Source organism: Muscardinus avellanarius (genome assembly GCF_963383645.1).
Source record: "Muscardinus avellanarius genome assembly, chromosome: 12".
Taxonomy (NCBI): domain Eukaryota; kingdom Metazoa; phylum Chordata; class Mammalia; order Rodentia; family Gliridae; genus Muscardinus; species Muscardinus avellanarius.
Window position 1 is genome coordinate 102361008 of NC_137798.1, and position 124369 is coordinate 102485376.

General features: G+C 56.5%; 3 protein-coding genes across 3 annotated transcripts; 2 read left to right on the top strand and 1 right to left on the bottom strand.

Annotated features, from left to right (window-relative positions):
* Positions 1-7444: 7444 nt before the first annotated feature.
* On the top strand, positions 7445-22542 carry CCNK (cyclin K; the record flags this gene model as incomplete). The annotated part of the gene is made up of 10 exons (XM_080707346.1): positions 7445-7641; positions 8480-8561; positions 10208-10339; positions 14835-14940; positions 15415-15472; positions 15859-16028; positions 16363-16637; positions 17173-17206; positions 19610-19681; positions 21920-22542. 10 exons carry the CDS (start codon positions 7445-7447, stop codon positions 22540-22542), a joined length of 1749 nt encoding a protein of 582 aa, XP_080563472.1.
* LOC308271232 (small ribosomal subunit protein eS6-like) lies at positions 13415-14164 on the top strand (the record flags this gene model as incomplete). The annotated part of the gene is made up of 1 exon (XM_080707442.1): positions 13415-14164. One exon carries the CDS (start codon positions 13415-13417, stop codon positions 14162-14164), a length of 750 nt encoding a protein of 249 aa, XP_080563568.1.
* Positions 22543-25927: 3385 nt separating the features above from the next.
* On the bottom strand, positions 25928-95063 carry CCDC85C (coiled-coil domain containing 85C; the record flags this gene model as incomplete). The annotated part of the gene is made up of 6 exons (XM_080708040.1): positions 25928-26017; positions 26383-26481; positions 27034-27129; positions 31061-31168; positions 41167-41240; positions 94295-95063. 6 exons carry the CDS (start codon positions 95061-95063, stop codon positions 25928-25930), a joined length of 1236 nt encoding a protein of 411 aa, XP_080564166.1.
* Positions 95064-124369: the final 29306 nt, after the last annotated feature.

Here is a 124369-nt window from a genome sequence, read left to right on the forward strand (position 1 = left end):
TGGGCGTTGGCACTGCGGGCCCCTCCTCCGCATCTAAGTTCCGTTAGCAGGTTCGGTTGCTCTCGAATACTCTGTCGCCACGAGGGCGGGGCCTACGGGATGAAGCCTGTAGCTGGCTCCTCCCTCTTCGCGTAGCAGCCACTGACAGCCCCCCCACTCGGGGGGAGGGGCCTGGCGGCGCGTATCATCCGGTTTCTTTTTTTTGGAGAGCTCTCCTTCCTTCTCATTGGTTGACAGGCACCTGACGCTCACCGCCCCTCCGGTCGCTTGTTTCCGTCGCGAGACGCGGTGCGATGACGTAGGCTCCCCGACATTCCACTTCCAAGATGGCCGCCGTCAGCCAGGAGGGACGTCGCTAAGGGGCTGGCCAGAGGCGAGGGTGAGGGCCGGCCGACCTGGGGCCTCGCCACGCATCTCCTGAGTACCTGGAAGTCGCAGTCGGGTATGGTCCACTTCCTCCGTCCGCCGGCGGAGTCCCTGCTCGCGGATTCCGCCTCCTTCCGCCCGCCCCGATGCACGTCGAAGTTAGCGGGCGGCGCGGGGCTGCGGGGTGGGCTCCGGGATGAGGCGCTGGGCCGGGCGGCCCTCGCAGAGGGGTGGTCCGCTTTGCGGCGCGTTGGGCGGGCGGGGGTGTCCTTACTCCCTCGCACTCCCGCGCCGCGCAGCCGCGGGCTGCCCCGGGGTCGCAGTTTCTCGGTGCGTGTGGTGCCAGGGAGACTTCGGAGCTTGTTCCGTGCCTGTGGTGCCCTGACATTGGAGTCAGAAGAGCCGGTAACGAGAATGGGCTGGGAGCCCTTTCTACCCTTGACGTCGTCTTTACCCCCCTCCCCGCTTTTCTTGGTGGTTGTCTGAAAACTCTTAAAACTATCATTTGCACAAGGTGTGCCCGGTATCTCTCCCTAAATTTGGAGTGCCAATTACGTGGAGCTTCCGCTAAGTCGTCTGAGGTAAGGAGCGACTTCTGAAAGCAGTTACTTAGGCTGGCCTTTTATGTTTTAAGGTAAACTTGACACTGTGCACCTCGATATAAACGTCTTTTTACGAATATCTGGCACAAAGATTTGCAATTGTCGGCGTACATTAAAGTTTTGAATGAGCAGTGTTGCCAGAATGAAAGCACAGAGCTTTCTTTTTCTTGATTTCTTTCTCTCGAGGATGGAACCCAGGGGCCTTCTTACCTCTGGGCTCTACCTCAGGACCTATTTTATTTTATATTTGGAAACAGAATCTCACTAAGTTGCGAGAGCCTAAGTAGCCGAGGCTGGCTTTGAACCTGAGATCCTCCTGTCTCAGTCTCCCAAGTGCTGGTATTATAGTCTGCGCCACCGCGCTTGGCAGGTGTAGGGCTTTCAATCCCCGGCACCTACCCGTTTTTTGTAAACTATAATGCCAAGTGAAGATATGGATGAATGATGGTGTTAGAAATATTGACAGACTTTCTAGTTAAAATTATGAATGTCCTGATAATGTGTATTTGTTAAGTAATCTTGACTATAAATGGAATAATTATCCAAGACTTTTAATTTTTTTAGTGAGTCTCGCTGATACCTAGTTTTTGGGGTGTCCCCTTTTTCTCTCGTTTTGATTATTTTGCGATGTATTATTCAGGCATGTTAGTTGATCCTTACACAAATCGTGTTTAACATCTGTCCCATTTTCAAAAATGTAGTTTTCACCAACAAACAATTTAAAAATTCCAATTGTTGATGTTCTTAAATTTTAAATGCTATTTCTAAAATTGAATGTCATTAAAAAAAAAATGGTCATAAAAAGCTGGTCGTGGTGGCGCAAGCTTGTAATCCCAGCGGTTCCCGGACAGCCTCAGCTACTTAGTGAGGCCCTCTGCAACTTTGTGAGACCCTGTTTCAAAATAAGGAATAAAAAATAGGGCAGGGGGTATAGCTCGGAGGTCAAATGCCCCTGGGTTCCATCCCCAGACCCGCAAAAAAAAAAAAAAAAAAAAAAAAAAAAGTCATAGTTTTGTACTATAAAATGAGCAAGTTTGTTTCAGGAGATTATGTATGAGTTCACTGCTTGTATAAAACTAAGGAAAATGTTTCCTGCTTGTTTTCTCTAAATTTGGAAAAGGATAAACAAAATCAAGTGCTTACATTCAGAGTAATTGAGAAGATTATAAAGAATATCTAATTGGGTTAATTCTAATTAATATTTTTAAGGTCCAATAAATTATATAGCAGAATAATTACTTATTAAACTGTAAAAATCATTGATCATAGCTTTTGAAGAGTCCTAAAAGCGTAGTTAATGGTAGAAGGCTGGAGTCTGGTAAATGTCTCTGTTTTCACAGACAGCAATTATATGTACCCCACAGACTGCTGGGTACAAGGACTTAATGATCTGTTTTGGAATATTGGTGGGAGGGCCAAAACAGTTTGTTAGAACTTGAGAAAGGAGAGCTGATTTCTCTAAACTAGCAGAGCTTCAATAAGAAAAAACTGGGTAACAAAAATCACAGTTCTTTTTGTTACAAGTTTATGCAGTTGTTGACAGATGGAAGATGACTGGCCTGAGTCCACTTAGGTTTCCATAGTAACTATACATCTCTCTTTCTGTCCTAGTACATACAGTAAATGTACATTGGATAAGATATATTCACATAAGCTATAATTGGGTTATATCATTATAATTACTAAGTCCAAAGTGTTGGTTAATGGGTTGATATTAGCCTGGAGAGAGAACTTCTGAGATGAGCAGTGGTGCTGTGGCTTTGCCCCTAACTCTCCATTAGTGCTTCTTCAGGGCTAGGTAAGTATGTAAAAAGCAAGCTCCTCGGGTTAATAAATGCACTCAAAACAGCTAGTGATAATTAAGCAGCATGTTATATGATTCAGAAAGTTCTTACGGGCTGAAATAATAGGTCAAAACTGAAAAAGTATAAATTTACTAGGAGTGATTAAGTTTATGACACATCAGTTGTGCTTGTTTAAGAAGAGGAAGACCTATCTTGACAAAAATGGTTTTAGCGTGTGATGTTCCCTGTAGAGACAAAGTAGCTTCCTTCCTCTAAAGTATGGCAGATTGTGGCTCTATCACTTGCCAACTGTAGCAGGTTGTTGTTTCTTGTCTCCATTTTCTCCTCCTCCTCCTCCTCCTCCTCCTCCTCCTCCTCCTCCTCCTCCTCCTCCTCACAGGTCTGGAGATGGAACCCAGAGGCATTTAACCTCTGAGCTACACCCCCTGCCCTATTTTTTATTCTTTATTTTGAAACAGGTCTCACTAAGTTGTGGAGGGCCTCACTAAGTGCTGAGGCTGCCCACGAACCGCAATCCTCTGGTCTCCGCCTCCGAATGCTGGGATTACAAGCATGAGCCACCACGCCCGGATTCTTGTCTCCATTTTCTCTATAACAAATTAAGAGGGTAAGAAAACATAGTTTGCAGGCAAGCTGCAGCTCAGTGGAAACAAGATGGGCATGTTTCTGAATATTAGTAGCCTCCGTCCCCCCATGTTCTGTGCTTTGGAATTCAATTGTTAATGTTTAAGGGTGACCTTGAAATATTTAAAACTGTTGCTAAAATGATTAGGTTTCTTTACCCTGAAGAAGAGAAGGGATTGTTAAAAATTATCTTTGCATATTTGAAAGGCAGTCGGTAGGAAAGGGAAGTACATTTTCAAGGTTTAGGAAGCTAAGTGAGAGTTACAAAGAGTTGTTAAAAGGTAGAATTCAGCCGGGCATGGTGGCACATGGTTGTCATCCCAGTGCTTGGGAGGCTGAGACAGGAGGATCATAGGTTCAAAACCAGCCCTGGCGACATAGCAAAGCCCTCTGCAACTTAGTGAAACCCTATTTCCAAATAAGATATAAAATTGGGCTGGGGGTGTAGCTCAGAGGTAGAATGTTCCATGATTCAATCCCCAGTGCCACACACACACACAAAAAGTAGAATTCTTCCTCACTCCACACCCACCCCACACTTCGGAGGCTGAGACAGGAGGATGGCAGTCTAACACCCAGTCTCAGCTACTTAGTGAGACCTGTTTCCAAATAAAAAACAAAAATAGGGCTCGGGGTATTGCTCAAATGTAGAATGCCCCTGGGTTTAATTGCAGCACTGCACACAGAAAAGGGTAGAATTTATGCATTATTTTGTGCTATTAATGTGGCAGCTCTGGGGAAGAGCAGATAAACCAGTATGAGAGCAATACAGGAATGAAGTGAACACCAGGTACAGACCCTCAGGAGTGCCCCAGGCTGCTTTCCAAGCCAGGCCCCCCTGGGAACGTGTCTGAGCAAAGGCTGGAGAGCTACAGGCTGCGGCTAGGAGAGGGCCTGCGAGGTAGAACTGTGGAGCAGGCGTTGCTGTCGTTTCCATGATTCTGTGTCAGAAGTGCATTTCGTCTGCCATCATGTAAAATAATAGAGCTAAAGCACCTCACTGACAGTTGCTAAAACGCCTTGACACGCTGCTGCTTTATGGAGACATTTTCACTTTTGCGGCGCTCATAAGTCATTGGTTTTCACCGGAGTCATGAGCTGCTATGAGAACGTGTCTAACTTCAGGCCTGCGGACAAACAACTGAAAAGTCGAGGGTCCTAGAGCGCAGCCGCACTTCCCCAGGCGCGGGCGACTTAGCGCTGGCGCTGCCAGTGCGTGCCCGCCGCCCTTCACTGTGCTTCACGGCACCTCCCCGTCCTCTCTGACGTCCTGCACTCTTACGTAGTTCCCAGAGAAAATGAGGGTGCCCTGGGAGCCTCTGAGGAGTTACCTCTTTCCCTTCAAACACTTGTTGTGACATCTTCCTCAGCCTTTCCTTCCTTTCTTAGAGAAAGCTGCCTTTCTCACACTGCCTTCCTGACTGCTTTTCATTTCCTCTTATCCAGTTGGCCCTCCCAGAGGCGACTCTGCGTTGCTAGGGGGTCTTTTCCCTCTGGCTGCACACACCTGTAGTTTTTGGGTAGGGGACTGGACACAGACAAGAAACAAAACAACAAAAACTTGCCACTTAACACCCACTGTGGACTTCTTCCTGCCCCCCTCCCCCTGCATCTGAAACTGTTCTTTATACATGTATCCACTTTATCGAGATGTAACCCATATAGCTTACAGAATCATCCGCTTATAGTGTGTGAGAACAGTTTTTAGTATATCCAGAGTTGTTCAACCATCACCACAGTTTTCAGTATCACTAAAACAAGTAGTCACAGTGTGAGTAACCTTTCCTTAGTTCCTTATCCTTTGATTTCCCTTTAGCGTTTGTCTCTGTGGACTCCTGCCTCTGACTGAAGCCTGTATCCCTTGGCTTCGTGTGCAGTTAACGGTGCCACTCCCACCTCCTTGACCGCCCCGCCCCTTCTCACCTGTGGTGATTGATTCTGCACACATCAAGTCCTGTCAGGGGTTCCTTTTTTTTTTTTTTTTTTTGTGGTACTGGGGATGGAACCCTTCTACCTCCAGGTTACACTCCCAGACCTATTTTATATTTTTTTATTTGGAAACAGGGTCTCTTAAGCCAGCGCGGCTGGCTTCGAACCTGTGCAATCCTCCTGTCTCCGCCTCCCAAGCGCGGGGATCACAAGCGTGCCCACCACGCCCAGCTGGGGGTCCCTTTTTTCCACTCTCCATCCTTCGGTCAGTCGCCATGATTTTGCAGTTGTTACATCTACATAGGTGAATCTCAAGAAACTTGGTTTGTCTAGCAGGTGTTTCCATGAATCTCTCTCAAGTTCTTCATATGTAGTTTTTGTAGATCAGATTCTTCCGTCCTGCAAAGCCAGCTCTCTTGTCGTCCCACTTAGTTTTTCTTTGCTTCCCCTACCAGAACACAAGCTCTTGGTGGGCAAGGATCTTGGCTGTGTTCCCAGGTGTGTTGTTGAGGCTTCGAGCAAATGCTCAGCAAATATTTGAAAGAAAAGGTGCCTAGACGACTGTTAGGTCAATGAATCTTAAAGTAGCAGATTTCCAACGAGTGTGCCATAGTGAATTACAAATATGATGAGATACTGATTTTTTCTGAGGATAGAAAGGGAAAAATAGTAATGCACAGTGAAAACCTGGCAGATCCATCTTATTTAAGAGGTCACGGTTAACAGCAGTGAAAGTCATTCTGCTGTCACCTGCACGCACGCATCCCCATATGCTGGGATGGGGGGCACTTGACCTCTAGCATTCTTCCCTGAGTTCCATCCACGGGAGAACACCAGACACAAATCAAGAGTCACTTTGCAAAATACCTGCCTAGTGCTCTTCAGAACTGGCAGGGTCAGGAAAAGCCGGGAAAGAGTGCGGGACTTGTGAGTTAGGAGAGGCAGGACTGAGGAGAGAGCCCACCTAGGTGCAGTGTTGTGTCCTAGGTAGGACACTACTGAAAACAGAAAGGTTGTGGGAACATTAAAAACCCAAGTAAGAGCTGTCGTTTATTTAGTCAGTGTTGTACCAAAGTTGATTTCTTAGTACCGCATTTATGTAAGATGTCAACTTGGAGGAAGCTGAGCCAGGGGCATAGACAGAACGCTACCGTCTTTATAACTCTTGTAAATGTTTTCTTAAGGAGTCAAAGCGTCGGTGAATTCCTGTTCCCATCTCTGTCTTTTCCATCCTGTTCTCTCCCTTTTTTACGTTTGGGGGTGGGGGCGAGAAAAGAGCAGTTCTCTTCCTTCTTGCCTGGCTGCCCGCGTCCATGGGCACCGGCCCCCGTCTGCTGGCCAAGAGGCCTCTCCAGCCAGCCCTGGCGGAGGTGTGGCCCTCACCGCCGCGTCCCGCCGCTGCTCATTCAGCCGGCCCCTGCTGTGGTGTCTGGTTGTTTGCAGAGCTGCCTTCATGAGTCACACTGCAGTGGACCATCTAGCACGATGGTGCGTCTATGATGCCTGTGTCTCCAGAGAAGGTTCCTAAGTGGGGTGCCGGGTGCTGCCAGCGTCCCCTCTGACAGGTGGACTCTTGAGCCCTGTCGGCAGTATATGAGACACCGCTTCTCCCGGCCTGGCCAGCTTGTCGTGGAAACCTCATTCCTGGCCTGTCCTGCTCAGGGCAGTGACTGGTAACCCCGTGGCTTTACAGGCAGGAGTGCCTGGTGGGGTCACCTGGTCTACAGAGGGCATCTTGGGGTGCTGGATAGGGGAGGGGATACTGTGGGGACAAGGACACTTGCAGGGGATTAAGAAAGGCCCGGGTTCTACTGAAGAACGCAGTCTAGAGGGGCGCTCTCCAGAAGGGGAGAAAAGCTCTTCCTCAAAGCAGCCATGAGTCCTGGGGTCCCTGGTACTGAAGTCACTTGGGGCTGTGTGTTGACGGCTTGTGCCCGCCAGGCAGCGCCGTAGTTTCTGTGGAGAACTTGGAGCAGCACCAGGCCCTTTGGTGATGGCGGTCACTTAGGATTAGGATTAGGGTGTGGCATCCCTTCCACCTCTGCATCTTTTTCTCTTTCTCTTAGGATTCTGACATTGTCAAGTGATCCTTTGGAAAGAACAGGTCTACTTCAATAAATGAAGGAGAATAAAGAAAATTCAAGCCCTTCAGTAACGTCAGCAAACCTGGACCACACAAAACCATGTTGGTACTGGGATAAGAAAGACCTAGCTCACACTCCATCGCAGCTCGAAGGACTCGACCCGGCCACGGAGGCCCGCTACCGCCGCGAGGGGGCCCGCTTCATCTTCGATGTGGGCACGCGCTTGGGGCTGTATCCTCATTCTCTCAGAATCTGTTATACATAGTCCCCATGATTAAATTAGATACTGTAGGCAGAATGTATGGTCACTTCTCTGCAGTAGGACGCTTTTTTTTCTCTTGATGGTACTATGGCTTGAACCCAGGACCATTGTTTCTCTTTGAGTCACACCCCCAGCCCTATTTCATTTTATTTTGTTGTTGTTGTTGGTGGTGGTGGTGGTGGTTGTACTGGGGTTCCTGGAGGCCCTTCTACCTCTGAGCTACACTCCCAGACCTATTTTTTAATATATTTTTATTTGGAAACAGGGTCTCTTAAGCCAGCGAGGCTGGCTTTGAACCTGCGTGATCCTCCTGTCTCTGCCTTCCAAGCGCGGGGATTACAAGCGTGCGCCACCACCCCGGCTCCTCTTTTATTTTGAAATGGTCTCACTGAGTTGCCGAGGGCCTCACTAAAATCCCAAGGCTGGCCTCAAACCTGAGATCCTCCTGTCTCAGCCTCCCGAGTATTGGGATTGCAAGCGGGCGGCACCACGCTGGCTTTGTTCTTGTTTGTTCGTTCCCGTTCTTACAACCGGGCTGTTTTCCCTGTGTAGACTCAGCCACTGGGCATAGTGCTCGCCCAGGAAGGAAAGCAGCAACCGCTGAGACGCAGCAGAATGTTCCCGGGGCTTGGCAGAACCATGGCCTCCGAGTGCCGGTTCTCACGAGTCCCGCTTCCTTCCGCCTGCCTGCGCGCCGCGGCCTTGTTTGCCGTGCTGCTGCTGTTCTGTTGCCTCTGCTGTTTCTCTTCATCTAACCAAGCGCACACGACCTGGCTTGGTCTGTTAAGACCCTTAACAGCGCGGCAGGCACTACGACACCCTGGCCACCGGGATCATCTATTTCCACCGCTTCTACATGTTTCACTCGTTCAAGCAGTTCCCGCGCTACGTAAGTGTCAGCTCACTGCCGTTCCTTGGCACCTCGCCAGTCCCTCCGTCCCGCGAGGAGGCATGACCGGCTCTTTCTGCCATGTTTTCCAGAGAGCGTTTATTTTATATGGTATATGCTATGCCGTATAGAAACATCAAGTTTGAATTTTGCTTTTTCCAGCTAATCTCCAATTTCTTTTTTAAAAAGAAAAAAGGAATAGGAAGCATAGTTGTATCGCTCTGTATAAAAGCACGCTTCCTCGTCACCGTCCCAGATACAGCTGGGCTTACACGAGGCCGTCGTACAGTAGGGAGCCTGGGCTTGGGGTGGAGGAGCGTGCGAGGCAGGCGGCGCGGCTCAGCTGCACAGAGGCAGGCGTGCCCGGAGGCCGGGGCAGCAGGAGCAGTGGGGCCGGAGCAGATGCAGGGACGCACGGGCTCCATCTGGCAGGGAAGGAGTGGCGAGGCCCGGGACGGGGTGGGCCCAGTCAGGCCGCGGGGACCTTGAACGCCAGGCCAGGCACGCTTCACCCTGGCAGGCAGCAGGTGATTCAAATGAAGACGACAAGCTTGGCAGGAAGGTCATTTTGTTGGGTTTTTGCTAAGATTTTACTTTGATTTATATTCTTATCTTCCTTACCAGCTTGTGAAGTTCTTTAAGAAGGAGACGGTACAGGACATGGTGACACAAGCTTGTAATCCCAGTACTTGGGAGGCTGAGATAGGAGGAAGACAGGTGCACAGGTTACTTAGTGAGGCCCTGTTTCCAAATAAAAAAATCAAGTAGGGCTGGAGGTGTAGCTCAGACGTAGAGTGCCTCTGGGCTCCATCCAGGTTGGGAAGGAGGAAGGAGCGAAGCGGCTCTGGTTTCTGGCAGAGTGCCTGACAGGCGGCGTCATCCAAACTGTGTGGGGAGAGTGGGGTGCTAAGTGTCCGCGTGAGCTAGGAGAGGCAGGAGCGAGCGCGCGTCAGACTGCAGAAGGCTGAAGGCAACTAGGAGGAACGGCCTCCACTCAGGCCGCTGAGCAAAACCCCTCTAGACCGGGTCATCTGTCGTGCCAGGTTCGCCTCTCAGCCCTCAGTGAGGTGCTGACAGCCCATGGCCTCTTACAAGGGCAGCAGGCCCGCTCACGAGAGGGTCGCCTCCCAGCACCACCACATGGGTGATTCCCGGGGCACACTCCGACCCCGGAGGAAGGAAAGTGTGGCCAGTGGTACAGAGGTGGACATGTCTGGCTGCATGCACACATTCCATAGCAAAGCTTACTGCGCAGAAAGTTGTTTTTCATATCGGAATATATAAAAAGGAAGCTCATCGCTGTGACTATTTACTTTTTGGTATTCTCTTTGTACAACACTTATCACGATAATTAAATTTTAATTTAGTTTACTTTTGTTCTGTTTTTGTTTTCGTTTGTCAGTGCCGAAGGTTAAACCCAAGGCCTCTCGTGCTAGGCAATTACCCTTACCGCTGGGAAAGTTAGATTGTAAAGTTTATAAAGCAAGTTATTTGTAGGTGCAAAATTTCCTTCCAGCTGTTAGACTCTCAGAGAACTCATGAGAAGGAGGGGGGTAGGAGAGGTATTGTGAAGGTCAGAATCCTTGCATCTGCTCCTGAGCCATCTTTGCCGGCAAAAATCCAAAGAGCTTTTGTTTTCCCTTCAGGTGACGGGAGCTTGTTGTCTTTTTCTGGCTGGGAAAGTAGAAGAAACACCCAAAAAATGTAAAGATATCATCAAAACAGCTCGCAGTTTATTAAACGATGTGCAGTTTGGCCAGTTTGGAGATGACCCAAAGGTAAGAATCGTTACTTCCTTTCTTCAGATTTGATTTGTTCCTAGGCGTGGTGGTGCACACCTGGAATCCCAGTACCTGGGAAGCTGAGACAGGAGGATCGCAGGTTGGCAGGCAACCTTAGCAAGTACTGAGACTTTCATCAGCCTAGTGAGACCTTTTTCCAAAATAAAGAATAAAATAGTTCTGGGGTATAGTGCAAAGGTAGAATGCCTCTGGCTTTAACCCCCAGTAACACCCCCAGCCCCCACACACATCTTGATGCCTTGTGATAGCAGAGGCCGTGTCCCCTTATCTGCCAGGACCTTGAGATCCCGCAGGGCCTTATGTAGAAGGCACTCTGCTTTGTAAAACAGGAGGGGAGATGTGTAGCCTGCACTTACCTGGAGCTTCCTGTGTGCCCAGCTGCATCCTGAGCACCGTAAGAGCACAGCACACTGGGGTGTGCGCGGCGATCCTCTCCTTGCCGTCCACGCTCGTCCTTGGGCTCAGCCGGGAGGCCAGGGCCATGTGTCCAGCTGGCTTTAGGTTGACAAGTGCAGGCGCAGCTGTGTCCTTTTCTTTGGATGCGTGTCAAAGGGATCGGCCTTTTCAGATGCCCCAGAGATCAATACTGGTTGTAATTTTCATCTTGCTGCTTCCTCGCAGATCGAGGTAATGTCAGCAAATGCTTTTTTCTATCATGTTACGAAAATGCCGGTTTGGGGGCCCGGGACTGTTTCATCACCCCCATTCTCATCAGAGCCCCGTTTTGTAACCCATAGCATTGTTCACTATCTTCATAGCATTGGTCATAGCTTATAAGTTAATAGCATTTTTGGAGCAGGTTTAGGTTAATCATAGCGAAATTAAGAGGAAGGTACAGGGAGTTCCTGAGTGCACTTCGCCCCACAGCACACAGCCTCCTGTTGTGGCACCCCGCTGGAGCGACCCGCTTGTTACAACTGATGAGCCCGCTTGGCACACCGCCACGCTCCGCAGTACTTACATGAAGGGTCCGTCTTGGTTTCATGCATTCTGTGGAATGGACATGTGCAGGACGCGTCCGCTGTCGTGGCTATGCTATGATGTAGCCCGTGCGTGGCCTGCCCGCCCTTCCCCTCAGCCATCTCTCACTGCCTCCAGAGTGTCAGAGAGTTGGGCTCCTAGTGTGTGCACCCTTTTTAGATTGACTTCTTGCACTTTGCACTCTACATTTAAGTTTCCATTAGATTTTTATCAAATAATCACACAGAGAAGTCGTTCCCCTTCTCAGTTATTAGGATCTATGAGAGAACAAAGATTGTCCGTCTAATGCCTGGTACAGTAGCTGGACAGAAAAATTCAATCGATACTGGCTGAATAAATGACAAACTAATGACACAGGGAAACTCGGGATCTCAGGTGAGTCAGAGCCAAGGAGGTGCGGCTCGGCCCCTCATGGTCCCGCTCCCCTTACCAGCTTGTGTCCTCCCCGGCACTTACCCTGCTGCTGCCCAGCAGGATGCGTGTGTGAGTTAACAGAGCCCCACAGGACTTGAGTATATACTTTGGCTGTAATAATAGTAATGCCTTGTGAGTATGTCGGTGTTGGTAATTCTGTCCCTTGGACTTAATTATAAATCCATTAACCTGTTATAAAGGTTTGAAACTATTAGAAACTTGTTTTAACAATAATCAGTAATGCAATTTATGAAATAATGTAGCCATCAAAATGATTTTACACCCATAGGTATTTGAGTTATTTTACAAAGTAGTGAGATCCTACATCTTGCTTTGACTGGTCCGGATGTCGGGACGGACATACTATGCTCCGTGAAGCCTCGGTCGCTGGGCAGATGAACCTGGTGGCTGATGAGCTGGGACTGAGGACAAGGAGTCACACAGGCCGGGGGTTGGGGGCAGCAGCTGGGTGCGCTGTCCTGGGTGCTTTGGCCTAGCCCTTTGCTTTCAGCCTCTGCCTGCTGGCTCGGGAAGTCAGGAAGCCAAGGCCACATCCAGGCGCGGCGAGGCGAAGCTCTGCAGATGCAGTGGCCCAGAAAGTAGGGAAGAGGGCATAGTCACGCTCTTAAGCCCTGAGCCCGTCCTCTTACCGTGCGCATCCAGACACGGCCTGGGGAGGAGGGGCCAGAGGAGGACGTCCTGGGCCTGGGGCTGGGAGAGAAGTCGTGGGGACACTGCCCTCGGCAGAGAGAAGGGCGGGCATTTGAGGGGGACATAAGTGCGGGGAGCAAACGGTGAGTAGTCGCGGCTTCTCACCTTGTCACTCGCTTTGCCTAGTGTGCAGTTTTCCCCAGGAGTAAGAATTTCTCATGTATTCAGATAGTTTGTTTCAGCCACGATGTTAAACATTAGACATAAAACACTTAGCAAAACAGATAGGGTTTTTTGCTGTTAAAGATTTTAAAGATTAGTGCAGGATAGATTTTAAATCAGATGTTCCACTAATAACTATCTAATCATGAATAGTAGTAAATGCTGTCTTTGAAAGATCTTTTAAAGGCGCTGTGGCAAGCTCGGCATGGTGGTGCATGTTTGTAATCCCAGTACTTGGGAGGCTGAGACAGGAAGATCACAGGTTTGAGGACAGCCTCAGCGTGTTGTAAGACTCTCGGCAGCCCAGTGCAACCCCGTTTCAGAATTGAAAATAAAATAAGGCGGGAGTATAGCTCAGAGTTAGAGTGTCCCTGGGGTCGATCCCCAGTAACACCAAAACATAAATAGATAAAAGGTGCTCTGAGACCTTTCTACCTGGGTCCAGACAAGCAAGGGCTGCAGGTGGCTTCGTGAAGAACGGTTTTTGCAGAGATCTATAATCACTCCATTGATTGAATGTTTGAAAGAGGAAGGGAGGGCAGGGCAGGCCCCTAGTGGACCACAGCCTGAAAGCCATTGGCATGACCGGTCAAGCTTGTTTCTAAATTTAGAGGGAATCTGCTTCTGGGAAACAGGTGTTAACAATAAGAATCTAAAAAAGGTAACAGAATCTTTATACTATTCAGAAGCTTTCATGCAAGACCACTTGGAAAACTAGTCAAGAAAACCCTTAGTCTTGCCATGCCGTTTAGAATAATAAGTCATTATGGCAGCTGCGCCAAGATGAAGCTGAATACCTCCTTCCCAGCCACTGGCTGCCAGAAACTCATTGAAGTGGACGATGAACGCAAACTTTGTACATTTTACGAGAAGCGTATGGCCACAGAAGTTGCCGCTGATGCTCTGGGTGAAGAATGGAAGGGTTATGTGGTCCGAATCAGTGGTGGGAACGACAAACAAGGTTTCCCCATGAAGCAGGGTGTCTTGACCCACGGCCGTGTTCGCCTACTGCTGAGTAAGGGGCATTCCTGCTATAGACCAAGGAGAACTGGAGAGAGAAAGCGCAAATCTGTTCGGGGTTGCATTGTGGATGCCAATCTGAGCGTTCTCAACTTGGTTATTGTAAAAAAAGGAGAGAAGGATATTCCTGGACTGATGGATACCACTGTGCCTCGTCGCCTGGGGCCCAAAAGAGCCAGCAGAATTCGAAAACTTTTCAATCTCTCTAAAGAAGACGATGTCCGCCAATATGTTGTCAGAAAGCCCTTAAATAAGGAAGGTAAGAAACCCAGGACCAAAGCACCTAAGATTCAGCGTCTTGTTACTCCACGCGTCCTGCAACACAAACGCCGGCGTATTGCTCTGAAGAAACAGCGTACTAAGAAAAACAAGGAAGAGGCTGCAGAATATGCTAAACTTTTGGCCAAGAGAATGAAGGAAGCCAAAGAAAAACGCCAGGAACAGATTGCCAAGAGACGCAAGCTGTCCCTCCTGAGAGCTTCTACTTCTAAGTCTGAGTCCAGTCAAAAATAAGAATTTTAAAGTGTAACAAATAAAGATCAGACCTTAGGGGGAAAAAAAAATAATAATAAGTCATTATGTAATGCAGTAATGCTGTTACTTGAGAAGGAAAACCAGCCACTACAGGGCTCATGTGTTTGTAGTCTGTTAGTGATGAGACTTTTCAGTCCTTTAAAAAGCCCTTCTGTGATGCCAGACAGACAGTTCTAATTGTTGTTCAAGACACTGTGCAGTGTCTTGACTTTTGTCTTTAGTGCTGTGTCTTGTTGGGCTTCTGGTGGTTGAACTCAGGAAGTATGTTTTTACAGACCCTAATTAGGGCGAGTATAAGAAAGAGGAGGTGCCATTCACAATGGCAGGAAAATAAAAGAGCCAAGGGTAAACCTAGAAACTTGGGGAGCTCTATTAAAAAACTGAAAGATTTTATTTTTATTTATTTATTTATTTATATTTTGGTGGTACTGGAGATGGAACCCAGGGGCCTTCTACCTCCGGGCTACACTCTCAGACCTATTTTATATTTTTATCACTGTCAGCCTGAGAGGAGAGAGGAGAAATGGAGCATAGAACAGTCGCTAAAGTATAATTTGAAAAGAGGATAATAGAATAAATAGACAAGAAAGCTCACTTTTTTTTAATGTTGTTTGAAAACTGATTCTAACAATGATCTTGTTATTTTCAGGAAGAAGTAATGGTTCTGGAGAGAATCCTACTACAGACCATAAAGTTTGATTTACAGGTGGAACATCCATATCAGTTCCTACTCAAATATGCAAAACAACTTAAAGGTAAGGAAAAAGAAGTTTTCAAAAGGCCTTTTCCATCCTGAAGCCTAGTCTTTAATTTGGTGCTACTCAGATCTCTTCTCGAAAGAGGAAAATAGAAAGCTGGATGTATTACGTGCCCAAGACAGCACTGGCGCAGATAGTCCAACAGTGTGGCCGTAATGCTGTTTCCTTTTATGTATAAACAGCTCTGTCATCCAGTTGCCAAGTGATAGGAGGCAGGAAAATGAGTCAGAATTTTTTAAATAGACTAATAAAATTAGCCTCAGAGCCAGGTTTTCCATAAATGGTGGTTCAGTGCAGGTTGTGTGGAAAGAGCAAGGTGTAGGACCTGGACCCGCGTCTTTTGTCCTTGCTTCCAGGAAGCAAGCTCTTAGCTGTGCTGACGCACAGCAGGCCCGGGTGAATGCTCGCCGCTGCTTTGAGCTCTTCCCTCCACTCCATTTGTATTAATTTGCCTTTTTTCTTCGTTTCTAGGTGATAAAAACAAAATTCAAAAGTTGGTTCAAATGGCGTGGACATTTGTAAATGACAGGTACACATGTTGATTTAATCCATGCATCAACCAATCTTCTTGTAATAATGCAGCAATTTTTAATATGCTAGAATTGTTCTGATTGCTTAAGAGACAACTACAAGGTCTTCCTTTAGTATCTAAAGACTTTCTTGTTTAGAGTATTTTTTTTTTTATTGGTGCATTATATTCATACAACATATTGGGGTAAAAAACTTGTGTGTACAAACATGTCCTCATCGCTGATTTAACCCTTGTTTAGAGTATTTTAGTCACATTTCAGTGATTAAATAAGCAGGCTGCCGTGTAGTAGTTGGCGTGACACCTGGCCTTCATGCGTTGCTTAACCGTGAATGTTAGATTATGCAATTCAGTAGTTCTTTCTCTTTCTTTTCTTGCTGAACTAGCCTCTGCACCACCTTGTCGCTGCAGTGGGAACCAGAGATCATAGCCGTGGCGGTGATGTACCTCGCAGGACGCTTGTGCAAATTTGAAATACAGGAGTGGACCTCCAAGCCCATGTATAGGAGGTGGTGGGAGCAGTTCGTTCAAGATGTCCCTGTTGACGTTTTGGAAGGTACTGAGCATGCCCCGCTTCCTTATGAGAGTGTTCTATCTTTACCCTTCCCTGGAAACCCTGGCTCCCAAGAATGCTTTTTCCCTAGTAGGTATCTGTAAGCCATTTTTCAGAAGCATCTGTAATTAAATTCTCTAGTTTTCATTTAATTTTACTCTGCGAGCACATATTTTTAGTGAACTAACCCTACAGCCCAGTGTTGGCCACAACAAGTAAGCCTGTTGCAGACGTGCTCCTTGCCTGCCCGTCCAAATAGGGCAACGGAGCTGCGTTTACTAGGTAGGATCTGATTCACCGTGCCATTTGCTAAGTGCGATGGTTGGCTGTCGCTCAGATATCTGCCACCAGATCCTGGATCTCTACTCACAAGGAAAGCAGCAGATGCCTCATCACGCCCCCCATCAGCTGCAGCAGCCCCCATCTCTTCAGCCTGCACCCCAAGTGCCGCCAGCGCAGCAGCCACACCCACCTCAAGGCTGCGAGCCGGCCCCACCACCGCAGAGGGACACGCAGCCCTCGGCCCAGCAGCAGCCAGCGCAGCAGCCAGCGCAGCAGCCCAAGAAGCCCTCCCCGCAGCCCAGTCCGCCCCGGCCGGCCAAGCGGGCCGTGGTAAGTGGCTTTCCAGGGCGCTCTACGTGTCTGCGTACCGTCATGGCTCATCACAGTCAGGCTGTGCACTGGTGGGGCCTGAGAACTGATGGCCTCCCGGCACCAGGAGGCTCTGTCCTGTGCCAGCCACCAGCACGAAACCTGACTGGTCATTGCGGCCCGGCTCCTCCAGCCCGGTGGTCCTGACTTTTGGAACACAGCTGTGTCTTCTGGCCTCTTCCTTGGGTTCAGCTCTTTAAGTGACCGAGTATTTATGATCACTCCTGGCCACGGAGCACGAGCTGTTGCCCCCGTGGTAGCATCCTGGCCGCTGGAGGAAGCCATTTGTCGTTGCGGAGCCCCAGAGGGTGCCAGGTGGGGTGTGTGTACATCAGCGAGCCGGGGGTCAGGTGGATCCAGGGCAGCTTTCGTGCTAAGAGCTCACTGCAGGGTCGTTCTGTCTGGCGGGAGAGGGGGGAGAGCGACATGCTCTGTGAGGTGCTGCGGGCCTGGAGCACACAAAGGTTTCACAGCCACGTGTTCTCTTTTGTAACAGGTGGTTTCTCCCAAAGAAGAGAGCAAAGCAGCAGGTAATTTCCTATTCCGATTTTTTTAGTTTTGTCTCTGTGAAACTTTTGTTTCATTTAAATTCTTAGTCGACATTGTTTCTTTTCAAGTGTCGATTAACCTTAAAACCTAATCTTAGAGCTCATCAAAAACCTCCCCTGTCTGCCAGAAAAAGCACACTGTCTTCTGTGTTTATCACTAGGATATATTTTTAGATTGTACTTTGACAAAAGGTATTGCTACAGTAAAAATGTGCTCAGGAACCAAATGACAGTTGGGGGTGGGGCCGTAGCAGCCGTGTCCCTCTGGGAGGCGTGTTACCCCTGCCCACAGACGGGTCAAGGCCACAAGAGCGCTGTCCTCAACCTGACGGCAGGAGCCCGGGCCCAGAGCTGTGCGGTCCCTCCTGGGAGCCAAGCCTCTTTGAACTCAGGGGTTTTCCCACATTTGCAGGGCCCAAATTAAAACTTAAAATATTTGTGTTAGTCCACCCATCATGCTGAACCTTGAAGGCATGTGCCTTATTCGCTCACTTCTGTTTCTTTCTTGCTTAGTTCTTTGTTCCAGAGAATTATTCATGAAACTGTTAGGAGAGCTTATGAAAAAGCCCTATTTTTCTCAGCATCTTCTGGGAGAATGCTGAGTTCGGTGCAGGCAGAGTTGTAGCTCCACACTGGCAGGTGTGAAGTGCAGACACGAGCAGGCTGTTGTCCCCACCACGTGGGCTTCCATGAGCGAGGCAGGAAAGCGCCGTGGGCCCTGGGGAGGCCTGGCCGCTGAGCACCGAGTGGGAGGTGCAAGCACAGGGGCGAGGGGCAGAAAGGGATGGCTGTCGAGAGGACTGAAGGGGTTTTCAGTCTCCCCGGGACTGTGTCAGGTCCGCCTGGGGTGTGGATTTTCGAGACCGTGGGAGCCGTTGAGGCTTTTAGAGCAGGGGGATGGCAGAGGCAGAGCTCATCCGAGATCAGGCCCTGACGACAGGAGGTAGAGCGGAGGTTGGAGATGGGGGCAGCCTGCAGGCACCTAGGTGGGACCTGGTGGGGCAGGCACAGGGGGCCAGGAGCCATAAGGGGGAGCCCCGCCAAGCTGAGCCCTTCGGGTCGCGGGCTCTGAGCAGGCCAGTGCAGGCAGAGCAGTGGGCTCGGGCTGCCACTTAGCAGGTTCGATAAAATACCGTTAAAATTAGATTCAACGCTTTATTATTTTTGACATGGCTGTTAGTTAAAACTGTGCATGTGTGGCTCTCCCACCACTCCAGGCAGCCCTGATGAAGATGCCTGGCTCTCCCAGCTGGGGCAGAGTGACCCAGCCAGCAGAGTCGGAGGGCACATGTGAGGCCGGAGGGTCTCGGGAGGCGGTGTGGCGCCAGGGCTGTGGGGTCACGGAGAGACGCTGGGAATGTAGATTAACCAGACGGGCTTGTTCTACAGAGAGGAGGGTAAGGAAGAGAGGTCCCTGAACCTGGAATTCAGCTTGAGAGACAGAAGCGACCAAGAGACTGTGGTCAGTAGTGCCAGAGGAGGCTCTGGGCAGTGGTGACAGAACCAGGCCAGGTTAGATAGTTCCAAGTGGTGGCGCATGCCTATGATCCCAGCACTTGGGAGGCTGAGATGGGAGGATCCCAGGTTTGTAGCCAGCCTCAGCAATTTAGTGAGACTTTCTGCAACCTAGACCCTGTTTCAAACTAAAAAGTGAAATAGGCATAAGTCAAAGGTAGGATGCTCCTGGCCACAACCCCCAGTGCCACACACACACACAGCTTCAGGACGACAGCTGCAGGAGAAAGCAGGACGGTGCCTTGCACGCTGCCCTCGCCCTCTAAGCAGGAGCTGGGGCTCCTGGATCCTGTCCTCGCGACCTAGTTTCGAGATCGGGGAGGTTGGCAACACAGGGCCCGAGCCGGAGTGCAGGCTGGCTCCTCTGCCTGGAGAGGCACCGCGCCCTCCCTCGGCGCTGCTGTCACCTGTGGCCTCCGTCACCAGCCAGACAGCGGTACTTCAGAGTAGTAAGCCAGATAGGTCTGAATCAGACTGAAAAGGTAGATAATTCTCTTGTGTGTACCCAGGGGCTTGGTGACGGGACATAGCTGCTCAGGGCTTTGGTGTTCTTGGAGACATCACCATGCTGCCTACACTGTGGAAGGACTTGTTCTGAATGCTCAGGAGGAGCTTGAGGAAGCTCGAGCGTGGGGAACGGGCCGGCAGGAAGCCATGAGCGGCCTTGTCTCCGGGAGGGAAGTATCCCAGGTGTGATTTTGACGGGCCCAGGGTACATGGTGGCTTGGCTGGGGCCTTCACCTCGCCCTCGAGGCCTTGGCCATTTTGTTCTTCCCTCCCAGTGAAGTCTCTGACAATGGTTTCTCTTTATGATGTGTTTATTTACATGTAGAGAGGTGAGTGGCTTTTTCATCCACTGTTTCTTTTTAGAACCACCACCACCTAAAATCCCCAAGATGGAGACCACTCACCCCCCACTGCCTCCGGCCCACCCACCTCCAGGTAAGTGCCTGCTCACGCCGGGTCCTGGGGAGCCTGGGCAAGGGCACTGTGCCCACACAGCTGGAGGCAAGGAGCTCTCAAGGGCTGTAGGCCTCGTAGGCCAGGCACCTTGCAGGTGTTGGCGACCTCGGTCTATCTAGTATTCTATGACCTCTTGTGTCTAGAAACGCCGAACGACACAAGATCAATGAATTTTAGGAAAGCAAAGTCTTGTGAATGATGAGCATTTGTCCTGGTCCAGCAGGATGCCATACATGTTGCTTTCAAGGGCATAGAGGCCTCAGCGGTGCACGTGAGCACTCGAGGCAGAGGAGCGTCATTTCAGAGGCTGAAGCCTGGCCCTGGGGCCAACGCGAGGGAGGAGCGCTTCCGGGTAGATATCCCAGAGACTGCCGCCTCGGATCTGAGGCGCTAACTGGCCCAGTGAGCCGGAGCCGTGGTTAACGCTGCTCGGGGAGGTGTGCCAGAGCGCAGCCTGCTAGCTTGCTTTCTGCTCAGTCATAGTGGTCTTACACACTCTGAGAGAATAGAGGCTTCATTTTCTATGTGAAGCTGAATCCCACAATGTCCAAATCCTCCTAAACCTTGCTTAAAAAGACTTGCATAGAATTGCAAATCAAGGCCAGCAGCAGCAACTTACCGAGACTGTCTCAAAAAAGGCCAGGGGTATAGCTTGGTGGCAGAGCATCCCTGGGTCTAATTTGTAGTTTGCAAAAAGAAAAAAATGTGTGGCTGCTTATTCTGCAGTCGTGAAACCTCTGTGTCCTCAGTACATGGGGGTGAGTCGCTGCCCGTGCTGGATGCCTGGCCCCCACCTCGCCTGTGACAGCACTGCAGAGCGTGGGCGGCTCCCCTGGGGGCGCAGGTGGCCTGGGACACGTGGGAAGTCAGAGGTCGCTGGGGTGGCTGGAGGGAAAATGGAGCCTGGCAGCCCCGGGCGGCAGGAGCTCCCTCAGAGGAGTCCTGGCAGCTGAAGTCTCTGTGCAGCTAGAGACAAAGGAAGCCTGCGTGGTGACGCACACTTGTAATCCCAGTACTCGGGAGGCTGAGACAGGAGGATCTGGGTTCACTGCCAGCCTCAGCTACTTAGGCCCTCTGCAACTTAGGGAGACCCTGTTTAAAATATAGTAAAAAATGGGGTTGGGGGTGTAGATTAGAGGTAGAATGCCCCTGGGTTCCATCCCCAGCACCACCAAAAAAAAAAAAAAAAGACCCCAGGGTGGGAGAGGTGAAGGTGGCATTCCGGGCAGTTCGAGGCCATTCGTGGCCGCTAGATGTCAGCAGAGAGGGCGCTTGGGCAGGAGGAGCTCCATTTCAGTGTGACCACAGACAAGGGTGCCGCGCGGCTTTGGCGACGGGAAAGCGGGTGGGCTGCACATTGCAGGAGCAGGTTTCTTGAGGGTGGACGAGCATGTTTGTGACCAGGCGGGCATGGAGTGCAGTTGGACAAATTAAAAAGAGGTGGCACTCTGACTTTTTACTCGGCTTCCAGAACCGAGGCAAGGTCCCTGATGGGAGGCTGAGAAATCCCATCAGCGTGACTACCGCATGGTGCCGCTGGCCCACAGACACCTGCATCCTCTGCGCCTTGGGTGTGGTGGGCGTGGCCCGCCAGGCCCCTTCGCTACGGGGCCCCCTTAGGGAGCGGGGAGCCCTGTCCATGGCCACCTGCCTCCTTGTGGTGTTCGCTGTAACCGAGAGCTCTGTGCTCTTTCTGTCTGCCTTAGGAAAGGGCAGTGTTGTGTTGGGCTGCCTGTTAGGAAGAGGGGTCTGATGTCCTTTTCCAAGGGTCTGACATGTTGGATAAGGCTTTGGGAGAAGGCAGTGTGGGCCCCAGGCTGTGCAGCCTGGCAGGAGGGACTGCCCTCCAGCTGCACACCGCGTGTGCACACGCACGCAGGCACTCAGCCCTGGAAGAAATGGAACCAAAGTGCTACTTTGATGGGGGCTCTTAGACACCACCTTATTCATCTGACCAACTCTTGGGCCGAGAGACAACCCGCAGAAAGCTGGAGGAACATACATCCACACTAGTTTGTGTCCAGAGCAGGGGCTGGCTGGAGACAGCCCTGCCCCTGTGGACGGCCCTAGGGTTAGGGTTGGGGTCAGCGCCGCCACCAGGCAGCCCGTAATGGGCATGGTGCATGTGGCCTGGGCCCTGCCGCCGGCCTCTGACCCCCAGCTTCGCAGCAAGCGGCAAAGCCCGTGCAGCTGCGCTGACCTGTCTCTCTCCTGCAGACCGCAAGCCTCCCCTCGCCGCCGCCTTAGGGGAGGCCGAGCCACCTGGCCCTGTGGATGCCAGCGACCTCCCCAAAGTTCAGATCCCTCCCCCGGCGCACCCAGCCCCTGTGCACCAGCCGCCGCCGTTGCCGCACAGGCCCCCGCCACCGCCGCCCTCCAGCTACATGACCGGGATGTCCACCACCAGCTCCTACATGTCTGGAGAGGGCTACCAGAGCCTGCAGTCCATGATGAAGACGGAGGGCCCCTCCTACGGCGCCCTGCCCCCCGCCTACGGCCCGCCCGCACACCTTCCCTACCACCCCCATGTGTACCCCCCCAACCCGCCACCACCTGTGCCCCCGCCCCCCGCCTCCTTCCCCCCGCCTGCCATCCCACCCCCTACCCCGGGCTACCCCCCGCCGCCCCCCACCTACAACCCCAATTTCCCGCCCCCACCACCGCGCCTGCCCCCCACTCACGCGGTCCCACCCCACCCTCCCCCGGGCCTGGGCCTGCCACCGGCCAGCTACCCTCCGCCTGCCGTCCCTCCCGGAGGACAGCCCCCTGTGCCCCCACCCATCCCCCCACCCGGCATGCCCCCCGTGGGCGGGCTGGGGAGGGCGGCCTGGATGAGATAGCCCTCCAGCAGGCTTTCCTTATCAACTTGAATAGTTAAGTGAGCAGGCAGCAGGGCACCGTGAGTAATAATGCTAGACAGCTGAGGTGGGCCCTCCTGGCTTCCCCGAATGTGGAGTCCTGCACAGGGTTACTTATACTGGTGACGATGCGAACCAGCCATATTGGCTCCTACATAGCCTCAGTAAGGAGTACTTTCCTTCTAGAAACCGTGCCTCTTTTCCTGGGAACTCGGTTGTGACAGTCCGGGCCCATCTGCAGCCACGCTGCCGTGTTGTCAGAGCGTCTCCCACGGTAGCCAGAGGTCAAGTGAACCATTTTTTGATTTATAGATGCTTGCGTCCTTTGTATTAAAACATTTTGAAGGGGTTGCCTTGTTGGATGGCTTTTTTCTTTTTCCTCCAGGGAGAAGAAGGGAAATGTACTTGGAACGTAATGTATGTTTACATCTATTTGCAAATTCCTGTACATAGAGATATATTTTTTAAGTGAATGTAACAACATACTGTGAAGTCCATCTTGGTTACAAATGACTCCTTCAACTATCCAAATAAACTCAGTTCTGAAGACCCCTGGGCGTGTGTGTGCACGCGTGCACGTGTGTGTGTGGGTGGGTGGGTGGAAGGCAGGGCCGTGGCTGGGCGTGATGCACGCTGCGCCTGGGCTAGTCCACGCTCCCCGGCAGCGCCCAGGCTGTCGCGCCGCCCCGCGCCTGCGCCTGCGCCTACTTTTGTTTGGTGTTTTCCAGCACCTATGTAGAACACGGGCTCCTCAGACAGACTGGCCTGGGTGGCCGGTCCTCCCCATGGCCTCCACCCGGGGCCAGCTGTCCAGGGAAAGTGCTGGGGCCACAGCCCGCCCCTCGCCCCCCAGCCCAGCCCACGGAGATGAGCAGTGAGCAACCAGCCAGGAGGCTCGCAAAGAGGCCTTTATTTATCTAGCTCAAAGTATACACTGTCACAGTCTTGTTACGCCTTTTACTAAAATAGTTCAATGTTTTTACCACACTATCAAAAAGTTCTATTTTTGTTTTTTTCTCCACAAATCAAAGTGGCCGGACAGAAGGTAGAAACAGGCAGGAGTCCACAGGCTCCGGCTCTGCAGGGCCACCGCGGTCACCTGCGGGGAAGAGCGGCTCCGGCCGGTCCCAAGAAGCACAAGTGCTCCCCGCAGCATGAAAAAAACACCGCCGCCACCGCAGCCACGCGTTTAGTTTGTTTCTTAAAAAAATCAGTAGTACGTACTTTGTTTCCTCTCAAGTTTCAAGAAAATGAAAGGTCACTTTTTCTCTTTAAACACTGGTGTGTAGCTAGTCACTTCTGGATAACAAGGTGCTCAGCAGACTGACTTCAGGACAGGTAGGGCCACCTGGGCTGGGGCCAGCGTGGACCTCGCCTCTGCTATATGCAGACCCAGCCTCGGGAGGGGAGGGGCCTGCAGGGAAGGTCACTCCCACAGCCCACCCCAGGGAGGGGCCGCTCCCAGCCCGGCTCTGCAGCTGCCAACCGCGCCCTGGGCTGGCGGGATCAGGAGGGATCGCTGCGGCTGCTGGTTATCACTGGAGACACTGGCCACCACAGGCACAGTCCTGTCCAGAGAGCCATCCCAACGCTGCCGCGCAGGCACCACTTGTGCTGCCTCTGGCAGGCTGGCGGGTTCTCCAAGAAATGCTCCTTGGGCCTGGATGGCCCGCATCAGGGACAGTGCTCCCCGGGGGAGGGTGGCCTCCAGGCTGCTCTCCTGGGGCTCTGCGGGTGCCAGGAGCCCTGACTTATTGCTTATTTCAGTGGTGGGTGCACCACCCTGATCTGAACATGACTCGTGGGCTCCCGGGCCTGCTGACACCCAGCGGGCAATCCCCTGCCCCAGGGGCTGCTGTGCATTTCCTAGACCCAGAAGGGGCAGGGCTGGGCCGGCAAAGGGGGTGTGAGACCCCTGGGGACGGGAAGTCACGCCTGACCACACGACAGCTCCTTCCACAGCTTCCTGGTGATACCCAGAACAGGAGCTGTGTGCCCCCCCCATCTCACCTGCTTGGCACTCCCTGGGCACACTGAGGCCTTGGGCCTTTCCCCTGAGAGTGTAGGACCCGAGAGTGCAGATAGACAGTGGTCCCTGCTGTGGGGAGGCGCAGGAAGCCATCTGCCCTCCTGTCCTGGTCTCCGTCCTTTACCTGGCCTGAAGAGACCTGCCTGTCGCGAAGCCAGCCTCTGGGCTCACTGTGCAAAGCTCTAAGTACCTTTGCGAGAGTGACGGCGGCTGGAGATGGAAGGGACGGAAGCGGGTGGGCCGGGAAGGGCCTGTCCCGCGGGGGCCCCATTCTCCTTCCACGCACACGAGCAGCCTCGCGCACTTTATGATACGTGGCCGTTGACATGAAGGTCCAGGGTGCTGTAAGGAAAGCCGGGTGCTGCCTGTTTACAGCCAAGGACCCTGAGGCTCCAGGAGACGACAAAGCCCAGCAGGGCCTTGGTTCCAGCTGGCCCGCAAGGCGGCCTCGTTAGCAGGTCCCTACATTGGCTCTGAGCCGTGAGGAAAGAGGCCATCTACAGCTGAGTGGCCTCAGACAGTGACCAGGACTAAAAGGGACCTCGAGACCCCATTTCTCCACCAGGGGCCCAGAGAGGCTGAGTGACTGGAACATCACACAGCAAATTAAAGCCAGAACCAGGTCAGGCTCCTCCCTTCCCAAGGAGGCGCGCTCATCACAGGCAGCTCTGTCCACAGTGATGGCCACAGCTTCCCAGAGACCCGGCCCGGGCCAGCCCAACTCTACCCATCCAGAGAGAGACTTGCAGCTCAGCCCAGAAACCCCGCGGGAGGTACAGGGTAGGAGGGGCCGGAAAAGACAGGGCTGGACCTGGCGTGGGGCAGGAGACCGTACAGAGAATATGCGTGTTTGGGGTGTCAGGGGACGGGGGTGAATTCTAAACTAGCAGCAGCTGGCCTGGGGTGGCTGGGCACCGACCCCACACAGCGGGGACCCTGCGCCCCCAGGGCTGAAGGCCAGGGAGGGTCTGGGGCCTCAGGCCCTCCGAGCTCAGGGCGAGGCTCCTTGCCAGCCGGGGTCCTGGGCACAACAGGGCAAGAAGGGGCGCCTCCTGTGTCAGGATCCAGGCGCCGGTGGCCTCTGTCCAGCGCAGGGGGCACCAGGGCCGGAGCCTCGATGAGATGCCGTGGCCACTCCCCGGCTCTGCTGCGGGGAGCAGGCGTGGCTGGCGTCTCCCCAGGGTGCTGGTGTACGGCGGGAGTGTCACAGCAGAGCGGGGCAGCCCGTGTCCTATGTACAACTCGCCACTGACGGAGACAGTGGCTTGGCCAGAGGGCCTGCCCACGTCTCGGGCGCGGGCCCCAGGCAGGGCCCATCCGTGTCCATGGAGACTGGCCCTACAAAGGCCCCTTGAACTGGTTCCCGGACAGGTGCTGTCGAATGGAGGGTTTGGAGCTGGCGGCGTCTCCCAGCTTCCTCCAGACCACCTGTGGGAAGGGGCGTCGTGTGAGGGGAGGCCCGCCCGCCCATGCCAGCCCGAGCGCGCCCACAGCCCCATTTACCCTGAGACCCGAGCAGGCCTGTGTGGAGCGCGGGCACAGCCTCCCGGAGCCCGGGGGGCCATGGAGCCAGGAGGGAGGCATCAGGGTCAGCCGCAGGCCCCATGAAACCCCTGCCAGCATCGGCGGGGACTGAGGCTGAGGCTCCCAGGCGGCTCAGCTCGCCAGGCTCGCACCTGCCAGTCCCTGCAGCCCTGAGCACCAAAGCCAAGGCCAGCAGCCACCAGGGGGCGCGCGCAAGCTGGGAGACCCAAGGCCAGGACGGGGCACCCGGGGCTGACCCCATCTCTCACGTTGCACATCTCACGGACGATGGCCTTCTCCTTCTCACTCAGGTCCTCCTCGCAGCTGTCCTGAAGCTGCCGGTCCAGGTTCTCGTGCACCTCCAGAACCTGAAGGGATCAAGTCCCCTGGTGAGGGGCTTCCCTGGCCACAAACCAAAGTGGCTGCCCCTGAACCGCTGAGCCCCGGGGAGTGGGTGCGGAGGAAAATGGAGAGGCAGGTTGTCCCCCGACCCTACACACTGCTGGCACCCCAGGTCATCCCACTTGCACACGCGAAGGAAGGAGAGGGCCACGGGAGGGCATGGTGCTCCAGGTGCCGGGGACCCTGGAGCCCTTGGCCCTGCCCGAGCCTGACCCAGGAGACCCCGGCTTCAGCTCCACCCCATGCCGCCCAAACCTCTGGCCTTAGGGGAATGCCTGTCCTAACCTGCCCCGGGCCTCAGTTTCCCCAGCTGTAGCAGATCAGCCGGTGACACTCATGACCACTCCCAGGGCTCCAGGCAATCATGCCCCGCCCCCAGCCACCCACACAGAGGTGAGACCCCCCCAGGCCTGCAGCCCGGTGCCCTGGCTCAGAGACAGCACACGTGGCATCCCGGGTGCCTAGGTCCCACAGCGTGCCTGCAGCCGGGGCTCCAGGGCACCAGGCACGGCCTTTACCTTCATGGCGTGAACGACGGCCTCGGGTTTCTGTCCTGCAGAGCTGTAGCCAGTGGAGGGGGGCGAAGGCAGTTCAGGCCCGGGGCAGGCGGAGCCCTGTGGAGGGACCAAAGTCTCAGCTCCCCTGGTGGGCTCTCCTGTGCCCACCACAGGTCTAGCCAGCAACTCAGAAGGCCAGAGCCCAGGCGGGAGGAGGTAAACTGGCCCCTCCTGGAGGAGAGAGACGAACACGCAGGACCCTGAGGCAAGGACAGAGGAGGCTGGGCAGCCAGGAAGCAGGGGAGACGCTCGGCCACACTAGGGCAGAGGGTGCTGAAGCCTGCTCCCTCAGCAGCCCCCCAGGAAACGGGCCAGCCCCAGGTGCCCGGCTCCCACGTGGCGGGGAGGGTGGACCCAGCCCTACCCAGGCTCCCCTCCCTCTAGGCGGCTCTGGGACAGGTACCCGCAGCCTGCTGCAGCGGGGGTCCCTGGGCCAGAGAGACAGCAGGAGCCACCCAGTGGGCAGCAGCAGCAGCCATCTCAGTGGGCAGGTGGGCTGAGGGCTCCTCCCAGAGCCCAGCAGAGTCTGTGCACCACGGCCCGCCCTGACGGCCATGCCCTGCCCCTGGGAGGGTCCCCAGCCTCCCGGTGCCCACCCTGCCCGGACCTGCTCTGGTCCCTACCCAGCGGCCATCAGCTGCAGACGCTGGCCCCGGGCTAAAGTGGCATGGCCGTGGCTGCCAGGCCTGGTCAAGGTTCCTTTGGCTGTGACTAGAGACAGGGCCCCGCCCACTCAGCCTCAGTTTCCCCTCCTGGATCACAAAAAGGTCCTTTGTCCCAGGAAGTGAGCAGGCTGCTAGGGAATGCCCGAGGGCTGTTTCTCTGGCTCCAGCCCAGGATGCTCAGTCTCTGGTGCCCTGCCCAGGCCCTTTGTGTGGGTAAAGCAAGCAGGGACCAGACCGGGAAGGGAGGTCATTTCTGGGGTGGCAGCAGGAGGCAGGCAGGGACTGCAGCAGAAGGCTGCAGTGACCAGCAGGGGGCGCCATCCCCACACCTACAGAGCCCTGGCACCTTTCCCTGGAGAGCCCGTGCCCCTGCCCGTGGGTGGTCCACCCCTGCCAGCTAGCCCCGGTACAACTGGCCTATGTCCCCAGTGCACTAACGCCTGAATGGCCTGGTCCATGGGCACCCCAACTCCAGGGGCTGGTGCCGGAGCAACAGCAGGAGGGAGGCGGGCAGTGGGCCTGTGTCATCCAGCCTGTCCCAGCCCACCTCCGGGGGCAGAAGCTGCCAGTGAGGGTGTGACCTGACCTGGGATCCTGCACATGTCACTAGTCACTCCACAAACAATGTGTAATGGGTGATGACTATGTCGAGGTTAGCGTCGGGACTCCTGCCCCCTGGGGCCACGCACTCCACTCCGCGAGCACCCACAGTGGCTGAGTGGCCCCACAAAGGGCTCGCAGCAGCCCTCTGGCAGGGGCTGTGCTCCTATGTGCCCACCTTACAGATGAGGAGAGGGAGAGGAGAGGGAGGCCCAGTGAGGCCCAACAGCCTGTAAACAAGGAACTGGGCCTGGGACTCAGGGCAGGGACACCAGACCACTGCCAAAAGGTGGGGGACACACCCCAGAGAGCTGCAAGCGCATGTCCCCCAAACACTTGTCCACGAACATCCATGCCCACTGGTCACAACAGTCTAAAACAGAAAACACCAGGCACGGTGGCCCACGCCTGTAATCCCAGTATGGGAAGATAGCAGTCTGGAGGCCAGCCTCAGCAACTTAGTGAGACCCTGTCTCGAAAAAATTATAAATAAAGGGCTGTAGTATAGCTCAGAGGCAGAATGCCCCTGGGTTCAACCCCCAATACAAAAAAAAAAAAAAAAACACTCAAATGTCATCAGCAAATACACACTCTGCCCGTCCACATGATGGAACATTTTTCAGCCATAAAAAGCAAGGGCGGCTGATACAGGCTCCATGGAGATGGCGCTTGGAAACGTCACTCCGGCCGGGCGTGGGGGCGCACGCTTGGAATGGCAGCAGTTGGGAGGCTGAGACAGGAGGAGTGCAGGTTCACGTCCGGCGTTAGCAAACTGGGCTCACAGCAACCTCATGAGACCCATTTCCAAATAAAAAATAAAATAGGTCTGGGGGTGTCGCCCAGAGGTAGAAGGCCCCTGGGTTCCATCCCCATCCCACAAAAGAAAAAAAATAAGAAAGAAAACATCACATCGCACCGACAGGCCAGACACAAATGGCCACGTGTTATCTGGTTCCACTTGCAGAACATGAGTAGGATGGGCAAATCCCAGGAGACGGTGACTGGGTGCAGGGCCAGAGGGGGAGGGCCGTGACTGAGTGGTACGGGGATTCTTGCTGGGGTGATAAAAATGTTAGTTTGCGATGCTTGCGCAACTCTTGAGTTTACTGAAAACCACTGAACGGTACACTCAAAAACAAAGTCGGTTAACCAAAAGAAATGGCCCAGTGGGCGCAGCTTCCAGAGGGCCCATCAGAGCCTGACCCGCCCGTCAGAGCCTGGCAAATCAACCCACTCCACCCCGAGCTCAACCAACGGCCAGCCAGGGGCAGCAGGAAAGGGCCGCACCCGCAGTCGCCCGCTGCCCCTCAACGTGCTCGTGGTGGGACCACTGCCCTTGCTGAGACAGGTGTGGGCACCAGCATCCAGGCAGGTCCCCTGCAAGGCGCAGAGCCCTGGGGGCATGCTCCCATGGGGCCACCCCAGCCCCACACCCTCCGCCCCTCGGCCACTGCCTCCCCACAGAGCAGGGACCCTCGGCAGACACTCCCTGGCCACACGAGCTGCCCCACCCTCCTCTCCGGGGGAGGTGGCAGCCAGCCCCCATGAGGGGAGGCACACAAGGCCTCCCCAGAAAGCCGTCCAGAAGGCTCCCTCCACCCAGACTGCGAGGCCAGCAGGGCACAGCCCGCACCACGCGCCGGTCCGGATCACTGGAGGGCTTCAGTGCACAGGTCAGTGTGCCAGCCTTATTACCCTTGTGGACCAGAAGGAAGGAAAGGAGGGGGGCGGGGGCAGAGGGACCTGAGGACCCAGGAACCAACCCCTTGTGGCACCGCCACACCCTGAGCGCCTCAGCAGGCGGAGCCATGGGGCTCCTGAATAAACATGAGGATCCTCCGCCCTGGGCAGGTCCACGCTGCATTCCTGAAAAGCAGTGGGGGTGGCAGGTGACCAGGTGTGAGCCCTCTTCTGTCCACAGCAAGGGGCCTGCGGTGGAGGGTGCGGCAGACCCAGGCCACATACTAGAACGGCCCACACACACATGTGCTGTGTGTGCAACATGCCAGAGTCCCCTCAAGGCTGCCCGTGTAAGGCCCCCATAGGGTGGGCGCTCTTACCATCCCCGGGGGAGAGACGAGGACGCAAGCTGGCCTGAGGTCACTCCCCAAGGAGGATGGCCACGCCTCCCCATCTCTGCAGTCACACAGGGATGGAGGCGCTCTACCCGCAGGGAGCAGCCTCCGCCAGGGACCTAACCCCCCGTGGTCACCGCTCCCCCAGGACAGGGCAGCGTCCAGGCAAGAGCCAGAGGACAACTGTGGAGGCCTCTGGTGACCACCGGAGTCCAGAACCCCCACGCTGAGCTCTCCAGCACCTCAAAGCCCGGGGAGCTAGCACACCCCAAGTTCCAGGGCCAGCAGGGTCTGCAAAGCGACCCAGGCTGAGGCCCAAAGAGAGGAGAGCCCAGGTGCCAGCCCACGAGGTCTCCAGTGATGCCACCCACTTAAGGGGCCATGGGGGCTCCAGTGGATGGGGGCCAGGGCCCCTTCTGGAAAAGTGGGGGAACAGGAAAGGCCACCACTGGCTGTGAACCAAGCCCTGGCCACTGCTGATCCAGACAGAGGGGGCGGAAGGCGAGCGCCTGGCCTTGGTGTGGCCATGTGGGGAGCAGCCGCATGCCCTGGGCAGGCCACCAGCCCGGCTGTCTCCTCTGAGCTCAGAGCCACAATTCTGGAGGCCCCAGATTGGGAGCACACGGGTACTGTGGGGAGGACACTCACGTTCTGCAGGGAGTCCTGGTAGGAGGGCGGCAGGGACAAGAGCTGGGACTCCGAGTGGTATGGGGAGAAGCCTTTCCGCAGCATCCGAAGGTCCCCGGAGCCCGCCTGCTGTGGGAGGGAGGGCGGAGGTTAGGCAGAGGCAGTACTCAGGGACCGAGGCCAGCTGCTTCCCACTGCAGTGTCTGCTCCAGCACCTCCTGAAGCGCCACTGCGGCTCCCCAGAGGCCACCCTCTTGGTCTGTCCTTGGGGCCGTCACCAGTGCTCCTGGTTTGTCTTCCCTCGCAGGTGTCAGGGCACCACCAGCTAGGGCTTTGTTTCAATCCCAGTGGAGAGGCCTTGTCAACATTTGATGGAGAATGGACAGGTGGGTGGGTGGGTGGGTGGGTGGGTGGGTGGGTGGGTGGATGGATGGATGGATGGATGGATGGATGGATGGATGGATGGGGAGGTGAGGGGATGGGTGGATGGATGGATGGGTGGGTGGGTCGGTGGGTAGATGGATGGATGGACAGATAGGTGGGGAGGTGGGTGGATGTGTAGATGGGTGGATGGGTTGGGTGAGCCATGTTTGAGTACCCCAAACATGCTGTGGAGGGAGGAGGCCCGGACAAGGCTGGGGCTGGTGGGGTGAGCTAGCACCCTGTCTGGGGTCTCTCGCTGGTCCCTCTGCTCCAGCATTCTGCACCAGGGTCCCTACAGGCCTGGGGGATGTGCTCTCCAGCCTGCAGGCCAGGTCAGCTGCAGAATGAGCCTCCCAACATTACCCCACCCTCAGACAGGGAGCTCCCCAAAGCAGGACCTGGTGTTGCCTGTGTGCATCCACAGCCGCCCAGTGGATGGGAGTAGGAAGGGAGACTTGAGGGGGGGGGGGAGAAGGGAGGGAAGGGACAGAAAAAGAAAGGAGAGAGAGAAGCAAAGGAGGTGGGCCCGGTGCGCACACTTGGCCCTAGGTTCCCCACAGTCAAAGTGAACCCCTCAGAAGCCAGGGCTTGGGCTTGGACCAGGCCCGGGCAGTGGACGCTGTCCCCCATGCCACTCCTGGGGAGGGGCAGGTTCAGCCCGCACTGACCTCCCTCCCAACCGGCGCTGCAACAGACAGCCTCTCCTTTGGAGTCACTGAGACTGCAGCTTTCTGGCCTAAATACTCTTTCCTACTTCAAAGGAGCTGAAAAAGGGGCCTGGGGCAGATAAAATGCAGAAGAGCGGCCATAAATCAGCAGGCTGTTGAGTACTCCCAAACACGCAGAGGAGGGAGGGGCGGCAGGGCCGGGCTGGGGGGCCAGCTCGCACCCTGTCTGGGGTCTCTCCTCCTGCCCTCCTGCTCCTCAGCCCCAGCCCAGCCAGGAAGGAACTTCTGCGCACCCCCATGGGGGCAGAGCCCCTAAGGCATGTGGATTCCAGGAGGGGAGGTCAGACCTCCCACCACGCCCTGCCCACCTCCCCACCCCCACCTCTGGGCCTTGGAAGGTCCAGCAAGTGGTGAGAGTGGAGTGAAGGCCCAGGGACAAAGGCACCCAGGAGCCTGCTGAAGCGAAGGTGGGACCAGCAGAAGCGGCCCACCAGGCACCCTCACCCGCCAACCAGGAGCCAGGGGCAGCCAGGGGTCAGGCCAGCGGGAGGGTCTGGGTGTGGCCAAGGTCCCAGAGATACTGAGATAGAAGTAGGGATTTGCCCTCCTGAGGTGGTGCCTAAAGAGTGGTGAGCCTCAGAGGGCCCCAGGGAGCATGGTCTGTGAAGGAGTCCCCGGGGTCCTTGGGCATTATCCCAACCATCAAACTGGGCCACCTGATCACCCAGAGGCATCAAAGGCTGCCATGTTAATACTCTGTGAGCCAGACAAGGGTGAGGTGGAAGGGAGACCTGTGCACATGTGGTACCCCAGAGGGAAAGGCACACCCGCCTGAGCCCAGCACATACCCGGCCATCGGGCCCCCTGAGGGCCTTCCCCCAGCTGCACTCAGAGGCAAAACTCCCAGCCCGGTCACTTTCCTGGCCAGGGCTCTGCTAGAGCTTCAAGTCTCTGGGGAAAGCGCCCTGCGTGTCTGCACTGGAACACCCCGCGGGCTGGGACAGGACCTGGCCGAGATGCAGGGCACCCTGTCCACCCCACACATGTGCGATGTCGGCCACCTGGCTACCAACTCCAAAGGCCCAGCTCTCTGGCGCCAGCCCAGGGACCAGGCCAGCCGGGCCTGCTGGTCTCCCCATGCGCTGTGGGCTGTGTTAGGGCTCAGTCCCCCTTTTCCACAGCATCTCTGGCCCTCGACTATACAGGCTCCGGACAGTCTGCGCGGCTGAGGATGCTGGCTGTGCTGCGGGGCTCCTCCCCACCCCGATAATTTCCCTGGCAGGAGAGGTGTGTGCATTGGGGTGTTTGTAATCAGCGCATGCAGCCCCCGCCCCTGCCTAGGCTAAGCGCCTATAAAGGTTTGTGTCCATGGAACTTTATTAGCAAACCCCAGAGCAAGGCGGAGAACCACGCAGTCTCTCATTAAGGGGCAACATGGCTAATGACGCATCAAATGAGTAGCCATTACTGCGCTTCCATCCAAATTAGAAATCCTGCCACTAGCCGCGCGGTCCCCTGGCAGAACCAGGGCCGGGTTCCCATCGCGGAGTGGAAGCGGGGTGCCGGGGGGGGGGGGCACCTCCGTGGAAGAGCAGTGTGCCCCGAGGTCCTCACATGGGCCCCCCACCCAGCAGGGGGTCTCACGCAGGCAGCTGTGTGCCTGCAAAGGGCTGAACGGGGCCCCCAAATTCTCACAGCCCCCCGCCCTGCAAACACTTGCAGGAGCCTTCCACCCACACCAGGCACACCAGCCACCCAGCCCTCGTGGCCCGCTTTAAGGGCTTCTGTAGACAGCATGAGAGCTCGGGGCCCGGAGGGGAGAGACCCAGGAGACCCCAGGCCCCTACTGCACCGAGGACCCAGGCGCATGAACAGCTCCGGCCTCTGCCGTGGCCTTCGGTGCCACTGGCACAGAACCTGGGGCCCTCTGGCCATTCTCAGACCTCTCTGGGCCCTGGCAACACTGCCAGAGGCTCCTCTGCAGCAGGAGCAGCCATTCAGCACCTTCCCGCCAACAGGGAAGCAGTGCCTAGGGGGGTCCTACGGGGTGACTCTGGATAAACCCCAGCAAGCAGTCAAAGGGAGTGCCAAGCAGAACGGGGAGGGGACACGTCCTGGGGTCCCTTGGGCGGGGGGCAGCGGTGAGCAGGGCCCCCTTCCCAGGCCTGTGCAAGGGGAGCTCCTTTGTACCCCAGTACCGTGGCAGGAGGATACTGTGGGGCAGGCGGCCTCAGGCCTGGGAGGAGGGGCAAAGACAAGGCCACTGGAGGCCCAAGGGCTGGCAGGGCAGTGGTTGGGTTTTGCCATCTCCCAGGGGCTCGTGGAGCTGAGTGGGCCTAGCCCCTCTCCAGCTGCAGGCCCTGCCTGTGACCCCAATTTACACGCACACAGAGGCCCAGGAACTCCCTGCGGGAGCCAGAGAGCAGCTCATGGCGCCTCCTGTGTGGTCATTCATGCTGGAGGTCCTGGGCCATTCCCAGTGGGAGCCACGCTGCAGAGTGGGCACAGCAACCAGCCCAGCCGACCTGCCAAGCAGGAGGGAAAGGGTGGGTGGAGGGCAGGCAGCTGGGAATCAGCACAGCTCAGAGAGGACAGACCCCCAAGGAGACTCCTCTGGGAGGACTCTAGAGAGGTCAGCTCCCGAGAGGGGACCACGTCCTGGGGAACTGGACACAGCAGACACGGCACACAGCACTCAGGGTATCCCCCACCCCATCAACACCACTGCAAACCCCTCTCCCCTGCAGCTCTACCTGGAACCAGCTTCTTGGGCGGCCGTAGGGGCGGGGCGGCTAGAAAGGAAGAGAACGGCGTCACCTGGTACCTGGCAAACACGCACCGTGACCCTTTCCCTACATGCCTGTTGGCCCAAAGCCATGGGGCCTCGGCTGGGCAGAGTGGGTTTCCCACACTGAGGGTCAAGGGGAAGGGGGTGCCCCAGGGCACTCACAGTAGCTCTGGGTTTTAAGAGACCCCAGATTCAGCAAGGATACGCTGAGTACTGGCTCCCTGCCCAGCACTGAGGTCAGCCACCCCTCGTGATCAACCCCAAAGCACAATTATCCCTAAACCCTTCTAGGGAAAGCAACCCTCCTGAGAGGCCCAGGGTGGGACACTGGCCTAGAGGCACCCCAAAATCCCAGCCAGCTCAGAGAGGTCACCGGGGGGACACGGCCCCTCCTGTCCCCTGCTCTGTCCTCAGGATACTGGCGACCAACCCGCAAGGTGCCTCCTAAGAGGTACCTGGTGATACGCACCACATGTGCTCTCTGTGTTTCCTTAGACCTTAGGAGAGCTCATTTGTAGGCCATCAGGAGCACAGGGCGGGGCGGGCCCAGGGACTTCTTCTCATTACGCTGCTAGGCGGCAGGCATTAAATGTGTGGCTAGCCCTTCCGCACAGCTGGCGCTGCGTCCCTTATTCCCCACGCAATCTCACACCCCCAATCCCGCTTTCAAAGTTGCTGTATGGACCACACAGGACCACGTGGCCTGTGGCAGATGAGGTCACACAGGGCCCAGGTCCTGCTCACCACAGGGCCCTCCTGGGTCCCCCTGCAGGCCCGTTACTTCTAGCAAGGTGAGCAAGGGACAGGCTGGGGGGAGGGTGCCAGGGTGCAGGTTTGCAAACCCCAATCCCATATGTGACATATTCTGACAGATGTGACTGCCTATGTCAGAGCAATTCACCAACTTCCTGGGCCTCCTCCTGCACATAAACTAGGGCCGGCAGGGGCCAGCAGGGGCCGGCAAGGTCGCCGGATGGTTCTACACACAGGCGAGACCACAAAGGCCCCAAGTCCTGGGACTTTGCCAGCTGACCTCTAGCATTCTGAATGAGGCACACAGCAGGTGCCATTAGTGGCCATCTTACAGAGAGGTTGAGGCAGCTGCCCAAGCCCACCCAGCTGAAAGGTGGCACTCGTAAGAAGTGCCCCAGGCCCTGCGCCTCCGGAGCCCTGGCCCTGGCCGACTCCTGCCTGGTGTCTGGCTCTGAGAGTGCCCGGTACCCGGGTGGAGAGGGAATCCCCGGCCGCTCAGCCGGCCCACGTTGCTAGACCGACCATCTGCTCAGAGGCGGGGAAGGGGCGTTCCTGAGAAGAGGGAGCCGCCAGATAGACTCTAAGGCTTCTGTTAAGAAAGCATCCAGAGTCCCCCAGAGTCCAAGACAACGCTGCCCTGGACAGAGTGTATGGGCGAGGCGGCCCGCCCCAGGTAGCAGATGGCAGAACAGGGCCCCCTAAGCTGGCTAGCAGGCAGAGTGCCACAGAGGACAGACAACTGCCACGCAGGCCAGCGTCACAGACTGGGATGCCCCACCCCCTCAGGGACACTGGACACTAAGCGCGGCGTCAGCAATGGGTTCACCCGGTGGCAGCGCATCCCTGCCCTCCAGCCTGCTCAAAACTCAGACCAAGGACGAGGCGGGGCTTCCTTCAGGGATGAGCGGGGCAGAGGGGCACAGCTGCCAGCCCTCGCGACATGCTACGCTTGCCTGGCACGGTGGCTCACACCTGTAATCCAGCCACTCAGGAGAGCGAGGGAGGGGGGTGGCAGGTTCAAGGCCAGCCTGGACAACTTGGAGAGAAAATAAAAGATAAAAAGGCTGGGCTGTCGCTCTGTGGTAGAGCCCTATTGGGTCCAATGCCCAGCGCAGTAAAAACCAACCAACCAAAAGAATCCCAGGCACTTGGGACCAGGAAAGGGCAGGAGCGCTTCAGAGGGGCGTGTCACGGGTTGCACTGGGCATCGTCTCCACCAGTGTCAGAGGAAGGAAACTGAGGCACCAGGAGACAGAGGGTTTGGCCTAAGGCACAGGCAGGCGAGGGCTGGAGCGGGGGCTTTTAAGCTCAGGTTTGTCGCACGCACAACCCGCTTCTTACACCCGCGGCCAACATCATCACTGCTGCAGGTTCAAGGGTGCCCCTGAGTTCTGTACGCGGAAGCCCTCATCCCAGGACCCCAGACGTCACCGACTCAAAGACAGGTCTTTCCAGAGATAATCGGGTTAAGAGTGCCTGGGAGGCTGAGACTGGAGGAGCACAGGTTCAAGGCCAGCGTGCAGTATAAAAACCCTGTTTCCAAATTAGAATTAGAAAGAGCTGGGGGTGTCGCTCAGCGGCAAAATGCCCCCAGGTTCATTCCCCAGCACCACAAGTAAAGGCATGAGTCCTTAGGGTGAGCCCTAATCCAACGTGACGGGTGTCCTCATGCAAAACAGAAAGTAGGCCAAAGACAACAAGAAGACGATGTGGAGACCGGGGAGAAGAGACGCGGAGGGGACGGGCCCCAGCGGCCTCTGGGCCTTGGACTCCCAGCCTCAGAGACGGTGAACGAGTGGAACTGGGTTGCAGCGGCCGGAGCAAAACAAATATGGCGCCCAGGCCAGGAAGCTCCCCACCATCCGGGCCTCAGTTTCCTCACCTGCGCCTGGTGGAACTCCAGGGTCACCTTCGGCAGCCTTGAGGTCCCTGGCAGGGTGCGGAGAAGTGGGCACAGGGGCGTGGAGCACAGATGGGCAGGCTGGGGGCCTGCCGCCCTCTCCCCAGCCCCCAGCCCACCGCGCCAGAGCACACCGAGGGTCGGCCTCTCGCTCTGGTGCCAAGCTGGCTTCTTGGTGCAAAACGCAGGCTCCATTTATCAGCCCCGCGGGGGGTTCACCGGAGGCCTGGGCGTCAATTATGGCCGCCCCCACCCGAGGCTGGAATCCACAGGAAAAATAATAACGTGCGCGGAGTCGCGAGATGAATCATCACAGAGGAAGCAGCTGTGTTTAAATTTTGAAGCCGACATGAGAAAGAAAGTAGGAACCGCAATACGGTCACTTAGCCTGTGAACACTTTGGCACATTTTTAATTAAAGCTATTTTGGAGTTAGAGATAGGTGGGGAGGGCTCGGGGGTCCGGGGAGGCTCCCTGGCCTCCACCCAAACCCCACGGCCACGTCAAGTCGCTGCGCATCAAGGAACAGCATTCCTCGCTCCTTCCTGCTTCTCGCCACAGGGCAGGTTCTCGGCTCTGCGCAGAGCTGGGGCTTTCCGTGCGAGCTGATTTCACTGACGAGAGATGAATGCCAGAATCAAACGCTCACACGCCAGAGCCCGCGGCTGTGGACGCGGCCCGCGCGGCGCCACGATCCCTTTGTCCAAGGTGCCAAGCATGCTCATCTCGCCAGCACGTGGTTACCTCCAAAGACGGTGCCCTCGCTACCTGACCAAGCGCTCGCCCTCGGTTAAGACCTGCCTCGTCCTGAGTGGAAACCAGCTTCCCCAGAGGCCTGGGGACTAAGAAGGTCACCGCGAGGGCTCCCCAAGGAGCTCCGCCAGTTCAGGCGAGCCCAGTGTTGGGGCCACCAATGTGGCTGCCGCACCTCCACAGCCCTGTGCTGGAGCAGCTGGCAGCCCAGCGGGGTGGGGGGCCAGGGTACTCAGGGAGGCTCTCCACACTGGGCACAGGCAGCCAGGATGCCCAGGCGGGAGAGCTCGGAGCCAGCAGGAAGCCACCTGGGTGGCCAGGGTCGAGAGGCCACCGGGGTTGGGGATACAGGCAAATGTGGGAGCCAGCGAAGGAGCTAAGTCACCCCACTTCCCTGTTCCCCCGGAACGAGGCCACTCTCACAGTGGACAGACCCCTGCCACATGGCTTTCCCCACCCCGCCGTCCTCTGGCGCCTCTCTAGGCACAGGGCCTGTGTCTGCAACAAGGACTGCGAGCTCCGAGGGCGGCCTCGCGGTCACCCCTGCACCCCCAGGCCGTGCGCAGTCGGGGTTCGGTCACTCAGAGCCAGTGCCCATTTCACAGGCTGGCAGGATGGGGAGAGGGGCTTTGGGCAGCCTGGGCGAGAGAGGCTGAAGGGCCTCGACAGGCTGGTGCCATTCAAGCCACCCAGGAACCCAAGGGCAGAAGGGAGGTAGCGATCGCCTCTGAACACAGGGCAGACCAGGGCCCTTCTCTGTCTCTGCCTCTCAGAGCAGCAGGCTCCTCCCCGCTGCAGCGCCCACACGCCCTCCAGGCCGAGCTCCCCATGCAGGAGAGCCTCGCCCATGAGCTGGGACAGCCCTCTGCTCTGCGGCCACCACGGCTCCTGGCACCTCTGCAGGCTCCTCAGGGTCCCCTTCACAGCAGCACGGGGACAGGGCGGAAAGGCATGCCACGCTGAGGCCCCAGTGCTGGGCACTGCCCCGACACCCACTGGCCAGGAGGCCCTGGGCAAAACTCCTGCCCTCAGCAGAGTCCACTAGGCTTGGGACCATGGGCCTTCCTCTGCTCTGCACACACACACACATGCGCGCGCGCGCGCACACACACACACACACAAACACACACACACACACACACACACACACACACACACACATACACGCATGCGCACACGCACATGCTCATCCAGAGCGGTTGGGCCTCAGCTCCACAAGGCTTCCCGTGGGCAGACACAGAGTGAAGCTGTACTACAGAAATCAAACGTGAGCACTGCACTGGGTGAGCCTGGCCTGGGCCTGGGCTGGCAGTGAGCCGGGAGAGGCAGATTTCTGTCCTTGAACCTGGGCGGGTGGGTGTGGGGCAAGCGGACACCCCAGCTGGCAGGGAAGGCCTCCTTGTGATGCAGGGGGATCTCAGAAGGGAAGAAGGGCAGCTGCCACGTAGGTTCCGTGTGCCAGGCTTTAACGTCTACAGTCGAGTCTACCATGCGGAACTGGGGTACGGGTTCCCAGTGGGACACACTGGCCAAGGGCAGCAGGGGCCAAAGGAGTTGAGAGACGCCTCCATCCCTGCCCGCCTCTAACTGGACCGTAGCGTGTACGTCCCATAGCAACAGTGCAGCGTGCGACGCGGCCTCCCTCTTCCTGGGCTCCCTCTCCTTGGGCTCTCAGCCTGCCCCTCCGCTGGAACGAAGTACAGGCAGATCCAGGCAGACTCACGGGCCCCGGTGTTCCAAGCAGTGGCCTGCCCGCAGAGCCACATTGCCATCCCCGGGGGAGCAGCTCCTTCCCTACTCACTGAACAGGGACCTCCTCCTAAGCATAGGTCCCCAGCCCTGATGTGCCCTCCTGCCCGCTGCACACTGGCATTACTTGGGCCCACAGCCCCTCCAGCCCATCACACACACCTTCCCCACAGCCCTGGTCCACGTCAGCTCCCGGGCAACGGCTCCCACCAGGTAAGGCCCAGCCCCTCCCTAGCCCGAGGAACAGCACATCTGTGGCCAAAGCCTTCCCCCTATGAGGAATTATAAAAACCAGATTTGCTATTCTGGGCCCGCTGTGCACTTGAGGGTGTGCGTGGTGACAGGGACGTGCAGAGAGTGAGGAAGAAAACCTTGCCAGGCTGTGGGAACTGCAGCCCCGCGGGGGTGGGCTGTAAGGATGACAAAGGAGACTGGGAGCCACGCAGCCACCGGTGGGCAGAGGCTGCCCGGGCCAGCCAGCCCAGCTGGTCGCCTGGCAACGGGGCCAGGCATCTGAGCTATCACGGGGGTTGGTTCCCAGAGAAACACTTTGGGCATCCGGGGCTGGCCACGCATAGATCAGCAGGTCCAGCAGGACGGGGAGGGGGTGGCTAAGATGAAGCCAGATGTGGAGACAAGAGGGATAGAGACTGGAGGGACCAGCCAAGCCAGGCAGGCTCCTGGGATCCCAACTGGAGCTGAGCTGAGCAACCATCCCCAACCCCCACACCTGCCCACACCAAGTCTAACCTGCCAGTCCCCGGCCACCCTGCCTGCACAGGGTCTCAGCCTCTGCTACTGTGGGCATGGGGCAGCAGGGGGAGAAGGGTGGACCCTAACCCAGGTGGGAACTGGCATGAAGTCATGGCAAAGTAGGAGGGGGCTCCCCAGAGTCTGCCTGTGCCTGCCGCCTGCATCCACCTGTCCACCAGAGGGGCAAAGTGGCCTGTTTCTTTACCCACTGTGCTCCTGAGGATGGGGTCCCTGGCCCTGGCTCTCTGGGGGTAGCTGGGGCGGCAGTGGGGAAAGGTAGAGATTATGGAGACCCAAGAGAAGGCACCCAGGGAAATCGGGACGCTGTGCAGGCGGCCTACCTGTGAGAGGAGCTTCTCACCCTCCAGCAGCTTCACCTTGGTCTCCAGCTGCCTGATGTATGTGGACGAGGGATCTGTGAGGAGAGAGGAAGCAGAAGGCGTGTCAGCCAGCGGCAGACCGTCCCATGAGCAGAGCCCAGCCCGCATGATACCCACTATGGTCAGCCAGCAGCAGACCCGTCCCACGGGCAGAGCCCAGCCTGCTCGATACCCCTATGGTCAGCCAGCAGCCGACCCGTCCCATGGGCAGAGCCCAGCCTGCTCGATACCCCCTATGGTCAGCCAGCAGCAGACCCGTCCCATGGGCAGAGCCCAGCCCGCATGATACCCCCTATGGTCAGCCAGCAGCAGACCCGTACCACGGGCAGAGCCCAGCCTGCTCGATACCCCTATGGTCAGCCAGCAGCAGACCCGTCCCATGGGCAGAGCCCAGCCCTATGGTCAGCCAGCGACAGATCGTCCCATGGGCAGAGCCCAGCCCTATGGTCAGCCAGCAGCAGACCCGTCCCACGGGCAGAGCCCAGCCCTATGGTCAGCCAGCAGCAGACCCGTCCCACGGGCAGATCCCAGCCCTATGGTCAGCCAGCAGCAGACCTGTCCCACGGGCAGAGCCCAGCCCACGCCATGCCCCCTGTTGGGTCCAGGATGGCGGTTTACTCCATGCCTGTCCTTGGCAATTCCTTCTGCCATCAAAGTGCTGCAGAGCCAAAACAGCACGCCCACGAACACCACAGCCGGGCCAGCCCGCCCCAGAGCTGGAGTCCAGACCTCCCCGCTCTGCCACGCAGTGGGGAAACTGAGGCTCCTGAGCATGCCACGCTAGCACCTAGGGTCACAGGTGAGCTGATGGTGACCCAGGAACTCCCTGCAGGGTGTGTATGGTGCACACCCACTGCACGAGCAGCCACCTCCCCCACGACTTCTACGGCTGAGCCTACTGAGCGGACGGCCTGGGGCACCCCACAGGGGTAGGGACAGCCTGGGGCACCCCACAGGGCCGCCTGCCGAAGGACACACTACTGCACCCTCACAGACCACAGGGCCCAGATACCAGCCGGGACCCCGCCCACCTCCACAGCTGGTCTGTCATGCCCACCCAGCATGCTGCAGGGTCTCCCAGGCCCACGCGGCCAGCCCTTGGGCTCAGCGGGCAGGAACATCAGACCCTTTGACAGAGGCCATCTGATCAGTCCTGCCCTGGGGAACTCAGGTTGAGGGACAGACGCCTGGGACTTCCACCACCCCTGGGGTGCTGCTGTGGGAAGTGAAAAGCCTCTGTGTGCCCCCGCGTGACCCAGACATGCCCTGTCCCTCAGGGTCCCCATGTACAAGGACACACTGCCCTGCCCGCGGAGCCTGCAGGCTGTCTGTCAAACGGCAGACACAGGCCCGCCGATGTGGGACTCCTGGGCACCTTCGCGTGCTGGGCCCGTTTCTGCACCCTCGACCTGTGTGCTGTGGATCAATGTTCCCCCAGGGCATCTGAAGGATGTTGGGGGGTCCTGCCCACCCAGCCTGGGTCTGGAGAGCCTAGCAGAGCATCGGGTCCAGCCCGGGGCAGCAGCACGGATGCCGGGAACAAGGCCTAGCCCACTGGTGTGGGGGCTTTAACGAGCCAGACCCTCCCTCCTCCTCCATTCCAAACAGTCACCTCTCAGGAATGCGGGGCCTTTGAGAGCAGAGGGGAGGGCGGCTTCCCAGGGACGACACTGGTACCCGGCACGGGGCTGCCCAAGCAAGAGGGGGAGCCCTGTAGCAGGCTTCATTCTCGCCACAACACAGCCCAAGAGGCCCAAGAGGCCAAGTGGCATGGCCCTGGCGCACCTCCAGGAAGGGCTGCACTGACCTCTCCACCCAGGCCCCGCAGGCACGGCCCCACTGGGGGGGAGCAGCTGCGAGGCTCACTTGCTGGGCCTTCCGTGCTGATGAGCAGTTCCCACACCTGCCCACACCAGGCCAACCAGAAAAGGCTCAGGGTGCGCTGCGCCCTCTGAGTGTCGGGGGGAAAGGGGTGCCGCCCAGGCTCCCCAACCTTCATTTCTTGCATCGTGGGGCAGGAGGTTCCTCGAACACCAGCTGGGAAGCAGTGGACAGGTCCACTCCAAAGACTCCGCAAGTTGGGACAGGAAGACCCTAGCACTCGTGGGGGAGGGAGGCCCGCTGCTCCAGGCACAACAGCTGGTACCCCGGCAGCCGGCACCTGGGGGGCCTCACAGGGACAGGCACCGCTGTCCTCATGGGGAGGCCACTAGTGTACCCCTTGCTGGGGACAGTCCTCCCAGCCCGTGGCTCACCACCCAGGCCTGCTCTGCAGGTCAGTTCTGGGGCACCCCAAGCCTCACAAAGGAGACACTGTTTCTGGGCACCCTGTCTCCTAGACTCTCTGCTGTAGCAAGACCCGTGGGAGCGGCCACAAGACCCCTGCGCACTACAGCGTGGTGGGGCAGGACCCCACTGAGGGAGCGCTCCCGGGCACCACTCGAGCCGGCAGAGATGCAGACGCTTGCGTGTGACCAATGGCCTGAGACATGGCACTAACCAGTGCTTCGCAACCACAGAACCCTCCAAAGGTGGGCCCCCTCTCCCTCTGGTTTCCTGTGGGGTGAGCAAGCAGCTCCCAGTACTTCCCTTCTTGAGGGTGAGACCATGGCTGGAGTCACGGACCAGGACCTGGGTCTTGGGGTGTGCTGTCCAGCACCTTCGCTGGACACCCCTGCCCCTGCGTGAGCCAACCAGGCTCTGAAACCCACCTCCTAGGACAAAAAGAGGGACACAGGCTGTTCAAAGTCACCCAGCAATGCCCTGCTCGCCCACGGCCAGCACCAAGCCTCGGGGCCCATGGGCACTGCGCAGCAGGCCAGCTGTCTCCCCCCATCGGGGCCCCTGTGAACACAATCCAGGGGCCATGTCCACAACCCCAGAGCAAGGAGCTGCTCAGCCATCTGTCCAGGTCCACCCTAAGCCCCGGCCCAGAACCAGACACACAGCAGACCAAGGGGGTTCAGAAGAACAATACGACAGTTTTGAACATACTTTAGGCCATCTAGTAACCCCAGTGGAATCTATCCTAAAGAACTAATTCTAATTTTAAAGACTACTGACTGAATTCTAGCGGCCAAAACTGTTAATAACTACCCCATAATAGCCAAGAGCTCCCCCCCATCATTAAAGTGATGATTAGGAAGAGTTTCTCTCCTAAACAATGTGGGAAAACACTTAAAATGCCAGGGAAAGAAGTGGACACCAAAGTCTATGCAGAGTGACTGCTACATTTAAAAATATCTATGCACTGAGCGGGGCGCGGTGGCGCGCACTTGTCATCCCAGCATGCAGGAGGCTGAGACAGGAGGATCGCGGTTCACGGACAGCCTCAGCTACTTAGTGAGGCCCTCTGCAACTCAGTGAGACTGTTTCCAAATAAAATAATAATTTTTTAAAAGGGGGGGGGGCTGGGAGTATTGCTTGGAGGTAGAATACCCCTGGGTTCCATCCCCAATACTGCAAAATAAATAAGTAAATAGGACTGGGCATATAGCTCAGAGGTAGAATGCACCAGTATCACACACACAAATTATGCACTGAAGTAAACTTAGGAAGCACACTGAATATTGACGATGGTGTTGCTTAAGTGATTTTGCATATCTACATAATTTCTTGTCAATTTTCAAATAACCTACTCCTCAAGTAGGGAGAAATCTTTCCTTTATCAACTAGTAGTGTGGATTAAATTATTGTGAAAGCCGAGTGTGGTGGTACACACCTGTAATCCTAGTTAGTACTTGGGAAGCTGAGACGGGAAGACCGATAGGCTCAAGCCCAGCCTCAGCAGTTCAGTGAGACTCATCAGCCTGGCAAGATCCTGTTTCAAAACAAAAATGAATGAACCAAACAAAATGGCTGGAAGCCGGGCGCGGTGGGCACACTTGGAATCCCAGCATTTAGGAGGCTGAGACCGGAGGATCACGGTTCCCAGACAGCCTCAGCTACTAAGTGAAGCTCTCTGCAACTCAGTGAGCCCCTGTTTCAAAATAAAAAATAAAACATAGGGCCGGGAGTATCAACTCAGATGTAGAATGCCCCTAAGTTCCATCCCCAGTACAAAAAAAAAAAAGAAAGAAAAAAAAAGAAAAAATGGCTGGGGCTGTAGCTCAGAGGTAGAACGCTCCTGGGTTCAATCCCCAGTGTCTCGAATATTAATTAAATAATTAATTTAACAAGTTGCTGTGCCTTCCCATTTCGCGGCCCCACTGAGGCCTCTGAAGTTCTCTCTCCTCCACACCTGACCCGCCCCCCCCACTCAGCTCCCGGAGCCAGACACGCAACGCTGCTAAGAGCCAGGCGCTGGGCATCTGGTCCCCCTCGGGCCAGAGCGGAGAGAAAGAACAAGGTTAAGACAGGAGGCCTGGACGGCCCCGCTCCCCGGGAGGACTGCCCTTCCCCAGGGCCTGGACACTCATGACCTCAGCGGTGGGCGCCTCCCAGCCTCCTGGAGCGAAGCATGTGATTAAATTAATCCTGGGGCTTTGCCGGCATGACTGAAGCCACGAGGAGGAAAACACTATTTCTCACCCTGACTGCTCACAGGCAAAGGGTGGGGGGGGGACAACAGAAGGGACCCCAGGGTGTCCACCAGAGGGACAGCACTCAGACCCATCCCGGGAGGTTAGCAATCATTGTCTTCTGTCTGGCTGGCCTGCAGAAGCCAAAGGTGGCCTTGCTAGGGCCTGGGCTCAAAGACCATGGCTCAGGAGAGGCCCCTCCCAGCCTGGGGCTTCTGCACCTCCCCTCCTCCCACACTAACGCCTGACAGTGTGGGGCAGGCTCCACCCCTGCAGGCACCTGGTGTGTGGAAGATGTCAGCTAAAAGCCTGCAGGAGAAACACACTATTTTATTTTATTTTTCAGTACTGGGGGTGGAACCCAGGGGCATTCTACTTCTGAGCTATACTCCCAGACCTATTATTTTTATTTTTTATTTGGAAACAGGGTTTCCCTGAGTTGCAAAGGGCCTCACTAAGTAGCCGGGGCTGTCCGCGAACAGCGATCCTCATGCCTCAACCTCCCAAATGCTGGAATTAAAAGCATGTGCAACCATGTCTGGCTCAGAAACACACTCTTTGCACACACAAAAAGCAGGTGTGAAAAGCCAGCAGGGCGGACACAGCGAGCCGCCTCAGCCTCCACCTGGGCCTCCCGCGCCCTCCGCACAACACAAACGTTGACGGGCCCAGCAGCTGCCAGTTCACCCCTGTCGTGGGTCACCTCAGACGTCATCAAGTCCCACAAGAACAGGGCCAGAATGGGCAGGTGCCAGACTACATGCAGGGCTCCCGGGGCTCCACCTGCAGGGAGCCCCGAGCACCAGGGCACCAAGCCTGTCATTCCAGAGCGCCACGGTACCCACGCGGCTCCAGAACGTTGCCAAGCGCCTCACACACGAGGCAAGCTAGCATACCATTTACAGTCAGGGAACAGAGGCGGCCATCCCACCTCAGCTCAGTGCACCCGCCCCGGGCTCCACTGGGAGGCGGCCATCCCACCTCAGCTCAGTGTACCCGCCCCGGGCTCCACTGGGAGCAAAGGCCGTGCGCCCCATTCGGAGCAGCTGGCCTTGAAGGTCCCCAGCCGCCTGCCCTCTGACGAGGAACCCCCAGGGCCCCCAGCGGGGCCCAGGGCCATCTGCCTGTGCATGCCCACTGCACAGCCCAGATGGCTAATCCAGCAGAGCCTAGGGAGGGGCTGTCTTCTCCCAGACGTGGAGCATGCAGGCCACCTATTCCCCAGACCAGGACATTCCCAAAGGTCACCAAAGTGTCAAATTCCCACAGAGGACAGTCCCCAGGACTGGGACACGAAAGGAGTAGAAATTCTAAGGCAGGTCAGGATACCAAAGGGGTGGTGAGCCCCCATCCTGAGGGGGAGCGAGCAGCCCGAGTTACCTCCGCTCAGGCGCCAATCGCTGGGCGGGGGCCTGCGGGACACACAGGTCGCTCCTGAGGCTGAGGAGGGCAGAGGGCGCTGCTTGCCCCCTCGGTGCCAGCTGGGCTAACTCTGCCCCTTGTGATCCTCCCAGGCCCCGCCCCACAGGGAGCAAAACTTGTCTCCCAAGGATGCTCAGAGAAATGGCCTGCCCACGGCCGCAGGGCAGGCGCCTGTAGGACCAGGAGGGAGCCCAGCCCGAGGGAGGCAGCAGGGACAGCGGACAGGCTCAGCCCAGGCCGAGGGGCAGGCGGGCACGCTGCCCTGAAGGAGGCTGGCTGGAGGCGAGCACTGAAGAGTGAGCGGGTCTCTGATGGGCAGACCAGGGGCAGGGAGGCGAGAGCGGGTCCCCGTGGAGGCGGGACATGGCAGGTACGGGAGAGGCCGTGCGGTCTGGCACACATCGCAGCTGCATGTGACACGGACCTGATTTATGGGTGATGTAAGAGGGACACCTCAGGGAGCGTCAGGTCCCTGGGGTGGGGCAGGCCGGGCACCCTCACCTGAGCTGCCCAGTCCACCAGGGATGTGCAGGCGGCCCAGGCCGCCTCGCGGCCCTGCAGCCTCGGCAGTGACTTTCAGTGTCCTGGGAGAGTTTACGTCCACACATTCCCACACACACACAGTTTAATGAACACCTACTGTGTGCTAAGAGTAAAACCAGTCACCCCGCAATCTGCACACCAAGCCAATGAGGCGCATCTGTAACTGCGAGCCCCGTTTTATTAATGGGGCCCCCGGGATTCAGAGAGGTTAAGCAGCAAGCCCGAGGTCACCGCGTGGAAATGCTGCAGGGCCGGGATTTGAACTCAGATCTGTCCAGAGCCAAGGCTCTCTCCGCCCCGCCTTGCAGCCTCCCCACCAGCACTGGGGGTTCGGCATGGTGACCCTGGGCCTCTTGGTACCTCATCACTATGGTTGCCATGGTAGCCAAGGCTGCACATTCAGAGCTCGCACCAGTGATGGAGCCACTTCCACTAATTCTCCCAGGAAGAAACCAAGGCTCAGAGGGGCCCAGGAACTGCCCCGTCCCAGAGCTCACAAAAGCAGGAGGGAAAGTTGAAGCGTGTGCTTCCCCAAGCCCGGGACTCTTCTGGACCACCTACTGAGGCAGGGGAGGGGGCCCCAGGGGTCACCACCCACAGCAGAAATTCTCAAGGCCCACAGGGCCAGTCAGATGCTCAGGCCAGGGCCGGGCCTCCAGGGAGCGCTGTTCAGCACCACGCTCAGTTTGGCTCCATCTCTCCCAGGACCTCTGAAGACCCCACCCCAAGGATGCCAGGCGACACAGCCTCTGGGGCTGGCCAGGTCCGCAGGCCCTGCCGGCTGGCCCCAGCCTCCTCTCCATACACCTTTATGCCCAGAGAGGGGAATCCTGGAAAAAGACCACCTTGCCAACTGGAGTACTCACACAGGAATGTCATGCCCCAGCCTATCCCCACAATCCCCTTCCCACAGCCCCATTAGAAACCAACACTGAAGCCGGGCACGGTGGCGCACGCTTGTAATCCCAGCATTTGGGAGGCTGAGACAAGGAGGATCGCGATTTGCGGACATCCTCAGCTACTTAGTGAGGCCCTTTGCAACTCAGTGAGACTCTGTTTCAAAATAAAGAATAAAAAATTGGGCTGGGAGTATAGCTCAGAAGTAGAATGCCCCTGGGTTCCACCTCCAGTACCGCAAAAAAAATTTAAAAGAAAGAAAGGAAGGAAGGAAGGAAGGAAGGAAGGAAGGAAGGAAGGAAGGAGAAACCAACACTGAGCTGACAAGGGCGGCCTCCCCCATGCCCATACTGGAAGGAAAAGGAACTGGACGAGGGTGACCCAAGGTCTGTATCCGTGAGTCTCTGCAAAGACCACTTGCCTTCCCAATGAGGACGTGCCGGCCCATTCCCTGGTGTGCTGAGTACACTTTGCTCTGGGCCACGGACTCCCATGCACCAGCCTTATTCTCCTGGCTTTGGGGCCACCAGGGCATCCAGTCATCAATTCCAGGGAGTCACAGGGCTTCACAGCCAGCCCTGAACCAGAAGTGAGCAGCTGACAGGAAGGCCAGCCCCAACTGGCTCACCGGGAACACGGCCCAGGGAGTCCAACACCCCACCACCACCAAGCCTGGCAAGCCAAATTAAAATTATGTGAACTGGAGCCAGTGTGGTGGCAAACACTTGCAACCCTAGTACTTGGGAGGCTGAGATTGGAGGATCGCAGGATCGCAGCCAGCCTCGGCAACTTAGGGAGGCCCTCCACAACTTAGTGAGACCCAGTTTCAAAATAAAGAATAATAACTTAAAAAATAGGGCTGGAGGTGTAGCTCAGAGGTACAATGCCCCTGGGTTCAATCCCCAGTTCTACAATAAATTAATTGGTTAATTAATTAATCAATTTGTATGTGTCAAACCAGGGGGTTAAGAGGAGGAAAGGGATTCCTTTTCTGCACCTTTGGTTTCTACATCAGGAAATGAACCTGGGTGCTCGGGTGGTGGGCTTGTCAATGGCCAGCAGGGATGGCGGCACACCTCACCACCCTCTCCCCCCAACCCTAATTTCACTCACAAGGACGGGGAATTATTGAGAGACCGGCTGTGCATAAGTGAGCCGGCCCCGCCCACAGGGAGTCCTGCCTTGCAGAGGCCACATCACCGCTGCAGGGTGCTACCTGAGAGCCTGCACAGTGATGTCTCCTCCACGTCCACTGAACTGCGTCGTCTAGAGGGGCGGCCTGCGTATCTCCGAGGCCCTCCGGGCGGCTCTAAGGTGCCCCAGTGCCTGGCCTGCTTAGGTCGCCTGCTCTGGCCCCCCCTGCCCTGACTATTAATCATTTGCGCTGGACTCCACAGTCCACGTAACTGACACCACAGGTACTGAGATCAGACTTCGTGTGCAGGCTGAGGTGTGCACAGAGTGGACGGCAGACGTTTACTGGGCCTAGAACCCCAGTGCCAGTCTCTGGGTAACATAAAAGGAAGCCAGGGCAGGGGAGGGGGTGGTTTTCTTGCTTCAACCAAGTCCCTACTGAGTGCCAGATACAGCATGAGGGCAGGGTCAGAATGACCCTATAATCCTGCCTCCCAGAGCCCCTGGTCCAGGAGAGAAGGCAAAGACAGCGGGGAGGTCCCAGAGTGGGCGGGACCCTGGGGACAAGCCAGCCGTGTGCAGAAGTGGGAGGTGCAGCCACAGAGGAGGCCCAAGAAACAAAATCTAGGTGTGGCTGGCCATCGGGGGGCAGGAGGCCTGTGGGTGAGCAACAGGGTGGGCATCACATGCCCTGGGCAAGGCCAATCCTGACCACAGCAAAACATCTGGATGACGCTTCACTGAAACAGAGAAGGCCAAGTCCTTCGAGCAGGAGTTGGGAGAAGTGAGTCTGTAAGGACGAGGCCCCAGGGGACAGACAGCAGGCCACGTGGGGTGGGCAGAGCCGGGCAACAGCCTCGGTGTGGCCAGGCGCACTCAGCACAGGCAGGGCAAGAGCGGAGGTTCATGGACTCAGCACAGTGACCAACTGCTGCCCATCTAGGAAAGCGTACAATCTGACCCCAACCTCGCACCGCACAGAGGGTTCCGAGACTCTGAGCTCTATGTGAAAAAGCAACCACGAAGCCCGAGCTTTCCTGACACGTGCTACGACGCGGGTGAGCCTGACAGCCTTGTGCTGCAGGAAGGACGCCAGACGCCAAAGACCACGGACTGAATGATTCCATTGACGTGAACTGCCTGGAAATGGCAAGTGCAGAGACAGGAAGATTAGTGGTTCCTGAAAGGGGGGTGGCGGCTGCTGATGTAGACCCATTTCTTTGTGGGGCAATGACAATGGTCTGGAGTTAGATGACGGGGACCGCTGCGTGGCTCTGTGACTGCACTAAAAGCCTCCTGATTGGACACTTTCAGATACATACATAGATATATATACAAATATGTGCGCATATATATTTGTGTGTAAACACACACAAATATAAACTTATGTTGATTCTATTTAAACAAAGCTATTAATTTTGTGTTTTTCTTTTAACTTGAACTTTCAGGTAAGAAAGCATTTTTTGGGGGGGGGGATGGTACTGAGGCTCCTGGAAACCCGTTCTACCTCCAGGTTACACTCCCAGACTTATTTTTATATTTTTTATTTGGAAACAGGGTCTCTTAAGCCAGCGCAGCTGGCTTTGAACCTGCATGATCCTCCTGTCTCCGCCTCCCAAGCACAAGGATTACAAGTGTGCGCCATCATGCCCGGCATAGGAAAGCATTTCTTACCCAAGATTTTTTCATCAAGAAACAGTAAGATGCCAGGTGTGGTAGCACTGGCCTGTAATCCCAGTACTTGGGAGGCTGAGATGAGAAGATCACAGTTTTGAGGATAACCTCAGCAATTTAGTGAGACTCTCATCAACCTAGCAAGACCCTGTTTCAAAACAAATAAAAGAGAGCTGGGGGTATAGTTCAGAGACAGAATGCCCCAGTGTTCAATCCCTAGTACAAAAAAAACCACTTTGAATTTCACTAGATGTATAATCATATTATACACCAATAAAATTCTAAAAGTAAAAAGAAACAACAAACCCATAAAGGAACTGTCCAACCCCACTATATGAATATTAAAAATGTGGCCTTAAAACAAAACCAAGTCCCCCCCAAAAGCCTCAACAGATACCTGAGAAAAGTTAGAAGATGAGCGGCCACCTGGGAGGAGCTCTGTGCCAGCCCCATGGCCAGAGGGGACAGAGGACCACAGGATACACAAGGGATTCCTGCAAGTCCACAAGGAGAAATCAAAGCTGCAGGAAGGGACAGGTGAGTCACACAAGAGGAACCCGAGCTGCCGAGAAGTGAGAAGACGCCCACCACCGGCGACATCAAGGAGACGGACGAGGCCAGCGGGTACCGGCACAGTCCTGGGAACACTCGAGGTAAGGCCTCGATGCCCTGTGGCATGGAGCACCGGAGCCACCGCGGGCAGTGGGATGGGGCTCGCTGCGTGGCAGGCCAGAGCTCCCAGGCGGGCCCGCAGCCGAGGAGGCCCCGCTGTGCGTGAAGACAGGGACACGGCCATGTCTACTGGCACTGGCTGTGTACACGGAAACCTGGACACCACCTAAATGTCCTTCCCGGGAGACAAATCTCGGCTAGCCAATGAAATGTGCACCGAGATAAAATGAACCAAGTAGTGCCACACGTGTCAACAGGGAAGCGTCCCAGAAACACGTTAAGGAGGACCAGCTCCCGAAGCACACTCCCGGCCACTAACAGCAAGCTTGGGGGGCCCGCCCCACAGTGCAGGCCACCCCTGCGCTTTCAGACACCTGCCTGGCGGGGGGGAGGAAAGCGCAGGAGACAGACTATGGGCGGCCAATCTCAGGCTGCGGCTCTCTGGGAAGGGAGGGGTGTGGAAGGACAGGCGGGCGGGCGGGGAGCGAGGACCCGAGAGGACCCGGCTTCCTCAGCTCCGCAGTCAAGCTTGACTTCTCCAAAGGAAGAGCTGAGGCTAAAGTGCTCTTCCTTCCTTCGACGATGTGATGAAGGGAGGCTATCGGGAAAATAGCTGTCTCATTCTTTTCTAAGCTTACTGCTTCTTACATGTGTCTTAATAAAAAGCAAGTTAAAGGAAGGTCTGCTGGCAGACTTTCTAGAAAAAAAAAAAAACCACCGGTCACCCCTGGTCCCCTAACACCCCCTTCCCAGGCCAGTTCCCAAGCAGCCTGTGGAAAAACCCACAACTGTCCCCGCAGTGGCCTCCGGGGTGCCGCCTGGCCGGAGCGGGCAGCCTGGCGGCCGCAGGTAAAATCCACAGGGCAGGAGCCGCGGGAACAGCCTCTGGGAAGCTGTGGAGCAGCGCGAAGCCGCCCGCCAGCCGACAGGGACCAGGGCGGGTCCCTCTCCACCCGGCCTGCTCTGATCCTGGACAAGCCCCCTCCTGCTGTGCCGAGCTGGAGAAACGAGGGCAGGAGGCCCAGGCGGCTCAGTGGGCGCCAGGGCGGCCGCTTGGTCTCTTGCAAGACTGCATCCCCGCAATTAGGCCGGGCAGCGAGTGAGAAGCGAGGCCGACGCTGTGTGGGAAAATTGGGCTTCCCGCTTCAGGGGACGCCAACAGCAGGGCGGTTACTGACCCAAAAGACCATCGATGAGGCGGCCTAATGGCGCCGCTCAGTGTAGGGCTCCAACGACCAAGCCCTTTCATCCTGGGGCGTGGTGCAAGAGGAGACAATGGGTGCTGAGCAGCGAGTCACAGCGGCTGTGTGCCTCGAGCGGCACTGGATTTCTACTCAGGGTGTGGGGATAGTAACTGGGCCAAGAGTCCCAGCCACTGCCAGGCTCGGTGGTACGCACCTGTAACCCGAGTACTTGGGAAACTGAGTCAGGAGGATTGCAGGTTTGAGGCCAGCCTCAGCAACTCAGCGAGATGCTGTTTCAAAGTAGAAAATAGGGCTGGGGGTATAGTTCAGAGGTAGAGTACCCGTAGGGAAAAAAAAAAAAGTCTCAGCCCCAGCAACACTTTTCCTCGCATCCTATCATGTGTTAGTCGACACCGCTGACAAAGCAAAGGCCCTCTCTGGATAGAGTTCCCCTGGGCTGGTGAACAGTAGTCAGCAGAATAAGGCCAGCCCAAGAGGCCCGCACCCTAATCCCCGATCTGTGGACACTACCTCACGCTCAAACGAGATTAAGGGGATGGGACTCAAAATGGGGAGATGAGCCCAGATAATCCACGCGGGCCCAACCCCGCTGCAGGAACAGAGCGCTTCCCGTTCCCGTTCCCATTCCCGTTCCCAGTGGAGGCCAGAGGTGCAGAGCCCGGGAACACTGGGCTCTGAAGGTGGGGAGGGGCCCTGCCCAGGGCACAGGTGGCTTCCCCGCTCGGGGCAAACAGGAGGGACCTCGACCCTGCTGGCATCTTTCAGAGCTTTCATCCCCAGGACTGTAAGGGTTTGGTTCCAGCCACCAGGGTCTGGAAACTTGAACAGGTCAGGTTGTGTGACTTTAAGGGGCCTGCCCAGGCACTCTGAGCTCAGGTTCAGTTATAAATCTGAGGCCCACCTAAGGTGGCGGGCAGCTGGACGGGCTGAGAGGCCCTGGCCGGAGAGGCTGCTCCATGGACGCCGCCCCGGCCTCCCAGCCGCCTGCTCGGCTGCGGGGCCTAAGTGGTACGGATGGCAAGCTCAGCCTCTGCGCGGCCTCTGAGCCCAGCCGCCAGCCCCAGCTCACTGTGGGCACAGCGGCACCAGCCAGCCTCGCCCTGTTGCATGCCAGCCACTGAGGCCCCGGCACCAGCCTCTTGGCCAGACCTGGCACAGGCTGCCTGCTTCACACAGTGGGCAGGAACACAAGTCAGCCATGCCTCACTGGGACACACCTGGTATGGTTCACTGGTAAAAGGAGAGAAAGGGGTGTGTGTGTGTGTGTGTGTGTGTGTGTGTGTGTGTGTGTGTGTGTGTGTGCATGTTCGACTGGAGATTGAATTCAGAGGCATTCTAACCTCCAAACTACACCCCCAGCCCTTTCTTTTTTATTTTATTTTATTTTTTTTTTGGTGGTACTGGGGTTCCTGGAAGCCCTTCTACCTCCGGGATACACTCCCATGGGCTACACTCCCAGACCTATTTTTTGCTTTTTTATGTGGAAACGGTCTCTTAAGCCAGCGAAGCTGGCTCCGAACCAGCGCAATCCTCCTGTCTCCGCCTCCCAAGCACGGCGATTACAAGCGTGCCCACCATGCCCGGCTCTATTTTTTATTTTAAAACAAGCATTTTGCTGGGTGTGGTGGCGCACGCTTGTAATCCCCGCACTTGGGAGGCGGAGACAGGAGGATCGCGCTGGTTCGGAGCCAGCCTCGCTGGCTTAAGAGATCCTGTTTCCAAATAAAAATATAAAAATAGGTCTGGGAGTGTAGCCTGGAGATAGAGGGTTTCCAGAAACCCTATCACCAAACAAAAAAAAAAAAAAACAAAAAAAAACAAGCATTTCACTAAGTTGCTAAGAGCCTTGCTAAGTCGCCAAAGCTAGCTTCAAACCTGTAATCCTCTGGTCTCAGCCTCCCAAGTACTGGGATTATAGACATGTGCCACCATATCCAGCTTCCTTCTCTAATATTAACATGGAGAGTTCTGTGGAGTGCTGAGTACTGACTAGGACCCCAAAGCTGGCACCACAGACAGCAGAGGAGATGCCCTCCCAGCAGGAATGGAGGCTCCAGGACATGGGCCACCGGCCGACACACCCAACCCACCACCAGAGGTCTTAGGCCCGCACGAGGCCACACAGGGCAGCGGGGAGAGCGGGCTGTGCAGGCCGGCCCTCCCCGCTCAGGGTTCTGCCCCCCTGTTCAGTGTCTCTTTTCTGTGTCCCTGTTCAGGCCCCCAGGACACAGGCTCATGTGACTGTCCGCACCGCACCGCGCCGCACAGAGCAGGCAGAAACGTGAGCCCAGCAATGGCAGCTAGGGCCCAGGAGAGCACAGGAGGCGGCCAGAGAGGAGTGAACGAGTCAGCGGCAGTGGTGGACATGGCTGCCCAGGCAGCAAGGAGCCCAGCCCGGGGAGCCCCGAGGGGGCAGCCTTGGCACACGGCCACCCAGGCCTGGTTTGAAGACCACAAGGGTAAAGCAAACCTGAGGCCGGGGCCCCCGGCGGCCATTTTTGCCGCTGTGGCTGAACTGCCTGACCAGCTCTAGGTAAAGAAAGAAAGGTTCATCTGGGGCTCACAGTGCCAAGGTTTCAGAGATCAGCCCACGGTCAGCTGCCTCCCAGGCAGAAAAAATGGTGCCAGGTCCATAGGGCATGGTAGTAAAAGGCAGGAAAAGCAAGAAGAGAAAACCAAGGATATAGTCCCCAAGACCGCGTCCCCGGTGACCCACCTCCTCCAATCAGGTCCCAGCTCGGAACCTTCCTGCCTGGGGGACCTTGCTCAACACATGAGCCTGTGGGGACATTCCAAGTCTAACCCGTAACGGGGGTGAGCCTGTGCTCCCCGGTCTGTACCCCTGCCTGCCTGGGGCCCACCTCCCGCTGCTCCCGGGAGTGCTGCGATCCCGCCGTGGGGCTCAGCACCCTGAGATGGCTGCCGCACCTGCCCTGCCAGGGTCCCTGCGGGGCCTCCGGGAGGCCAGTGCCAGGTCTGGCCGGGGGCACGTGGGACCTCGCAGGGGTCCCCCTCGCTGTGCTCCTTCAGCAGGCACCCTGACTGCCTCGAGAGTGGGGCACAAGCCGCTTCTAGGAGGGGCCATGGCCAGCCACAGACACAGGACTGTGCCAGCCAGCCTCCTCCACCACCCTGACCCTGACCCTGTCCTCCATGTCCTCCCCTGCACAGCTCACCCAGTAACCCTGGGGCCCAGCTGCCTTTGCCAGAAACGCAGTGGGAATCACTGCCCTTTGGACCCGAGGCTCTCCCTGACATGGGAGGGGCCACGAGCTCCGGCTCATCCGCCGGCCTTGGCAGGCATGGAAAGCCTCTACTGCCCATATGGCTCTTGGCACCGCGCCATCAGCGGATGACTCAAAATAGGACCGACAGGCCAGGAGCCTGCTGTCCTACAGGTCAGGGGCTTGGTGGCACAGGCTGCTGGGGACAGGGAGGGGACCCAGGGCCTCCCCGGCAGAGCCAGAGTAGGTCAGGAGCGGCCTGGAGTCCACTGGGCCTCTCTGTAGTCACAGGAGTGCTGGTCCTACTCAAGCCAATGAGTCAACGTCTCTGAGATTCTCAGCTTCTCACCAGTGGATGGGAAGGACATAGCTTGGGGGTTCTCTATGTCCCTGGTCGCCGCTCACATTCTCACGTTCCTTGGGGGCCTGCAGAAGGTGACGGGCTGACTTGGGGGCAGCCTGTGGGGAGTGGCTACGGTCTTCTCCCAGGTCCTTCCAGGTTTTCACCAGCACAAGCTCTGGGTTCAAATTCCATAAGGAAGCCGGGCGTGGTGGCGCACGCTTCTAATCCCAGTACTTGGGAGGCTGAGACAGGACAATCTGGGTTCGAAGCCTGCCTCAGCTACTTAGTGAGGCCCTGAGCAACTCAGTGAGACCCTGTTCCAAAATAAAGAATAAAAAAATAGGGCTGGGGATGTGGCTCAGAGGTAGAATGCCTACGGGTGCCATCCCCAGCACCACACACACACACACACACACACACCCATAAGGAGGTCATGAAGCCTTCCCTCCCTGGTCAAGGGGCTCCCAGAGCCATCCCTGTAGGAAATGCGGAAGCCTGAGTCTGGCGCCTCAGGACAGCAGCCTCTGCAGCTGCTGGGACACCACGCCAGGCTGTGGGGACTGTCCCCTCTGCCTACCCCTCCCAGGGGGTGACCCGAACGCCCCAGCCCTGCCCTCTCCCCGTTCTGTGCTCCAGGGCAGAGCTGCAGCACAGAAGCCACCCTGCTGCGCACCCTCTGCCCGGCCATCTGCGCCCGCCCACGAGGCCAGGCCCTCCCTGGACGCTGCCTTGCCGCTCTCCTGCCCAAGCCCCACAGTGGCGCCCACTCCAGCCTCCCCGGTGGCACGGCCTGAACCCGTCAGGCTCTCACCACCAACCCGTCAGCTCCAGCTACTGGAGGTGGCTTGTCTCCACTTCTAGGGAGACGGCCCTCCCCAGGCCGGCCTGCCCTGCAGCGAGCCCTCTGGCCACCCGGGTGTGCTGGCTGGCACGGTGAATGCCCTGATAAGGGAGTGTACACACCCTTCTGCAAGCTCCTGCGGCCTGCGTCCAGCACGACATGTTTATCTCCAACAAGTGCCGGCATCAGGGGCCAGTGGCTGGGGGAATCAGAGTCTGTAGGCAACCCTCCTTCCCTGCACGGGGACGGGGACGGGGACAGGACGGGGAAGGGGCGGGGCGGGAACCGGCACCCTGCTGCCAGATGAGGACCTCGTCAACAGGAGGTGACCACCACCTGTACAATGGGTATGCCACAGTCCCCAGACTCAAGCTCCCCTTCTGGGTGCTCAGCTCTTCCCATGGACTCAAGCACCCCCTTGAACTCTTGAATAGGTGGTGGGGTGCATGTGAGGCCTGGCCATGAACCCCACCATGGTGACTGAGCAGCAGAATCCTAGGCCCTAGTCCTCGGCCCACCACCACCTCGCTGAGTGACTCTGAGCCAGTTTCCTCCTCTCTCTGGGCCCCAAACTACCCCTCTGGACAATATGGGAGTGGGTAGCCTCCAAGAACCCTTTCAGAGCAGGTGCCCCCCCACCCCACGGTGGGCACAGAGCACCAGGCAGCATGTCACGGCACCTGCCACAAGGCTTGGTGCTTTAAGAAAGATATGAGCCAGGCGTGGTGGTGCACACTTGTAATCCCAGCATTCAGGAGGCTGAGACCAGAGGATCACGGTTCGCAGACAGCCTCAGCTACTTAGTGAGGCCCTCTGCAACTCAGTGAGACCCGGTTTCAAAATAAAGAATAAAAAATAGGACAGGGGTGTAGCTTGGAGGTCGAATGCCTCTGGGTTCCATCCCCAGACCCGCCAAAAAAAAAAAAAAAAAAGAAAGAAAGAAAGAAAGAAAGAAAGATAGATAGATAGATAGATAGATAGATAGATAGATAGATATGAGCTGGAGCAGACCCAAAGGTCCGGGGAGCGCGGTACCAGGATGAGGTCAATGTTTGGTTACTAATGAGAACAAACAGGCCTCAATCCTACAGCGGCCCCGCTCAGGGGAGCCTCCCTGGGTCACTACTCTGCAGGTGACAGGCACCAGCCAACTCCCGCCTCCGTCCCGTCTCTGCGTGGAGGGCAGAGGGGGGCACAGGGCCCCGGGAGGGCACCAGGCCCTCAGAGCCGGAAGAAAGCTCCCCGCCCCAACCCCTCAGACAGCAGGGTGAGCCGAGATCCTAAGGTGTCCCCCCCCCAACTTGCCTTGTCTGAGATGACAGGCGAGAGCCCGCGCCCGGGCACCACAGCAGCACCTGGGCCGTCAAGTCCCTTCCTTCTGACACAGTCACCTGCCTGTCCCGGGCCAGCAGACATGATACATGTGATGACAGCCAGGGACTACGGCCTCACGGGAGAAAACAGAGACCTATTTCATAAGCGTGCACACTGATTTTTACATTTATTTATTTATGTTCATGGGATTGAACCTAAGGGCCATTCTGTCTTGGATTCTCTTTTAGTTTTTAGTTTTTATTTTGAAACAGGTGGCTTACCACCTGGCTTCCACACTGATTTAAAAAGAAAGCACCCATACACAGGTCAATGAGGGAGAGGGAAAGGTCCTCCCACAAAGAAGGTCAGATGTACTTTGAAGATCACTATTAGAAGCCTGAGGCGGTGACACAGGCCGGTAACCAGAACAGGAGGATTGCCGACTCAAGACCAGCCTATGCAACTTAGAAAGACTGTTTCAAAATAAAAAGGGCTAGGCATGGTGGTGAGTGCCTGGAATCCCCATCCTTGGGAGGCTCAAACACTAAGCTCTTAGGTCGCAGACCAGCCTGAGCAGTTTGGTGAGACTTCCAGCAACCCGGGGATGTCCTGTCTCAAAGCAAAACATAAAAGAGAACTGGGCTGGACCTCAGAAGTAGAATGCCACTGAGTTCAACCCCATCACCACTAAATAAACAAAAGTAAAGAGCTGAGGGTCTGTATCTTGGAGATAGAGCGCCCCTGGATTCAATCCTCGAAAAAAAAGACAGACAGACAGACAGACAACCAAAATGGTACCTATGTAAGTAAATATTCAAGTCTGTTATTATTAAAGTTTTTTTACAAGATAATTGATGGTTAAAACAAAAATATTAGCCAGGTGTGGTGATTCACGCCCCTAATCCCAGGATTTGGGAGACAGAAACAGGAGCATCACAGGTCTGCGGTCAGCCCCAGCCACTTGGTGAAGCCCTGTTTCAGAATAAAAAATAAAAAGGGCTGGGGGTATAGCTCAGCAGCAGTAGACTCCCCGCTCCAAGTTTCAATCACCAGCACCACACTGTTTCAAAAATTAAGACTAATGCCGGGCGTGGTGGCGCACGCTTGTAATCCCCGCGCTTGGGAGGCAGAGACAGGAGGATCGCGCAGGTTCGAAGCCAGCCGCACACGCTGGCTTAGGAGACCCTGTTTCCAAATAAAAATGTAAAAATAGGTCTGGGAGTGTAGCCCAGAGGTAGAAGGCCTTCCAGGAACCCCAGTACCACCAAAAAAAAAAAAAATTAAGACTAAAAAATAGGGTGTAGCTTGGAGGTACAATGCCCCTGGGTTCCATCCCCAGTACCACAAAAGAAAGAAAAGAAAAGAAAAGAGAAATTACCATCCCATAATAGACATGTGCCGGGGACCCGAGGCGGGGCTGGACAAGCAGAGTGAAGAACAGACCTAGGCAAATGGAGGACCGTCCACCAAAACGCTGGTCCACCCCACACGCACGTCCATGAAAGACCACAGAGGGTAAGGAGGGAAGCTGCCACGTATGCCCCTGGATTGTTACAGTCGACAAGAGCACCCTACCAGGGCGAGTGCCCATTAGCGGCAAAGCCCACCCCCGCCCCACACTGTGGCTTCGTACCCGAGCACCCTTATTAAGAAGCACCCTGAGTACTTGAGCAAGGCGTTAACACTAACTTCTCTACATGGCTCAAGAAAAAAACACCAGCAGAGGGAACGTTAGAGCAGTGGGTACAAGCAGTCGGCCATTCTGGCGATTCTAGGTGAGTCGTGTGCAGAAGCCCGCTGTCCTGTTCTCACCACATTCTGTAAGCATGAACAGAAAGCAAGCCTCCATCGCCAGTGGCAGAGCCACCGACCAGGCTGCAGGCCTCCTCCGATCCTCAGAGTAACCTGTCCAGAGGGATGGTCACTTCCATTTACAAGCATGGAAACTAAGACCCTGAGTGGTGAGGAGACTCGTAAGAGCACAAGGCAGAAAGCAATACGGCCAGGACTTAAACCCGAGGACTGTGCCCCAGGCCACTGCTGGGGGGAGGGGTCTGGGTATGGAACCCAGGGACGTTCTACCTCACAGCTACATCCATCCCCCGCTGATCTTATTTTTTATTTTCAAACGGGATCTCACTAAGTTGCAGAGGGCCTCATTACGTTGCAGAGGCTGGCAGCAAAACTGCAATCCTCCTGACTCAGCCCCCCAAGCACTGGGATTACAAGTGTGCGCCACCACGCCCAGCTGTCTTTTCTTAAAAAAAAATCTTAATTTTTTTTTTTTAAAGTCAAAGCTGGCCAGACGTGGTGGCTCACGCCTGTAATCCCAGCATTCAGGAGGCTGAGACTCAAGGATCGCGGTTCGCGGACAGCCTCAGCTACTTAGTGAGGCCTTTTGCAACTCAGTGAGACCCTGTTTCAAAATAAAGAATAAAAGATAGGACAGGGGGTGTAGCTCAGAGAAAGAATGCCCTGGGTTCCATCCCCAGTACTGCAAAAAATAATAATAATAATAGAAATAATAAAGTCAAAGCTGCATGGGGTGTGGCTCACCAACCGCACGTTGCCAGGCGATTCTGCTCCTTTTGCTGGCACTGGCTTGTGCCAGCTCCCACCAGGGGACGTGCTCTGGACACACCAGGCACAGGGACCCAGGAACCCCAGCCAACTGGCCCCGTCCAAGAGGATGACATGCGAGCCCGCGCTCTCAGCGGCCCAGCAAGGACAGCGGCCCGTGGACCCTCACATGGTCTGGTCTGGGAGAGTCCAGACAGCTAGTCCACTTTCCATCTTTCTGACCAGTTATCTGTCTGTAAAGTGGTGATATCACATTCCTAGGGAGACCAGAGCGGGACAGCTTCCGGCAAAGTCACCTTGAGCAAAACCACAGGAAGAGAGACAAACACCTCCAAAACTCCTCTGCACCGGGCACCAAAGGGGCTCCTTGGCACGTCTGGACCTGCAGGGCAGCCCTGGCGACGGTGACAGTGAGGACCACGGGTGTCAGGCCGCGTGGAGAGAGGCGTCTGCAGGGACCCTGGGTACTTCCCACCCACCGCTCCAGGGCCACGACAGAGGACATAGTGGTGCTCTCAGAGGGACCCCACGGGAGGCTGGTGCACGGAGGGCATGCCTCCCCACAGCCTGGCCCAGTCACGAGGAAAGTCTGCACCAAGAAGGCCCGCGCGCTGATCACAAAACACCACCCAAGCTTGCAGCCTGGCTAACCCACAGCCCCAGCCTGACACCAGGGCCCACAGGAGCTCGCAAAGGGAACCGAGGTCCCAGCCAGGGGCAGCCTCCTCAGGCAACACGGGAGGGATTTCAGAGCCAGGACCCACCTGTGGGGACCCAGCCACACGGATTGGCCAACCAACTTCCCAGACCCCAGGGCCAAGTGCTTAAGAGGAAGAGATCCGAGCCACAGAGCCCCTCTCCACTTGGCCAGGGCCCCCCACCCTGCAGAGGACAATGCAGCCAGGGCTGTCCACCCAGCCCAAGGCCGCCGAGGGCTGCTCACTCCGGTCCACTGGCACCGCCTCCAGGGGTACCACATGTGGCAGAACAGCTGCACTGTGCAGGGCCAGGCGACCCTGGCTGGCTGGCCTTTGTCGTTGTTCCCAGCCTGCACAGTGGCCCAGACAGTGGCCTCTGACATGGTCCTCAGCTCCCTGGAAGGTCCTCCTAAGGCCAGACCCGAAGACAACCTCGCAGGTGGGGTCCACAGCCCAGGGGAATTACCAACCCCACCCCAGTCCTCAGGGACGGCTGCGTATTCACTGGGACTTCCAGGGCAATGGCCTCACTCTCTGCTTAATGACAGGGTGGATATGAAGCCAGACACGGGAGCCAGAAGCCAGAATCACCAGGAAGGTCTGCGATGGGACCCTTGCCTCCAGACCCCAACAGGCCACTTGGCCCGGGCCTCTGAGACTCAAGACCACAGGGGTCTCCACCCCAGGTTGTGGGGGAGACTCAATCTGCAGCACACAGGCCTCGGGGACACCAGCAGGCACCTCATCTCCCCCAGGCACTGAATGTCCACTGTGAGACCATCATAGGTCACTGAGACTGGCCAGCCCTATGATGAATCAGTGCCCTGGGTGGCTGGGCAGGGGACTCCTCGGTCCCTTCCTGGCCATCTGCAGTGGGGATGCCTGGTTTCCCTCCAGGGACACTCAAAGGATAGCCCTCCACTCCCAAGGAAACACGGGACCATCAGGAAACTTCAGAGCCCTGCAGTGGGTGTGGGGGCAGGGCATCATGAGGCGCCCCTCTCATGGATATCCCTGACTAGCTCTTCCTACAGAGTTGCCTCCCAAACCCCCAGTGTGCAGGCAGGAAACATCCCAGAGGTCAAGGGACATGCCGCAGCCCCCAGGTCTGGCCCAGCCAGCCACCCCCAGCCAACAACTGAGCGTGGGAAACCCCACAGGAGTCCCACCTCCTCAGCTTCAGGGTTCTGGGCTCCTGCTCCCTCTCCTCCTGAAGGCCCCTAGCTCTGACCCCATTCTGTCTTTCTCAATTGGTCACTTGAAGATGCGACCCACTTTGCTTCACACAGGAGAGCCCGGGCACCACGCGGTGCGCTTGGCGGCTGTGGCTTCCTCGCTGGCGCCGGGCAGCACAAGCCCTGCGCTCTGGGGCTCAGGCAGCTCCGAGAGGGCAGAGGGAGAGTCTCCACAATCCCACTGTAGTGTGGGGGTGTCAGCCTCCCCCGGCTCAGGAACCAACGGGCTCCCACGGATCCACCCCTCATCATACTAGGACTACCCAGAGGCTTAGGGACTTCAAGGCTGTCACAATCCACCCACCAAATCCCTACCCCAGTCCCTGCTGGGACCTGAACCCTGCACGGGGGAGCGAGCTGCTCGGGCAGAAAGCCGGATCGTGGAGAGCACCTTCCACGGTCGCCAGTGCCGCGACGGGCAGAACTAAGCGTGTCTGGGTCTGTGCTTGGGCGGGTTACCACGGCAACCAAACAACTCTGGCAGTGCTCCATTTAGGCAGCTGGGCTGAAAATGACGCTCAGGGAAGACACGCTGAGGCTCGCAGGGCCAGTGAGGAGGGGCTTCAGAGCGCAGAGACCCACAGCCGTACCGCAGCAGGCAGGCCCAGGCACCCACACTTCTCAGTGCCTCCACAGCGGGTCTCGGAACTGAGCCGGGGCAAGGGTCTGCCTGGGAGAAGGGAGGGAGGGTGGGGCGACACACCCAGTGGAAGGATGTACTCTGCCCAGCCCTCCGCCACTCCCCCAGGGGCCACAGAGCAAGAAGCTGCCTCAGACCCTCCTGGGCTTCAGAAAGAGTAACTGAGGCCCAGGCGGGGGGCACCTGGCGCAAAGTACAGCTCTCAGCTGGCTGGGCGGGGACCACAGGTGGCATGGAATCGCCCAGCCTGGAGCCCTACCAGCTTCCCACATGGGGCCAGAGCTGGGGTCTGCCCTCCATGGGGCTGACACCCTGACCCTGCCTGGGGTCAGCCTGGTCTATGGGGGCAGGGAGGAAGGCTCATCCAGAACAGGCACACACATGCACAGGTGTACACATAAAAGCAGCGCACACGTCTACTCATGCACATACAAGTATCTATACTCTCACACATACACATCCATGCACACGTAGGTATCCACATTCACATATACAAATCCATGCACACACAAGTATCCACAATCACACATGCACATGCATGCACACATGGGTATCCACAATCATACACATCCATGTACATGCATACACATGCATGAACTCACAAGTACCCACACTCACACAGAGACACGTACATGTATGTGTAGGTATCCACACTTGCACACTCACATGAAGAATGCACCTACAGGTAAACACACATGCATGTGCAGGCATACAGGTATATACATTCACACATGTAGATGTACAGGCACACACTAGTATCCACACACACATGCACAAGTGTACACACTTATGCACATGCATGCACACAGAGATTACACATGGGTATCTACACTCACAAACATACACATGTGCACACACAAAGATGGTCATAATCACACAGACACATGCATGTACACAAAGATATACACATTCATGTGCATGCACACATTGGTATCTACACTTGCACAGAGACATGGACATGTACGCACAGGTATACATACATACGCACTTACACACAGATATACATGCACATGCATACAAACATGGGCATCCACACTCACACAAATGTATGCACACACAAGTATCCATACACATATACATGTACATGCACACACAGGCACACACAAACTCCTACACTGTCTCTCCGGGGTCTTGACACTGAGGGACCAGTATCGAGTTGGGAAGCTGTCAAGGGGTCATTTATTTCAATTATTAAAACAGCAGCCACTTACTCTTGAGCCCTCCATAAGGCCACTTAATTACCTAGTACATAAAACTGCCTTTGCATCTTATCAGAGTAATAAATCAACTCAGAACCAAGAGTGGTTTAAAGTATTTTAACTGAAGACTGGGGGCTGGAGAAAGGGTGCAGAACCAGCTCCCCCTGCGCCCCATACACTCCAACCCAAGAAGCAATAAACCAGAACTAAAACCTCAACTGCGGCCGGGCAAATGGTGGCGCTGGTAGCAGGATGCGTGCTAGGGGGTCAGACATCCTCTCTGTCCACTCTTGGGCCTGGGCCCTGTCCCACCACGCTCCATCCTTTGTGTGGCCAACAATAGCCCGCCAGATGGCGAGGCATGGTGAGCAGCCCCTGCCGGCCATCGCTCATGCTGTCGGCCCCTGCAGGGCTACGGGCAGGAGACCCAGGAACTGGCCCAAGCCACGCGGCCCACCCCTGCCCTGGGGCCTTCAGCTCCTGAGCTCATGGCACTGGCAGCCAACTGGTCTACCAGTTGCAATCCCAGAGGCCGTGGGCAGAGCGCCATGGCTGCAGGGGCGCTGTGCCTCTGTGAGACTGCAGGAGGAAATGAGGAGGTGGAAGAGTGTACGGGAAGATGCCAGGCGCCGAGCTGCCCACGATGCTGGCAGAAGGCAGCGCTGGGGTGCTGTGCTCGCCAGCAGGCAGACATAAAGCAGTGCTTGCGAGCCGGCACCCACAGTGTGCTTCTCCGTGGACAAGGGGGCTGCAAAACGGCACACTCAGGCGCGGCTGGGCTGAGCAGACCTCTGCAGTGGACCTCAGGGCTGTCTCCAAGCTTGGCCATTCCCAGCACTGCTTCACGTGGCTGGGCCTGTCCGAGGGCCATTTTTAAGTGTGCCAATTTTCTTGTAGGATAAAGTCCCAGTGGTAGGATTGCTGGGTCCAAGGCTCCATGCCTTTGCAATTATCTAAAAATTACCAAACTACTCTCCACTGAGGCCGGTCCCATGCACACTCACATTAGCCGTGAACGATAGCATCCTTCTCCTCAGATTTTTGTTCTGCTCTCCGCTGTCACGAGCCTTCCAGGATTGCCCAGCAAACCGCACCAGCTATCTTCCCCCTGCACCAGGGTCTCTAGCTCTCTGACTTGATCAATCTTTTCGCCACATTGGGCTCCACCCCAGTTAACCTGAGCGGCACACCTGGCCTGTGCATGCATCCACCAGGGTCGGTCAGGAGTCTCATGGCCAAGGCCAGGCCCTGGCTGGTTTGCCTGGGGCCCACACCTCACCTCACCAAGAACAAAGTCTATTCTTTTAAGCCCCTCTATGGCTGTCCAAATTATATTTTCCTTAGAGAAAGATAGATATCCAGCCAATCTGAGAGCTGGGCAGACTGAATCCAGCTTAAGGGATGCAGGGCAGGGCTGGGGAGGTGCTGGGGGAGGGGCAGGTGCAGGAGGAAACCAGAGGAACCCACAGACTTGCCCTAAACACTTAGGAATCTAGGTGGTGCCAGCTGCCATCTGGGGTGACCAGCCCCCTTCAAAGAAAAGAAAACACCCCCCAATCGCACTGTGCCCCCAACTGGTTTTGGCAACAAATACCGGCTGAAAGTACAGCCTGGGCACTTGGAGACACTGGAATCCCGTCCTGTCCCGGGGTACCTTGTCTCCACACCAGCTGTCCCCTTCTCCCCTGGCCATTCCTGCACCCACTTCTCAGAGCCACCCCTGATCAGGACTGCCCAGATCAGGGGGACACGACATGCAGGGACACGGCAGGCCTGACGCTATGTAAGGACAGATGGGTCAATGTCAGCCACCCTGGCTCCCTGTGAGCCATCATCTAAACCCGAGTAGCCAGCCCAGGGAAAGTGTGAATTCTACAATAGCTGGGGGCTTGAAATCTAGGCCGGTGGCACGCCCTCCCCTTGTTAACCCAGGAACGGTGCGTGTCCCTGTGACATGCGCAGCCAGAGGGTGCATGGGCTTCGCGAGTTGTCTCGTCTCCTGGGGAGGAAGGAGCCCAGCAGGACACCAGCCCCCAGCCCCGACGCTTTATTAATGACCCATTGTCTGGCTGGTTCACTACGCAAGGAGTCTGTGCTGGGACCCCAACCCAAGCAGAAAACAGCAACAAACACCAACGGACATTGAGCAGACAAGGTGGGGGCGGGGGGCCCCAAAGAAGAGGCACAATGACAAATGAGGGCAGGCTGGTGGCTCCCCAGCCCTCGGCAAGGGCTGGCAGCTGTCACTGCAGTGGCCGCACCGGCTGCTCCAGCCCTGAGCCCAGAGGCACCTGCGCTCCAAGATGTCCTCTGAAGCTGATGGCCAGGCTGGTGGACGGAGACCGCACCAACAGCAGTGGGCAGCTTCAGAGGGGTCCCGGGTCATGGTGGAGCAGGGGAGGGAGCTGGAGGTGAGCCCATGCTCTCTGGGCAGTAGGCTCCTTTAAAAGCCTGCGTGTTACTTTAAAAGGAAACTAGTCTTTTCTGAGTGATGACTCGTGATGACCACTGCCAATGTCTACTCGACACTCACCACGTGCCAGGCGCTGTGCCCAGCCCGCCACCTGGCTCATATCAGACCCACAGGGTAGACGCTGTCGCTGCCTCACTTAAGAGTGGGGAAACCAAGGTCCCGCACAGCAGTGTAAATCACCCACGTCACCTGGAGTGGTCCCTGGCAGCCTAAGACTCTGAATGCAAGGTGGACCCACCCATGGTGGAACTCCCCAGACACCTCTGCCCAGGAGGCCGGACTTCAGGTGCCAAGGCCTGGTGGCTCCCTATAACTCAAGTGCCCTTCCCTGCCTGGTCCTCGAACTCTGGACCCGTTTACAGCAGAGAAGCCTCTGGGAGCCAGAGTCTGGGCAAAGGCCCGCCTCCTCCGGGTACTTCCCAGAGAGGCCTCCGAGCGAACCCCGGCATGTGGAGGGGCACCCAGCCTAGCACCAGCCACCCTGCGGCCCTCCCAGCAAGGGTGCCTGCTCCTGCATGCAACAGTGGCTCTCGGGGATCAGAGCCTGATCACTCAGTCACCCTCCACCAAAGGGCAGGGACCCAGACGGCTCCAACCACTGAGATGGCAGAGGTGGGAAATGGGCAGGGGCAGCTTGGGGGCACTCCAAGGTCAGGATGCTTCTGTGACATCCAATACAAATCTCTCTGAAGCTCTGGCCCCAAGCGATCCTGAGCCCCTCTGCCCTTTCACAGCCAAGCTGAGAGCCCCTGGCCCCCAAGTCCCCCAGCTGGCTCCCTCCTGCTCGGCCCGTGTCTGGCCGTGGTTTCCATTCCTGTCCTGCCAGATCGGCAGCCCGGGCTGAGGAAGGAAGGGGTGAAGTGAGCACTTGGGGAGCAAGCTCGCCCTCCCCGTGTCCCCACACATCTGCACGGCCGCGCTGGGACACCCTCTGCGCACAGTGACAAGCCGACGTGACGACGTCTAAGTGGGGAGGGGGCTGCAGCATACCCCAGGGCATCACAGGAAAGGCAAAAGATTCAGGTGGGCGACGGGGAGAGCGCCTGGACTTGCACGAGGGGCTCGGCAGGAGCTGAGGTGTGCCCAGCAGAAAGGAAGATAGATGCCACGGGTACAGGGGATGAGGGCTCACGCAGGACAGGCCGGTCCCTCCCCTGCCGCCCATGAATTCGCCGCCCAACACCTCAACCTGGCCATGAGAGAGACCACGGGACTAGGCCCGTTCAAACTGGGACAGCTCCGCCAACCTCAGTCCCCTCCTGCCCGACTGGAGGAGCGGCCTGAGACCAGGGCCGCAGAGGAAGCCATCTCTGCTGGGCGTAGGGCATCAGCCGTGTATTTTGGGAGGTAACCCTGGCTGCTCAGTAGCAGAATAGAGCCTCTTCCCTCTGCGACAGAGCAGCCTATGTATCCGGGTCCCTGGGCCCGAGTGCTAGCCAGGTGGGGTGCTGGGAAGCCAGGCACACCCACCCCCGACTTCTCCCACCCCCGACTCCTCCATCTCCCCTGCCCTCTTCTTTTTTTATTTTTTTATTTTTATTTTTTTGAGGTACTAGGGATGAAACCCAGGGGCATTCTACCTCTGAACTACCCCACCTGCCCTATTTCTTATTCTTTATTTTGAAACAAGGTCTCACCAAGTTGCGGGCAGCCTCACTAAGTAGCTGAGGCTGTCCGCGAACCACAATCCTCCTGTCTCAGCCTCCCAAAAGCTGGGATTACAAGCGTGTGTCACCACGTCTGGCTTATTCTTCATTTTAAAACAGGGTTTCACTGAGTTGCAAAGGGCCTAAGTAGTAGCTGAGGCTGTCCGCAAACCGCGACCCTCCTGTTTCAGCTCCCGGATGCTGGGATTACAAGTGTGCACCATCACGCCCGCCCGGCTTGCTTCTCACTGAAACCTCCGCCCCAGGGATCTCAGGGTGCCTCCTACCTCCCCAGCTTCCTTCAGGGTTAGGAGGCAAGCCCCAGGGCTCCTCTGTGCAGCCCTTGGGTGCTAAGAAGATAGCCCCCCTCCTGACAGGGTGACAGAGGGGCCTGGGCAAAGACATGGGGTCTCTGCTCAGAGAAAACTGGTAGTGGAGCCCTGTGCAAAGGACAAGGGGCCACAAAGTCACCAGCAGGGGGGAAGGGGGCTCCCCTGGGGAGGATGGGGCTGGGCAGACGGACAGGGCAGACCAGGCCGCACACCACAAATGTAAGGATTACTTTGAGTTGCGCTATTATTCGTGGTTTGGCCAGAAGCCAGATGCAGATTGGGAGAAAAAGGGCAGCTAAAACGTGACTCTGGTCAGGCCGCCAGCCAGGCTGCCATGGTGGGGAGAGGGTGGCATCCCTGGCTGGACTGGATGATGCGGGGAGGGGCTCCGAACAGGCCCTGCAGGCCCACGGGGCCTCTCTCTCCTGGGAGGCCGGCACCCAACACAGCCCCAGATCCATGGGCCTCAGAAACGCAAGGTGGGCCATCAGAGGGCCCAGGAGGCAGACCAACTGGGGTCTGCTCGGAGAGGGCAGGGGTGGAGAGGGGTTCAGCCTTCCCTATCAGCCCCCAGCCCTTGCAATAGTTTTTTTTTTTCCCCTCCTGGAGCCAGGATATCACTGTGCTGACCAGCCTAGGCTCCTAGGCTCAAGCAATCCTCCTGCCTCAGCCTCCTAAGAAGGGGGAGCAGGGAGAGGGGCCCAGGCCTCTGTGCTCCTTTTTGGAGTACGGAGGAGATTGCTATTCCAAGCTGAAGCTACTGGGGGAGTGACCGGCTAGTCAGTGCACACAGGGCCAGGGCGGCCACTCAGAAAAAGAGCACACTCCAGCGTGAGAGTCCACCGACAGGCCCCAGGGTTGAGGGGTCCTCCAGGTGCCGGCCCACCTCATCTAAATGCTAACCTTCTCAGCCTCGGGCCAGAGTAAGACCCAGAGCCTGAACGCAAACAGAGGGGCACCCGCAGACGGGAGGGGCGGCCCACCTGACGGGAAGGGGCTTCCTCCCTCCAACCAGTGGCCAGCACAGAACCAGCCCAGCAGGCTCCAACAACCCAGCCACTGTGCACCCCGTCCTGCTTCTCTCTGGGTGGCCCATCTGCCAGGGTGCTCTCCCTCCAGCAAACCAGCACCCCACCCCCATCCAGGGCTGGGAGGAAGAAAAGGGAACAGGAGAGGACCACAAAGGAAGCCCCAGCGGGGGCCACCAAGCCTGCTCTCACGAGCGGCACCAGCCAGAGACTGGCTGTGGGGGAGGGGCTGAGGTCCCAAAGACGGGCCTTTCCTGCGGCCTCTCCTGCACTGACAGGCAACTCCAACCCCAGCCGGCCTGACCCCTCCCGGGCTGCCTGGCCTTGCTCGGGTCAGCATGCTGGGGCTGCCAAACAATACTAGTGATCACGGCCACCAATTTCTAATGAAACCACTACGGAGACCCAGTGCCTTCGGTACAGACAGGTGCTGGATTGGCACAATAGAGCTGTCCTGTGGGACCCGCTGGAAAGATGCACGGCAACCCCAACCCGGAGAAGACACGTGTCAGGGCAGAGGCAGCAGTAACAGGGGTCCCCGGGCTTGGGGCACACCCCTAGCTGCAGGAGTAGGCCGAGCCTCCACCCCGGGAAGATCAAACAGGGTCATGGATGTTAGAGTGTTTTGTGGCACCCTGGATTCTTATCTTCCCTGCCAGTTTGCAGGAAGATTCATGATGCCAGGAACTCCTCAGAGAGAAAGGTGGATGGGAATTGAATCACACACAGGGTGATCTGTGGCCTGTCTGGGGCCCGACAATATGGATATTTCAGACCAGCAGATCACCAGCTTGATGCCCGCGACCGACCCCGGAGCATGAGGTCTAGCAGCTCCCAGGGCAGATCCTGCAGCGCTAACCCCAGCCCTAAGCATAACCCTCCCCTGGAAGTCTCTGGAAGTCAGAGGCAGGATTGGATTCCTCTGGATGCATGTTCACAGAGCAGGGGCCCCTGAGGAACCCACAGGGAGGGCCTCTGGGGCCCCAGCAGTGCCTATGAATGGTGGAGCTGCGGCCCGCCCTGGGATCGCCTCCATTCCCAGGGGCGGCTAAGCCTCCATCAAACATAAACTGTCTTTCCAAGCATTAACACGTGAGCCCCACAGCCAGAACGTCAGAGCCGTTCACACTCTCTGCCATCTCCTCCCGACTCCTCACAAGGGCACTGAACGTGACGGCACGTGTCCTTGGTCACCGGGCACTGAGGCTCACGGGCGGTGTTAGCGCCCAGCCACATGCCAATCCTCGGCTCGGCCCCTACCAGGAGGGAACCTCTGGGCGGCTGACAGAGCCCACTACGCTGCTGGGCGACCCCAAGCATGCCTGAACATGTATGTCTCTTGGGTTTCGATACGACGCCTTCCTAAACCTGCAGCCCGACTCCTGGCCTCTGGCGTATCAGGTGAGCGAGCTCCGAGGAGAGGCTGTTCCGGGCAGTCCGGGTGCCCTCCCCGGAACCTTCCTCCGCATCACGCTGGGCTTGGGAGGACAGGTGGGGATGGCTGCATTTGAACTCCTGACCCTAACCGGACATCCTCCTCGACAGAAGGGCACAGCTTGGCTGCTAGGTCCTGCAGGAGTGAGCACGCAGAAGCGTGGGCATCTGCTCTCTCCGGAAGTGCCCAGCTGTGCCCTCTGAGTGGCCGCCTCCCCTCTCAAGGCCCAGCAAGGCCCCAGCGCCCAGGGAAGCTCCACAAAGCGGCCGAGATGGCTCTAGGGATTTCTCTGCAGGCTCAAAAATTTTTTAAAAAAATGGCTCTAGAGATTTCTCTGCGGGCTCCGGGCCAGAAGCACTGATATCTGAACTCAGGCGAATGTTTCTTTGGAGGACAATGTGGACACACCGAGGCGGCTGGGCTCGTCTCCCTGAGGCTCCCTCCCCCGCCAGAGCCCTGACAGCCGCCTGGCTCACCCCACCCCTGGCCCAGGCCCTGGACAGGGAGGCGCTGAAGGAAGGACCGAGAAGCCCGAAGCCTGGCAAGGGAGGTGGGGACTGGGGAGGCCTGTGGAATTCAGGGAATGTGGGCTGATAAGGGAGGAGGAAGGAGACCACCTCACCACCTATCCCCTGGGCCGTCCTGGGGCCACACTGGGCCCTGCACGGCCTGCTCTGACACCTGGGCACCTGGGCACCGTCCTAAACCCATGTCCACCCCCAAAACAGGACCCACTGCGGCCGGTGGGAGTGGGGGTGGGGTCTGGGGAGCAAAGGGCCTCCCAGGCCAGGACCGCACCCCACGGACAAACCCGGGCCTTCCCACAGTGATCCCATTTTCAAACATTCTTCTACGAAGAGACGCGAGAAGGAGGTGACTCGGCCAGGCCACAGACAGGACACTCTGTGGCAAGAAGGAAGCTCCCTGGGGACGCACTCAGCCAGAACATTCCCGCCCACCTCCCAGGAGTGCCCCTCCTTCCTGTTGAACAGGCACGCCAGCTTGGGGTAGGCCGCCGCCCGGACCCTCAGCCAACACGCCGCACAGTCCAGGACGCTCAGGGGTACTGGCGGGCCCTCAGGCTCACCCACCTCCACCTGCATCACCCCAGACGGCACCATCCAGGCGCTTCCCAAGCCACTGCAGGCCCGCCCCTCAGGCCGGCCTCACTCTGAGAGCCCAGGAGGCCCGGGTTTGGAGGCCTCAGGAGTCAGAGCAGACACCTCTGAGGCAGGGCTGCGCTGTGCTGAGCTGAGCCGGCCTGTCCCAGCCCACAGATAGCACTACTCTGGTGGTCTCCACTCCAAGTCTAGGCCCTGTTCTTTGCTGGTCCCAAGGGTGCCCTGCTCCAGGTGCTCAGGAAGAGCCAGGTGTCCCGGCACATGCCCGTAATCCCAGTACTTGGGAGGCTGAGATAAGAGGATCACAGGTCTGAGGCCAGCCTCAACAGTTTAGTGAGACCTTCAGCAACTTAACGAGACCCTGTCTCAAAATAATAAAACAGCTGAGGGTGTAGCTCAGTGGTAGAACGCCTCTGGGTTTGATCCCCGGTACCAGAAAAAAAAAGGAAAGAAAGAAAAGAAAAAAGAAAGAAAAGTGCTCAGTAGCTCACATTGAATAAACCACCGCACCGGGTGCCGGGATATAGCTCAGTGGCAAAACGCCTGCTTTGCAGGTGTGGCGCTCTGGGTTCGATCCCTGGTCCCAAAAAAACAAAAAAAAAGGACCTCTTTAAACAACCGCACGGCGACCACAGCAGCACGGCGACCACGGCAGAACCTACCACGAGCGAGCAGAGCACGCCGGCACCTGCGCGGCACTGTGGGAGGGCTCTGAGCCGGGGGCTGAGGAGACTGAGGCTGGGGAGGGGGCATAGCAGCAGTGCAAGCCCACGGTCTCTCCGGAGCGCTCCCCCTCCCGCTACTGCCCCCTCCCACCAGCTGAGCAGGTTCCACAGGATACGACGACGTGAGTGGGGGACCTGCTGGCCCTGCGGCCCGGGGCAGAGCGGCAGACCCAGGGCACTGTGTGTCCAGGGGAGGGCATGCAGGGCTGGGACCACCTGGGCCTGCAGGCCTCCGTAGCGTGCCCTTGGGGCTCCATGACTCAGTTTCCTTTGCAATGAGCAATGGGAGGACTGAGTTCTCAGCACTGGCCCCTGCGGGGCGCACTGTGGGGGCGGCCAGTGCCCTCCTCACTCCCACCTGGGCTGTGGAGGAGGAGCTTAGGCTCAGGGAACATGTAAGTGCCAACGGGGTCACACCTGCCACCTGCCACCGCAAGCCTTGCGTGGGCACTCACACTCCCGGAGGGCATAGCATGCTCACGGGGAACAGCTCAGAGTCGGCCCCATTTTGGGGACCCGGCTGGGGAGGGCTGGCATTTGCATTAAAGGAAATAAAATTCTCCCCCATCACACCCTCCAAACCCGCGGGGCCCAGCAGTTGTGAGCACTTCAAGAAAGGTCAAAAGCAAAAATAGAAGCAGTGGGGAGGGGGGCCTTCCAGCCACTAACGTGACCACGGGGAAAGGCGCCCCGGCATGGACGTGGCACTCGGTGGCCGAGGCGGGCGCCTGTGCAGCCTGGGGACGCATGCGCACTTACAGTGACCATGGCCAGTGCCCGTGCTGCCTGCACAGGTGTGGGGACCCACATACTTCCTGGTCCTCCCTGACCCGCATCTCCAGCAGGCAAGCTGCTCTTCCCCAAGGAATGGGGTCCCTGGTGACCAATACTGCCCCTGGCCTGGCACTGGCCCCAGGCAGCTCCCAGGGGGAGCACAGGGCCCTGCTTCAGGTCAAGGGTGTGCTTGATAAGACCACACCCACCCTTCTCTTGCTGCCCCCATCTGAAGCAGAGAATCTGGCCTCTGACTCCAGGGTCAGGAGAACCAGGCAAGGTCACGCTCACGGCAGGTCCCAGGGCACTAACAGCCCTGCTGGTGATTCAGCCACTCCTCTCCGATCCTTCCCCGAACCCAGCCCCGCATCACCTGGGCGTGGCACCCAGAAGGCAGAGGGTGACTGGGGATTGCTCTGGGCAGGCCGGGTGCCCTAGCCTGAGAAGGACACAGGAACGCACACCCGGCTGCAGGGGCGAGCCTGGGGGCCCCACAAGCTGCGTGTCCAGAGTGCCTGGGAGGGGCCCGTGGAGAGCCCAGGAAAGGCTCACACGCACCCTGCCCGCCGCGCTTCCTGGCCCTCACTAATGAAACTGAGGCACGTGGGCATTTAAGCGGTTCACCCAGGTGTGACCTCCTACCCACACCCCTCACCCATCTTTAATTCAGCTCCTAGGCTCAGCTGGGGAGAAGGGTGGTGGCCCCAGCCTTGGGCTATAACAACAGAACACAGCCCCCCAATGAGTCACCAGTGGAGTGACCTTGGGTGGGCTGGCTGGCTGCTAGGGAGCAAACACCCTCCATGGGCTCAGCCAGCAAGGTGGCCAGGCCTGGGACAGGGGCCTCAAAGGAGAGAGCCGGGCAGCCTGGGCACGGGACCAAAGCGCAGGTCCAGCCCCCAGCGCTGGGCCTCACCTGCCAGGTGGGGACGCCCCCAGGTCACACCCCAAGTGGACAGGGGGTACCGCCAACGACAGTTAGGGTGCATGCCAGCCTAGGAGACCCAGACACGGACCCACATAGACACAGGCACAAAAGAATCCTGGCTCAAGAGATCTGGGCCAAGCACCAAAGGAGGGAGGCGTTCAGAGCACTCAGGAGCTGCTCGTCGGGGTGACGGAAGCTTCCACAGAGATGGGGAGGAGCGTGGGCGAGGAGGCAAGGCCAACCTGGCTCCTGAGACCCCGAACTCGATGCTGAGGCTCGGGTCCCGCAGGCTCGGAGGCAAAGTGAGGCTGTGATTCAGAAAGAACAATCCAGAAGGGCAGGTGGGAACCCCAGGGGCGGGGAGGCTGGGAGCAGAGGGAGGGCACGGGAACAAGTGCGTCCAGGGCCTTGCCTGGGCAAGCCAGGGAGCCGGGCAAAGTGGGGGACAGAGCCCCAAGAGCAGCCACCTGCCACGCCAGGCCAAGCTGGTCAGGCCCCGCTGAGGGTCACCAGCAAAGGATGCCGCCCTCCAGACAAACATGGAAGTCCTGCCTCCTGCGGGGGCTGGCAGACAGGAGGGTGGGGCCCTGGGCGAAGCCTCCCCTCCTCCATGGGCAGATGGGTCCCCCTGCCCTAGCCTCGGCTTCCGCTGACCCTGCCTGGGCAGCGGAACAATCCCGCCTTTGTCCCAAGCTCCTATTGTCTCTGGTGCTCTCGCCCGCCGCAGCGCGAGGGCCGAAAGAGGCTTTCCAGGGGGATTTATCAAGGGACTTGCAACGAAACATCCTGTGGCGGGGACCTGCCCCTGCCGCAGTGACCTCCCTTGAAAGGCTGCAAGGGGGGGGCAAGGACCCTTCAGAAATGGCTGAGATGTGAGCAACTGATTTGGACCCATCTTCGGGCTGTGTGGTCAAGTTGGTCAAAAAAGCTGTTGGGAGGCTGGGGTCAAGCACGGTGGCAGAATGTGCACACTAAAAAAAACAGGCGTAGTCCCCAAAGGCTCACATCTGTGGTCCTTGGTACGGCCTCGGCCACCGCTCCTGACTGTACCGTGGGTTGGGATCCTCGCTTGCTTCCCTGGACACACGCTCAAGGACATCTGAGAGCCTCAAAAGCTGTCACTTCACACAAAAGGGGCCAGCAGACCTGCTCCTCACCTGTGTCAGGACTGGCTAGCCATGACCCACGCAGCAAGCTCGTGCCCGGCATCCACCACCGCGTCGAGGGCACAGTGTTGCTTCGGGCCGCCCTGAGATGCCCAGGAAGGACGTCTGTCCACATGGCGGGACAAGCAAAGGGCCTGAGAGCCATTGGCTGGGCATGGGAGCATGCACCTGCAATCCCGGCGACCCGGGGGCTGAGGCAGGAGGATGCCTGGATAGATGCCAGCCTGGGCAACTTAGTGAACCCTGTCTCAAAGTAAAAAGTAAATAAAGAGCTAAAGGGCTGGGGCTGTATCTCAGGGGTAGAGCACTTGCCAGCACGCCTGAGGCCTGGGATTCAATCCTCAGTGCCAAAAAGAAAAGAGTACAGCAATGATACCCGTGGATACATTCACTCTTAAAAAGCATGTCTTGGATGCCATCCAACAGAAAAAAAGTAGGTAAAAACCAAGGAAACCTTAATATAGAATAAGGCCTCTAGTTGATACTAACATCAATATTGGCTCATGAATGGTACTAAACATGCAGTACTGCCACTAAACGGGAGGGGAAACTGAATTCAGCACTTATGGGAACTCCTGGTACTCTCTTCTCAATTTTTCCTCAAATCTAAAAGCTGCTCTAAGAAATTATTATTATTATTATTATTATTGGTGGTGGTACTGGGGATGGAACCCAGGGGCATTCTACCTCCAAGCTACACCCCCAGCCCTATTTTTCTCTATTTTGAAAATATTTTTCTTTCTTTCTTTTTCTTTATTTACTTCTCACTGAGTTGCAAAGAGCCCAAGTAGCTGAGGCTGGCTGCAAACCAGGATTCTCCTGTCTCAGTCTCCCGAATGCTGGGATTATGGGATTACAAGCGTGCACCACCACGCCCGGCTTGAAATGTATTGTATAAAGTGCATATAACAAGCCTGCGTACGTTCTAATACCCAGCAGAACACCACACACAGTAAGGAGCCCGCGGAAGGGGCAGGGCCGTGGCCCAGGTCTCTGCTCACGGGGTGAATGGGGGCACACAGGAGGGTAGGACTACACATTTCTAAATGTCAATTATGAACTTTCCCGTGTCTTCCAAGCTCTTCCACAAGGGCAAAGAATTATGGAGAGGCAGGTGACACGGCATACCCCCCCCCGTGACAAATCACAAGGTGGGGGTTAGAACCTGCGGCCCAACGGCACAGGTGAGACGCCGCTGGCAGGTAGATGTCCCCCACCTAACCCTCGCATGCTAACGAAGAAAGCAAACCCCGTGGAGCTGTGGAGCCCAGAAACTCCCCTGAAGAGTTTGCTTTTTTAAATTTTCTTTTCTTTTTATAGTACTGGGGATTAAAGTCAGGCATGTTCTACCACCGAGCTACACCCCCAGCCCTCTTTATTTTATTTTGAGACAGGGTCCCAGGCTGGTCTTGAACCTGCCGTCCTCCTGCCTGACGCTCCAGTAGCCAGGGCTACGCCCACCCCGAGTTCTCCACCAGTGCCCAACTTTTTATTTATTTATTTTTATTTATTTATTTATTTATTTATTTATTTTTTGGTGGTACTGGGGTTCCTGGAAGCCCTTCTACCTCCGGGCTACACTCCCAGACCTATTTTTTACATTTTTATTTGGAAACAGGGTCTTCTAAGCCAGCACGCGCGGCTGGCTTCGAACCTGCGTGATCCTCCTGTCTCTGCCTCCCAAGCGCGGGGATTACAAGAGTGCGCCACCATGGCCAGCATCTTTTAAGTTTTGAATCACAGTCTCACTAGTTTGCTGAGGCTGGCCTCAAACCCGCGGTCCTCCTGTCTCCGCCTCCCAAGTACTGGGATTACAGGCATGTGCCACCAGATCTGACTTGTATGATTGTTCTGGAAGCACACAGGTATGTAAGCACTCAGCCACCAGGACTCTCCCCCAGGACCACTGAGGTGGACGGTAACCAGGTCACCTCCTCCCCGAGGACCTGGCCAGCAAGGCGGCAGGATGGTGCTGCCCAACTCATCCAGGGGGCCAGACGCAGAGCCCGGACCCCTTCTCCCCAAGCCTGAGGCTGGGAGCAGCCTGTCAGGGTACAGAGGCCCAGACCGGTGGACGGCAGCCTTCCTCTCCCTACCCAGCACTGTCCCTCTCTGGGCAAAACAACCTCTCCAGGTCCAGGGTGCCCCTCTTCCCTGAGTGACTCCCAGACTTCGCAGTAACAATGACTCCATGTGACTCCGAGGCCAGTATCAGGCAGGCACGGCTAGAGGGGATCTCAGGGGCCCTACAGACAAGGCCCTGGGAGGGGGCCCCTGGCCAGGTCCTCACGGTAAGTCCCAGGCCGCAGTGGACAGACCAGGCCCTGATCCCTCCAAGGCTTCCACAGAAAGCCCAGCCCCTCTGCACGCAGAGCCGCCAGACCCATCTGTCTCCCAAGCGGGGGGACAAGGCCACCAGCAGGTCCCATCTGCCACCCTTGCAGGGTGGCACTGCAGCCCAAGGCCACGCATCCTGGGATCCTGAAGGTCCGGGGTGCTGAGCCCCCAGAGCTCCACCTCCACAGTCTGGAGACTGTGGCACAGGTGGGGGGCCACTCCAGGGAACTCGCTGGTGGGGGTGAGGGCCCACAGGCTTGGGCTTGGGGGGCTCTGGCTCCCCATTTGCACATCCAAAGGCCAAGGCAGCCCCTGATCCTTCTCCTGAGCCCTTTAAGGATGAACACATCCATTTTTAGAAAGAAGGTTCTGGCACAGGCGTGCATCTCCAGCCTGTGCCTCTGGGGCCGTGAGAGCCCCAGCCACTGCCGCCCCCCGCCCCCCGGGGCCATCCTTCCGCACGAACACTGAGGCTGGTCAAGCTCCCCTCACCCCAAAAAAAAGGGAAGCTGCAGGCCGCAGATCCTGCAGGACAGCCTCAGGGCCGCCAGAGTCCCCGCCCTCTGGCCCTGGGTTCCTGTCTGTTCCCTGGGCAGGGATGGGAGGGACGTCCGACAGGACAGTATCACGCAGAGCACAGCCAAGACCCACCTGCCTTTACCCACGAATTCCCCGCCTGGGCCCAGGGTATTAAACGGATAAAAATCTAAAGACAGCATACTATAGAGAGTCCTGCTTCGAGAGAGCACAGGGGTGCTGGGCAGGCCTCCCTGCGCCCACAGCCCCCTGCCCGCGGCCGCTTCCCTCTCTGCAAGGCAAGCAATAACTGTCCGCTGGCGTTCTCGGCCTGTGAGGGCAAATCAGTCCACTGCCTGACGCTAAGGGTCAGAACTTCAAGGCCTCTGAGTGAGATGTGGTGTGCTAAGTTTCCTTATGTTTGTTTTACAAAGAAAGAAAACAAAATCAAGAAACGGCACAAGCCCAGCAGGCCCCTTCTCCCCAGGACGAGGCGGGCAGCAGGCAGGCCGGTTCTGCCTCGAGACCCCACGGCCCAGTGTCTCAGAGTTATCTGCTGCCCAAGTAAACAAAGCGCCCAAGGACCTGACCACACTCCCAATCGCACCCTCCCAAGAGCCTCCACTTTCTAGAACTCCTGGAGAAGCAGGGAGCCCGTCCAGCACCCTGCTGAGAGCCCTGGGCCCTCCCAGCTGGGCTCTGCCGCCACCCTGTCCCGAAGCCCCCCACAGGCCTCCCAGGCAGGACTCCATCTGTATGCTTCCAGCAGCCAATCCAAAAATCCCTGAGGGAAGCGTGGGATGAAGCCAATACAGGAGGCACGGGCTGCATCTGGATGCCAGGCACGGCGGGCCGCCCCTCTCTGAGGGGCTGAGGCAGGAGGATTGCAGATTGGAGGCCTGAGCATGGTAACTTAGCGAGACCGTTTCAAAAATAATTGAGCCCGGCCCCGTTACAAAATAAAATAAGCCCAGCATGGCAGCACATGCCTGTAAGTCCCAGCACTTAGGAGGCTGAGATAGGAGGACTGCAGGTTGGAGGTTGGCCACAGCAACTTAGCAAGTTTTTCTGCAACTCAGTAAGACCCTGCTTCAAAATAAAAAGTAAAATAGGGCTAAGGGTGTAGCTCGGAGGCAGAATGCCCCTGGGTTCAATCCCCAGTAGCACAATAAATAAGTAAATACATAGAGCCTATTGTGTAGCTCAGAGGTGCAATGCTCCTGGGTTCAATACTCAGTGCCAATAAATAAATAAATGAATAAATAAATAAACAAATAAGTAAATCCCAGCAGGCAGCCTTTGCTTTCCTCAGTTTCACAGTCAGAGCCCAAACAAATGGAAAACTGTAGAAATAACTCCCAAGTTTTAAACCATGTGCCGTTTCCGGTAGCATAATGAACCCTAGCGCCTTCCGGCATCTCTCCTGGGATGCGTATCCACACCGTATACACTACCCACCAGGAGACACCCCTCGGTCATCTGAAGAATACGTATACAGCTCAGCACTGTCTGTAGTTTCCAACATCCACTGAGGTTCTTGAAATACATACCCCACAAATGGGAAGGGGGTGTCAAATGTGGGTCTGGCACCGAGCAAAGGGGGCCTTAATGCCCCCTCCGCGGCCTCAGACCTCCTCTCTTGCTCCCAAGCCTGCCATCTTCACACCGAGGGAAACAATAGGCAGTGTGCATATATTTAGCCAGAGAAAAGGGGGCCCACTGTCACGCGTGCCTGGTCTGTACTGTAAGGAGGGCAGGCCCAAGGTCACCACGCTAAAGAAGACCCTAAGTTCCCCCTCTGTGCTGCCCCTGCCAGCCGGCCGGCAGCCTAGGGGAGTTGGGCATGCACTAGAGAAAGGGAGGCTGGGTGAGGGGGGGGGATGGACCCCTCTGGCGGCTGCTTTCTGATTCTGGATCAGGTCGCCCTCCCACCAGAGAAGTACTTGGAAGGTGAGAGGCTGAGGCAGCAACACGGCCCGCAGCCCTCAGAGCCCCAAAGCGGCAGGAGTGAGTGGGGAGAACGGTCCTGCTCAGGCTGGCAGGGAGAGAGGCTGGGTGGGGAGCTGCCACCTGGGCAAGGCTACTGACCAGGGGGCCTGGGCTTCTAGAACTTCCCCAAGTTCCTCAGGGTCTCTAAAGCACCAAGATCTGATTCAATCACCTCTCCTCACAAAGGGGTAAACTGAGGCCCGGGGAAACTGGGGAGGGAAGCATCAGGAAAAAAAAAATCAGGAGAAAGAAGTCAGAGCACAGAGATGCGCAAGAAAACACCTGGCCAACCCCACGGCCTTTCTATAAACAAAAACAGCCGCAGGAAGGCGGCACAGGCTGGGTGACCAGGGTCACCTCGGAGGAGGGCTGAGAAGCAGGAGGCTGCCTGGGAGGCAGGCTGCAGGGATGTGCAGGGCGCCACATCCCAGGAGATGCCAAAGTTTTACTACTTTTTATGTCTTTGTGTTCTGAGTGGAATTTCCTGACCATAAGCATGTGCTGAGTTTGTTTATTCTTAATTTTTAACAGTCTCAGGAAGAAACCTCACTAACCCTACTTAGAAGGGATTTTCATCTCCCCGGGGTCATAGGCCACTTTTTGGCTTTTTTCGAAAGCAGCAGGTCGTGTCCAGCGGAAAACAAGTGCATCCGGTCACTTCAGGAGCCTGGGGGTCCCCGCAGCCTGCTGTGCCCTGCGGTTACGAGGTCCCAAAGACACACCAGCCTGAGAGCGCCGCAGGAGCTGTCCAGCCTGGCCGCCCCGGGCATCCCCCTCCAGTCCCTATGCCCAAGACCCTGCAGTGTCCCTGACTGCTACAGCGGGCCAGAGAGCCCAAGGGCGTCTCAGCCAGCAGAAGGTGCACAGGTGGGATGGCTGCTCTCCCCACTCCTTCCCGCCTCAGAATTTAGGCTGCACCAAAAACAAGGGTCTTTTCATGCAGGGTTCCCAGGACTTCAGCTCCACACACTTGGGCACGGATCATGTTGCCCGAAACCAGGCCAGCACTTAACTTGGCGGAAAGGGATTAGGGGCTCTGTTGGCTCAAAGATAGAGTGCGAGAACCGCCTTCTGGGCAGGACACCCCCGGGCACCCCTGGCCACACTCCTGACGCTGCCACAGTCTGTCAGCGGGAGGGATTGGGATGGACCAAAGCAGCAGCAGGAGACCCGCTGAGCTGGGAAAGATGCTGGGAAAGATGCCGGCAGCAGGGCCAGGGCCCCTGGGGAGGCAGGGCATGCAGGGGCCGCCAGGGATGCAGGCATCAGGACGGCCTGCCCTCTCAGCCCAGCAGGTTAGGGACTCACGGGCTATGAGCCCCCTCCCTTGCAGCAGGCAGGGCTGGGAGCAGGGCAGGGAGCCAGGGTCTGTGGCTCCTGGGTCCAGCCTGTGCTGCTAGGATGTCACCGTACCCCCTCAGGCCCTGTGTTTGCATGCACGCGCGCGTGCACACACACACACACACACACACACACACACGCACACGCACATGCACACCAGCAGGCTCAGAAGCAAGTCCCCAAGAGGCCGCCATGAGCCCCAGGTGTGGCGTGTAATGTACTCATCACCAGAGGTGGCCGGCGTAATGGCCCGCAGCTGGACCCAGGCAGTTCATTTAAGCCCGAGAGGCACCTGCCTGCTGCAGGGCCTGCGGCCTCTCGGAGAGCAGGGTGTGGCTCTGGCGCTCTGAGGTTCCTTCTCTCACCACCCCACTCGCCACCAGTCTCAAAGCCATTTTGTTTTCTGATCCTGCAGCCTTCTTGGCCTCATTTTGAGAAGGAGATGGCAGCTGGGACCAGTTGGCTGGCTGCGCTGGGGAGACCCTCTCTGAGCTTGGGTTTCCTGCGCAGGCACCTGGACCCACAACATCCCAGAACTCGGGGCCAGCGCCACCCCCCACGCGTGGGCAGGCCTGGCAGCTATGGCCACGGGGCACCAGCCAGAGGCCCCCTCAGACGCCAAATGGATGGGGCAGTAGGTCACGTGTCCCGTGGCCTGTCTACCTCAAGGGCTGACCTAAGCCTCCGAGGAAGGGCGGGATTTCCGTAGGAGTCTGGCAAGGGCCCGGCCTTTTCATACCTGCAAGGCAGGCGGGTCAGAGCTCCAGGTCGGGGTGGGGAGTCACCACAGCCAACAGGCAGGTGGCCCAAGCCCTGACGCCAGGCGCAGGTGCCAAGTGTTCCTTCTGTGGACAAGGGGAGGTCGCACAGCTCTGAAGAACTGTGTAGCCCAGCGCTGCCCAGCACTCTCCATGATGGAATGGTCCTTCTCTCACCGTGGACAAGGCTCCAGGCCCAACCGAGGTTCCTGGAGCGGTTGAGAAGCTGGACGGTTTCGTGTCACATAAGTGTAATTAGACTGAACAAAGCAGCCACGTGGGGGGAGAGCCAGGGGACCTTGCAGCGGGGTCACCACAGCGTCTTGGAAACAGGCAAGACGCACGCCCCCGGAGCACAGGTGGGTAGGGCTGTGGCCAGCACAGCCGGGAGCCTGAGCCTCAAGATAGGGAGCCCAGGGCGGACCCACTCCGCTCAGCTAGGACCCCATCCCGCCAGGCTCCTAGCCTGGAGAAAGGGCCTCAAGATCCCACCCGCTCGGTGACCAGCGTGCCGCCCGGCTCCAGAAGACAGGCTGGGAGCGTGCGTCAAATGCTACCAAGGAGAGCCCGCTGGATCTCTTGCTCAGGGAGGGGCTGGGAATGCCCGGGTCAAGGAGCAACAGAAATCCCTTTCCTGGTGAAGGGAAGGAGCCCGGGGCAAGATGGCAGAGGGAGGGGTTTTGTTTGATTGTTTTAGACCAGGAAACAGGAGCCCTGAGTGCAGGGAGCCCGGGAGAGACGGTAAAGGAACAAGAGAAAGAAGACAATGGTGGGGAGGTCCCCAGGAGGGGTGGGCGGGAGTGTGGGGCGCCCTCCTCTGCCAGCCAGGACAGAAGGCTGAGCGGGAGACGTGCTCTGTCCCAGTACAGAGGTGGTCCATGTGCATTCTAGAAAATATGGGAAACGCAGAAAGGAGAAAGGGCGGGCGCTAGAGGGAGCGTCCCATTGTCCCACCGCTAGGAAGAGATAGGAAGCGGCGGGAAATGAGTCTTGGCACCGGCGGCGCGGCCGGAACCTGCCACAAAGGGCTGCTCCCAGAGAGGGTCATTAGGGAGGCCCGCCGGTGCCGCGCACAGGGACAGGCGGTGTATTCGGCCGCACACAATCGGGCCCTTGTGGCAGGCGGGGGAGCAGGGCGCTGGCCGGAGCCTCTGATTGCTAGACAAGGACAGGCCTCCTTCTTGCCTTTCTTTCAGCCTGGGGGCCGGGGAAAGGCAGATTTGGGGAGACAAAGAGAAGCGTCCCCTGGCAGTAGCTGGTCTATTTTTGGAAATGGGTCGACTCTTCTCCGTAGCTGCCATCGGTGCCACTGGCCTGGCCCGCACCTGCCCTTGCAGACAGCTTTTCTAAAAAGGTCCAGGGCAACCTCATGCCGCAGTGGAGCTGTCCAATGGCCCTCTGGTGAGGGCATTGCCGGCAGTCCATCAGAGCTCCCAGGGCGGGAGGCGGGTGGGTGCCTGCCAGGGTGCGCCCAACTGGCGAGAGAGGCGCCATCAGGCCAGTAGCTGCTAACGTGAACTGACAGCCTCCCACGCCTGGCCGGGGGGGGCCCCTGGGATGCCCCAGCTGGCCCACTCATGTGGCTCCCGTGGCCCCCAGCTTTTCTCCCAGATCTTTCCAGAAGGGGTCTGGACCTGGCTGCCTGGCAGGACCCCAGGAACCTCAGTAACCACAGCCACTGGTGCCGCTCGGACCAACTGGGCCCGTTCTGAGGCCCAGTAGCTTTTGAGTTCCCCAGGTGATGCCAATATGCAACCACAGGGAAGAACCACCCATACAAGAAAAAAAAGACGTATTATTTAGTCATTACTAAGGGGACGGGGAAGGTGGGGTGGGGCGCTGGCTGCCACCGTGACAGGCCCAATTTCTCTTTTTTTTGGTACTGGAGATTGAACCCTGGGGCATTCTACCTCTACCTCTGAGCTATACCCCCAGTCCTATTTTATATTTTTCTTCTTAATTTTGAATCAGTGTCTCACTAACTTGCCAAAGTTGCCCTCGAACGCAGCTGCAATCCTCCTGTCTCAGCCTCCCAAGTGCTGGGATCACAAGTGTACGCCACTACACCAGGCTGGCTTGCTTTATTTATTTATTCATTTATTGGAAGTGGCTAAAAGCCAAAAGGAAAAAAAAAAAAAAGAAAAGGAAAGGAAAGGAGGTGCTGGCCACTCTGTTCAAAGACCAAGTGAACACCGCGCCCGTGCCTGCCGGGGACCCTCACCTCCAGCACTGCCTGAGCACCCACCATGCGGAAGGATGTTGGCTCTGGCCCCACAGACTCAGGGAGGGTCCGGCCAGCCAGCAAGCAGGGTAACCTGCCAGGAACAGGCAGACTTGTCCCCAGCAAAGACGCCCGAGTCAGCGCGCAGTGAGCTCCTGCACTAAACCCGCACCTGGTCCTGCAGGCAGAGGCGATCAGAGAGGAGGGGAGGTAATTCCCTCGGCCTCAGGAGGACACGCTGGCCAGGCCAGGGTCTCTTTGGATAGCCACCATCTCCAAGTCCCAAAGTTACCTGTGCAGACACCCACCCCACGCCACCACCCCAGTGTCAGTCCTGACACTCCCAGCCGAGGACCAACCACACGCGGGAGACAAGACTCGGGCCCTGGGGTGTAGGAAGAGGATGCTCAGAAGTAGAAAACACTGGCTCACGGGACCACAAACTGACCTCAGCCTGGGCAGGGGAGCTGGCCCAGCCCATCCTGTGGCTTGGTCAGGAACTTGTAATCAAGGGGCCAGAGGAGCCTAGGGCCTCTGGGACCCTCAGTGCAGCCAGCCAAGCCTTGCATTTTACAGACAGGAAAACAAGCCCGGCACAGTGGCACACACCTGTCATCCCAGTACTTTGGAGGCTGAGACAGGAGGACTACAGGTTTGAAGCCAGCCTGGGCAACTTAGCAAGGCTCTCGGCAACTTAGCAAGACCTTGTTTCTGAATAAAAAATAAAACAGGCCCGGGGGGGGGGGGGAGTGTAACCTGGAGGAAGAATGCCCCTGGGTTAAATCCCCAACACCACACACATACCAAAAAAAAAAAAGGAAAAATATTTGCCCAGAGAGAGGAAGGGGCTTGCACATGGCCAGGTCAGCTGCCGGCTGAAGCCACCAATCCTGCCTGCGTCGTCCACTCCACAGGGTGGCCCTGAGTTGTAGGTCTGAGAACAAGACAGAGCCATTCTCAGGCCCAACGAGGATCCATCTGCATTTATGTGCATCAGGTGGGGAGAAGGGCAGGAAGCATGCAGCAGCACCGACTCTAAGTGCGGGCCCTCATCAACAAGCTCGGAGAAGCTCCGCCAAAAATGGCCAGAGGCAGCCAGCCACGGTGGCGCACGCTGGTAACACCAGTATTTGGGAGGCTGAGACAAGAGGATCTCGGGTTCTCAGACAGCCTCAACTACTTAATGAGGCCCTCTGCAACTTAGTGAGAGCCTATTTTGAAATTAAGAATAAAAACAGGGCTGATAGCCAGGCGTGGTGGCGCACGCTTGTCATCCAGCATTTGGGAGGCTGAGACCGGAGGATCGCAGTTCACAGCCAGCCTCAGCTACTTAGTGAGGCCCTTTGCAACTCAGTGAGACCCTGTTTCAAAATAAAGACTAAAAAGTAGGGTTGAGGGTAGGGCTGGGAGGTAGAATGCCTCTGGGTTCCATCCCCAGTACTGCAAAATAAATAAGTAAATAAATATAAAAAGGTCAGAGGCGGAAGTCACAATGGCCTGAGGGATAGCCCCAGCCCCAACTTCACCCAATGCTGCCCCCTTCATCACTGTAGCTGTGTGTACTCCCTGTAGCCCTGCTTCCTCCCCTCCCTGTGACTGTGCTTCCCCTCCCTGTGCTCATGCTCCCTCCTCTGTGGGCTTGCTCCCTGCCTCCCTGTGGCTGTGCTCCCTCCCCTGTAGCTGTGTTCCCGGTGGTAATGCTCCCTGCCCTGTGGCAGTGCTCCCTCCCCTGCAGCTGTGTTCCCCCGTGGTAGTGTTCCCTGCCTCCCTGTGGCTGGGCTCCCTGCCTTGTGGCTATGCTCCCTGCCTCCCTGTGCCAGTGCTCCCTCCCCTGTGCCCGTGCTCCCTGCCCTGTGGCTGTGCTCCCTGGTTCCCTGTGGAGAACACCTGAAGACCGACCCAGGAGCCAGGGTGGCAGGACAGGACCCGCAGCCTGTCCCAGCCTCATCCCTGTGCCTGTGCCCCCCACCCGTGCCTGATCCCGGCTGAAGTCGGGACTCCAGGTCCCACCGTGTGGAGCAGGTAGACTAAGCGTGGCGGCGCCCAGGCAGCGCGGGCCCTGGCTGGCTTCCATACAAAAGACATTCTTGGAACCCGGCCCTGGGCGCCAAGGCTAGGGCTCAAGAGGACCAGGGCTTCAGCCCCGAAGCTCACAGATGGACGGACAGGAGGACAGAGGGCGGGTGCCCAAGGACCCTGCAGCTCCTCGGGCTTCCGGCTCTCCCCGGCCACATTTCCTCCGCTCTAGATACCATCGGTCCTGGAAGACAGGCTACTCTCAAGGGGGGGGACCCCATGGCAAACGCCCATCTGGATTCCCAGACCTGCCCTCCCCCGGGGAGGGGGACCCGCCTGTCTTTGAACTGAGGAAACAGCAGCAGGCCCCGGCCGTGGACGGAAAGAGGGACCAGGAAACAGACCCTGCGCTCCTGGGGCCGCGGCCACCTCTGAAGTCATCGCGCCCACACCTCTGGTAAACAGCCTCTGTGGGCAAGCCCAAGAACACCTACAGGTGAGTCAGCAGAACCCCTCATCCTGCTCCCCGAAGAGCTGCCCTCTATCCCCGGGCAACCCAGCTCCAGGCCTGCCCAGAACCCTCTGCCCGCGGGGTGGGGGACAGTAGAAACCAACCAATCCTGAGCGTTCACTGAGGAGAGAGGAACCAGAGCTGGCTTTTTAGGGTCAAAGAGGATCCCTTTTGTGTGTGTGTGTGGGGGGGTACTGATGGTGGAGAGGCTTTTCTACCTCTGGCTACACTCCCAGACCTATTTTATGTTTTATTTGGAAACAGGGTCTCACCAAGTTGCTGACAGCCTCACTAAGCAGCTGAGGCTGGCTTCAAACCTGTGCGATCCTCCTGTCTCAGCCTCCCAAGCGCGGGGATTACAAGCCTGCGCCACCACGCCCAGCCAGGATCCCATCTCTTTAACAGAGGCGACTGTCCCTCTGTCCCAAGACTTGGGGTTAGAGCTGGGGTCCCCTCTTCAGCCTGCACCAGGGAGATGGGAGTTGGCGACCTCCTGGCCTGAAATCACAGGGCAGACCCCGCACGACCCCAGACACTGCTGTGCCTGGAGGAATGGGGAGGCGACATGGCCGTGACTATTTTGTGAGGGGCAGCTCTAAGCTGGGATGCAGCCCACAGGTGCTGCAGCCTGACCCCCGCCCGCAGCCCAGGACAGTCTGACCCTAGAGCTCAGAGGTCTGAGAAGGCAGACAGGGACCGAGCAGGGCTTTGGAGCAGGACCGCCAGATCTGAGAACTTAGAGAAAGTTCTTTCCTGCTCTCTGCAGCGGCCATGTCAGCCCCAGAGGCAGGGAACTTCCTCCTCCTCCTCGCTCCAGCCCAGGCCCCTGCCACAGCAGTGGCCAGACTGACGCCACCAACTCCACTCCCCAAACCAGATGATATGAATCACCATGCGGGAAGCTCAGGACGCAGGGACCTAGTAAATGCTCACTAAGTGCCGGTAATGTTGCCCTTCCTGCTTGAAGGGCAAGCTCTGTCAGCACCTATGAGGTCAAATCAACGCCCGTTTCCTAGAGCCCTCTGTGGTGGCGCAAGGCTGTAATCCCAGTACCTGGGAAGCTGAGACAGGCAGATGACAGGACAGCACAACCTCAGCAGCTCAGTGACACCCTTAGCTACCTAGCAGCACCCTGTCTCAAAAATAAAAAGAAAAGCCGGGCGTGGTGGCCACGCTTGTAATCCCCGGGCTTGGGAGGCGGAGACAGGAGGATCGCACAGGTTCAAAGCCAGCCTCAGCTACGTAGTGAGGCTCTCAGCAATTGAGTGAGACCCTGTTTTCAAATAAAATATAAAATAGGTCTGGGGTTTTGCTTGGAGGTAGAGAGCCCCTGGGTTTCATCCCAGTACTACAAATAAATAAATAATAAAAAGAATATGCCGGGCGTGGTGGCGCACGCTTGTAATCTCAGTGCTTGGGAGGCTGAGACAGGAGGATCGCACAGGTTCAAAGCCAGCCTCAGCTACTTAGTGAGGCTCTCGGCAACTTAGTGAGACCCTGTTTCCAAATAAAATACAAAATAGATCTGGGAGTGTAGCCTGGAGGTAGAAAAGCCCCTGGGTTCCACCCGCAGTACCACAAAAAATATTAAAATAATAAAATAATGGGGCTGGAGATGTAGCACAGAGTTAGAACACCCCCACAGGTTCAATCTCCAGAACACACACACACACACACACACACACACACACACACACACACACACACACACATTTCCCAGCTGCCTCAGAGCTGTGCAGGAACCTGGGTCAGGCAGGCCCTGCTCCCGGGAAGAGGAACCCCCACTTTGGGGCACGCCTGTCCCAACAGCAGGTGCAGAGTAATGGAAGTGAGAACCTAGACTCACCCCAGCTCCAGATGACCTGACGGAGGGTCAGCGTCTCCCCCTTCCTAAGCCTCAGTTTCCCCAAGGCTGAGCCCCCGCCCCGCTCTCTGGAAGTCGAATGACTCTCTCGGAAGCTGTTTGTAAACTGTGAAGTGCTGGGTGGGTCCCCGACAAGCAGACCCAGGCCCCAGCCGCTGGGGTGGGGGAGGGGGGCTTACGTAACCACCGTTATCTTCTTCGACCTTTGCTCCCGGCTGGGCTAAGCCGGCGGCCTTATTAGGTATCCCGAGGCAGCTCAGAAAGGACCCTATTCAGGGCCCGCCAGCTCTGTCTTTTCTTAAAGGCCCAGACCACCTCCCCCTCCACCTTCTCTTTCAAACCAACAAAAAGGCAAACCTAGCTCATTCTGAGGAGCTTAAATTTTTGGCCCAATCTTTAAAAAGTGAATGGCGCCCCTTCACAGGCTGGCCAGAGGTTCTTCTGGTTTCTCTGGGCTTGCCACCAGGGAGCGAGCCATGGGGGGGCTGGCCCAGGGACCAGGGGTGCAGGGGGGCTCACGGGGTGGGGGAGGGGCGGGGAGAGAAAGAGCTGGACATCTTTTGTTTGGAAGTCATCCGTTCCAGGGGGAAGCCCGAGTTTCTGCTGTTTGAGCTCCCTCGACGCGCAGCGCGGGAGCGGTGCGCCCCGTCCCCACTCCGGTCAGCCCAGACCCCGCCCCCAGCCAAGCGGCGGAGGGGAGGGGCCTCTGGGATTTGCATTCGGGGCCCGCCAGGCCCGCAGCCCCGGGCTGACTGGAATACTGATGGCCACCTCCCGCCGTGGCCCCTAGCCCCGGCCCGGGCCCCAGCAGGAATGTGGGTGCAGCGCGCCCCCCACCGCGGCCTGCAGGCCCAGCAGCAGGTGCAGCCGCGCGCCGAGCTCCGAGAGCACTCGTGTCTTCGGTACCCTCCAAAGAGCAAAGGGGGTTCGTGTCTGGAGAGCCGCAGAGGGGAGGCACGCAGTGTGCAGGCTCCACCGGCCTGGGTCGGTTCTGCCCTGCCTTAGAAGGGGCAGAGAGGCTCGGCGAAGGAAATGACTTGCTCAGGATCGGTGAAGGGCTCAGGACTCCAACCCGGGGCAGCTTGACCCTCTGGGTAATGGGGTTATCGGCCACCTGCTCAGCATCACTGATAAGGAGGTGACACTCTCAAGGGAGGAAGAGGAAGAGTGTTGACTAGACAACCACCCTGAATAGCAGTACAATAAATCCCCTGAATACAGTGAACGTGAAAAGGACCACCAGGCAGAGATGTGGCCAGCCCTGGGCCGGGACAGCAGGTGACCCCTGCGGAGCTGACTTCCCAGGCAAGGCTGCGACTGCCCTGAGCCTTCACTTACCTATCTGTAAAGGAGGGGAATCTGGGGTTCCCAGGAGGAGGAACCAAGCCCCACACAGAGCCAAAGCCAGCGAGCGATCTGGCCCCACTTTGCAGCACTGGCATGGGGCTCATTATCCCACTCAGCAAGGCCAGAAGCCTCACCCACTTGAAGCTACATATCCCGGTTGAAAAGCCCTCTTTCTTTCTTTCTTTCTTTCTTTTCTTTTCTTTTCTTTTCTTTTCTATTCGTGTGAGTGTGAGTTGTGTGTGTGTGTGTTACTGGAGGTGGAACCCAGGGGCTTTTCTACCTCTGGGCTACACTCCCAGACCTATTTTACACTTTATTTGGAAACAGGGTCTCACTAAGTTGCTGAGAGCCTCACTAAGTAGCTGAGGCTGGCTTTGAACCCGCGTGATCCTCCTGTCTCAGCCTCCCAAGCGCGGGGATTACAAGTGTGCGCCACCACGCTCGGCGAAAAGCCCAGTTCCTAAGAGGAGAGCAGGGCCTCCTTCCCTGGTTCCCGGCATTCTCTTTATACTGGTGGGAGAACCATCTCAAGGCCACTGAGTGACTTGAAGAGACAAAATAAAACAAGAACAATCCTGGCTTGACCTGAAATTTGTGATAATAGGGCTGTTTTCATCTCTGCCCGTTGTCAAGCTTTCTTACTACAAAATCTGCAGCAGTGCCATTCCAAGTGGACTTGGGACTGGGGGGGGATTCTGCAGGAAACCTGACACCTCCACCCCTACCCTCTGCCCAGTGGGGTGGAAAACCCCAAGTCTAGCCCAGTCCTTCCCTCTTGCATAATTCACTACGGCAACTGAAACCCTGGGCCAGACCCAGCCGCGTCTCTACTCGCACAAAACAAGACAGACCTTTCCTGCAAAGGGACCGGCACACTCGGCACTCCAGTGTCCTGCAGAGACACTCCTGCCAAGTGCCATTGATGACGCAGCTGAAAACCAGAAATATTTCATATCCTAATCACAGGACTACAGCAATCCCTTCCTTGGCGTGGCACTTGGGGGAACCAAGCCCCAGAAAATGAATGTTCCCAAAGCCCCCAGGAAGAGGAGCCCAAAGGAGCCCTCGTGGTCTAAGCGGCAGGGCGAATGCCCAGAAAATGGAACCACCCAACTCTGAGCAATTGGGATTGGCCTTGAGGCGCCTCCTCCAGTTGGAGGCAGAGGTAGATACAGAGTTACAAAAAGAAACTTGAGGTATAGTGATAGGTTACTAATCGGTAACAAAATATCCCTCCAAACCCAGTCGGACCCTGAACTCACAGGCCCAGGAGGGTAATTAGAGGCCAAAGTGCCACACTGCCCCTCACCTCCAAGTTTGTAGCGCCTACCCCCACCAACTCCAAAAAGCCTGCAGGGCCCTCTGGCCACCAAACTAAAAGATGAAACATCCTATCATGCCTCTGTCTGTCATTCTGGGGGAGAGCAATTACTTGAGGCCTAGATGCATTTTCTTGGAATTGGGAAAGGCTCCAAACAGAACCAGAAAGAGCTGCTAATCCTCCACCAGCCAGCAAATAGTTCCTGGAGTAGGGATTGCCACCAGAACTGAGAAACAAGCCTTCACAAATGTGAAGGAAGAGGGAGGCGGGCATCCACGGGGCAGGGGAGGAGGGGAGCGGCAGGGAGAACCCCCCAGGGGCGTGTGGAGCCGGCGGACTGCTGGGCTCCCTCCGCACACCAGCACAGGAAAAGGACAGTGCCCTGCCTTCCCCAAGCCAAAGGCCTCGCCCACACCCGGCCACAGATGACCACAGCACTTCCTGTAAGGCGATCAACAGTTCGTAAATCCTTCCAGGAGCGTCTTTATCTCTACCCCAGACCCTTGAGGCGGGGGATCATCCTCTCTCTCCCCTGCACACATAAGGAAACCGAGGCAGCCAGAGGAGAAACGTCAAAACCCATTCCAACTACATGTCCCCGAGGAAAGTCGTAAAGTCTCCAAGTCCCACTCACAGAAGGCGAGGCTCCCAGCCCGATCCTCCCACCCCGCCGCCTGGGTGCCAGCCCGCCAGCCCACCACGCAGCGGGCCGCCGGCCCCGGCACACACGTGCGCGCCGCTGGGGCTGGGGGGCCGCCCGCTCCTCCGAGAAAAGAGAAATTCTCTTTCTTCCTTTCTTTCTTTTTTCTTTTGTTGTTGTTTTTCCCAGGGGGGAATTTCCCGCTGCTGCGCAAGGACTGCCGGCCAGGGAAGAAGCGCCCCCAGCCAGCTCCGCGGGACGCTGACACTGATAAAGTCTGCAAACCAGAAACTTTTCTGGGGCCGCGCCCGGCTGCGGATTCCAAGCCGGACACGGCCACGCGCCACCCCGGGACGAGTTCACTGACCACCCGCGGCCCCCCGTGGGGAGCCCCGAGCGCTGGGGTCCGGAGGGCGCCTCTCCGCGCGCGGACCCGGCCAGCCCCCGGCCCGTCCTTACCGTGCAGGCCGTTGGGGAGGCTGCGGTGGGCCGGCGGCGCCGAGAGGTCGTCCAGCGAGCGGCGCGTCGCCCCCGCCTTGCCGTCGGGGCCCGGGTGCGGCGCGGGCGCGCCGTGGTGGTGGTGGTGGTGGTGGTGGTCGGGGCTGCCGCCGCTGCCCGCGCTCGACGTGCTGCTGCCGTCCCCCACGTCGCGGGCCCCCGCGCCCGCCGCGCCGCCCGCCAGCGGCCCGCTCAGGCTGGCCTGGCTGTCGATGGAGCTGCGGGAGCCCGCGCCGCCCGCGCCGCCCGCCGCCAGCGCCGCGCGCTCCTCGTCCAGCAGCAGCACCAGCTCCTTGAGCTCCAGGTTCTCGCGCAGCAGGGCCTCCTGGCGCGCCTCGAGCTCCCGCAGCTTCTGCTGCGAGCGGGCCACCTCGTGCCACACGGCGCCGGCCGCGTGGCGCCCGAAGCGCTGCCACTCGCGGGCCAGCCGGCGCCCCTTCTGCCGGTCGTCGTCCAGGAAGCAGCAGAGCTCGCGCAGCTCCTGGTTGTCGTCCTGCAGCCGCTGGTTGACGTCCTTGAGGCCGCGGATCTCCAGCAGGTGCTGCTGCAGCCGCCGGTTCACGTCGCGCATCAGGCCGCCGTGCTCCAGCATGAGACCCACCTTCTCGCCCTCGGCGCGCCGCAGCCGCCGCGCCAGCTCCTCCTTGCTCCAGCGCAGCAGCTCCTCGTCCGGCAGCTGGCTCAGCTCCTCCGCCGCCGCCGCCGCCGCCGCGGCCGGGGGCTTCGCCATGGCGGGGCCGTCACCGCGGCATCCCCTCGCCCCCGCCCGGCGCGGGGAGCTCGCCCGGGGCCGGCTCGGGAGCGGGGACGGCGGCTGCGTGGCCGCGCGGTGCCGGGCTCTGGGCGCTCGGCGGAGCGGGCGGGCCCGCCCCCGCCCCCGCCCCCCCGCCGCGCCCCGCCCGCCGGGGGGAGGGGAGGGCCCCGCCCCCGCGCCCCCGCGCCGTGCGCCCGCCCGATTGGGCCGCCCCGGGGGTGTGCGGGGGGCGGGGCGCGGCGGGGGGCTGCGGGGATGGTTCGGTCCGTCCGCTCGGCTCCGACCCCCCCCACACACGAGGTTCAAGTTTCTGCGCCCGGAGGACGCGGCCTCGGCCAATCCCAGGGCTGCTGGGCGCTTTTAAAACGCAGGTACGGCGGGGGGGGGGGGGCGGAAAGGTAGGCCGGGCTCCCCTTAAAGGCGACGCGCGGACGTGGGAACGCGCCCCGCCCGCGCCGCCCCCCGCCCGCCCTTCCTCCCCCCGATAAACAAATCCCAGGATCCCAGCGCCCGCGCCTCCCCCTCCGGCCGCCGGAGTCCGCGGGGCGTGAGAGCCGGGGAACAATAGGCCGCGGGCGGCTCTTTGTCCCTCCCCGCGCCGGGGTCTCCTGCGCCCCCGTCTCCAGCGGGGTTTCCAGCCCGAGCGCTCGGCCAGGCCGCGTGTCCACCCCTGGCCAGGGCTGTGACCCGCTGCGGACCCCCGGGCGGACAGGGCCTCGCCCACGGGGTGCGGGACGGGACCTCCCCCGAGAGGCGAGGCGAGGGCGCCCGGACCTGCCCGGCTCGGAGCCGGTCCCCGCCCACTCCGCCGCCAAGGCCCCGGGATGGGCGGAGAATCCGCCGCGAGGTGGGAGCCGCGGGAAAGGCGGGGGGAGGCCGCCCGCTGGGGGCCTAGCGCCGGGTCTGGGGGCGCCCGGCAGCTGCAGAACCCCCAGCCCACCGCAGCGGTGCGGGGCGCCCCGGCCTGCCCACGCCAGTGAGTGTGTTTCTCTGATCCCCAAAACGCACTTGCCGCGCGTGTCTGCTGCGAGCCGACCGAGGGGGCGTCCCTCCCCCCACCCGGGACCCTCGAGGAGCTGAAAACCCGCGACCGAGAGCGGCCCGCGGCCTGGAGCGCGCTCCCGCAGCGGCTGACGGCCCCACTCACAGCTGCCCAGCGCTTACGGGACAACTGTGTGCTCAGCACCTGCCCTCGGCCAGGCCCGTCCTAGCCCCCGCCCGCCGCCCGCCCCAGGGCTTCGGCAGGGGACCGGACATCAGAGGCCAGGCCGCTGCGGGTACGTGGCGTTCTGGGAGGAGGGGGGCAATAATACACTAGATACTGTGAGACTCTCCTAAGTGCTGTGCAGGGAATTAAGACGAGCTGCGGGCACAGGAATGATCGCCAGTCGCCTCGGATCTCCAGGGGCAGGCAGGGGCTTGGGAGGGAGGGGCACCGAGGCCGAGATCGAGCCTCAGCCCAAGGGGAGCGGGAGGGCATCCCAGTGGAGGAAGAGCCAGTGCTGAGGCCCTAACCTTGGCCTGCCAGTGGCCCAAAGAAGGCCCGTGGGCCCAGAGACAGCCAGGGGAGAGCTGGGAGATGAGGTCAGAGGGCCAGATGCACGTGGGAAAGCCCAGGGGCAGCACAGGCCTCCCTTGGGAGGCTGGGACAGGAGGATCGATCGCAGGTTGGAGGCCAGCCTCAGCAACTTTGTGAGATCCTGTTTCAATATAAAAAAAAATTTTTTTTAAAGAGGCTGGGGGTTTAGCTCAGAGGTAGAACAACCCCTGGGTTCAAACTCCAGTACCCCCCAAAAGAAATAAAAACCCCGGAGTTTTTAGCAGGGAAGCAGAATAACCCGGGTGACATTTTAGGAAGCTCAACCCCGGCCACGTGTGGAGAAAGGATGGGGGAGCGCACAGAAAGGTCCATTTGGGTACCTTGTCCCCACCTGTTAAGTAGATGGCTGGGGGCAACCCAGGAGAGGTTCTTCCAAGGGTTAACCCCTAGGGTACTGAGGGTACCCCCACAGCGCGAGTCAGCTGAGTGGGGGTGTCCTTCCTGCCGGGCGCTGTGCTCCACAGGTCCGGCTCAGCCTAGTTTGGGTTTTGAGAGGGTTTCCGCTTGTGTGTGGGGAAACTACAGATGTGTTTTAACCCCCAGGAAGCAGGATTAGCCAGCTCCCTGGAGGCTCCGGCAGAGCAAAGCCTGTGTACTTGGGAGCCCCTCCTGGGAGAAGGAGGGGTGAGCGTGGACCCACCAGGGACACCTGGCTCACCAGGGAGTTGCTGAGACAGCGCACAGCTCACCGGGAGCTTGGTGCTGAACCCTCACCCCGCCCCAGGGGTGAGTCCATTTGCATCTTCTGCAGACCACACAGACTGGAGTCCAAGACCCTCAGGGCTTTGCTAAGGCCCTGCTGAAGAGAACAGAATGGCTATTAGGTGATCTCAGAGAAAGTCATGATGAGTCTTTAAAAATAGGGAGGGGGGGCACGCTTGTAATCCCCACGCTTGGGAGGCAGAGACAGGAGGATCACACAGGTTCCAAGCTAGCCTCGCTGGCCTAAGAGACCCTGTTTCCAAATAAAAATATAAAAATAGGTCTGGGAGTGTAGCCCAGAGGTAGAAGGGCTTCCAGGAACCCCAGTCCCACCAAAAAAAAAAAAAAACCACCAAAAAAAAAAAAAAAAAAATGCCGGTGGTGCCGGGCATGGTGGCGCAGGCTTGTAATCCCTGCGCATGGGAGGCTTGAGACAGGAGGGTCGCGCAGTTTCAAAGCCAGCCTCAGCTACTTAGTGAGGTTCTCAGCAACTTAGTGAGACCCTGTTTCCAAATAAAATATAAAATAGGTCTGGGGGTGTAGCCCAGAGGTAGAAAGCCCCTGGGTTCCATTCTCAGTGCCACAAAGAGAGAGGGGGGCGGGGAGGGAGGGAGATGGAGATGGAGCCAGGTGTGGTGGCACACAAATTTGCAATCCCAGTACTCAGGAGCCTGAGATAGGAGGATCACAGGTTCGCAGCCAGCCTCAGCTACTTCGTGAGGCCCTCCGCAACCTCATAAGACCCTGTTTCAAAATAATAAAAATAGCCGGGCGTGGTGGCGCACGCTTGTAATCCCCGCGCTTGGGAGGCGGAGACAGGAGGATCGCGCAGGTTCGAAGCCAGCCGTGCTGGTGTAAGAGACCCTGTTTCAAAAAATATAAAATAGGTCTGGGAGTGTAGCCCGGAGGAAGGAGGGCTTCCAGGAACCCCAGTACCACCAAAAAAAAAATAAATAAATAAAAATAAAAATAAAAATAGGGCTGGGGTATAGCTTGGAGATAGAATGCCCCTGGGTTCTATCCCCAGCACTGCAAGACAGAGAGAGAGAGATGGCCAGGTGAAGTGTCACCCTCCTGTAATCCCAGCAGCTAGGGAGGCTGAGGCAGGAGGATTGCAAATTCAAGACCAGCCTGGGCACCTTAGCAATTCCCTGTCTCAAAATAAAACGAGTTGGAGAATGTAGCTTAGTAGTGGAGTATCTCTGGGTTCAATTCCAAGTAGTGCAAAAAAGTAAAACTAAAATAAAACATAGATGTAACACCACCTTCTTTTTCTCTCTCAGAACCTCCTGGGATGTGTGTGGGACTTAAGCTACACAGATGTTTTTAAGAGGAGCTGGGCCGGGCGTGGTGGCGCACGCTTGTAATCAAAGGGAGGCTGAGACAGGAGGATCACAGTTCACAGACAGCCTCAGCTAATTAGTAAGGCTCTTTGCAACTCAGTGAGATCCTGTTTCAAAATAAAGAATAAAAAATAGGGCTGGGGGGGGTGGCATTTGGAGGTAAAATGCCACTGGATTCAATCCCCAGTACTGCAAAAAAAAATAAATAAATAAAAATAAAAATAAAAAATAAAAATAAAATGAAAGGACTAAAAAATAGGGCTGGGGGTGTAGCTCAGAGGTACATTGCCTTTGGGTTCCATCTCCAGGACAAAAAAAAAAAAAAAAAGCCAGACATGGTGGCGCACGCTTGAAATCCTCGTAATCCCAGCAATCCCAGCATTCGAGAGGCTGAGACCAGAGGATCGTGATTCAAGGACAGCCTCAGCTACTTAGGGAGGCCCTCTGCAACTCAGTGAGACCCTGTTTCAAAATAAAGAAAAATAGGGCTGGGGGTGTAGCTCAGAGGTTGAATGCCCCTGGGTTCCATCCCCAGTACCACATACACACACACACGTGACCATATGTTAGTTTTATTTTTATTTATTTATTTATTTATTTATTTAGTGTGTGTGTGTGTGTGTGTGTGTGTGTGTGTGTGTGTGTGTGGTACTGAGATTCCTGGAAACCCGTCTACCTCTGGGCTACACTCCCAAACCTATTTTTATACTTTTATTTGGAAACAGGGTCTCTTAAGCCTTCGAGGTTACAAAGGGCCTCACTAAGTAGCTGAGGCTGGCTTTGAACCTGAGCGATCCTCCTGTCTCCACCTCCCAAGCGTGGGGATTACAAGCTTGCGCCACCACACCCGGCCATAGGTTAGTTTTTGTTTGTCTGTTTTGCAGTATTGGGGATTTGGATTCTTTTTTTTTGCGGTACTGGGGTTGCTGAGAACTTTGCTACATTGCCGAGGCTGTCCTTGAAACTGCAATCCTCCTGTCTCGGCCTCCCACGTACAGGGATTACAAGCTTGTACTGCCATGCCTGGCTTCCTTAGGTAGTACTGATAAAGGACGGGGCTGGAGTCCAGCTCAGCAACAGAGCACCTGCTCATCATGAATGAGATCCTGAGTTTGATCCCCTGCACAGAAGGAAAAAGAGAAAGGAAAGAAGGACTGAGGGAGGGAGGGAAAGATGATGTTAACTGAGCACTTTCTTTGCGCCCAGCATTGTGCCTGGCGTTTATGTAGATTATCTCATTACGCCTCCTCCCCTGCCTATCCCCCATCCTCTGCAGTGGAAAACAGGTTTGCATCCAAGCTGGCATGGTGGTGGACCTTGTAATCTCAGGCCGAGACGGGAGGACTGCGGTTCCCGGATAGCCTCAGCTACTTGATGAGGCCCTTGGCAATTCAGTGAGACAGACCCTGTCCCAAAGAATTAAAAATAGGGGTGAGGGTGTTGCTTGGAGGCAGAATGCCCCTGGGTTCCATCCCCAGTATTGCAAAAATAAAAAATAGGGGTGAGGGTGTCGCTTGGAGGTAGAATGCCCCTGGGTTCTATCCCCAATACTGCAAAAAAAAAAAAAAAAAAATAGCCGGGCGTGGTGGGCACGCTTGTAATCCCCGAGCTTGGGAGGCGGAGACAGGAGGAGGCGGAGACAGGAGGATTGCGCAGGTTCAAAGCCAGCCACACTGGCTTAAGAGACCCTGTTTCCAAATAAAAGAACATAAAGTAGGTCTGGGAGTGTAGCCCTAAGGTAGAATGGCTTCCAGGAACCCCAGTACCACCAATAAATAATAAATAAATAAATAAATAAATAAATAAATAAATAAATAAAATGTGCATCCACTTCTGGAAGCCAACACCAAGGTCCAGCGAAACAAGGGCTGTCCGGAACCCCGAGGCTTGCTCCTGGCAGACCGCGCTACAAAGGACAGTGGATATGGCGCTGACTGCCACCTTCCGCCTTTTGAGCTGGGACCCGCACAGAGTCCACAGGACCTCTAGAACAGAGCTCAGTGTCCGTTGTCCTGGTTCCCGTTCCTAGGTGGGGTCGCTGCGCTGAAGCTGGGGCCACCCATTCACCTGGGTCAGAAAGCCTGAGACTGGAGATATACGGGGAAAGGCAACTGAGGTCCAGAGACATCAAAGAGGCTTTGAGGCGAGCTGGGCGAGAGGCCGGAGCAGGCGGAAATGGAGGCAAAGGCATGAATTGGCCCACACAGTGGCGCTCGCCTGTGATCCCAGTACTTGGGAGGCTGAGACAGGAGGATCAAAAGTTCAAGGCTGGTACACTGTAATTTAGCAAGACCCTGTTTCAAAATGAAAAGGTCTGGGGGGAGAGCTTAGTGGTAGAGCACTCCTGGGTTCAATCCCCACGACTGCAAAAAAGGGAAATCAATTAGGGGTTTGTCCTCTGCGCTCCTCCTGCCCCTTACTCCAAAGCTGGGGACCCCAAGATTCTCTGTCCACCTGTCTGCTGAAATGCCCAAGGGGTCAGCCAAGGAGGCTCAACGCACAAGGGAAAGTGAGTCAGGAAACTGCAGGACCGACTCACCTTGAGGCGGTTAAAACCATGCATTTTATGATAGATTAGTTCCTGTTACTAAGAACAGCAATAAACTGGCCACAGGGGCACAAACCTGTAATCCCAGTACTCAGGAGGCTGAGACAGGAAGATGGCGGTTTGGAGGCCAGCCTCGGCAAGTAGAGAGCCTCTCATCTTTCTAGCGAGATACTGCTTCGGAAAAAAAAAAAAAAAATAGCGCTGGGAGTGTAGCTCAGAGATAGAATGCCCAAACATGATGCCACACTTAGGGACCCAGTGTAGTAGGGAAAAGAAGAAGCAACTGGTCTACCCGCTTGCACTGTAGTTGAAATGTTTGCATTTGTGAAATTGATGCTTTCCCGCATGCACAAATAGAAGGCAATGAGATTATGCTGCTTATGAGATCATTACAGGGTTAACTTAGGTGACAAGTTCCAGGCTCCAGACACACAGTCTTTGAACCTGGCTGGGTATCTCTGTGGCTGTTGGCAGTCGGACCTTCTGCAACAGACGCCTCTGGGCCACACCTGCCTGGGCCCAGGCCTTGGGGCTGCCCAGGGCCTGAGTCTGCGGCCAGCAGCGCCACCCTGCCCAGCCCCCCTCCCTCCCACACGGAGATCTGAGACCGTCTCCTCTGGGGCCTGAATATTTCATGCCGGGAGGACAGAATGAAAGTCGCAAAGACCTTAATTGTTAATGTGGCTTCTTCTGGCTTCAGACCCAGCCCTGCCGGCCCCCTCATGTCTGATGTAAAAGCTGTAACAGTCATTCCTTGTGTACCCTGGGCCTTGTCACGACCTGCGGTGGGAGAGGCTGGGCTGAAATGTACTTGTCACCCGCTCCCCAGGGGCTGGAGCAAAGTGGGGATATAAACAACAGAAACAAGCAGAACGCTGGCGCTACACTTCTCACCAGTGTTCACAGAGCCTACGAACTCAGGAAATGTTTGTTGAATGAATGTACGATGGAGGAGCACTCATGGTTAAGTAAGAACAGCCAGGACCTAGAGTCTGTGTCTCTGGTCTTACCCTCACCAGCACGGTGGTCCTGGGGGTCCAGAGGCGTGGGGAGACATTCCTCCTCCCCACGCCTCTGGATCGATACCTGGAAAACAGAGTCATTTCATCCTCGATTCCCGGTGGGAAGTTCTCAGAATGTGAAAAGGCAGGCTCAAACCCTAGGCCTCACCTGGACAGGCGGGTGATGCTCTCCTTAGAAAAGGGAGGCCTGGCGGGCGTGGCAGCGAACCCTTGTAATCTCAGCATCTGGCATGCTGAGACGGGAGGACTGCGGTTCGCGGACAGCCTCAGCTACTTAGTGAGGCCCTGTTTCAAAATAAAGAATAAAAATAGGGCTGGGCTGGGCGTGGTGACGCACACTTGTAATCCCAGCCCTTGGGACGCTGAGACAGGAGGATCGCACAGGTTCGAAGCCAGCCTCAGCTACTTAGTGAGGCTCTCAGCAACTTAGTGAGACCCTGTTTCCAAATAAAATATAAAATAGGTCTAGGAGTATAGTCCAGAGTTAGAAAAGCCCCTGGGTTCCACCCCCAGTACCACACACAAAAAAACATAGGGCTGGGGATGTAGCTCAGAGGTAGAATGCCCCTGGGTTCCATCCCCAGTACCAACAAATAAACAAACAAACAAAAGAAAGTGGAGGCATGTGGGCACTTCGGCACCTGGGCTGTACTGAGTATTTCTGAGCCTCTGAAAACCCACCTGACAAGCTGGGCTTGCACCCAAGAGCAGGCAGACCCTGGCCAAGGCCAGAGCCAGGACCCACGACCTCAATGAAGCGTCTCCACCATAGCCTCCCAAGCACTCCGAGCCCCTGACAGCAAGCCAGGCTCCTGCGGAGGCAGCTAGCCAGACTCTCAAAACGAGGGCGACAGGCCAGCCCAGTGGTCTCAGCGCTGGCCACTTCCGAGGACTGCCTGAAAGCTTGTACAGTGCAGATACCCTGGCCCCGCCCAGTCCAGAGCCACCAGGACTGAGGACTCCAGCGGCCAGGGCTGGGAAGCGAGGCTCTTACCCACAGCTTTAGGCTGAACTGGAAGGAGACTCCCCATCCCCAAGTGTCTGCACTTACGCTCTCCCTCTAGTGTTATCCACATCACCCCAAGTAACTCCCTGATGCCCTGCCTAGACTGTGCGTAGCTAGTGATGGGTAAAGAAAGTAGGGTTTGTGGAGTTCAGTGGAGTGTTCATTTAATGTCCCCTTTTCCCATGTCTAATGTGATAAAAATTAAGGGAAGGAAATTAATAAATTAATAAAGACACAATGCCCCCCCCCAATTCAGTGGGACTCACAGACACAGCTCACAGACACAGCTCACAATGGAAAGGATCATCATAGAACTGGCAAAAAGATCATATTGGTATGTCATTGTAAAATTTTAGAATGCCAGCCAGACGTGGTGGCGCACACTTGTAATCCCAGTACTTGGGAGGCTGAGACAGGAGGATTGCAGGTTCTAGGACAGCCTCAGCAACTTAGTGAAGTTCTCAGGAACTTAATGAGGCTGGGCATGGTGGTGCACACTTGTAATCCCAGCATTTGGGAGGCTAAGACCGGAGGATCGCGGTTTGCGGACAGCCTTAGCTATTTAGTGAGACCCTCTGCAACTCATTGAGACCCGGTATTCAAAATAAAGAATAAAAAATAGGGCAGGAGGTGTAGCTCGGAGGTCGAATGCCCCTGGGTTCCATCCCCACATCCCCAGACCCGCAAAAAAAAAAAAAAAAAAAAAAAAGAAAAGAAAAGAAAGAAACTTAATGAGACTCTTGTTTCCAAATAAAAAAAAAAATAGAATAGGTATGAGGGTGTGCCCCAGAGGTAGAGCTCCTGCATTCTATCTGTAGTGCCACTAAAAAAAATAAATAAATAAAAATCAGAATGCCAGTATTGAAGAAATCCTAAAAACATCCAGAGAGACAGAAAGTCACACACAAAAGATGAGAAATCAGAGCAGCAGTGAGTGTGATAGCGCAAGCCTGTAATCCCACTACTTGGGAGGCTGAGACAGGAGGATGGCAAGTTTGAGGCCAGTCTCAGCAACACAACATGATCCTGTTTCAAAACTAAAATAGGGCTGGGGTTGTGACTCAGAGGTAGAATGTGCCTGGGTTCAATCCTCAGTACCAAGAAAGAAAAGAAATGAGGGTGGCCTTGACCTACTACAGCAGATGCTGAGGCTACAAATGGCGCCCAACATGGGGCTCGAACCCACCACGACCCTGAGATTGAGTAATATGCTTTACTGACAAGATAAAATGGTCAGCTGGGGATGGTGGAGCGTTCTACCTCTGAGCTACACCCCCTGCCCTATTTTTTATTCTTTATTTTGAAACAGGGTCTCACTAAGCTGCAAAGGGCCTCACTAAGTAGCTGAGGCTGTCCTCGAACTGTGATCCTCTGGTCTCAGCCTCCAGAATGCTGGGATTGCAAGCGTGCGCCACCACTCCCGGCTCTGGGCATTCTGTTGTTTACCAAAAAATACAATTTATTTAACCTAGCCCTGAGCCTAAGTATGTGAAAGAAGAGAGAAGGACCAGGAATGTCCCACATGGAAGTCCTCAGCCCTGACCCTCCCTTGTGGGGTCTCCCAGGCTCCAGCAGGAGACTGTGCCTACCTGTCAGCTCCCCACACCCTGGTTATTTTAGTTAACAAAGCACTCCCTGGAGTTGGGTGCGGTGGCGCACACTTGTAATCCCAGCACGTGGGAGGCTGAGACAGGAGGATCGCACAGGTTCGAAGCCAGCCTCAGCTACTTAGTGAGGCTCTCAGCAACTTAGCAAGACTCTGTTTCCAAATAAAATATAAAATAGGTTGGGGGTATAGCCCAGAGGTAGAAAGCCCCTGGGTTCTATCCCCAGTACCACAAGAAAGAAAGAAGAAAGAAGAAAGAAGAAAGAAAGAAAGAAAGAAAGAAAGAAAGAAAGAAAGAAAGAGGGAGGGAGGAAGAAGGAAGGAAGGAAGGAAGGAAAGAAAGAAAGAAAGAAAGAAAGAAAGAAAGAAAGAAAGAAAGAAAGAAAGAAAGAAAGAAAAGCACTCCCTGGGCTGTTTCCCCTCATACCCCCAGGGCCTGTGAGGTGGGCAGGAGCTATGCTCATGTTACCCAAAGAAGCTGTACACGGCAGGCGCGTTGCACTTGGAGGCAGGCAGAAGACCCACCCAGGGCAAGGCCACAGCTGGAGTTTCAAAGCGGAGTCCCCCTGCCTCTTCCAGAGGCTCACAGCAGGGCTGCCAACGCCTCCTTTGCCTGCCCAGCTTCTTTTCCTCATATTTAGTCCCATGGCGTGTGGTGGCGCAGGCCTGTAATTCCAGTACTTGGGAAGCTGAGGCAGAAGAATTGCAAGTCCAAAGCCAGCCTCAGCAACTCAGACTCTCGGCAACTTAGACCCTGTTTCAAAAGAAAACAATAGCCGGGAAGATGGCGACCGAGAAAAGCGGGGCTTAAGAGCCCCGCTAACAACCAATCTCCATTACCACAAAACCAGCGCCTTTCATAGCCAGAAAACACCATCACCAGAAAAACAAAAAAACCACCAGGCTCCAGAGAGAAAGTGGACTGAGAACAGAGCTCAGAGCCACAGAGGAGATACACGCGCCCGAGGACGCGGCAGCAGTGCCATACTGCCGGCGGTAGCGGCAAACTCACCGGACGGCTACAGCAAGTCAAGGTGAGCCGCTGCGGAACAGCCAGGCGGGATCTTTCGGCGCAGACAGCATTTAGAGCTCCCAGTGGCTGAGCTCAGCACACGCTGCAGGAACTCAAAGTGGAACTCAAAACCAGAGAAGAAAAAATACGCCAGCCTCACGGCCGAGGGCGTGGCAGCGGCGCCATATTGCCACCAGCGGCAGCAGCAGTGAATTCACCGAGTCCAGTACAGCTACATCTGCGTACTCAAGAACAGTGAGTCAAATTGTGGGCCACAGAGGAGAAATCCCAGTACTGTACCCCCTGGGACTTGACCCAGTGAGGGAGTGGGGGTGGCAGAGATATCACACCATAGGAGAACGTGCAACCTGGCATCCCCCATAGTTTAAAGCAGCCTCTATCGACTCCCTGGGTCGGAGACTCTGTGATACAACCCAGTAAAGGAGTAGTGGGGTCTGAGATACTACAGACTCGAGATCCAGAGCACCTTAAGTGAAGTCATAGTGACCCAAGGGAAGAACCCAGAGAAGGCACAAACCTCCGAAATCATGGGAAAGAGGAATAACACTGGGGCAGTGAATGCCCACAACCCCACAACATCAGAACCTGATAAAACAGAAAATCAGAGATTTCTAGAAGATCAAATCAGGAAAATAACTATAGAAATAATAGAGGTGCTTCAAAAAGAACTCAGAGAGAGCCAAAAAGAGATAAAGGATGCAATTAATGAAGTAAAGGCCTCAATTCAAAGCACAAACAACCGATTAGACCACATGGAGAACAGAATCTCGCTCTTAGAAGATGAGCAATCCAAAAATGAATGCATAGTTTCTAATCTAGAAAAAAATATACAACAGCAGGAATCTGACATTGAAGAAATATGGGCCCATCTTAAGAGAGCTAACCTAAGAATAATTGGAATAGAGGAGGGAAAAGAAAGTGAAACCAAAGGGATCAACAATCTCTTCAAGGAAGTAATAGCAGAAAATTTTCCAAACTTAGAGCAAGAGGTTGATACACAGGTCCAGGAAACTTATAGAACTCCCTTTAGACAGGATCGGAGAAGAGGATCCCCACGCCATATAATTGTCAAAATGACCAATGTGGAAGCCAAGCAGAGAATCTTAAAGGCAACAAAAACAAAGGGCCAAGTGATATTCAGAGGCAAACCAATTAGAATCACTCTAGACTTCCCAAACCAAGTCATGAGAGCCAGAAGGGCTTGGAGTAACATATTCCAAACTCTGAAAGAAAACAACTTCCAGCCAAAAATGTCCTACCCAGCAAAACTTTCTATCAAATTAGATGGAGAAATAAGAAGCTTCCATGACAAACAGAAACTGAAGGAATTTATGTCTTCAAAACCAGCACTAGAGAAAATACTCAAAGAGATTAACTACAAAGAAGAAATAGGTAACACTCACCAGAACCAGAGAAACAAGATTTTCCATCCAACAGACAACTAAGATTGGTTATCTGTGGAGATTCATTATTTATGTTAGTCTTTTACCTATCTCTAAATTGTATTGTTTGCCTTTATTGTTGTTAATTTTTAGGATTTCTAGTTGGAATATTAATATACCTTCAGATATAGCATTTGGAAATATTTTATCCAATTCTATTAGTAACTTTTAACTCTGTTTACATTGTCTTTGGATATACAATATTTTTTTATTATTTTTTAGGGAGTTTGTATATTCTTCTGTTGCCTGTGCCATTGAAATCATATCCAAGAAATCACTGCCAATTTCAATGTTGCGAGGTTTTATGACCCAGATTTTCTTCTAAAAGTTTATAGTCTTAAGATATATATTTAGGTCTTTTATCTATTTTGAGTTAATACTTGTATGTGGGATTAGGTAAGGGTCCAATTTTATTCTTTTCCATGTAATTATTATTTTTCAACAATATTTAATTAAAAGATTATTATTTCCACCACCAAATGTTCATGGAAACCTTGTCAAAAATAACTTGGCAATATAGGGAAGAATTTAGCTCTAGGCTTGTATTTAACTCCAATGGTTTATATATCTGCCTTTAGAACAGTACTACACTGTTTCAATTATTGTAGCTTTATATGGTTTGAAATCAGAAAATATATATCTGCTAGCTTTGTTCTTTTTCAAGATTGTTTTGGGTATCTAGAATCCATATTCCATATTAGGATAGATTTTTTTTCTGAAAAATAAATATATAAATATATGATAGTTTCACCTAAAAAAACAAAAAAAAATCCTCTGGTAGAAAATAAAGCAAAAAGAAATATTGAAATGTTATCTTTAAGTCATCAAAAGCTTGGTATCAGACAAATGAAACTGTTATGTGAGATTAACATTTTTAATTTTGGATAAATTGCTATAATACTAGATGTCAACCACTAAGCCAAGCATGGGAAGGAGGGATGGGGAGAGAATGGGGTGGGGATTGGGTGGGGGCTGACTGGGTGATGTGTGCATGTATGTCTACAAAAGTTTGTATCCCACTATGATGTATGAATACAGTGCACCAATAAAATAAAATTAAAAAAAAAGAAAACAATAAAAAAAGCTGGGTTCCATCCCCAGTTCCAATAAAAAAAAAAAAAAGTCACACATCGCCCTTGGTGTGAGGAGGAGCATCTTGCCAAGCAGGTAGGGGTTGGGACGCACAGTGGAGGGGGTACCACGAGCTGCCTGACGAGAAAGGCTGGTGCCTGCTGGGCTGAGAAGCCCTGCCCTAGCCTAGTTCTCCAGCGACCGACCCACCGACCGACCGCGGGAGGTGCTGAGCCGGTGAAAGGCCCCCCTCCTGGACTCTGTCTTCTCCCCGTGGTCACCAGGAGAGGGGCGTGGGTCACGGCTCTGAGGTCCCTCCTGTAGCCTGGTGTCTCTCAAGCCCACACCTCCTGCCCCCCCTACTGCGCCAGGCACCTGCTGTCCCCTGCAGGGCCCAGCAGAAGCCCCACACCTGGGCATCCAGACAGGTCTTCCAAGCCGCATGTGCAGCCTGGGCCTGGGGCAGGGAGGGGAGACAGGGCCAAGCCACTGGTGACAGTGCGTCCCCTTTCCAGGCGCTGGAGGACTCATGACCTCATCATCCCTCCCAGCACCCAGGTGCTGGCCTGGGGTTCAGCCCATTTTGTGGATGCCGTGACTATGACTGGGGCTTAAATCCCTGAGGCCTTGGAGTGGGGATGTAAGCAGTTTCATATACCTGCCTGATGAGGAGGTGAGGTTGTTGGTGGGGTCCCCTCCCTGGATGGGCTTGGTGCTAGTGGGCGGGGGCAGGTTCAGGCCCCAGCAGTCCTCCTGCTCCCTGCTGCTGGGCACCCGCAGCTACTCCCTGCGGAGTATTTTAAATCACTCCCAGGGGGGTGTGCTTTATTTTCTTTTTTCTTTCTTTCTTTCTTTCTTTCTTTCTTTCTTTCTTTCTTTCTTTCTTTCTTTATTTCTCTTTACAGTACTAGAGATGGAACCCAGGGGCATTCTACGTCTGAGCTACACCCCCAGCCCTATTTTTTATTCTTTATTTTGAAACAGGGTCTCACTGAGTTGCAGAGGGCCTCACTAAGTAGCTGAGGCTGTCTGCGAACTGCGATCCTCCTGTCTCAGCCACCTGAATGCCGGGATTCCAAGCGTGCGCCCCCATGCCCGGCTTGCTGTTTTCTGTTGGATTGTCTCTTCAGGACAAGTTCCCAGAAGTGGATTCCTGAGTGGAAGGACTCTCTCCTGGGAGGGAGAGAGACAGGAGGATCCAGCTCTTCTCCAGCTTCAAGGGGAGGCAGCCGGCAAATCCCTCCTGGCACTTAGGGAGGAAGATGACAGCTCCGGCCCTTTCCTGTAAGAGGTCATTACTGTCTGCGTGCACGACTGTCAGAACCATGAGGGCCCAGATGACCTGCTGCCACCTTCCTGGGGCCTGCCTGCCCTGCTCGGCCAGCCATGATGGGTAATGGGTGATGGGTTTTCTTCCATGGAGGTCACAGGAAGCCATAAGCCATCCTTGGCTCCCTCCCCAGCGAGGCAGGTCTGTCAGCGGCTTTGAAAGAAGCCAGAAAGAAGCTTGAAACCCCGGGGGCAGATAATCCCTTGCCCGCCCTCCGCCCTCTGAGAACAAAGGGCTCACCCGCCCTGCCCCACCCGCTGGACAGGAATGGCCGGGTTGAGGGGCCAGGAGGCCCCTGGCCAGAGGCCCACCCCAGCCCAGCTGGCTGGTCCGGTCCCGGCTAGATCCCTGCTGGTGGGCTGGGGGAGGGGCGCCCACTGTGCCTGTGATGGTCACCACAGGAGGGGAGGCGGCCCAGACTGTGTCCCAGAGGGAGGCTCCGCGGCCGAGTGCCCACTGGGTCACACTCAGCCACGATTCGCTCTGCTCTGTGGGTTTCCCTGCTTTGCAGCTTTAGGAAACTAGGGCAGGGGGGCTTGAAATGACTTGCCTAGAGGTCTGAAGGCAGCTGACTCCTTCAGGGTCAGCCGCTCTTTAAAAAGTGTCTGCTGTGGGCGGGGCCTCCTTGAGACCACCATTTACTGTCCAGGGCCAGGGTGGGAGGGGCTCACCCAGGCCCCCTCCCCAAGCAGCTCTCCATGGAGATGGCCCTCTCTGCCTTCCAGGAATGGAGTGGCCGTTCCTGTGTGGGGCTTAGAGGCTCCAGGTGTCCTGAGCCCATACTGAGGCAGGGAGGCTGGCTGCCTCCTCCAGAGGACTCTTTTGGGCCATGACCATGACACCCCACGGTCTCCAGGTCCATCGAGGGCCCACTGACCACAGCTGCTTTTAGGGAACATTCTGTGGCCTGGGAAGTAGGTCTCCCCATCTTCGTCTCAGGAAATTCGTAGTGGTGGGGGGAGGCCCTTGTTGATGACCTAGTGTGTGCAATTGGCCTTTTGCGCCCGGGCGCAGGTTATCTTGCTTTCCCTGTTCAGTTCCATTCTGTGAGTCTCAGCCCCTCCTAACTGCCAAGCTTCCTGGAAATGGAATGTCCTCATGGGGCGTCGGCACTGGCACCTCGCATGAGCAAGTCTCCTGCAGCTCTTGACTGAGACAGGGAGGGCTGAAGGCAGAGAAGAGACCTGTGGCCCACCCTTAGAGACTCAACTCTGGGTCACACTGACCTGCCAACTAGTGTCTCTGGGTCACTCTGTCCTGGGAGTCGTGGCCTCTCCTAATGGCCCACATTTTTCATTCTGCCAAAGGACGGCATAAAGAGCTTGCTCCCCAGACAACGACTGTCACATGTCTGTGCCCAAGCTATCGCACCTCGATGACCCCATGTCAGTACGCAGAGTTATAGGTCCTTCTTAATACCCTTCCAACCCGGCAGGCTCCCACAGGCCCCGGAGCCACAGCCACAGCACCGATGTCCTGTTTGGCCCTGACTATTACCTGCCTGGCCACCTTCTACCTGGTCCTGGGGACCCCGAAGCCCAAACCAGCGTGGGCCCTGCAGGGGACCTACTGTGTGCTGTGCTGTTGAAAGAGCTCAGGATTGGAGCCAGGCTTGGAGGTGGTGCACACCTGTAATCCCAGTGCTTGGGAGGCTGACATAGGAGGATCACAGGTTCGAGGACAGCCTCAGCAAGGAGTGAGACTTTCATCAACCTAGCAAAACCTTGTTTCAAAATAAATAAAAAATAAGCCTGCTTGGGTGGGGGTATAGCTCAGAGGTAGAATGCCTCTGGGTTCAGTCTCCAGTACCCCCCCACACACACATACACACACACACACACACACACACACACACACACACACACAGCCCAGAGTTGGCTTATCCATCTTGAGCACATGGTTGAACCCCTGAGCCTCAGTTTCCTTATTAGGAACATGAGGATCATGGCCACCTAAAGAGGGTGGTAGTGAGAATCTCTGCTAGGTGCATGGTGCTGGGTTCACTGTGGGCTAAAATAAGGATTTTTTTTTTTTTTTTTTTAATTCTAGCCAGGCATGGTGGTACATACCTGTAATCCCAGTTCTTGGGAGGCTGAGATAGGAGGATCGCAGGTTTGAGGACAGCCTTGGAAAGCAGTGAGATTCTCACCAATTTGGTGAGATGCTGTTTCAAAATAAAAATAAAATAGGGCTGGGGTGTAGCTCAGAGCTAGAATGCCCCTGGGTTCCATCCCTAGTACCACACATTCACACACAAAAAGGACAAAAACCATCCCATATGACATGTTTGTTAAAGCCTGGCGAGGCAGACTTTTTCCAGGTAGAAGGATGTCACAGGGGGTCTGGAAGTGGGACGGAGAGACTGAGCTGGACCCCAAGTACAGTGTGGGGGTTTAGAGCAGGGAGCAGGCGGGGGTCAGTGGGCAGAAAATTGCTAAGAGGAAACCAGGAGTCAGGGGGATTCCGGCCAAACTGACCTAACAGGATTGTTGCTGAAGGCAGCCAGCCAGCCCCTGGGGGAAGATGAGCTCAATTAACCCGGTCAGATATGGAGGGTGACTGGCCATGGAGGTGGGGCTGGGGTTCTTGCTACACTGACATACCTGGGTGCTTTGCTGAAACTGGATTTTCTAAGGAAGCGCAGACGAGAAGATTCAGAAGCCGGACTACAAAGGGGCCAAGCAAGAAGCTGCATCTGGAGTCCCAGGCTGAGACAGGAGGATGGCAGGTTCAAGGCCAGCCTCAGCAACTTAGCAAAACGCCATTTCAAAATAAAAGGCAGGACTACAGCTCAGAGGTAGGATGCCTCTGGATAAAATTGGTAGAATTCCCAGTACCAAAAAAGAAAAAAAGAATCTTCGTCAATGGGCTGCGGTCCCAACCTTCAAGTTCAAAGTCTGGCTGGGGGTGCAGGAGATAGCAAAGGGTCATAAATGAGACCGATGTGTTATGGGGACTTCCGGGGGTGAGGGTGCTGTCTGGGGCGCAGGAGAGCTTTACTGTTGATATGGGGGGCCCTGCACTTACAGAGGCGGAGGAGTTGGGAAGGGCATCTGAGGGAGGGAGCCAGCATGCGTGCGTGTGTTCCCTGCAGCGCTGCCAGCACTGGCTTTTATCATTTTAATGGTGCCTGTGATTTACTAGGGGTGTCATGATGTCCCATTTTTTCCTGCATCTTCTCGAATGCCCATTACCCTTTAAGGCCGGCTCAGAGAGAAACTCTGCTCCTCATGGTAGGAGTCTGGGGAAATTAGTGCCTTCAACTGCAAAATGAGCACAGTCCAGGAATATTTGGGGGATTTGGGGAGAATAGATCTTTTGAGCCATGCTTGGAGGCTGAGGGGAAGAGGGAGGAGAACGCAGACTGCTCCTGTGATCTGTATACCCTGAGCTTGCCCGGCTGCCTGGCCTGGCCCTGTGGGCTGCCCAGAATTCTAACACTTGTGACCCTTCTAGAGACAAGGGCCTCTAGTACGATGTAAATATTTTGTCTGGGAGAGGAGAGGCCTTGTGTTATTGTTGAGGGAGAGGAAGCTGAAAACGTATTTGAATGGAGGACCTACTGTGTGCGAGCAGCAGCTGCCGTTTCCACACGTCTCTGAAGCCACAAGGCAGCCTGGCAGAGCCAGGAGTTCCTTAGCTCTGTAGCAACTCGGAAGGTCCCTGAGAGCATGGCAAAGCCAGGATTGCAACAGGGAGCTGAGCATCGCCCTGGCCCGCTGTGGCCGCCATGGCCCAGGGCCATTCCTCCCGCTTCCGAGGCGCTGGCACCTGCTTTTTTTTTTTTTTTTTTTTTTTTTTTTTCTTTAACAGTGCTGGAAATTGAACCCAGGGACATCTACCTCGAAGCTATACCCCCAGTCCTATTTTATTTTTTATTTGAAAACAGGGTCTCACTAAGCTGCTGAGAGCCTTACTAAGTTGCCAAGGCCGGCCTCAGACCTGCAGTCCTCCTGTCTCAACTTCCTAAGTACTGGAATTTCAGGCATGCACCAGTATGTCTGTCTAGCGCCTGCATTTGACAGCTGTCACTCAATAGCTGTAAGGCCTAAACAGTTACTTGGGGCCTCCTCTGTAGATGAGCGACTTTAGGGGTTGTCGTGGAGACAGATGAAAAATGAGAGTCTGTGACCAGGGCCAGGGGCGGTGGTTTTCGCCTGTGACCTCAGTACTTGGGAGGCTGAGACAGGAGGGCCGCAGGGTCCAGGTCAGGTTCGGCAACTTAGTGAGACCCTCGGCAATTTAGAGACACCCTGTTTCAAAATAAAAACTGAAAAGGGCTGGTGGTATAACACAGGAGTAGAGTACCCCTGTGTTCAATACCCAGTACAAAAGGAGAGAGAGAGAGAGAGAGAGAGAGAGAGAGAGAGAGAGAGAGCCAGCCCTGTAATCCCAGTACTTGGGAGGTTGAGACAGGAACATCACAGGTTCCACAAAAATAGTACCACCAAAAAAAGAAAGAAGAAAGAGGAGGAGGAGGAGAAGGAGGAAGAGGAGGAGGAGGAAGAGGAGGAGGAGGAGGAGGAGGAGGAAGAGGAAGAGGAGGAAGAGGAGGAGGAGGAAGAGGAGGAGGAGGAAGAGGAGGAGGAGGAGGAGGAGGAGGAAGAGGAAGAGGAGGAAGAGGAAGAGGAGGAGGAGGAGGAAGAAGAGGAAGAGGAGGAGGAGGAGGAAGAAGAGGGAGAGGAGGAGGAGGAGGAAGAGGAGGAGGAGGAAGAGGAGGAGGAAGAGGAGGAGGAGAAGGAGGAAGAGGAGAAGGAGGAAGAGGAGGAAGGAACAAAAGAAAGAAAGAAGGAAGGAAGGAAGGAAGCGAGAGAGAAAGCTGTAAGCCCAGCACCTGGGCAGGGCTCAGTAAGCCAAATCTGGTGTTCTTGTCCAGTGCCCTCTTCAGCCACTGCAGCCCAGCTCCCCTCCCAGGGCCACTCCTGCTCCTCCCCCTGTCCCCACTTGAGGGCCGAGGCCAGCAGGGCTTGGGTTGGCTCCTGGAACGTGGCTTCAATGTCTGCACTGACAGCCTCACCCTCCTCTGGCCCCAGCCGCCCCCCCTCCTGGGGCCAGGTCCCGAATCCCGGCTTGAGCCTGTGACCTTTTGCTCCTGTCTGAGCCCAGAGGCAAATCCCCTGGCTGCAGCCTGCCTCCGACACCCCATCTTTAAATGGAGTGCCCATCAGGTCCGAGAGATAACCAGCAGCCGGCCTGGTGAGAACTGCAGAGAGCAGAGGAGGAGGTGGGTCCTGGAGCCATCACTCCAGGAAGCAAACACGCCGGTCTGGCCGGGACTGGGGAGGGGCAGCCTCCGGACTGTAATTGCAGGCTTCCTCGCATGTCAGGCTCGCTCTAGAAGCCTGCAACATCACAGAGCAGCTTCCCTGGGGCACCCGCTCCGACTCTGTCCCAGGCTGGGCTGACCAGGACTCCACTGAACGGCGGTCCCTGGTTTGGACCTGCTGTCTGTCCACAACCCCATTCCACTTTGCAAAGGGGACGGGGGTCATCGCCTCTGCAAAGTGGGACGGGTCAAGTCACTGGACCACTGTCCCTCGGGGCGGCTGGAACGAGAGGCCAGGTCTGCCTGACGCAGGGTTTGGCCCCCTACCCACCACACCAAAGTGCCTGCCATGGTCATTACCACCATCGCAATAGAACATGGAGAATCATCATTGTGATTATAATGACAATGACGACGATGATGGGCCTCCAGGTCTGGCTGAGGACATCACTGGGGCCAGGTGTCTGGCCAGCGCCCCAGCAGGCAGTCGCGTCCCTGTTTGCCCCAGGAGGTTGCTGAAGACATGAGGACACGGGTTTGGTTAGCCCTGCAGGGGTCTCACCCCCACCGCCCCACAGCCCCACACCCTGGGCTTAGGCGTTGGGTGATGATACAGTGACAGTTCCCCAAGATGGATATTGAACATTCAGCTCATTGCTTTTTAGAAAGCAAGCCCCCAGCCGGGCGTGGTGGTGCACGCTTGTAATCCCAGCATCTGGGAGGCTGAGACAGGAGGATCTCGGCTCGCGGACAGCCTCAGCTACTACTTAGTGAGGTCCTTTGCAACTCAGTGAGACCCTGTTTCAAAATAAAGAATAAGAAATAGGTCTGGGAGTGTTGCTCGGAGGTAGAAGGACCCTGAGTTTCATCCCCAGTAATGCAAAAAAAAAAAAGGAAAGAAAGAAAAGAAGCCCCCACACACATGCCAAGCACCCCAACTCCAAAGGCAACACCCTGCTGATTAAGAGAATGGACCCTGGACCCAAAGCCGGGAGCTTCTGCTGGCTCCTCGCATGACGTAGGGGCCTTCCCCCTGTGGCTCAGCTCACCCATCTGCACAACAATGCAAAACTCCGGTCAGTGAGGGTCCAGGGAGCTGACCTGAGCCCGGCTCCTGTGGGTGGGGGCAGCCAAAGGCGCTGTGTGTCCCGAGGCTGGAGGAAGCGTGGGTGCTTTGAGAAATGAATGCAGACCAGCTTGATGTGGGATCCGCCTCTGTGGGAACGGTGGGCCCCCTGCGTGCCGAGGCGCAGCTGCGGTGGCTGGGACGGGTGGCCGCCCAGCAGCATTAGCTCTGGGCTGGCAGAGGTGAGGTGTATTGGCCGTGTTGGGATGCTAGGCCCTGGTTCTCAGGGCTGAGAGGCACCCACAGAGCCTACCAAACAGGTCCCGGCTTCCCCGCACCGGCCAGGACCCGGCTCTCTCTTGTCTTGGTCTCTCTTGCCAGCCGGGTCCATGGAAGAGGCAGAAACCACTCAACCCACTCTTGGCCTTTGGGATGTGGCCCATCCCTTTCTGGGCTTGGGTGCCATGGCTGCAGCCTGAGGATCAGGAATCCAGTGTCTGTCACCCAGGGACTGGCCCCTTGGGCTCCCAACAGCACGGGTGGCGGGCATGTAGCCCCCCCCCCACCAAGAGTCTCTGAGGCTGAATTCTAGGTACTAGGCACCCAAGTGGCCAGAGCTCCCTCCTCTCCCTGACCTCTTTCCTGCATGTTCCCGTGCCCAGGGGACACAACACTGGAGCTTGTTCTCGGAAATACCCACCTCATCCCATTCCCAGGTCTCAGGGACTAGCAACGCCCTGTTCAGACCTGCCTTCTGCGACCCCAGGCACACAGCTACCTCTGCTCTCCCTCTTTTCTGGCCCCTGAGCCTGCTCTGCCTCTCTCTCTCAGCATCCTGGCCACGCTGCAGGAGCACTGGGCAGTGAAGGACAGGCGATCTGGCACTGAATGGACCAGCCTGGGGAAAGCACCAGAGACCGTGCAGCTGGAGTTAGCACGCACCAGGCCAGCACCCGAGCTAGTCTGTCGGAGCCCAGGGCAGAGGTCTCATTCATGATGCAATGCCACCTCAGTCCACCTGCCTGTCTACTCCTCTACCTACTTATCCATCCATCCATCCATCCATCCATCCATCCATCCATCCATCCACCAATCCATCCATCCATCCACCAATCCATTCATCCACCAATCCATCCATCCATTCACCTATCCTGCCACTAATTCATCCATATGTACACACATACGTACATATGTACATACATACATACACCCACACAGCCACTCAACTATCCATCCATTTACCCATGCATCCACCAATCCATCCATCCACCCATCCACCAATCCATCCATCCATCCATCCACCCACCCACCCACCAATCCATCCACCCATCCACCAATCCATCCATCCATCCATCCATCCATCCATCCATCCATCCACCCACCCACCCACCAATCCATCCATCCACCCACCAATCCATCCATCCATTCACCAATCCATCCATCCACCCACCCACCAATCCATCCATCCATCCACCCACCCACCCATTCACCAATCCACCCATGCACCAACTCCCCATGCACTTATCCACTCGCCCTCCATCCAGTCAGTCATTAAGACAGTATAATCAGTAAGTGTGGGCGAGACCATTCAAGTCCAAGCTCCACCATTCATTCCCCACTCGCCTTTCCTCTCTCCTCCCCTCTCCAGCTGTAAGGTGCGGCTCACAACGTGAGGTGGGCTGCGTATGGATTAGTGCAGTATTGCGGGCGGGGAGAAGGGCCTAGCATGTGTGAGGCTTGATACATGGATGGTATTTGCAGTTCTTCACTCAGTAACCATCTCTGAAGCCTCTAGTGGATGCCAACTCTTGACAGGTGCCAAGGCACCAGGGCTGGCTGAGGACAGGTTTCGGCACTCTCTGGGGCTAGAGAGAGAGAACTGGGACCTCATTTCAGCAGGGCGTGGGGGACTGTGTGCTGCAGAGGGGCAGCTCAGGGAGCCGGGTGGCTGCAAGAGACGGGGAGGACTTAACTGAAGTCAGGGTGAGCTGGGCCTGGTTGAAGAACATGGTGAGTGGGGGAGGCCAGCCTGAGAGCAGCCTGGGGAGCAGGAAAGGGAGCCACTGGCCAAGAAGCAGGGATATCGGCACCCAGGCAGAGGCATCACCAAGCGCGCCTGGGGCCAGGTGGTGCCTGTGAGGCCGGTCTGGGCTGCGCAAGGAGGCAGGAAAGGCCACAGGGAAGACGGCCATTGAGCAGCCAGGCTGCAGCTGATTCTGTGGACGGTGGAAAGGGAGCTTCGGGGAGACATGTTCCCGCTGGGGAGTCCTAGCGGAGGATGTTTGGGAGGGAGAGGCCGTGAGGCGTTAGGGTTATGGGGTACGGAAGCTGCGACTGGCCAGGAGGCCAGCAATGGGCAAGACCACGGCCCAGAGAGAGGCCAGCCCTGCTGAGACTGTGCTGGGAGGTGGCCCATGTAGGCGGGAGCCCAGGTCTCCAGGTGGGGCGGCCACGGGCAGTGCAGAGGAGATGGGGAAAAATGGAGAGGTGGGCTGGGCTCTAGAGAGGACAGCCTCTTCATTTCTGTCTTTTCTGAATGAAAATAATAACAGAAAAAAAAAAAAACTGCTCAGAAGAGGCGAATGAGGTATAGGAGACACCAGCTGCTGGCCCCAAACTCCCAAGGCCTCCCCCCTCCTGCCTGCAGATGGAGAGCAACCCCGCCCACGGCCTTAGCTAGGCCACGCCCTCTCTGGGCCTCAGTTTACCCGTGGGCTCCTGGCGTTAGCTTTCCGGCCATGTCCACCATGGAGAATGGTGGGGGGTACAGCACAAGGGGGTGCTTCTGAAAATGGAGGTCCTAGCCCAGTGCTCCTTCCCTCCCTCCCTCGGGTCTTCCTTGTCCTGGTCACTTTTGGACTGTGTGGCCATAAGCAGGAGCAGGTGGCACGAAGGCGCCCCCTGGTGGTGCGAAGAGTTGCTGCAGCCACAAGCGCCCAGGCCTGCTCCCCTGCTCCCCGCGTGGGACTCAGGGCAGTTGCTGGGCGCTTTGCGGGATGCGGAGCCCTAGAAGCACGGAATCCCAGCAGTCCTGGGAGGTGGGCCCACTTCATACGTGTGGAGCCAGAGGAGCTGTTCCGTGTCACTGGGCTGCTTAACATTCATGGTTCTGTGAAATAAGCATGAAGCAGAACACAAATAAAAATAACATGAATATGAATTATTTCAAAAGCAAAGAATGATTATGCGGGTGCATGCAGGGATTCTCTCTGGAAGACTGCACACGAGAAGGGTGTCTGTCACTCAGGGTTTTTCAGAGGGAAGATCAGGAACTGGTGTTGGGGCTGAGGCATCAGACAAGATGAATTTGCTTTTACTTGATTTAGTCTTATACTTTGGGATAATTTAGCTATATAAAAGTATTATCTGTCCCAAAAGTTATAGTAAAGATTTAAAATGAGCTGAGTAGGCGGGCGTGGTGGCACATGCCTTTAATCCCAGCATTCGGGAGGCTGAGTCAGGAGGACTGTGCAGGTTCGAAGCCAGCCTCAGCTACTTAGGCCCCTTGTAACTCAGTGAGACCCCGTTTCAAAATAAAGAATAAAAAATAGGGCTGGGGATGTAACTCGGAGGTAGAATGCCCCTGGGTTCCATCCCCAGTACAGAAAAAAAAAAAGAAAAGAAAAGAAAAGAAAAGAAAAAGAAAAAAAATGAACCAGGTGTGGTGGTACTTGGGAGGCTGAGACAGGAGGATCACAGGTTCTCAGCCAGCCTCAGATACTTAGCAAGGCCCTATTTGAAAATAAAGAATGAAAAATAGGGTCGGGAGGTATAGCTCAGAGGTAGAATGCCCCTGGGTTCAGTCCCCAGTAACAACGACAAAAATCTAAAAGGGCATAGACTTACAGAATGAGTTATAAATGAACTTGGAAGTGTCCTGATTCCCCTCAGCTACAGCAGAGCTAAGAGGAGGCTGCTCGGCCACTGCTTGCATGCCTCACCACCTAACTGGCCAACTCCCAGTCTGCAACACCCCTCTCTCTATGGGCTGAGCCATACCTCCTTGGTTTACGCTCCCTTCTCTGGGCTCCTTTTTCAGGAATCTTTAGGATACCAAGTATTGGCTGAGCACCCGGGGCTCAGCGTCCAGCTTCTAGAATCTCAGCGTTGGAGGATTCTGAAGCCCATTGGTACAGTCTCCACCCCCAGCACACAGGCCACTGTCGCAACTGAGAGGACCCCCGCAGCCCACAGCACTTGGCCCTTTATACTACCCATAATTCCACCATGTGACACCATGGTGGTGAGCCTCCTCCCTGTCAGCCTTTACAGAAATCCCGTGGTGACCGGGGACTGATCCCACACCCTGGCACTGAGATGTTCTGTGTCTCCTGCATCTGCCTGGGCATCCACAGCCTTCATCCCAGCTCCAGATCCTTGAGCCTCAGAGTCTGCTCCTCTGGAAAGTGGGTTGCTGGCAGATCCAGTGTGAGGATGGGGAGGCACAGCCGGGTGTGGCGAGGGGCCTGGAGGGTCTGTCCAATGGAGTCGGGTGCAAGCACTTGGCATGCAAGTCTGGGCACAGGGATGGGGGCTCCCTGGTCAAAGAGGCCCTATATCAGTTCATCCCAGGCTGCCGGGGCAAAGTGATGAGCCTCAGAGGCCAGAGGTCAAGTGACATGTCCCAGCGGCCAGAGGTCAAGCCAAGCCCTGTGCAGGGCTGGTGCCCCCAAGGGAGGCTGCCCCAGGCCCCTCCCGGCTCCACGCTGCTATAGCCTTTGATGTTCTCTGGTAACAATGCCTGGAGCCTAGGCTTCATGTTTACACGACAGTGTCCCTGTGTGTGTCTTTGGGTGTCTAAACGGTACCCACTTACACCCTTTTTGTTTGTGGTACTGGGGATGGAACCCAGGGGCATTCTACCTCCAAGCCACACCCCTGCCCTATTTTTATTTCTTTATTTTGAAATAGGGTCTCAATAAGTTGCAGAGGACCTCACTAAGTAGCTGAGGCTGGCTGTGAACCCGCGATCCTCCTGTCTCGGCCTCCCAAGTACAGGACCACAAGAATGCAGCTGGATTCAATCCTCAGTACCATAAAAAAAAAAATTCTTTTCAGAGCCATCGCTTCGTGGTACATACTTATAATCCCAGTACTTGGGAGGCCGAGACAGGAGGATCGCAGGTTTAAGGGCGGCCTCACCAATTTAGCAAGACCCCTCAGCAAGTTAGCAAGATAGTTTCAAACTAAATAAAAACCAAAAAAGACTGGGTATGACTTGGAGGTAGAATGCTTCTGGGTTCAATCTCCAATACTAAAACAGACAAAAACCAAACCAAACCAAACCAAACAAAAAAGATTTCAGGCAGCCGAGGTGACACACTTGAACATTATCATTGGTGGAATCTGAATCCCAGCATTCGGGAGGCTGAGACAGCAGGATCCGGGTTCGCGGCCAATCTCAGCTACTTAGTGAGGCCCTTTGCAACTCCGTGAGACCCTGTTTCCAAATAAAGAATAAAAAAAATAGGGCTGGGGTGCAGCTCGGAGGTAGAATGCCCCAGGGTTCCATCCTCAGTACTGAAAAAAAAAAAAAAAAAGAAAGAAAGAAAGAAAGGAAGAAAGAAAGAAAAATTATCACTAGTGGAATCTGGAGGCGTGTTCTGGGAGCTCCTTTCTCTGTCCTTGGTCGTGTTCTGTAGTTGTGGGACGTGTCTGAGGGCCCTAGGGCTGCGGTCTGAGGCTTCTGCTGGGCCCAGCCCATGCCGGCCTCGATCCACGCGGCGCAGGTCGTCCAGCTGCCAGGGTGGCCGAGTAGCCACCAACTCGCTCTTCGGCACTCAGTCCTAGCATTTCTCCAGTTCTAGCCAAGATGGCCAGGCCTGGGGAGACGGGATTAGCCAGCACCTGGGTGGGCCGGCGGGTAGACAGACTGCCCCAGGCCCTCCCGGTCTTCCCGGGAACAAACTAACCACCATGTAATTAGCGGCGTCCGGTCGGTCTGCAGCAGCCACGCGCAGCTGCCGGCGCGGATTGGTTTGGTCAGGGGCGCTGGCCTGCGTGTCCCAGGTCTGGGAATGTGGCAGGGCTCCTAGACGCTCATGACTTCAGGAGGCCCTTGTGGCCAAGGGCCCTGGACAGAGTTGCCAGCAGTGGCCTGACCTCGGCTCCTCCCCACTCCTGCTCTGGAAATAGAGAAACTGAGTCTGGGGCAGGGTTGGGCGGTCTGAAGCAGGGCCCGTGCTCCCCTGGGCCAGGCAGGCCTGGGTGGGTGAAGAGGCGGCCTCCATGGGCCCCGAGTGGTTTGCTGGAGAAAGTCCAAACTTTCTCAGCCAGGGCTGCTTCTGAAGCTGTGTGCCCAGCTGAGGGCAGCTTTGGCACACGGGGCCTGTGTGTCCTCCTGGTCCCCACAAACATCCAAAGACAGCCTTAGGAGAAACTGTCCCGGGCAGCCGGCCCGAGGCTGCAGCTACGGGAGGGGCTCGGCCTGGAAGCCAAGCCAGAATGCTCGGCCATCCACCCTTCATGCTCAGTCCTCCCCTGTCCATTAATTTCTTTGACTATGTAAGCACTTGAAGGCCAGGCACTGTACCAGGGGCTCAAGAGCCAGGGCCCTCGGGGAGCTGCAGGAGCTGGGGGACCCGATTCTGGCTTCTCTGTCTCTCAAGTTTTGTTTTTGTTTTTTGTTTTTTTTTTACTGTGTGTGTGTGTGGGGGGGTACTGGGGATTGAACCCAGAGACATTCTACCTCTGACTTATACCCCCAGCCCGATTTTATTTCTTATTTGGAAACAGGGTCTCGCTAAGTTGCCTAGGCTGGCTTCGAATATGCCATCCTCCTGTCTCAGCCTCTCAGGTACTGGGATTATAAACATATGCCACCATGCCCAGCTACTCAAGTATTTATTTTGTGGGTGTGTGTGTGTGTGTGGTTCTAGGGATTGAACACAAGGATATTCTATCTCTGAGCTACGCCCCCAGTCCTATTTTGTTTTTTATTTTGAAATAAGGTTTCAGTGAGTTGTGGAGGGCCTCACTCAGCTGCTGAGGCTGGCTACAAACCTGCGATCCTCCTGTCTTAGCCTCGCAAGTACGGGGATTACAGGTGTGCGCCACCATGGCCTGCTCTGACCTTTGCTTTAACTGAAATTGATGTAGCAGCTATTTTTTTTTTTTTTTTTTTTGGTACTGTTTGGTACTGGGGATTGAACTCGGGGGCATTCTACCTCCGAGGGACACCCCCACCTTTTTGTTTGTTTGTTTATTTGGAAACAAGTTCTCACTAGGTTGCCTAGAGCCTTGCTCTGTTGTTGAGGCAGTTCTCAAACCTGTGATCCTCCTGCCTCAGCCTCCTAAGTACCACTCCCAGAATTTTTAACTTGACTTTTATTTTGAAACAAGGTCTCGCTAAATTGCTGAGGCTGGCTTCAAACTGCAGCCCTCCTAGGATTACAGGAATATGCCCCACTATCATTTTTACTTTTTGTTGTTTTTGTACTGGGGATTGAACGAGCCAGGAGGCTGAGGCAGGAGGATCGCAGCAAGCCCAGGCACTGAGTCTTGCGCTCTGCTAATGAACACATGTTGGCTCACGTGATACCAGGGAGCTGCGCTCCTGGCTGTCAGGCAGGGGTCTGTTGCCCATCTCTCCAGGGACTTCTGTGGGAAGGACACTGGGTCCAGCCCTCATGGCAATGGCCCAGGCTCGGTGTCACTCCTGCTGCCCACACCCACCCAGAGCTGATACCTAGCATGGCTGGGAAGAAGGGGCGGTCTCTGTCCTGACCTGCGTGCCCCAGCCACACTCTGCCTGTTCAGCCATGAGACGCACAGGTGGCCCGTGCCTGTAATCCCAGGACTTGGGAGGCTGAGGGAAGAGGATCACAGGTTTGAGAAGAGCCTTGGCAATGGAGCAGGACTCTCAGCAACTTGGGGACACCTGCTTCAAAACAAAAAATTAAATAGGACTGAGAGTGTAGCTCAGAGGTAGAACACCCCTGGGTTCAGTCCCCAGTACCACGAGAGACACAGAGGAGAGAGAGAGAGAGAGAGAGAGAGAGAGAGAGAGAGAGAGAGAGAGAGAGAGAGAGAGACCCAGGGACAGGCTGAAGGCTGCAGGAGGGAGAGCTGTATCCCTCTCCACTGTGGGTCTAGTGCTGGGATGTAGCTCAGAGGCAGAATGCCCCTGGGTCAATCCCTGGTACCATGCACACAAAAAAAGACATGTTCATTTAAAGACACTTTATTTGGGCCAGGTGTGGTTGTACATAACTGTAATCCCAGTACTTGAGTGGTTGAGACAGGAGG